At 48.7% G+C, this 142,774-nt stretch overlaps 3 protein-coding genes, 1 long non-coding RNA gene and 3 pseudogenes across 10 annotated transcripts in view; 5 read left to right on the forward strand and 2 right to left on the reverse strand.

Annotated features, from left to right (window-relative positions):
* Positions 1-611, forward strand: part of LOC148163981 (heat shock transcription factor, Y-linked-like) — a 1,640-nt gene extending 1,029 nt beyond the window's left edge. Inside the window, exon 2 of the mRNA XM_088025145.1 lies at positions 1-611. This exon is cut by the window's left edge and continues 76 nt beyond it. Coding sequence (XP_087881271.1) covers positions 1-611 — 611 coding nt within the window.
* Positions 612-33,606: 32,995 nt separating this feature from the next.
* On the reverse strand, positions 33,607-38,671 carry LOC114203601 (2-oxoglutarate and iron-dependent oxygenase JMJD4-like). Of its 4 annotated transcripts, none has more exons than XM_088024913.1 (6): positions 38,147-38,671; positions 37,891-38,056; positions 35,628-35,753; positions 35,079-35,346; positions 34,422-34,568; positions 33,607-34,063 (listed from the first exon to the last, which is right to left on the reverse strand). In XM_088024913.1, the coding sequence occupies exons 1-6, from the start codon at positions 38,409-38,411 to the stop codon at positions 33,761-33,763; spliced, it is 1,275 nt and encodes a 424-aa protein (XP_087881039.1). In that variant the 5' UTR covers positions 38,412-38,671; the 3' UTR covers positions 33,607-33,760. The 4 variants fall into 4 exon arrangements, with proteins under 4 accessions (XP_087881039.1, XP_087881036.1, XP_087881037.1 ...); XM_088024910.1 differs by having other exon boundaries at positions 35,079-35,310; positions 38,147-38,501; XM_088024911.1 differs by having other exon boundaries at positions 35,133-35,346; positions 38,147-38,501.
* On the forward strand, positions 38,609-61,922 carry LOC148163982 (synaptosomal-associated protein 47-like). Its single transcript, XM_088024914.1, is given in 4 exon segments — positions 38,609-38,904; positions 42,744-43,273; positions 56,503-56,935; positions 56,937-61,922. Coding segments are annotated over 3 exon segments (1,143 nt in total). The 5' UTR covers positions 38,609-38,904; positions 42,744-42,788; the 3' UTR covers positions 57,162-61,922.
* A 5,115-nt stretch (positions 61,923-67,037) lies between these two features.
* Positions 67,038-73,983, forward strand: LOC148163983 (uncharacterized). Of its 4 annotated transcripts, none has more exons than XR_015768586.1 (4): positions 67,038-67,162; positions 67,904-69,513; positions 71,315-71,368; positions 73,177-73,983. It is a non-coding gene; the product is annotated as an uncharacterized LOC148163983 (long non-coding RNA). The 4 variants fall into 4 exon arrangements; XR_015768588.1 differs by lacking the exon at positions 67,038-67,162 and having other exon boundaries at positions 67,263-67,973; positions 69,005-69,513; XR_015768587.1 differs by lacking the exon at positions 67,038-67,162 and adding an exon at positions 67,263-67,484.
* Positions 73,984-77,412: 3,429 nt separating this feature from the next.
* Positions 77,413-78,533, forward strand: LOC114203783 (histo-blood group ABO system transferase pseudogene; annotated as a pseudogene).
* An 18,532-nt stretch (positions 78,534-97,065) lies between these two features.
* On the forward strand, positions 97,066-99,069 carry LOC114203657 (T-complex protein 1 subunit zeta pseudogene; annotated as a pseudogene).
* A 14,666-nt stretch (positions 99,070-113,735) lies between these two features.
* LOC114204324 (acrosin-like) lies at positions 113,736-126,418 on the reverse strand (annotated as a pseudogene).
* Between the last annotated feature and the right edge of the window lie 16,356 nt (positions 126,419-142,774).

The following is a 142,774-nucleotide window of genomic DNA, read 5'->3' on the forward strand; positions in this document are numbered from 1 at the left end:
TTAAAAATTCTTCTACAGTTTCATTAGTTCAGGATTTCAACAAGAAACCCTGCAGAGCAGGGGATAATGTGGAAAGTCCTAATTCTGGTTTTGTTGCTGAAACTAGTGGAGAAAGGCTATGTTCAAACTCCACCAATGTAAATGTTCCTCTAATAAGGAAGCCGCCTCACAGCCAGGGAATTGCTACTACAATGGCCCCTATGAGAAGTGATTCTCCTGCATCAGCAATGTCAGTTGGACCATCAGAACAAATTGGAATGGAGCAACATGTTACTTTAAACCAGGTGACCACCTTTCACATGCACTCACATAGCAGCTACACTCAAGCAAATGGCCACATTGTGAACTTTGTTACAACTACAACTTCTCTATCTCAGTACCGTATCATATCTCCCTTACAGAGCAGTTATTTGGGAATGATGGTGGAGCCTTCCACTTTTCCAACTAGATATGCTGATTTGTCAGCCAGTGAGGCTCGTTTTTCTAACCCGCAACCGGCTGGCAACCCATGGTGCACAATGCCAATGATAGGTGATACTTCTGCTGCCTCACTTTCAAGATCAACTCATCAACCGTCTCCATCGTATGCACATCATTCTAATTACAACTGATCTGTCAAAGGACTGTCATTATGCAAGATAACAAAGGTTATCATTTGTTAGCAATTGACCACATATTGGCAATTCTCTTACTTGAACAATAAAATTACATGTTCATCTTTATGGTTTCATTATGTTTATATTTTGAAATAGTTCAGGGTAAAAATCTTGATTTTATTTATTGTATTTTTTTGTGTGATTTGGCAAGAACAGTTGACATACATCCTAAATACATTATATGTATTTAGAAAAGAATGGGAGCAAAGGAAAAGAAGCATTTGGAGTTAAGTAATTTCTGAAATAGTCCAGGATGAATAAAATGAGGGCATAAATTACAATGATGTGGAAGGGGGCGCCCGGTGGTTCAGTTGTTAAATGTCTGCTTTCGGCTCAGGTTATGATCCCAGGGTCCTGGGATCGAGCCTTGCATCCATTGCAGACTTGTGTCCAGAAGCAGACTCCCTCTCCCTTTGCCACTCCCCACACTTGTATGTGCTCTGCAATAAATAAAATCTCAAAAAAAAATTGATGTGGAAGAGATACATGTCAGTGAAATCTAGAAAAGACAAATACATAGTATTCACTTTAGTATTTTCTCAATTACATTATATTCTCCCAGTTATTTAGAAGAGTCCTTGGATTTTAGTTGGCAAAGATTCTCTTCATTAAAAAATACATTCGTAGTGGAAAGTATAACACTCTCACCAGTTCAGCAACCATTATGTCATCACATGCTGCAGTCATGGACTGCATGTCTCAGAATGTTGTGTAATTTTACAGGTGGTATTATCAAAGGCCTGTTTTGCCCTAGTGATCTCAAAACATTCGATTTGTGCCTTCATTTCCTCCCCTCATTAGCCCACGTTTGATATTTTTTAATGGATACATTTATGTTGCCTTCTGATTCCATCCACAGCCTATTTCAGGCTTAATTCCTTATGCTGTTTCTAATGCCTTTTAAATTCTGAGCCCTGAAATTCAGCATAGTTAACAAGTCTTTAAAGACAACTGTTTACCTGAGCAGGTTCATAAGTTTCTACTCCCTTATCCCTTTTGAGTTACATTCAAACTCTTTTTAGCCATGCCAATTCTCATCATACAACTCTTAGGTAGAACCCCTTTACTTTGTCTTGGACATCAGCACAGATTGAGCACAGTTAACTGTCAAATATATTATGTATATATATATATATATGAATGATAATTGAACGTTGGTTTAAGCCAATCAAAATCTGCTTTTTGTTACTGAACATCCCATGTCTTTTACTCTTATCATAATTGGTCTTACTCTTCACTGGAAATTTTCATTCAGGAGTAGCTCACAGTTATGTACACTACAGATAATGAGTTTGACTTAAGAAAACTAGCAGCACTGGTTATCAGTGCATGCACTAATTTCTAGTTTCCAGTTTTTTGGCCATTATGCAAACTTGGATATTCTGGTTATTGCCACTATAAAGACTTTTTTCCGTTCTGTTTCATCGAATTATAGGATTATTTCTCTGCCTGTCACAATATCTTCTCCATCTTCTGCTTTGACAACTCATTCCCTGAGAGAATTTGCTACATACTTACTAGCTCTGTGTCTATGGCAGTCTCCCAACTAGTGTGCAGTACAATGACAAAATTCATTCCTTTGGCCTCTGAGGTAACTGGAATCGGGATGAAATACAGACCTGAAAAATCCATTCTTGTCATCCTGCTGCATCAACACATATACTTTTTTGCTTTTGTTTCACTAACTTTTGGAGATGTATTTTGATAGAAGTTGCAGTGGGCGATGTCAAAGAGGTTATTGCCTATGATCTCCTCTAGGGGTCCTCCCTGCCTCTAGGATGCGAATGTTTGTTTCATTCCCCAGATTAGGGAAGTTCTCAGCTACAATTTGCTCAAATACATCTTCTAGTCCTCTCTCTCTCTCTCCACTCCCTCCGGGATTCCAATTATTCTGACATTGGAATGCTTCATGGTGTCACTTATTTCTCTCATTCTATTTTCATGGATTCTGAGTTGTTTTTCCCTGGCCTCCTCTTTTCCCTTTTTATCTATTATATTGTCTTCCAGGTCGCTTATTCGTTCTTCTGCCTCACTTACCCTAGCTGTTAGAGTATCTAGATTGGATTGGATCTCACTGATAGCATTTTTAAGTTCTGCCAATTCAGTTTTCATTTCTGCCCTTAGAGACTCTATGCTGCCATTAATTGATTTTTCCATTCTAGCTATTGTCTTCACAATTGCTACCATGAATTCCATCTCCGACATTTGGTTATATCTGCATCCATTTGTAAATCTGCACCATAAGTCATAATCTCTGAGTCTTTTCTATTTGAGGGATTCCTCCTCCTAGTCATTCTGTTGATGGATGTTTGAGGGAAAGAAAAGAGTCCAAACTATTGACCAGAACCCAATCAAGATGCACCTGTTTTCTTGGGACCTTAGGGTTGCTGGCCTGTTGTTTTTCCAGCCTGTCTTCTGGGGGAAGAGCCTGCCACGCTGTTACTCAGGCAACCCAGTTTGGGCAGAGATTCCTTCCCCCCCTGTGGTGGGGGATGGGCTCAGCGGGAATCAGTTTGGGGGGCTTTTGTTCTCCGGCGGATTTCCCTGGAGGATTTCCCTGGAGGCTTTCTGCGTCTCTTCTGCAAGTCAGAGCAGAAGAGACCATTTCCAACCCTCTGTCTCAGGGCAGAGAGTCCGCCGTCTGTTCTTCAGTGAGCTCTCCAGGCCACAACATCTCTGTTTCTGTCCCTGCTGCTATAAACTGCAGCGTCCTGGGTTGTGCACCCCTCTGCAGCAGCCCCAGTCCTGCCTCCAGGTCGGAGCATGTCTCTGCCCTTTGTGCTTCTAAAACCGCCAGCTGCTCCTAGTTGCCACGGGAGACCCCGTCGCTCTGGGTTTCCCCCGGTGGCTGCCCTAAAGTACTTTTCCCAATGCTACTGGTCTGTGAGTCTCTGCCCGGTCCCCAGCCCGTGAGGCTGTCACTCACCGGCAGTGTAGGATCCAAACAGCCAGGCACCTTCCCACTGCCATTTATCCTCTGATATCTGCCCACGGAATCAGGGCTCCCCGCTTGGTACCTCAACACCAACAGCCTCCGGTGTTCTGTTCTTAGAGACCCAGAACTTCTTACATCTTAGGCTGGTTTCATGGGTGCTCGCAATGGTCTGGTAGATATCCAGCTCAATTCCGGGGACCAGTTGAAATAGGGTCCCCTACTCCTCTGCCATCTTTCCTCTCCTATCAAGCACTGACTCTTGATCTCAACTGAGGTCTTGATCTCAAAGTCCTGAGTTCAAGCCCTAGAGTGAATCTCTTATAGAAAGCATGAAAATGGATGATGGTTTTTCCATTATTACAAATAGTGTCTTTACTCAAATAGTCTAATTCATGTACATTTATTTTATTTTATTTATTTAGTTAGTTAGTTTTTAATGTTCTTTTTATTAACTCAAACCCAAGCACCAGCCAGAGAGTGTATATCTTCTCGCCATATAGTCACACACATTAATTATTATATTAATTTCATCTTTTGAAGGAATATCTCCTCAGGGTCTACTCCAGAGACCTCTAACGTACTATATCTTTAATGGCCACTCTCGGACTTGGTATAGAAATATGATCTTGAGGTCTCTATCGTTACCTTGGGGATTGCTTTTGCCTATGAACTCACTTCTGTTTTCCAGTTCCTGATTTGATGTCTTCCTCCTTCCTTCTCCAAAACTGCTTTGTATTGTTGAGCATTCTTCAGTAACTTCCCAGAAAAGGGTGCACGAGTGGTAATTTTTTTTGAAACTTTGAATGAACATATCTTTGTTCTGTTGATGGTTTGGCTGGTTATAGAATTCTAAATATTTTGAAATTTATTAATGATGTGGCTTTGGATAGATATATTTTCACCTGTAGTTGGGGTACTGCTTGGAACCTTTCAATGTGAAAAATTACGTTCTGGGACATTAAAAAATATATACTTTGATGATTTCCTTCTCTTTATTTTCTCTCTTTTTTTTTGGGAACTTTTAGCATTATGTTGAAATTTCTGGATTGGTACCCTAATTTTCTAATCTCTTGTCTCTCTTTGTGTTTTTGCTTTACCTCCTGGGAGTTTTTCTTAATTTAATCTTCCAAATTTTCTGTCTAGTTTTTCCACTTTTGACCATGCTTTTAATTTCCAAAAGCTATTTTTATTTTTTAAATGATTCTTATATACCACAACTTATTTATCCATTTATCTGTTGATGGACACTTCGATTGTTTCAACATCTTGGCTATTGTAAATAAATGATACTGCTGTGAACATCTCTTTGACATAGGGTTATAGTTTCCTTTGGATATATTCACAGAAGTGGAATTCCTGCATCATATGGTAGTTCTTTTTTTATATTTTTGAGGAAACTCTATATTGTTTTCCATAGTAGCTTCACCAATTTACATTCCCATCAACATTCCACAGGGTTCTATTTTCTACACTTTCTCTGCAGCAATTATGTCTTGTTTTTTTGATGAAGGCCATCATAGTAGATATGAAGTGATGTCTCGTTCTAGGTTTGAATGACATTTCCCTTATCATTAGTGATGTAGAGCACCTTTTCATGTACATGTTGGTTATCTGTATATGTTCTTTTATTTCCCTTCAATTTTTATTGTTATGTTAATCACCATACATTACATCAAGTTCTTTTTTTTTTATTTTTTTATTGTTATGTTAATCACCATATATTACATCATTAGTTTTTGGTGCAGTGTTCCATGATTCATTGTTTGTTCATAACACCCAGTGCTCCATGCAGAACGTGCCCTCCTCAATACCAATTACCAGGCTAACCCATCCCCCCACCCCCTCCCCTCCAGAACCCTCAGTTTGTTTTTCAGAGTCCATCATCTCTCATGGTTCGTCTCCCCCACTGACATACTCCCCTTTTCTTCCTCTCCTTTATCTTCTTCTTTTTCTTTTTTCTTAAAATATGTTGCGTTATTTGTTTCAGAAGTACAGATCTGTGATTCAACAGTCTTGCACAATTCACAGCGCTCGCCGTAGCACATACCCTCCCCAATGTCTATCACCCAGCCACCCCATCCCTCCCACCCCCAACCACTCCAGTAACACTCAGTTTCTTTCCTGAGATTAAGAATTCCTCATATCAGTGAGGTCATGTGATACATGTCTTTCTCTGATTGACTTATTTCACTCAGCATAACACCCTCCAGTTCCATCCACGTCGTTGCAAATGGCAAGATCTCATTCCTTTTGATGGCTGCATAATATTCCATTGTGTATATATACCACTGCTTCTTTATCCATTCATCTGTCGATGGGCATCTTGGCTCTTTCCACAGTTTGGCTATTGTGGACATTGCTGCTATAAACATCGGGGTGCACGTACCCCTTCGGGTCCCTACATTTGTATCTTTGTGGTAAATACCCAGTAGTGCAATTGCTGGATCGAACGGTAGCTCTAATTTCAACTGTTTGAGGAACCTCCATACTGTTTTCCAGAGTGGTTGCACCAGCTTGCATTCCCACCAACAGTGTAGGAGGGTTCCCCTTTCTCCACATCCCCGCCAACATCTGTCGTTCCCTGACTTGTTAATTTTAGCCATTCTAACGGGTGTGAGGTGGTATCTCATTGAGGTTTTGATTTGGATTTCCCTGATGCCGAGCGATGTTGAGCACTTTTTCATGTGCCTGTTGGCCATTTGGATGTCTTCTTTGGAGAAATGTCTGTTCATGTCTTCTGCCCATTTCTTGATTGGATTATTTGTTCTTTGGGTGTTGAGTTGGATAAGTTCTTTATAGATTTTGGATACTAGCCCTTTATCTGATATGTCATTTGCAAATATTTTCTCCCATTCTGTCGGTTGTCTTTTGGTTTTGTGGACAGTTTCTTTTGCTGTGCAGAAGCTTTTTATCTTGATGAAATCCCAATAGTTCATTTTTGCCCTGGCTTCCCGTGGCTTTGGCGATGTTTCTAGGAAGAAGTTGCCGCGGCTAAGGTCGAAAAGGTTGCTACCTGTGTTCTCCTTTAGGATTTGGATGGACTCCTGTCTCACGTTTAGGTCTTTCAACCATTTGGAGTCTATTTTTGTGTCTGGTGTAAGGAAATGGTCCAGTTTCATTCTTCTGCATGTGGCTGTCCAATTTTCCCAACACCATTTGTTGAAGAGACTGTCTTTTTTCCACTGGACATTCTTTCCTGCTTTGTCAAAGATAGGAGTTGACCATAGAGTTGAGGGTCCATTTCTGAACTCTCGATTCTGTTCCATTGATCTATGTGTCTGTTTTTGTGCCAGTACCATACTGTCTTGATGATGAGAGCTTTGTAATAGAGCTGGAAGTCCGGAATTGTGATGCCGCCAGCTTTGCTTTTCTTTTTCAGTATTCCTCTGGCTATTCTGGGTCTCTTCTGGTTCCATACAAATTTTAGGATTATTTGTTCCATTTCTTTGAAAAAAGTGGATGGTATTTTGATGGGGATTGCATTGAATGTGTAGATTGCTCTAGGTAGCATTGACATCTTCACAATGTTGATTCTCCCAATCCATGAGCATGGAACGTTTTTCCATTTCTTTGTGTCTTCTTCAATTTCTTTCCTGAGTATTTTATAGTTTTCTGAGTACAGATCCTTTGCCTCTTTGGTTAGATTTATTCCTAGGTATCTAATGGTTTTGGGTGCAATTGTAAATGGGATAGACTCCTTGATTTGTCTCTCTTCTGTCTTGTTGTTGGTGTATAGGAATGCCACTGATTTCTGTGCATTGATTTTATAGCCTGCTACTTTACTGAATTCCTGTATGAGTTCTAGCAGTTTTGGGGTGGAGTCTTTTGGGTTTTCCACATACAGTATCATATCATCTGCAAAGAGTGAGAGTTTGCCTTCCTCTGCCGATTTGGATGCCTTTGATTTTTTTTGTTGTCTGATTGCTGTGGCTAGGACTTCTAATACTATGTTGAATAGCAGTGGTGAGAGTGGACATCCCTGCCGCGTTCCTGACCTTAGGGGAAAAGCTCTCAGCCTTTCCCCATTGAGAATGATATTCGCTGTAGGTTTTTCATAGATGGCTTTTATGATATTGAGGTATGTACCCTCTATCCCTGTACTCTGAAGAGTTTTGATCAAGAAAGGATGCTGTACTTTGTCAAATGCCTTTTCTGCATCTATGGAGAGGATCATATGATTCTTGTTCTTTCCTTTGTTAATGTATTGTATCACGTTGATTGATTTGCGGATGTTGAACCAGCCTTGCAGCCCAGGGATAAATCCCACTTGGTCGTGGTGAATAATCCTTTTAATGTACTGTTGGATCCTATTGGCTAGTATTTTGGTGAGAATTTTTGCATCCATGTTCATCAAGGATATTGGTCTGTAATTCTCTTTTTTGATGGGGTCTTTGTCTGGTTTTGGGATCAAGGTAATGGTGGCCTCCTAAAATGAGTTTGGAAGTTTCCCTTCCATTTCTATTTTTTGGAACAGTTTCAGGAGAATAGGTATTAATTCTTCTTGAAATGTCTGATAGAATTCCCCTGGGAAGCCATCTGGCCCTGGGCTTTTGTTTCTTGGGAGATTTTTGATGACTGTTTCAATTTCCTTCATGGTTATAGGTCTGTTCAGGTTTTCTATTTCTTCCTGGTTCAATTTTGGTAGTTGATACATCTCTAGGAATGCACCCATTTCTTCCAGGTTATCTAATTTGCTGGCATAGAGTTGCTCATAGTATGTTCTTATAATTGTTTGTATTTCTTTGGTGTTGCTTGTGATCTCTCCTCTTTCATTCATGATTTTGTTGATTTGGGTCATTTCTCTTTTCTTTTTGATCAGTCTGGCCAGGGGTTTATCAATCTTGTTAATTCTTTCAAAGAACCAGCTCCTAGTTTCGTTGATCTGTTCTACTGTTCTTTTGGTTTCTAGTTCATTGATTTCTGCTCTGATCTTTATGATTTCTCTTCTCCTGCTGGGTTTAGGCTTTCTTTGCTGTTCTTTCTCCAGCTCCTTTAGGTGTAGGGTTAGGTTGTGTATTTGAGACCTTTCTTGTTTCTTGAGAAAGGCTTGTATTGCTATATACTTTCCTCTCAGGACTGCCTTTGCTGTATCCCAAAGATTTTGAACAGTTGTCTTTTCATTTTCATTGGTTTCCATGAATTTTTTTAATTCTTCTTTAATTTCTTGGTTGACCCATTCATTCTTTAGTAGGATGCTCTTTAGCCTCCATGTATTTGAGTTCTCTCCAACTTTCCTCTTGTGGTTGAGTTCTAGTTTCAAAGCATTGTGGTCTGAAAATATGCAGGGAATGATCCCAATCTTTTGGTACCGGTTGAGACCTGATTTGTGACCTAGGATGTGATCAACTCTGGAGAATGTTCCATGGGCACTAGAGAAGAATGTGTATTCCTTTGCTTTGGGATGGAATGTTCTGAATATGTCTGTGAAGTCCATTTGGTCCAGTGTGTGATTTAAAGTCTTTATTTCCTTGTTGATCTTTTGCTTAGATGATCTGTCCATTTCAGTCAGGGGGTGTTAAAGTCCCCCACTATTATTGTATTGTTGTCAATGTGTTTCTTTGCTTTTGTTATTAATTGCCTTATATAATTGGCTGCTCCCATGTTCGGGGCATATATATTTACAATTGTTAGATCTTCTTGTTGGATAGACCCTTTAAGTAGGATATAGTGTCCTTCCTCATCTCTTACTACAGTCTTTGTTTTAAAATCTAGTTTGTCTGATATAAGGATTGCCACCCCAGCTTTCTTTTGGTGTCCATTAGCATGGTAAATGGTTTTCCACCCCCTCACTTTCAATCTGGGGGTGTCTTTGGGTCTAAAATGAGTCTCTTGCAGACAGCATATGGATGGGTCTTGTTTTTTAATCCAATCTGATAGCCTGTGTCTTTTGATTGGGGCATTTAGCCCATTTACATTCAGGGTAACTATTGAAAGGTATGAATTTAGTGCCATTGTATTACCTGTAAGGTGACTGTTAACTGTCTGTTGTCTGTGTTCGTTTCTGCTCTTTGCTGCTTTTTGGTTCTCTCTTTGCTTAGAGGAACCCTCTCAATATTTCTTGGAGGGCTGGTTTCGTGTTTGCAAATTCCTTTAGTTTTTGTTTGTTCTGGAAGCTTTTTATCTCTCCTTCTATTTTCAATGATAGCCTAGCTGGATATAGTATTCTTGGCTGCATATTTTTCTCATTTAGTGCTCTGAAGATATCTTGCCAGTCCTTTCTGGCCTGCCAGGTCTCTGTGGATAGGTCTGTTGCCAATCTAATGTTTCTACCATTGTAGGTTACATATCTCTTCTCCCGAGCTGCTTTCAGGATTTTCTCTTTGTCTCTGAGACTCGTAAGTTTTACTATTAGATGTCGGGGTGTTGACCTATTATTCTTGATTTTGAGAGGGGTTCTGTGTGCCTCCTGGATTTTAATGCCTGTTTCCTTCCTCACATTAGGGAAGTTCTCTGCTATTATTTGCTCCAATATACCTTCTGCCCCTCTCTCTCTCTCTTCTTCTTCTGGGATCCCAATTATTCTAATGTTGTTTCGTCTTATCGTATCACTTATCTCTCGAATTCTGCCCTCGTGATCCTGTAGTTGTTTCTCTCTCTTTTTCTCAGCCTCTTTATTTTCCATCATTTGGTCTTCTATATCGCTGATTCTCTCTTCTGCCTCATTTATCCTAGCATTTAGTGCCCCCATTTTTGATTACACCTCATCAATAGCCTTTTTGATTTCGATTTGGTTAGATTTTAGTTCTTTTATTTCTCCAGAAAGGGTTTCTCTAATAACTTCCACGCTTTTTTCAAGCCCAGCTAGTATCTTTAAAGTCATGATTCTGAACTCTAGGTCCGACATCGTACTAATGTCCGTATTGAGTAGGTCCCTGGCTGACGGTACTACCTCTTGTTCTTTTTGCTGAGGTGATTTCTTTCGTCTTGTCATTTTGTCCAGAGGAGAATAGATGAATGAGAGAACAAAAGGCTAACAGGTTTACAACGTCCCCAGCAAATATACTGTATACAAATCAGAAAAGACCTGAAACCAGGGGAAAAGAAAGGGAAAGAAAGAAAAAAGAAAGAGAAAAAGGAAAAAAAAAAGAAAAAAAGATAAAAACAAAAACAAAACAATTCAAAAAAGGAGAATATGATCAAATATGATCAGGCTAGTGCATAGATCAGGGCCACACACTAGATTTTGGGCGTATTTTGGTCTGTTAGAAAAAAGTGCCTCCTAAAATTTTAAAGGAAGAAAGACATATATGTACAAAATAAGGGTTGATACAATGAAGGGATGGAAGATGACTGTAAAGATGAAAATTATAAAAGATTTTATAAAAGGACTTGGTAAGATAAGTTGTTTGAAAAAAGAAAGAAGATTTAAGAAAAAAAAAAAGGAAAAAGGGAGAGAATGTGATCAGGCAGGAGACTAGGACAAAGCCATACACTAGTGATTTAGGGTATATTTTGATCTGTTAGAAGAAACTGTACCTCAAAATTTTAAAGAGAGAACAACTTATATATATATGCCAAAAACAAGGGTAACTACTATGAAGGGATAAAATATGACTCTAAAAATGAAAAAAAAAATAAAAAATGTTTTTTTTTTAAAAAAGGGATTTATAAGATGTTGGTTGAAAAAGGGAAAAAGAAAAATAAAAAAAAGTCAACAAAAATTAACTTTGATGAAATAATGAATCATGGTAAAAAAAAAAAAAAAAAAGCCATGAATCTATGTGCAGTATTCCCCTAGCGCTGGAGTTCTCCTATTCTCCTTGATCGGTAAACTTGGTCTTGGCTTGCTGGCTGTTTGTGCTGATCTTCTGGGGGAGGGGCCTGTTGCTGTGGTTTCCAAATGTCTTTGCCGGAGGCGGAATTGCCCCGCCCTTGTCGGTCCGGGCTAAGGAAGCTGCTCCGCTTTGCTCTCAGGAGCTTTTGTTCCCTGCAAGCTCTCGGTACAGCTTTGGAGGACCAGGGCAGAAATGGTGGCCTCCCAATCTCCACTCGGAGGAGCTGAGAACTCAGGGCCCCGCTCCTCAGTGTGTCCCCAGAGAAAAGCAGTCACTTCCGTGTCCCCGGTCTCTGGCCGCACTCCGTGCTCACCCGGCCTGTGATCGAGCGTTGCTATCTCTGGCACCCGACCCCGTGTGGAGTCTCCAAACCCAGCAGATCCCTGCAGTGCGTTCCCGCGCCGCTCCTCCCCGGGAAGGAAGGGGAGTCTCCCCGGATCTGCTGCTTGTTGGGTCCCTGCTGGGGGAGCCATGCCCCGACTGGGCCGCAGATCACAGTTTATGGCAACCCCGAGCTGAGAGCCCGCGACTCTGCTCCGTCTCTGCAGCCGGCTTCCCTGCTCTGATACCTGGGAGCTCTGGCGCACTCAGGCACCCCCGGTCTCTCTGTGACCCCAAGGGTCCTGAGACCACACTGTCCCGGGAGGATTCCACCCCCCGCTTAGCCACTGCAGCGACGTCCCTCCGCCGAGCCAACTTCTAAAAGGTCCGATTCTGTGCTCCGCGGCTCTAGCACTTGCCAGAAGCGGCCGGCGGAGGCCCCTCCCCCGCCGTCTGTCCTCCCAAATATCGCCTCGGATTCACTTCTCCGCACGCCCTACCTTCCAGTAAGTGGTCGCTTCTCTGTTCAGAGAGTTGTTGCTACTCTCCTGTTCGATCTCCTGTTGAGGTCATAGGTGTTCAGAATGGTCTGATTCCTATTCAGCTGAATTCCTGAGACCAGACAAAATCTAGGTCTCCTACTCCTCCGCCATCTTGCTCCGCCCCCTTACATCAAGTTCTTAATGTAGTGTTCCATGATTCATTGTTTGTGCATAACACACAGTGCTATACACAGAACATGCACTCTTCAATACCCATCACCAGGCTACCCATCCCCCAACGCCCCTCCCCTCTAGAACCCCCAGTTTGTTTTTCAGAGTCCGTCTTCTCTCATGGTTATATCCCCTCCGATTTACCCCCCTTCATTCTTCCCCTCCTGCTATCTTCTTTTTTTTTTTTAATTTTTTATTCTTATGTTAATCACCATATATTACATCATGAGTTTTTGATGTAGTGTTCCATGATTCATTGTTTGTGCATAACACCCAGTGCTGCACGCAGAATGTGCCCTCTTTAATACCCATCACCAGGCTAACTCATCCCCCCACCCCTCTCCTTCTAGAACCCTCAGTTTGTCTTTCAGAGTCCATCGTCTCTCATTGTTCATCTCCCCCTCCTACTTACTCCCCTTCATTCTTCCCCTCCTGCTATCTTCTTCTTCTTTTTTTTCTTAACATATGTTGCATTATTTGTTTCACAAGTACAGATCTGTGATTCAACAGTCTTGCACAATTCACAGCGCTCACCATAGTACATACCCTCCCCAATGTCTATCACCCAGCCACCCCATCCCTCCCACCCCCCACCACTCCAGCAACCCTCAGTTTGTTTTCTGAGATTAAGAATTCCTCATATGAGTAAAGTCATATGATACATGTCTTTCTCTGATTCACTTATTTCTCTCACCATAACACCCTCCAGATCCATCCACGTCATTGCAAATGGCAAGATCTCATTTCTTTTGATGGCTGCATAATATTCCATTGTGTATATATACCACCTCTTCTTTATCCATTCATCTGTCAATGGACGACTTGGCTCTTTCCACATTTTGGCTATTGTGGACATTCCTGCTATAAACATTGTGCTGCACATACCCCTTCAGAGCCCTACATTTGTGTCTTTGGGGTAAATACCCAGTAGGGCAATTGCTGGATTGTATGGTAGCTCTGTTTTCAAATTTTTGAGGAACCTCCATACTGTTTTCCAGAGTGACTGCACCAGCTTGCATTCCCACCAACAGTGTAGGAGGGTTCCCCTTTCTCCGCAGCCCGCCAACATCTGTCGTTTCCTGACTTGTTAATTTTAGCCATTCTGACTGGTGTGAGGGGGTATCTCATTGAGGTTTGGATTTGCATTTCCCTGATGCCGAGAGATGTTGAGCACTTTTTCATGTGTCTGTTGGCCATTTGGATGTCTTCTTTGGAAAAATGTCTATTCATGTCTTCTGCCCATTTCTTGATTGGATTATTTGTTCTTTGGGTGTTGAGTTGGATAAGTTCTTTATAGATTTTGGATACTAGCCCTTTATCTGATAGGTCATTTGCAAATATTTTCTCCCATTCTGTCGGTTGTCTTTCGGTTTTGTGGACTCTCTCTTTTGCTGTGCAAAAGCATTTTATCTTGATGAAATCCCAATAGTTCATTTTTGCCCTGGCTTCCCGTGGCTTTGGCGATGTTTCTACGAAGAAGTTGCTGCGGCTAAGGTCGAAAAGGTTGCTACCTGTGTTCTCCTTTAGGATTTGGATGGACTCCTGTCTCACGTTTAGGTCTTTCAACCATTTGGAGTCTATTTTTGTGTCTGGTGTAAGGAAATGGTCCAGTTTCATTCTTCTGCATGTGGCTGTCCAATTTTCCCAACACCATTTGTTGAAGAGACTGTCTTTTTTCCACTGGACATTCTTTCCTGCTTTGTCAAAGATAGGAGTTGACCATAGAGTTGAGGGTCCATTTCTGAACTCTCGATTCTGTTCCATTGATCTATGTGTCTGTTTTTGTGCCAGTACCATACTGTCTTGATGATGAGAGCTTTGTAATAGAGCTGGAAGTCCGGAATTGTGATGCCGCCAGCTTTGCTTTTCTTTTTCAGTATTCCTCTGGCTATTCGCGGTCTCTTCTGGTTCCATACAAATTTTAGGATTATTTGTTCCATTTCTTTGAAAAAAGTGGATGGTATTTTGATGGGGATTGCATTGAATGTGTAGATTGCTCTAGGTAGCATTGACATCTTCACAATGTTGATTCTCCCAATCCATGAGCATGGAACGTTTTTCCATTTCTTTGTGTCTTCTTCAATTTCTTTCCTGAGTATTTTATAGTTTTCTGAGTACAGATCCTTTGCCTCTTTGGTTAGATTTATTCCTAGGTATCTAATGGTTTTGGGTGCAATTATAAATGGGATAGACTCCTTGATTTGTCTCTCTTCTGTCTTGTTGGTGCATAGGAATGCCACTGATTTCTGTGCATTGATTTTATAGCCTGCTACTTTACTGAATTCCTGTATGAGTTCTAGCAGTTTTGGGGTGGAGTCTTTTGGGTTTTCCACATACAGTATCATATCATTTGCAAAGAGTGAGAGTTTGACTTCCTCTTTGCCGATTTGGATGCCTTTGATTTCTTTTTGTTGTCTGATTGCTGTGGCTAGGACTTCTAATACTATGTTGAATAGCAGTGGTGAGAGTGGACATCCCTGCCGCGTTCCTGACCTTAGGGGAAAGCTCTCAGCCTTTCCCCATTGAGAATGATATTCGCTGTAGGTTTTTCATAGATGGCTTTTATGATATTGAGGTATGTACCCTCTATCCCTGTACTCTGAAGAGTTTTGATCAAGAAAGGATGCTGTACTTTGTCAAATGTCTTTTCTGCATCTATGGAGAGGATCATATGATTCTTGTTCTTTCCTTTGTTAATGTATTGTATCACGTTGATTGATTTGCGGATGTTGAACCAGCCTTGCAGCCCAGGGATAAATCCCACTTGGTCGTGGTGAAGAATCCTTTTAATGTACTGTTGGATCCTATTGGCTAGTATTTTGGCGAGAATTTTTGCATCCATATTCATCAAGGATATTGGTCTGTAATTCTCCTTTTTGATGGGGTCTTTGTCTGGTTTTGGGATCAAGGTAATGGTGGCCTCCTAAAATGAGTTTGGAAGTTTCCCTTCCATTTCTATTTTTTGGAACAGTTTCAGGAAAATAGGGATTAATTCTTCTTTAAATGTCTGATAGAATTCCCCTGGGAAGCCGTCTGGCCCTGGGCTTTTGCTTGTTGGGAGATTTTTGATGACTGCTTCAATTTCCTTAGTGGTTATAGGTCTGTTCATGTTTTCTATTTCTTCCTGGTTCCGTTTTGGTAGTTGATACATCTCTAGGAATGCACCCATTTCTTCCAGGTTATCTAATTTGCTGGCGTAGAGTTGCTCATAATATGTTCTTATAATTGTATTTCTTTGGTGTTGGTTGTGATCTCTCCTCTTTCATTCATGATTTTGTTGATTTGAGTCATTTCTCTTTTCTTTTTGATAAGTCTGGCCAGGGGTTTATCAATCTTGTTAATTCTTTCAAAGAACCAGCTCCTAGTCTCGTTGATTTGTTCTACTGTTCTTTTGGTTTCTAGTTCATTGATTTCTGCTCTGATCTTTCTTATTTCCCTTCTCCTGCTGGGTTTAGGCTTTATTTGCTGTTTTTTTCTCTAGCTCCTTTAGGTGTAGGGTTAGGTTGTGTATTTGAGACCTTTCTTGTTTCTTGAGAAAGGCTTGTATTGCTATATACTTTCCTCTCAGGACTGCCTTTGCTGTATCCCAAAGATTTTGAACAGTTGTGTTTTCATTTTCATGGGTTTCCATGAATTTTTTAAATTCTTCTTTAATTTCCTGGTTGACCCATTCATTCTTTAGTAGATGCTCTTTAGCCTCCATGTATTTGCGTTCTTTATGACTTTCGTGCTGTGATTGAGTTCTTGTTTCAAAGCATTGTGCCTGAAAATATGCAGGGAATAATCCCAATCTTTTGGTACCGGTTGAGACCTGATTTGTGACCTAGGATGTGATCAATTCTGGAGAATGTTCCATGGGCACTAGAGAAGAATGTGTATTCCGTTGCTTTGGGATGGAATGTTCTGAATATGTCTGTGAAGTCCATTTGGTCCAGTGTGTCATTTAAAGTCTTTATTTCCTTGTTGATCTTTTGCTGAGATGATCTGTCCATTTCAGTCAGGGGGGTGTTAAAGTTCCCCACTCTTATTGTATTGTTGTCAATGTGTTTCTTTGCTTTTGTTATTAATTGCCTTATATAATTGGCTGCTCCCATGTTAGGGGCATAGATATTTACAATTGTTAGATCTTCTTGTTGGATAGACCCTTTAAGTAGGATATAGTGTCCTTCTTCATCTCTTATTACAGTCTTTGTTTTAAAATCTAATTTGTCTGATATAAGGATTGCCACCCCAGCTTTCTTTTGGTGTCCATTAGCATGGTAAATTGTTTTCCACCCCCTCACTTTCAATCTGGGGGTGTCTTTGGGTCTAAAATGAGTCTCTTGCAGACAGCATATCGATGGGTCTTGTTTCCTTTAGACCATCTGATAGCCTGTGTCTTTTGATTGGGGGATTTAGCCCATTTACATTCAGGGTAACTATTGAAAGATAGGAATTTAATGCCATTGTATTGCCTGTAAGGTGACTGTAACTGTATATTGTCTGTGTTCCTTCCTGGTCTGTGTTACTTTTAGGTTCTCTCTTTGCTTAGAGGACCCCTTTCAATATTTCTTGTAGGGCTGGTTTCGTGTTTGCAAATTCCTTTAGTTTCTGTTTTTCCTGGAAGTTTTTTATCTCTCCTTCTATTTTCATTGACAGCCTAGCTGGATATAGTATTCTTGGCTGCATATTTTTCCCGTTTAGTGCTCTGACGAATCATGCCAGCCCTTTCTGGCCTGCCAGGTCTCTGTGGATAGGTCTGTTGCCAGTCTAATGTTATTGCCATTGTAGGTTACAGATCTCTTCTCCCAAGCTGCTTTCAGGTTTTCTCTTTGTCTCTGAGACTTGTAAGTTTTACTATTAGATGTTGGGGTGTTGATCTATTTTTCTTGATTTTGAGGGTTTTTTTTTTTGTCTCTCCTGAATTTTGACGGCTGTTTCCTTCCCCACATTAGGGAAGTTCTCTGCTATAATTTGCTCCAATATACCTTCTGCCCCTCTCTCTCTTTCTTCTTCTTCTGGGATCCCAATTATTCTAATGTTGTTTCGTCTTATGGTATCACCTGTCTTTCAATTTCTGCCCTTGCGATCCAGTCGCTGTTTTATCTCTCTTTTTCTCACCTTCTTTATTTTCCATCACTTGGTCTTCTAGATCACTAATTCTCTCTTCTGCCTCATTTATCCTAGCAGTTAGAGCCTCCGTTTTTTATTGCACCTCATTAATAGCCTTTTTTATTTCAACTTGGTTAGATTTTAGTTCTTTTATTTCTCCAGAAAGAGTTTCTCTAATAACCTCCATGCTTCTTTAAAGTCCAGCTAGTATCTTTAAAATCATCATTCTGAACTCTAGTTCTGACATCTTACTAGTGTCCATATTGATTAGGTCATTGGCCATCGGTCCTGTGTCTTGTTCTTTTTCTTTTGCGATGATTTTTTCCGTGTGGTCATTTTGTCCAGAGGAGAGGAGATGAATGAGAGAACAAAATGCTAACAGGGTAACAGCGTCTCCAGATAATATACACTAAACAAATCAGAAAAGACCTGAAACCAGGGGAAAGAAAGAGAAAGAAAGAAAAAAAAAGAAAAAGAAAAAGATAAAAACAAACAAAAACGAGCAAACAAACAAACAGAATATGATTAAATTTGATCAGGCTGGTGCATAGATCGGTGCCACACACTAGATTTGGTGTGTATATTGTTCTGTTAGAAGAAAGTGCCTCCCAAAATTTTAAAGAAAGAAAAACCTATATATGTACAAGAATAAGGGTTAATACAATGAAGGGATGGAATATGAATATAAAAATGAAAATTATAAAAGATTATATAAAAGGAATTGATAAGAAGTTGGTTGAAAAAAGAAAGAAGAGGATAAAAAAAGGGAGAGAATGTGATCAGGCAGGAGACTGGAACAAAGCCATACACTAGAGATTTAGGGTATAATTTGATCTGTTAGAAGAACCTATCCCAAAATTTTAAAGAGAGAACAACTTATATATATATGCCAAAAATAAGGGTAACTACTATGAAGGGATAGAATATGACTCTAAAAATGAAAAATAAAAATGTTTTTTTTAAAAAAGATTGATAAGATGTTGGTTGAAAAAGGGAAAAAGAAAAATTCAAAAAAAAAGACACTTAAAAAAATTAACTTTGAAAGACTAAAGAATCATGGTAAAAAAGCCATGAATTCTTTGTGCAGTATTCCCCTAGCACTGGAGTTCTGCCCTTCTCATTGATCGGTAAACTTGGTCTTGGCTGGCTGTTCTTGTTGATCTTCTCGGGGAGGGGCCTGTTGCAATGGTTCCCAAATGTCTTTGCCGGAGGTGGAATGCCCCGCCCTTGTCGGGCCAGGCTAAGTAATCTGCTCGGGTTTGCTCTCAGGAGCTTTTGTTCCCTGCAAGCTTTCCATACAGCTTTGGAGAACCAGAGTGAAAATGGTGGCCTCCCAATCTTCACCCCAGAGGAGCCGAGAACTCGCGGCCCCGCTCCTCATGCGCCCCCAGAGAAAAGCAGTCAATCACTCCCGTCTCCCGGGTCTCTGGCTGCACTCCGTGCTCACCCGGCCTGTGACCCAGCGTTTCTATCTCTGGCACCCGACCCGGTGTGGAGTCTCCAAACCCAGCAGATCCCTGTGGTGCGCTCTCAGGCCACTCCTCCCAGGGGAGGAAGGGGAGTCTCCCCAGATCTGCCTCTTATTGGGTCCCTGCTGGAGGATCAGTGGCCCGACTGGGCCGTGGATCACTGTTTATGGCAACCCCAAGCTGAGAGCCTGCTCCTCGGCTCCGTCTCTGCAGCCGGCTTCTCCGCTCCGATACTTGGGAGCTCTGCTGTGCTCAGGCACCCCTGGTCTTCCTGTGACCCCAAGGGTCCTCAGACCACACTGTCCCGTGAGGGTTCCACCCCCCGCTTAGTCACTGGAGCGACGTCCCTCAGCGGAGCCGACTTCTAAAAGTTCCGATTTTGTGCTCCGTGGCTCTATCACTTGCCAGAACGGCCAACGGAGGCCCCCTCCCCCACTGTCTATCCTCCCGAATATGGCCTCGGATTTGCTTCTCTGCACGTCCTATCTTCCAGAAAATGGTTGCTTTTTTGTTCAGAGAGTTGTTGCTATTCTTTTCTTCAATCTCCTGTTGAGTTCATAGATGTTCAGAATGGTTTGATCCCTATCCAGCTGAATTCCTGAGACCAGACGAAATTTAGGTCTCCTACTCCTCCGCCATCTTGCTCCTCCCTCCAGACTTGAATTTCAAGTTTCTGAAACTTCAATATAAAACAAGCATATTGCTTTGTCTTGTTCAATGACCAAATTCTCAATACAAGGTCCATGATATAACTTACACAACTTTAACTATAGGAAAAAAAATCTACATTTTTTTAATTTAAATGTTTCATTTTGAAATGATTATAGATTCACAGGAAGTTGTCAGGGCAGAAAAATGGCACCAACCTTTCACCAAGTTGCCCCTAATGGTTAAATCTTTCATAATTACAGCACAATACAGAGTAATTCAATAGTGTGTATGTATATTTTATCACATGTGGAGTTGTGTAACCGCTACCTCCATCAAGATACAAAACTGTTCCTTCCACATGCACATTCCTTCTTGCTGCTGCTTTATACTCACATCCACCCACCACCACATATCTGTTTTCCATCCCTTTAATTTTGTAATTTCAAGACTGTTACATAAATATGATCATATAATTATACAGCATATAATCTGGGATATGGTTTTTATTGCTGAGCATTCGTCTCTGGATCCATCCAAGCTGTGCATGCATCAATAGCTAAGTCCTTTTTACTCTTAAGATTCCTGATATCAGTGGACCACAGTTTGATTAACATTTGCCTATGGACAGACACTACAGTTGTTTTGCAGTTTGGCTATCACAAACAAACACCAGTTTTGAATTACTATCAACAACTGTATACAAGTATTTGTGTAAATATAAGTTTTCATTTCTCTGAAACAAATGCCCAGGTCTACAATTGATGGATTGTACGGCAAGTGTATATTCGGTGTTTAAAGAAACTGCCAACTGCTTTCCAGAGTGGCTGTGCCATTTACGTTCCTACCAGCTGTGTAGGCAATCCAGTTGCTCTGCAACCTCTCCAATATTTGGCATTTTAATAATCTGTTTTAAAAATTGTGGTAAATTACAAATAACACTAAATCTACCATATTCACTATTTATAAGCATATAACTCAGAGGTGTTAAGTATATTCATGTTGTTGTGCAATGGATCTCCAGAACTTTTCCGTCTTTCAAATCTGAAACTCTATACCCGTTAACCAATGACCCCCCCTTCTCCTTTCCCTTAACCTCTGATAACCACCATTCTACTTTCTATCGCTATGAATTTGGCTACTTGAGATACTTCATATAACTGGAATCATATAGTATTTGTCATATTGTGACTGGTTGCTATCACTTGGCTTAATGTCCATTCTGTGTAGCATGTGACAGGGTTGTCTTTTTAAGGCTGAATGATATTCCATTATATGAATATATCACATTCTGTTTATTCTTTCATCCATTGATGGATTTCTTGTGTTTACCTATTGTGAATAATGCTGCTATGAACACGAGTGTGCAAATATCTCCCCAAGACTTGCTTTCAGTTCTTTTGGAGTATACCCAGAAGTGAAATTGATAAGTCACATGGTAGTTCTACTTTTGCTTTTTTGAGGAACTGTCATACTGTTTTCCATAGTGGTTTCACCATTTTACCATCCCATTAACAGTGCTCAGAGCTTCTAATTTCTCTACATCCTTGTCAACACTTGTTATTTTCTGATTTTTTAATAGTACTCTTCCTAATGGGTGTGAGGTGATAGTTCATTGTAGTTTTGAGTTGCATTTCTCTAATGATTAGTGATGTTGAGCATCTTTTATTTCTTTTTTTTTAAGATTTTGTGTATTTATTTGTCAGAGAAAGAGAGAGAACACAAGCAGAGGTTGCGACAGGTAGAGGGGGAAGCAGGCAGAGGGAGAAGCAGGCTCCTCGTCAAGCAAGGAGCCCAATGCGGGACTGGATCCCAGGACCCTGGGATCATGACCTGAGCTAAAAGCAGACACTTACCCGACTAAGCCGCCCAGGCATCCCAAGCATCTTTTTGTATACTTGTTGCTCATTTGTATATCTTCTTTGGAGAAATGTCTATTCACATCATTTGATCATTTTTAAATCAACTTACTTATCTTTTGCTGTTGAGTTGTAGGAGATGTCTACAAATCTGGATATTAATCCCTTATCACTTAGATGACTTACAAATATTTTATCCCATTCTATAGATTTTTTTTTCACTCTGCTGATTGTGCCCTTTGATGCACAAGTGTTTTAAAGTTTGATGTAGTCCCATTTGTCTTTGCTTTTATTGCCTACGCTTTTGGTGTCGTGTCCAGAAATCACTGCCAGATCCAATGTTGTGAAGGTTTCCCATGTGCTTTCTGCTAGAAACAAGTGTCTACTGTTTGTAAGCCTCCCAGTCTGCGGTGTTCTGTTAGAGCTGCCCATACAGACTCAGACAATCAGCAATGATGTATAGGACAAATTGAAATTGAAACGAAAACAAATTACGGTACCAGGGCAAAACTTAAATTTCATAATGTAAATCAAGCAAAATACATACAAATATGCTTTCAGAGAACACTGAAACATGGGATAAATCAAAATATAAATAAATGTAGATATTACTTGTTCAGGAGCAATATACTCAAAATTCTTACCATGGCAGTCCTTTCTACCTTGATCTACGGATTCCATGGACACCCATCAAATTCCCATCAAACTGTGTAAACTGAGTGTAGACAATGTGAGCCTGAGGAACACAGTTGAAGAACCCACACGTGGGGGTCCAAACACTTGTCATAAAGCTACAGCAGTGACAAGAGTATTATCAGAGGAGGAACAAAGGGGACAACAGGGAACCATGTGAATACAGTCATTGATTTGTCAAAGGGACAAAGGTGAAATGACACAGAGGAAGGTCAGCTCCACAAACGGTGATGGAACACTGGGAAATGGGAAAATGGGAATGTATACAAACATTCACTCAAAATAAACATGTGAACAAAATAGACATAAATCTTCAAAGGCAAAACTAGAAAGATTACACAGGAACAATCAACATGACCTTGGGATGGTTGATGAGTTTTTAAATAAAATACCAAAAGCCAGCCCATGAAAAAAAAATGCTGGTGTTTACTTCATTAAAATGTAAAATGCTTCCTCTGTGAAAGGTCCCACTAAAAGAACAAAAGACAAGCCAAACTGGGAGAGCATATTTGGAAAACACATCTGAAAGAAAGCTTCTATGAACAATATACAAAGAAAAATATATATACAAAGAAATTCCAAAAGAAAACAAGACAAACAATCCAAATAAAAATTGGTAAACATCTGCAAACACATTTAACCAAACAAGATATACAGGTGACAAGCATATAAAATAATGCTCAAGGTAATTCATCAGGAGGGAAAAGCAAATGAAAACAACAGTGACATAACACCACACGCCTACTAAAATAGCCAAGATCTTAAGGAAAAAAATAGCAACAGGAACTTTCCTTCATTGCAGGTGGAATGCATAAGTGTACAGCCACTTTGGCAGTGTTTTCCAAAACGAAACATGCTCTCATCATGTAAGCCAACAATTGCAGTCCTGGGTATTTGGACAACTGCTTTGAACATTCCCGTCCAAACAAAAGCCAGTATGCAATTATGCACATCTCCCTCTCCATGATGGCCAAACACCTTTAAAAGTCAGGGTATCCTTCAATAGGTGAATTAATAGCCAAGTGAGGTACATCTAAGCACCCATGAATGGAATACTATTCAGCAGTATGAAAGGATTTCTCAAGCCATGCAAGGACATGGATGGATCTTATGGTCTATTACTACGTGAAAGAAGCCAAGCTGAGTAGACTACACGCTGTGCGCTCCAGTTTATATGACATTATGGAGATGGTAAGAAGAGCCGTGACTGAGAGTAGATGGGGCAGTTGAATAGAGTAGGGTGATAGGAGGCAAGATGGGCGGGTTTGCAGTGGACATCCCGTGAGGGGAATGCAAATCAAGACCACAGTGTGCGCCTCACACCCATCAGAAGCACTATTATAAAAACAATGGACATGAGGGCGCCTGGGTGGCTCAGTTGGTTAAGCGACTGCCTTCAGCTCAGGTCATGATCCTGGAGTCCCAGGATCAAGTCCCGCATCGGGCTCCCTGCTCAGCATGGAGTCAGCTTCTTCCTTTGACCCTCCCCCCTCTCATGCTCTCTTTCTCTCAAATAAATAGATAAAATCTTTAAAAAAATATATGGACATGAGTTGGAGAATGTGGAGAAATTGGAACCCTAGCACGTTACTAATGAGACTGTAAAATGTCGCAGTCACTGTGAAAGAGTCTGGCAGTTCTTCCAAAAGCTAAATGTAGATTTAACATTGATCTTGCAATTTCACTCCAAATCTGAACCTTAAACACTAAACCCAAACTCAAACCTGAACTCTAATCCAATCAGAAACCACAGCCCTTCTCCAGCCCAGGACCCTACTCCCTAATGGTTGGTCTGGCTTAGCACACTTGACCCCTGTCTCTGACACTAGACTGCTGCTCCTAAATCTCAACCTGCTACATTCACTCAAACCTCCCCCACAGGCTGTGCTTTGGAAATTAGATCTCCCAGGAACATGATGGACCCCATCCACCACCTCCTGTCCACCACCTCCCATGTAGGCCCTGTTCCTCTGGGCATCCTCCCACCCTGCCCCCCCCCCACAGACTTCCAGGTGGGGAGCATGGGTGGGAAGCCAGAGGAGGGGCAGCACTGGAGGTGGCAAGGGGGAAGGAGAAAGAGGTTGAAGACATCTCTGCCAGCCTTCTAGCAGCATGCCCAGGCCCAGAGCAAGAGGAGTGGAAAGATGCCTGGCTGACAGGCCATGGGGCCTGCCTGGGTCAGGGCCATCGGTCAAGCATCCTGGAGAGGATAGGGCTTGGGGTCCTGTGTCTGCCCCTCCTCATGTGGAGGGGCTACAGGAGAGAAGGTCTATCTCTTCCTCTGCAAGTTGGGTGTGTGGAGCAGGCGATCCCAAGGGTTCCACATGGTCAGAGAAGTGTCTGTTGGACTCCTCCAGGGATGTCCCACTATGTTTGAGAACCCTGGTGGTCCTTTTAGTAGAGTGGCTTGGGGACTCAGAAGGCCAGGGAGCTGGTGTGGTTCAGAATGTGGCCGAGCAGAACGACTCCGAATCCAGCCAGAGCCTAGAGAGGCACCCACCCTTATAAGAGCCTTGGGTCTTCACTTGGCAGTGGGGCCGTGGTCATTGTCCAGGCCTGGTGTGACGGCCTTGTGAGGACTGGGCACCCAGGTACACAGGAGAGGCTCACAGTCTTTCTCACAGCCCTGGAGCCTGGCACCCACTCCTCTGCCCAGAGGTGGGTTTTATTCCCTGGTGTCCCACCTGGGCTGCAGTATGGATGCCATCCTCCAAGGGGTCCGAGGGAGCAATGGGGCAGGGATGGTCATTCTGGTGTCCTGGGCTCCCACTCAGCACACACTGCCTCTTACTACCATCTGAGTCCCAAGTGTGACCTCCTCACAGCTGGAAGGGACTCTGAATGTTCTCATCTCTTCCTGAGTTGGGGGCGAGTAAGACCCAGATGCCACACTCCGGTGGGATCCCTGCCCTCAAGGAGCTCACAGTCTGGAGGGCAGAGGGGCAAAGGCAAGGCACCCCAAATGGCCAGAGGACCCGAAAGTAAAGCAGGGCAGCCCGAGGAGGCCAGTCCAGCTCAGGCCAGCACTGTGACCCAGTTTCCTAGGCCCCTCGGACCCGCAGGCCATACCAGCCCCAGCTCTTGACCTCATGGTGCCCCAGAACTGGTGGCAAGGAGGGAATCAGGAGCACAGCCACAAAGGCAGGGAGCCGTCAGGACAAGGCCATGTGTCTGGGGAGAGAGTGGGGAGTCCTACGCCCTGAGATTAGGGGTGCAGGGCCGAGACAGCGCCAATGGCGCTGGCCAGCTCTACTTGCTGAGGGCTCACCCAGGCCCCACCCTCATGACTGTCCTCACCAGCACAAGTATGGGGGGCCCTAGGAGCTGGGAGGGCAGGGTCAGGGCCTGGTCCGTGCTTTTGCGGGAACTTTCCAGTGAGGTGTGCTTGAGAGCTTCTCCTCCAAGGTCAGGCTTCCTATTGCCACTGCCAGAAGAGGGTCTGAGGGGGACTTGGGGGACCCTGACCCCTGAGGGGAACAGGGAGCAGAGGGTAGGATCTGGGAGAGGGCAGCCTCTACCAGCTGAGCTGGTGGCCTTGCAAGCTCCACTCCCTGGCAAGACACTTGTCCAGCTGTAGAGAGCGATCCTCCAGACCCTACCTTGGCTGCTCCCCAGTGGTGACTTTCTAGGCCAAAGAGGGAAAGTGAACATCTGTGTCCATTTCCTGCTTCATCAGGAGGACCCATCCCCTCCTTGAGGGAAGGGCTGTCCCTCCAAGTATGGGCTGTGGGGGTTTGTGTGAGTACTGCTCTGGGGTCCTCTCACTCTGCTGCCTGTCTGCCTTCCCCCAGCACCTTCTCCTCAATCCTGGCTGCCTGGCTGGACCAGTCTCTGGAGGGCTTCTGTCAGCTTCCATACCTTCCTCTCTAGGATGCTAGTGAACCAAGCACAACTTAACATGCCTGGTTTGGACCTGCTGCTCTGCCCAGATGCTCTTGCCCAGCTGGAGCCCACTGAGGCCGAGCCAGAGGGTCAGGAGAACTGGGGGGTGGCTGCTGTGATGAGGGGGAGGGGGCTGGACCACGAAAACAGGAGCAGAGCGTGGTCTCAGCCCACTCCCCTGGTGAACTGCCATCTGCAGACACTTCTTGGGATGTGTCTCTTGGGTTGGTTTGGGTTTCGCTTGAAGGCAAGGGGATGTTTTCTGTGTTGGGAGAGTCATATGGTAAGGTAATCATGTTGGTTAAACAGTCCTCTGCCCGCAGCTCATGTCTGCTCTACAGCCAGGTCTAGAGCTAATGACAGCTGTGTCTTCAGCTCCAGCACCAGAAATAGCAGCCATAGTACCAGCGTTTTAACATGTATGTAAAATAAAAATTATCTTTTAAAGCATTTTACATTGTCCAATTCAGTGGCATTAGTACATGCACAATGTCTTGAAACCATCAGCCCTGTCTAGTTAGAGAACACTTCACTTCAAACAGAAACCCCATCCCCCTCCTTAAACAGCCCATCTTCATTCCCCCACTCCCCCAGACCCTGGCAACTAACCATCTCCTTTCTGTCTCCATAGCTTTACCTGTCCTGCACATCTCATGTAAGTGGAATCATACACTATGCGGCCTTTGTGTCTAGCTGCTTTCACCGAGCATAATATTTTCAAGGTTCCATCCATGCTGTAGCATGTACCAAAACTCCTCCTTCTTGAGGCTGAATATTCCACTGTACATGGAATAAAATAAATTTTATTCATTCCATGTCCATATCTGTAAATGGACTTATCCATTGTTGATGGACATGTGGGTTATTTCCACTTTTCAGCTTATTGTGACTAGTGCAAACATGAACATTCAGATACAGATATACATCTGAGTGTCTGTCTTCAGCTGTTTTGGTAGGAGTAGAATTGCCTAGTCAAATGGCAAGTCTGAAACTGCTAAACTGTTTTTGACAGAAGCTTCACCACTGTACATCTCCCCCCACTCCAGCAATGTATGAGGCTTCCGACCTTACCAACACTTATTTTTTGTGTTTTAAATTATAGTCACCTTGATGGGTATGATGTGGTATCTTACTGTGATATCTCTGTATTCTTGATACAAGACCCTTATCATATTTATTATTTGCAAATATTTTCTACCATCATTTGGGTGGTTTTATTTTGTGTCCCTTGATACACATTTTTTAAACTATTTATTTTAGAGAGAGAGCTAGTGAGAAAGAACATGAGCTGGGCGCGGGGAAGGAGACACCAGGGAGCCCGATGTGGGGCTCATTCCCAGGACCCTGGGATCATGACCTAAGCCAAACGCAGACGCTTAACCAACTGAGCCACCCAGACACCATGATAAAAAACATTTTTAAGTTTTGATGCAGTCCAATTTGTTTTAGATTTTGTTGCTTGTGCTTTTGGTGTCCTATTTAAGAAACCATTGGTAAATCAAATGACATGAATATTGGCTCCTGTGTTTTTTTCCTAAGGGTTCTAGAATTTTAACTCTTAAATTTAGGTATTTGATCCCTTTTAAGTTAATTTTTACATATGCTGTGAGGTAAGGTTTCAGCTTTACTCTTTGGCGTGTAGTAAATGCACTTTTCCCAACACTACTGTTTGAAGAACTGCTTTCCTTCATTCAATGGTCTTGGTGCCTTTGTTGAAAAAAAAAAATCCATTGACCACATGCGTATGGATTTAATTCTTGGATCTCAGTTCTATTCCATTGATCTAGTATCTGGCAGCCTGACTGAATTTGTTTATTAGCTCAAACAGTTGTGTGTGTGTGTGTGGTGATGGGGGGCTATTCTTTAGGATTTTGTACATATAAGAGCTTGTCATCTATAAATAGACAGTTTTACCTCCTACTTTCCTATTTGGATGCTTTTATGTTTCTTGCCTAATTGCTCTGTCCAGATCTTCCAGTGGAATGTTGAGTAGGAGTCATGAAAGTGGATGTAGATGTCTTTGCCTTGTTCCTGATCTTAGGGAGAAAGCTTTCAGTCAACTAAGCATGATGTTACTTGTGGGTTTTTCATAAATGCTCTCTATCATGCTGAGGACATTCCCTTTTATTTCTACTTGATTGAGTTCTCTTATTGTGAAAGGATGTTGGATTTTGTCAAATACTTTTTCTGCAGCAGTGGAGATGATTGAATTTTCCACTTCATTCTACTAATCTGGATAGGTCGCTCTTCATATATGGAACCTTTAAATCTCTGGGATAAACCCCACTTGGTCATGATGTATAATCCTTTAATTTGCTGCTGGATTCTGCTTGGTATTATTTATTGTGGGATTTCTGCATCTATATCAGAGGGCTATTGGTCTGTAGTTTCCTTGTGACGCCTTTGGCTTTGGTATGAAGCTAATGTTAGCTTTGTAGATATCAAAAGTGTTCCCTTCTCTCTTATTTGCTGGATGAGAAGTGGTATTAATTTTTCTTTAAATGTTTAGTAGTATTCACCAATAGAATGTTTTGCAGTTTGTGTGCTTCTAGGAATTTGTACATTTCATCTAGATAATCCAATTTGTTGCTCAATTGTTCATAGTCTCTTACAATAAACCCTTTTTTTGAGTCCTGTCTAAATTTCTCTTAGTCAATATAGCTGTTTGGACATTTTTTTCCATTTTTTCAGAAAAACAACTTTTACCAATTTTCTCTACAGCTTTTCTGTTCTCAACTACATTACTCTCTAACATTTTTTTAGGTTTACTTTGCTTTGTTTCTAGTTCATGAAGTGCATGTGACTGACCCCTGGCAATGCCAGCCTCAGGATCACCATCTCTAGGTTATGGCTGACCAGATAGCTGAACACTTACGGACTGGAATGGCCCAGGCCAGCACAACCCCCGCCCCCCAGCAGGCAAGCACAGGTCACCACAGACTCTGGTCTACGGCTGAACATGATGCGTGACAGTTGACAGGCCAGCCTGGAACTCTGTGGACCACCTGCTGCCCTAGGTACTTTTTGCTTTCCAGGACCCTGAGGACTAGCTGACCCTGGCCAAGGAACACAGCCAATGGGCATGGTGCCCTGCCTGCAGCCAGGCATTTCCCTCACCCCTGCACAGCTATGGGTCCCTGCCCCTGTGCCCACAGGCACGACAGAGCACTCACTCACACACTGGGTCTGATGACTGCAGTTCCCTCCTCACGTCTGCATCTGCCCACAACCCTCCCAAGGGTCCACACTGCTTCGCACTGCTCCAGACTTTTTCAGCGTAGATGGAATCTCGGATTCTACCGTCAAGGCCAATGGTGAGCGAGAGTCCTGTCCGCCCCTCCGCCAGGAGAGGAGAGGCCCCCTTCAAGGACCTCACTCTTCACCAGGTGCGGAGGGGCAGCCGAGTCCCACCGATACTCTCTGGTGCCCCTGCAAACGCCAGGCACCACGGCTCTGAGACCACAGGAGATGCGGCCGGTGGGAAGTGACGATTTCAGAAGAGGTGAGAGGGTAATTGAACTTTTGTACAACAGGTTAAAAAAAAAAATCTTTACTGATTTGGACAATATTGGTCATAAATATCAAAAGCTACACTTTGAATTCTACATTAAAATCCTCTTTCTACCATAGCTGGGAGTTGTGATTTTGTTCTTTCATTTTCTGTGTTTAAATGAAACACAGACCCACTCCTCACTCAGTAGATAGTCTTGCAGGCTTATCAGCTTATTAGGTGAGAGAAGCGAGGAGGGCCAGCTACATTGCTCTGGGTGCTCTGAGATACACCAGGTGCCCCTTGCTCAGAGGACACTTCAGTGTTGGGACCCTGGACAAGAGCAGAGACGGCCTCCCAGAATCCTGGCATTTAGAGGTTGAAGGTACTTTCTCAGCACAGCAACCACTAAAACTTGGGAGCCTTTAAAAATAGTGCTTGCCAGGACCATTTCCTTTCTCAGGACAGTAGCTGCTACAATTGGGGAAGATGAAACACACTCTGCTTCTCTTGCTGAGATTTCTTCTGACCACCGATTGAGAAATTGTGGTGTTCAAGATCGAACTCCGGAATTTCCTCGGCCGAGTGGGGAAAATCATACAAAAGCAAAAACAAAACAATAAACGAAACAGGTGAGAATGTGCAACGTGGCCAGAGGAAGATTACTTGTAAGTGGACTAAGGGCAGGCAGGACTTGACCTCCGTAACCCTCCCCAAGGGCCTTACAGCCAACCCTTTACCTAGATTTATTTTTTTATTATATGTTCAGTTAGCCACTGTATAATACATTATTTGTTTTTTGATGTAGTGTTCCACGATTCATTAGTTGCGTATAACACCCAGTGCTCATCACAGCACGTGCCCTCCTTAATGTCCATCACCCAGGTACCCCATCCCCCCACCCCCCTCCCCTCTGAAACCCTGTTTGTTTCCCGGAGTCCAGAGTCTCTCATGGTTCGTCTTCCTCTCTGATTTCTTCCCAGTTTTCCCTCCCTTCCCCTGTGGTCCTCCACGCTATTCCTTATGTGCCACATGAGTGAAACCATATAATAGATTTTCTCTGCTTGACTTATTTCACTTAGCATAATCTCCTCCAGTCCCATCCATGTGGATGTAAAAATTGGGTATTCATCCTTTCTGATGGCTGAGTAATATTCCATTGTATATATGGACCACATCTATTTTTTTTTAAGATTTTATTTATTTATTTGAGAGAGAGAGAGCATGAGAGGGAAGAGGTTCAGAGGGAGCAGCAGACTCCCTGCTGAGCAGGGAGCCCGATGCGGGACTCGATCCCGGGACTCCAGGATCATGACCTGAGCCGAAGGCAGTCGCTTAACCAACTGCGCCACCCAGGCGCCCCCATATGGACCACATCTTTATCCACTCATCTGTTGAAGCGCCTCTTGGCTCTTTCCACACTTTAGCTACTGCGGACATTACTGCTATGAACGTTGGGGGGCAGGTGCCCCTTCTTTTCACTACGTCTGTATCTTTGGCTTTACCTAGATTTAAACCCTCCTGGGGTTGTCTCTGACCTCAGACCCCCTTTTCCTGTTGGCTTCTTATCCAGGGTAAAGACTTGTGATGCAGAATTTAGACCCAAAGCTGCAATTCAGTCCATAAGCATCCCTGCTCCCTGTACACAAGGAGTTCCAGCATCACCACTATCTATGCCTTGCACAACTGTTCACCCCAGAAATGCCCACCCCATCAGGTACACCGTGGTCACTCCTGTCTGGCTGAGACCTCATGACTGTGTCCTGGTTACGTCATGGGGGTGCAAACTTTTCCCACGAGGAGGTGGAAAAATGCAGCCTGAGCAGAGGGGTGCTACCAGAAATGATGATCCACGGGCAGCACGCAACTGCCTCACCAATGAAACACTGGAATGGTTCCAATCCAGGTGGCAAACACACACGCCCTGAGCTTGCTGGAGTGCCCTTCCAGGTCCTTCCCCAGGACGAGGAGCTGAACGGCAAGCCAGGCAAGCCAGGGAACCTCCAGTGCACCTGGTCACATACTGCCGACATCTTCCCCTGAAGAGACAGCCTGCAGAGGCAAGAGTCGGGTGAATGATGGGGACAATGCTGAGTTAGCCCCTCCTCCTCAACGGCTGCAACTGGACACACAGCACGGGGCAGAAGCTAGAGCAACATGGAGCAAGCAGCTACTGGACCACACGTGGCAGTTCTGGGTGGTTTAGTGGGTTGGATGGTACAGCATGAACGCGCAAGGAACTGATGAATCGCCGTGTGCGCAGCGGTCACGGGTTCGCACCATGAACACACAAGCACCACTTGACGGCCCACCACGGCTGTGCAGACGGGAACTACAAGCAGCAGAACGATGCCAAGTCTGCACCTGGCCTGTGAGTGTGCAGTGAGACATTGTCTACTAGCACCAAGTGGATGTGCTAGAACCAAAAGCTTGATGATGAGAACAGGAGCAAATGTGAGGCACTGTAGGTGTGCAGGGGGCACTGGATCGCACATGGCAAGTGTGCACACCGTGCACCTGAGAGTAGCGTGAGTACCAGCATTTGAGGGACACGTGGGATATGCGTGGGAGGAGCAAGGACATGGTAGAGCAGGAGTTCCAGGGGTGGAGGCTGACAGGACACGTGTGCAAGGGGTGACTGCTGAATAATGCGGTGTGCGCCACGGCACGGCTGGATGGCACACAGGGACGTGTGCAGACACAACTGTCCGACGGCAGTGGGGGGGGGTAAGTGCTACACACGGGGAGGTTGTGGGACTGCCCGCGACTGCTGGGAAAGGAGCAGATGCTGGGCGTCGAGGTGGGCACGGGACAGAGCAGCGTGCCTGCTGAGTCCCTGCGAGCACAGGGGAGTGACTTATGTTGGCCAGTTCGACACATCGACTCGGCCAGGCCACGGTGCCCAGCCATTTGTTCAAACGCCAGTCTCCATTCTGCTGTGAAAGCATCCTTTAGATGTGATTAACTCTGAATTCCACAGACCTTGATAAAGCAGATCATCCCCCACAATTTGGGTGAGCCTCATCCAGTCAGTGGAAGGCCTTAAGGGCAAGGACAGAGGTTTCCCAAAGACGCAATTCTGCCTTCAGACTTCAACACACTAACCCTGAGTTTGCAGACTTTGGACCCCAGACCACAAAGTCCACGCTCCCCTCAGTCCCTGGCCTGCTGGCCTGCCCTGCAGATCTCACTCACCAGCCCCCACCGTCTCTCGCTCTATTCTGTGGGTTCCATTTCCCTGGAGAACCCTACTACTGTCACTGTCGAGTGGCACACGGAGTGCAGAGTGGCTGTGAACCAAGCAGCGACTGCTGGTGGCCTAAGATGGCCAGCACATGTGAAGGGTGGGAGAGGGACTACGGGGGGCTCTGGACACCTGGGGCAAGGTCCAAGCCCTCACTGGGGCCTGGGGGGCACAGGCAGTGCTGTCACAAATAAGAGGGACATAAAATCACGGGTGCCAGCCGACCCTGAGGGGCCCCTGAACGGTGCACCTGTGATGCCTAGGGGCCTGCATGAGGGACAAGGTATGAGGCCTGGCCTGGTGCCCGGACCATACAGACATCTTTGGCTCCGGACTCTGGACGGGGGCTAAGGGGAAGCACAGGCCAGTAGGGGGACGGCAAGCTCCATGTAAATAGTGGTTCTCCTGTGGGATAGACACAAGAGGTCCTGGGCCCCAGGATGTCCGGCCTACACAGGAGGGGCTTGCTCCAGGGCAAGATGGAGCCGAGCAGGGGCGTGGTCCTACTGCAGAGGGAACTGTGCAGGACAAGCCAGCTGCCTCGCACTGCTGTGGATGGGAGGCCTACGGGCTGGGATGCTGGTCCTTGCTGAGGGAAGGCTGGGGGCACCAGGAATCCCAACCACATGCTGCCCCCACGCCTGAGTCCCCAGCACACTCCGGGCCTTCTGGCTGCAGATCTCACTTAGCAGGACCTCCCCACCCACCCCCTCACTGGATCCAGAGCACTCAGCCCTGGCTAAGCCTCATGAAGACAGGGAGCCCAAACCCTCTGCACAGGCATCAGGGTCCCAGGGATGCCAGTGGACAGTCAGGACAGTACCACACCCTTAAGAGCACCTGAGGCCACGAGGCTCCGCGGGAAGGTGACCTGTCCCATGCCACACAGCAGCACAGAGCTTTATTTCTGGAAGGCGCTGTGGAAGAGACTGCCTGCCTTCCGTGCCAGTGCCTCGGGGCCCCGCCTGATGCAAGCCTCATGCCCTAAAGAGAGGCAGTGGCAGCCACGACCTCCTCCAGCTGCTGGAGGAGCTCCCCCGGCTGCAGTGAGAACACGCTAGTGTCCACTCTCTGGAAGTCGGGGTGGGTCACCACGGAGGCCAGCACCTCTGCAATCCGGCTGACATCAAAAGCAGCCTGCTGGGGGCCCAGCCCCCTGCCCGCACTGCCCTCCATGTCACCAGGGCCCAGCTCTTTCGTCAGAAGCAGCAGCCTCCTTTCAGCGATGATCTTGAGGAAGTGGTAAAATTCTTCAAAATTGATCCCGGAGCAGGACCTCATGATGACCTGGCCAGAGAGGAGCACCAGTGAGTCGCGGCTTGCTCGCAGCGCCAGGCAAGTGTCTGAGGACTATGGGCAGGGCCCAGTCCCAGAGGATGGGAACAGAGATACCCGGGAGCCAGCCAGCGATGGGTCTGAGTCCTGCAACCTGGAAGCCCCAGTGACCCGCCTCAGGACCACACCGACCTTCACACGGGCAGGCTGGCGGCTACCACGTCCCCAAAGCCACAGCTCTGAGCTTACGGAACAAGCCCTCCTCTGAGAATGCAGGCTGCCCTGAGGGCTGCCCCACGCCCTCCCCACCCTGTAGCCCTGGCCCTGCAGAGCCCCTCCCAGTCCTTCCCTCCTGCCCAGGCTGGCCCACCTGGCAGTGATGGTCCCAGTCAGGCATAGTGTCCCTCCACTGGCTGACCTCCTGCTGCACGGCCCGGAGCTCTTGCTGCAGGAAGTGCCACATATTGGCCAGGTTACAGCCGTTGACCCAGTTGTGGTTGATGGAGATGGTGTCCTCCTGGAAGGGGTGGGGTGTGGGTGTCCCCATGAGTCCACACCAGACCATCCCGCAGCCCTGTCCTGAGGTCCTTGCAACCCTCCTCGGCCAGGAAGGGCTGCTCCTGTCTCCCGGTAGGTGCTAGCATAAAGACGGGGCTGGATTCTTCTGAGCGCACAGCTAACCAAGAGCAGGGCTCCCAGGGAAGCTCCACGGTGTAGAAGGACCCACTGCTGCCCAGGGAAGAAACGGGGGCTGGTGGCCCTTCTCCGGTCCGTGCAATCCCATACCCAGGCTCTCTAGGGGGCAGCCTGCCCACTGTGGGATCAGGAGGGGTGCGCCTGGCCCTCTCTCTGTGGAAAGGCATCTAAGAATGTGTCAAGGGTGAGGAGTGTGCTGGGTAAGCCGAGGGGCAGATCAACCGGAGATGGACGCTCTGGGCTTGGGGTCAGACCAGTGGGACCCCAGGGCGTCTCCCTGACCTGCCTGGGCCGCATGGCACGCACATGCGGTGGGCTGTGCCCACCCTACCAGGTTGTGGACTTGGTGGTGCCACCCGCTGGGCACAAAGACCATCTCGCCTGCCTCCTGCGTGAGCTCCAGGGGTGGGCTGCAGTGCTTGCGCATGGGGTACAGGCGGCCGTCGAGCAGCGCGGGCGAAGTCACGTCGTAGGGCAGGCCACCGTGGCAATCCCGAAGGGCTTCTTCTTGCCCCGGAGGGAAGAAGAACCACCTTTTCCTCCCGCAGATGTTGACAGACCAGCTGAAGGAGCGGAAGATGTCGGCGTGGAACGGTGACCTGTGTGAACCCTCCTGTCGGTGCCTACTGAACCAGAGGTGGTCTGGCGCTTCAGAAAGGCTGGCCGAGCACACGGGCCCCAGGGGCCCCAGCGCTCACACCTCCCCCATCTCAGAGCCCCCAGGGGCAACGGAGGCATGGAGGCTTGGAAAGGGGACGGCCAGCAGCCTTCCCCACGGCCTAGGCATCTCTGAGAGGCTCTGGCAGAGGGCACAGGGTTGAGGAGAGCATGTGGGGCAGGGACAAGGCGCAGAGAGGAGGCTGGGAGGGACGCACGGTACCAGGTGCCCGCAGGCCCCATGTAGACAAAGCGGTAGTCGTCCACGTCCAGGACGTCCCAGTACTCGTTGAGCCAGTCGGACGAGAAGTACACAGGCAGGGTGAACACGTCCTCGGCCAGGGGGGCCCTGCAGGGAGTGACGGGGGGCCCTGCAGCGCGTGACGGGGGCCCTGCAGCGCGTGAAGGGGGGGGCCCTGCGGCGCGTGATGGGGGGAGGCCCTGCGGGGCGTGACGGGGGGGGGCCCTGCGGGGCATGACGGGGGGGGGCCTACAGGGAGTGACGGGGGGCCCTGCGGCGCGTGATGGGGGGGGCCCTGCGGCGCGTGACGGGGGGGGCCTGCGGGGCGTGACGGGAGGGCCCTGCGGGGCGTGACGGGGACCCTGCAGCGCGTGACAGGGGCCTTGCAGGGCGTGATGGGGGGGCCGGGGCAGGAGCGGCCACCTTCTGGCCCCTGTGACCCGAGCAGGAGACAACCAGAGGTGTGGAAGGACACGGATGACGCTGAGCTGCCCTCCGCAGCCGGCGTCCACAGTGAGGCTGGCCACCCTGCGCGAGTCCAGCCAGCACATGACCACAGGCCCAAGCGACCCCACCTGAGCCCCGGGCGAGGAACGAACCCCCGTCGTAAACAGAGGAAACGACGTTGGGGGTGTTGTGATGCCACTCAGATGACCCGTGCAGGCAGCACCGCCATTGTTCCAGACCCCTCTTGCGCCAGATCCGGAATTCCAGCCTCTGGTTGAGCTGGTGCTCTAAGTGCCTCATCTGCATCACGCTGTTCTCCAGAACCTGTGGGCCTCGTCCACGCTCTCGCCCCGCCAGTGACCTCGAGTCTGCCGAGTGGATGCCCGACCAGTGGCCCAGGCACTATGGCCCATGTCCACTGAGGTCCTTCTCCCCTACCCCACAGCCCCCCACTCCTCCTGGTCCAAAAGCCTGATCCCCGCAACCAGAAAAATGCCCCCCCCCACACACACAGAAGCACACCAACCCAGCCCCAGAGAGAATGAGCTCTCCCAACGACGCACTGGAACAAGCTTCTGAGTAGCTCACACATCACTCGTGGTCAGAGGCCATGATCAGGGAGAGCCCGAGGAGCACCAAACCACGTGTAGTACCCCAAAACGCCATGCCTCTGCAGGATGTCAGACTGCCACTCATCCCTCAAATCCGATATCACGGCCCCTAGAGCCGTCTCTGCCTGTCTGGCCTCCCTCTGCTCTGTTTGCTCTGGGGTTTCCAGGGAAGATATATAATATTCAGTCAAAACTGACCTTCAAACAACGGACAGGAACGTCCCGTGTAACACCTAGAACACACTTGTTGCCTATTTGAAGCCCACGCCCACCGTGCAGGAGCACTGGGTCTAGGAGTCCTATGTGCTGCTGGATCAAGAGTCCCTGGGGGCCACAACCAGGGTCTGGGTGTCCCTGGTCCACCCCCTGGGGCCAGCTCTCACTGCCAGACAAGAGGCTGTGAGGCTGGGAGCATCCACGGCATATGCCGGTGCGAGATGCTCTTGGATGGGTCTTGGGAATCACAAGCGAGTGACTCACTGTAATATCCCTAGTTTCCACGTCAGCAAAACCAGAATTCAGTCGTTCACTCATTTATACAAAACTCTTCGAGCCCGTACTGTGCCCTGTACCAGCTGGTTGGGGTGTGAGGAGGAGGGTCTCTGCCTGTGACCAGCACACCGCTGGGTAGGGGAATGGACACAACCCAAGGACCCCCTCTGAGCAAGGGAACCAAGCAGCCGGGGTGTGGCTGCCCACGAGTGCGAGATATGTCGCAGAGGCCCCTCGTTGGAGCTCCCAGGGTGGAAGAAGGGTGTGCTCGAACCACAGAAGGCCTCCTTGGACAGGGCAGGCGAGCCGCTGGTCCGTGACGGAGATGCTACACAGCTCGGGCGCAGCCTTGCTGGGAAGACGGCTGAGAATGTGAGTGAGCTGAGCAGGGTGGAGCGGGACTTGGGGCGGCCAGGGTGAGTGAGACCTGGCCTGAGCGGGAACGGCGGGCAGCGGACAGGAAAGGCACAGCTAGGTACGCCCCGTCAGAGGGCGTGCAGCCCGCAAGGATGGGTCCAGCAGCCAGGACACACGGGAGAGGCGGCCTCGGCCACCGGGGTTCCCACCTGACGCAGCGTGGCCGGCCCGGCGGTGGGGAGAACCTCCAACCACGCTGCGGGAGCCAGATTCGGGCGCGCACCGCAACTCCCACCCGGGGAAACGACAAGCTGCTTTGCGCGCTCCGCCCCCTTTACCTGCACAGGTGCCAGTCCTTGAGGTAGAGGCAGCCGCGCGGAGAGGAGTAGCCCCCCTGGATGTAGTCTTTCCAGTAGCTGATGTAGTCTCGGAGGAGCATGTGCTCCTTGGGGTTGGAATTGTACTCCCGGACCCCGCAGTTGGCCACAGGGACGACCACGTCTCCTGAAACGAGAGGCCGTCGGACGTTGCGCGCCCTCCCCCGGACGGCGGCGGCCCCCCAGCCCCGGCTGCTCGCGCGCGCTCCGCACTTACCGTAGTTCCGCAGCAGGTGCTCGAAGGCCGGCTTCCCGCCCGGCGTCACCCAGCGCCTGCGGCTGCCCCAGCCCTCGGTGAAGGAGCTGGAGAAAACGCACGGCACGTTGGGCAGCAGGTAGCCCTTGAAGAAGTCGGCGTAGGAAAAGGAGTCCGGGCTCTCGATGAAGTCCACGCGGCCCGGCGTCGCGCCCACCCCGCCCGCGGGCCGTCCGCGGAGGCGTCGGAAGTGGCTCTCGGCGAACGCGCGCGTCTCCCTGTCCATCCCCGGCCCGGCTCGGCGCCCGCGCTGGACGACAGGGCGGCGGGGGACGCCCGGGTCCCGGGGACGCCGCAGCCCGGCGAGGGGCGTGGGCCCGGCACCCGCCTCCGGCCTCCCACTTCCCTGCTCTTCAAACGGAGAGATGAAAAGGAAGTACTTGCTACAACTACTTCCGGAGCAGGCGCTGGAGCGGGCACGGGCTGCTCCCCAGCCTCCGTGCCAGCCGGAGCGAGAACCGCGCGGCACAGGCTCTCGGAGCTTGCGGTCGGCCCGGCGCGGCCGAGCGGAATCGAGAGAATGCGGCCAGAGTTCCCGCCGGAGTACGAATCCCGGCGCGCCCGGCCCTGGGCGCACGCGCGTAGCAGCCCGCGGCCCTCGGTCTGCGCAGGCGCGGGAGCGTCCCACAGCGCCTCTGGAGCGGCTGGCTGGTCTGTCCGGCGTCGGAAACAGCGCCAGACCCGAGTGTGGCTGTCTTCGCACCTCCCCAGTGACACAGGTAAGCGGCGCCCCCAGTCTGCGGTCGGGCCTGTGCTAGAGTCCTCCCGACCCTCTCCCGGCTGCTACTGCTGCCGCGATGAGAACCTCTCCTGTTGTGACAGAGAGGCCCCGGGGCCAAAGGTGGGGTCCTGGGGAATGCTGGGGGCCCAGGGGGATGCTGGGGGCGCGGAGGGGATGCTGGGGGCCCAGGGGGATGCTGGGGGCCCGGAGGGGATGCTGGAGATCTAGAGGGATGCTGGGGACCCAGGGGGATGCTGGGGGTCCAGGGGGATGCTGGGGGCCCGGAGGGGACGCTGGGGGCCCAGGGGGACGCTGGGGGCCCGGAGGGGACGCTGGGGGCCCGGAGGGGATGCTGGGGGCCCGGAGGGGACGCTGGGGGCCCAGGGGGACGCTGGGGGCCCGGAGGGGACGCTGGGGGCCCAGGGGGACGCTGGGGGCCCGGAGGGGATGCTGGGGGCCCAGGGGGATGCTGGGGCACTGGAAGGGATATTGGGGGCCCAGGGGGATTGTAGGGACCTGGAAGAGATGCTTGGGGCCTAAGGGGATGGTGGGGGCCTGGAGCGGATGGTGAGGGGCTGGTGGGGGAACAGGGGGCCTGAAATGCAGGTGTGGAGAATCAAAGGTGAGAATTTGAGGCCCACGCCAGCAGGACGGAAATGGGGGGTGTCTGCGTGGGGACGTGGTAGGGGTGACATGTCCGGGTCTGAGCGTGTTAGAGACAAGGTTCTGCGGACGCCAAGCTACCCCATCAGTCTGGAGGAACGCAGGCTCGCTGCTACGGGAGCCTGGCAGATGGCATGGATGCGGAGCATGGGCAGGGGAGTACGTCTCATACATGGGCAAGCGCAAGAGGGAGAGATTAAGACCTGCCATCGCCCTGAGGGAAAAGCAGATAGATGCATCCTGTAGTCGGGCTGCTGGGGAGAGATGCCTGACTCAGTTCTGGAGCTCTGCGTTTACGGCTCTGAGTTGGTGGCCATGCCTTGTAAAATCTGGATGCCACGTATGTCGTTCCTGAACAAAGGGGCACTCTGAGTGAGGACGAGGGGTAGATGTCGCCCCTTTATTAAGTGAGGAAGATGCCACCCTGTTTACCTTTGCGGGTGGGGCAAGGGAGTTGTCCCCAGTTGGGACTCTGAGCTTTGGAGAGGGGCTTGAGGGGGACTCTTCCCACGTAACCTAAAGCTTACCCAGACGGAGAGCAGGGAGGACGGCAGGTGGGGAAAGGCAGAGGAGAGGGGGGCCTGGGAGGAGGGTGAGTTTGGGAGTGTCTGGGTTCTGGGCTGAGCACACCAGTGAGGTGGGCTGGTGGAGCAGCGCGAAGGGCTGTGTGATGCTGTGTGTGCTGGGCTGCCTTCCCAGGCGGCCTCGCTGTGCCCGGGGTGGTCCAGGTGTGGAATTCCTCACAGGTGTGGCCAGTGAGTTCACAGCTGAGGGAGAGGGAGGCCGTGGGCGTGTCGTTCCTGCTCTGGCCCTCCCCTTCATCTTGTTCACTGCGTCTGTTGGGAAAACGCCATGGAAAGGTGTGGTAGGAAGCGTGCTGACCACAGGTTTCTCCGCTTGCTTTTTCCTGGAATCCTCAAACCCGAGGGCTGCTCTCACAGTCCTCACGTGTAGCACCTTAGTGAGAAGTGTTTCGTTTCTGCTTCATTCCTCTTTCCTTGTCTTTCTCTCCTTGTGTTTTTTTTTTTTTTAGGATTTTATTTATTTATTTGACAGAGAAACAGTGAGACAGGGAACACAAGCAGGGGGAGTACAAGAGGGAGGAGCAGGCTTCCCGCGGAGCAGGGATCCCAACTCGGGGCTCGATCCCAGGACCCCGGGACCATGACCTGAACCAAAGGCAGACGCTTAACGACCGAGCCAGCCAGGCGCCTCAGTATCCTCCTCTCTTTGAATTCTAGCATATTTCAGAGCTGCTGTTGTCCTTCGGTCTTCAGTCATTTGAGTGGTGGGTAAACAGGCCCAGAGGGTGAAGGAACTTTCCATGGTTGTAAAGCACGTGGCAGAGCGGAGCTCCTCAGACCCTGCAGTGCCACACTCCATCGCTCTGGAGCATGTGTGTCTCATCTCGCTTGGAGCTCGGGAGTCCCCCCGAGGTACAGGCTCTTGTTAGTAGGGACTCAGCCTCTAGCTGCAGCAAGCTCCCCAACACTGGACAGTGGTGAACAACACAGGCCCTGACTCTTTCTGCGGGTTGGACACAGTTGGTGGTGGTCGGGTGGCTGAATGGCAGGAGGGTCCCTTCAGCGGGGAGGACGAGGGTCAGGCTGGCTCCAGGTGCTGACCAGCACATGGAGCATGGTCCAGGGTGGGGCCGAGGCACCCAGCCTCCGATCTCGCTCTTGGACTGGGAAACACCAGAAACTGTGGGTAGTATTCCCCGTTCTGAGAGTAGAGACCTTCCCAGCCTCCACAGTCCGAATGACTTCGGGGGCCCCGTGGCACAACGGCCCTGGCGGGTCTGTGCGGGGGACCTCACAGGTCTGTGCCAGTAGAGGTCCCAGGCCAGCAGGCCACAGTGGTCTGTGTTTGTTTCAGTGTTGGGTGGATGTCCCTCTCGCTGGGGAGAGAAGTCTGAGCAGGACACGTCTGCTTTCTGGTTCCCTCTCTCCAGTGAGAGACCTCGTCCCAGAGGAGAGGCCGCCGTGCTGCACCTGTGCCCCAGGTGGTCGTAGGACGTGTGTGAAAGCTCTCAAGGAGGTAACTCGGTGCTGTGTTCAGCAGGTCTGAACTGTGGGTTGGCTGGCCCTTCAGAGAGCCCTCCTGAGGTCACACGGTGAGCCTGCTGTCTGCCGACTCTCCAGGCACTTGGATTCCGTGTAATTAGGAAGCTCCATGCCATGCAAGCTCTTTTCTTGTCTTGCCCAGCCTTGGTTGCTTGATGTGGCATCGTGGAGAAGTCTGGGTCTTTTAAGTATAACTCAGTGAACAAATGCAGAGGGTTTCTGTGGACGCTGAGCTTCAGGAGCCAGGGACGATGTCAGTGTTGGCACCTCGGTGCCTGCCGCCCCACATGGCCTGTGGGGCCTCGAAGCCATGGCCAGGATTCAGAGACTCCCACAATTCTCAGTATTGTAAGAGATAATAGCAGTGATTTGTTCTCCCGTGTTTACAAACGAGGTTATGCCATAACTGTGTGTGCGCATAGCGTGGCGGGGGTGTGTGTGGAAGACAGGCCCCAGCTGGACCTCTGCACACAAGGGCGGTGCACGAGGCATTCCCAAGTCCCGTTGTAGCCAAGTTCTCGTCACATACTTGTGGTTTGACCTTGCACGAAGTTCTCCTCCTTTCCTGACTTTGTGGGCTTATCTGATCAGTGAGAGGGGCGCACGTGGTATTCTGTCAGGATTGCCTCACATCCACCATGCCTGACTTCCCAAACGTTGTTAGCAAATGCAAAAGCCGTAGATGTGAACAGCGTACCTTCACTACTTACAGCCGTGTAAAACCGTACGTACAGATACGTATGCGGAGCTAGATAATTACGTAGAACTTGATGAATTTGTGGGCCATGCAAGAAGGGAAAGGTCTGCCTGTAGGATTACTTCCTTTATGATGAAGATTTCGAGAGGAGAGTGTTAGCGTAGGAACATGAGAGGACTGTGTATTGGTGGGGCTGTCACAGCAGAAGTGGTGTTCTTGTGAAGGATCCTGGGGTGGCAGTCGCATCGAGCCGTGGACCCTGGTTCGGGTGGGGTGGGCCTCCATCCTGCCAGTCCCGGGTGGTGGGAGTCCCCGGTGTACTCAGCACCCCGAGCGGTCCTCCTGTCTGTGGTCCAAGTGTGCTGACACGCGCTAGCCCCACCCATCCGCTAACCTGTCCCTCTCCTCCAGAGGCAGAGAGGCCGTGGCCGTGGGGCAGACCAGCCTGGGAGCCAGATGAGCAGAGAGATCTGTGTGCACTCCTGGCCTTGCTCCTACTACTTAGAACCGGAGAAGCGATGGGTTCCTGGAAAGCTTTCGTTACCTTCTCACTCCCTGAGATCTGCAACTGATAAAACCGGGAAGGCCCTGGTCAGCCTCCCCCTGTCTAGTGTGATTGAGATCAAGAAGGAGGCTTCTCACTTTGTCTTCAGTTCTATCACCGTCCTGGAGAAGGACCACCTCAAGCACTGGTTCAGCTCCTTGCAGCCCAGTCGGAATGCAGTCTTCAGCATCATTGAGCATTTCTGGAGAGAGCTGCTGCTGTCTCCATCAGAAGCACCGCTCCCTGTGACCAAGTGGAAGCAGCTGACTGGTCTGATGGCCCGTTCCCAGAAGTGCCTGGAAGAGACAGCCCGAGTCCTCCACCATCAGGGCAAGCAGCTGGACAGCATCACCAAGGGCCTGGACAAGATGGAATCTGACCTGGACGTGGCTGACAGGTACAGGGGGTGCTTCGGACACACGGGTCACGCCCCTGCCGTGCGCAGTGATGCCGGGTGGGCGTTGGTGAGGGACACATTCTGTGCCTGGTGCAGAGCTCCAGTCTTGTGTGAATAAGGAAGGCTACCTCGTTTCATCCTATGGGGGAAACAGGCCAAGGGGCCAGGTCACACACATGAAGTTGCTGTTCTGCACGGCCATGTGGTCGCAGGGTTTCAGCTGAAGCTCTTTGGCTCCAGGAGCTGCTGGCTCTGCTGCTATACCAGCCACTTCCAAACCAGGGACCCCCTCTAGTCTTCTAAACAGTGGGGGCCCCAAGGAGCTTTTGTTTATATGGCTGTGTGTGCTGACATTGCCTTATTTCTTTAAAAACTAAGAAACTAAAAAAGTATTTGTCCGTTGAAAAAGTGTGATAATGAACCCATGACCTAGTAACGGAAATAACTTTGTCAATGAGAAATAGCTTTGATGAAGCAGACATATTTAGTGGGAAGAGTGCACCGTGTCAGAGATGGCCAGGTCCTTCCACCTGCTTCTGCAGCCTGCCCCCTCACCGGGTTATCCTGTGTCCCAGGGCCTCCGGGCACTCCCTGCACATGCAGGAGAGCGAGGGCAAAAAGCCGAGCAGCGCCGTGGTGCTGTTGTGAAGAAACAGACCCCCCCGGAGGGTCCCAAAGACCCCAGTTTGCCAAGCACTGCCCTGACTCTAAGCTGTGTGCAATGTGAAAGGGATTTTAGCGCCTGGGAGGGCTGCCTCAGAGCTCATGACAAGGTGGCAGCCTCTCATGATGGGCCCTGAGCGTAGGCAACGCTATCTCACATCAGAGACACGTGGCCGCTGGTGCTGAGAACCCCTGGCCCCGAGTGACCCCAGTCTGCAGTTACCACCTGTGGCTATCTTGGGATATTCTTTCCTAAGTGCCTGCATGGTGAAAGACCTAGTGCTGCAGGGAGCGGCCCCAAATCTTACCCTTAAGAGGGGTGCCTGTGGTAACTGAGGTGGAAGGTGCTCAGACCTCTCTGAGTTTTGGTCCTGGGAGCATAGCTGAGCAGTTTTTGCCCTCCGTGCCATCATGGGGTGGGGGAGGTCATGGGACTGAGTGGTGGGCAGGAGTGATGTAGGTCACTTCCAGGCCTGGTCTCTGAAAGCCTCCCACCCCATCTGTGTGCTGTCTTCCCCTCACCTGCTGGTGGCATGCAGAGAATCCTCCCCAGGACTCAGACGTGAGCTGGAGTTTGGGTCGCCACGTGGCATCCCAGAGCAGGCCCGACCCCAGCCCTCCACTGGGGGGCTATGTCAACATTAAAATAATAAAAATCTAGGTTTCGATGATCAGGTTAATAAGAATTAAAAAAAAAAGAATTAAAGGAAGAATACACAGTACCAGCTGGAGGATAGTGAATAAGCGCTTTCACACACTGCTATTTGGGAATGTCTGTTGGTTAATCCTTTTGGAGAACAATCTGGCAATTTAGAAATGTTCTTTTAACAAAAGGCCAAGTGATGGGGCCCCTGGGTGGCTCAGTCATTGGGCGTCTGCCTTTGGCTGGGGTCGTGATCCCAGGGTCCTGGGATCGAGTCCCACATCGGGCTCCCTGCTCAGCGAGAAGCCTGCTTCTTCCTCTCCCGCTCCCCCTGGTCGTGTTCCCTCTCTCGCTGTTTCTTTCTGTTAAATAAATAAAATCTTAAAAAAAAAAAAAACCACAAAAGTGAGAAGATGAACCTGAGGCTAGAGAAGATGCTTGTAGTATCCACTTGTATTCTCACCCGGGGATTCATACCCAGCTAGGTAGAGAGCTCATATGCCAGAATGAGAAAAAGCCAGTTCGGTAGAAAAATGGGCAGGGCCGTTGATTGGAGTGTAGGGTCGGCTGCCGTCACGGAGATCCTCAGATCCTGTGGCTTGCAGAAGCTGGGAGGCTATTTCCCCCACAGAGAGGTGCAGGGGAAGGTCGGCGTCCCGGGCAGGTCAAAGGCTCTGCTCTGGGTCACGCCCCGGGGCCCCGTGTTGGCTCCGTGGCTGTGTAAGAAGCTGTTGGCAGCAATCTTCCCAGCCACTGGGAAGGGGGCACAGGGAGGCCAGTGCACACGGCCTTGTTTTTAAGCAGATGAGCCCAGCCCATGAAAGGGAGGTACTGGCACCCCAGTAATTAGAGAAAGGTAAACTAAACCAACAAGTACAGATGTGGGACAACACCGACTGACAGTCAGGGTGTGGGTCGGGACGAGACGTCTTGTGTCGCTGTCACTGATGGGACCTGGCTCAGCCCCTGGCAAGACCTAGCTAAGCCGAAGGTGCACAGACCCCATGACGAATCCCAGCGTGTGTGGATGGGCACATTCACTGAGGCAGCTGTAGTCAGTCGATCCTCAAGGGGATGCAGTAATTAGTCACTACTATGTAGTTTTTGGAAAGAGGTGAGGTCCAGAGCCGACGGCCAAGGAAGAATTCTTGAGATGTCTTCAGTGCAAAATGGTGGTTTTATTAAAACACGGGGACGGACCCGTGGACGGAAAGAGCTGCTGCTGAGGTTATGAGGAGCAAATGATGCTGTACTTTGGGGTGGGGTGGGGAGGGGAGTAAAGGGAGGTTCCAAAAGGATCTTCATCTGCTAAGGACGACATGGGTTACCAGAGCCCTTGCTATTGTCAAACCAAGGTGGTTTTTCCTTGTAGCCAGGCATTAACAGTAACGCAGTATTTGTCAGTAGGCTGCAGGGTAGAAGGACAAAAAATCTTATCTACCTTTCCTTCTGCCTTTGTTTCCCACATCACTGCCAACTCAGATTCAAGACACTGATTTCTGTTAGATCTGCACGGACTGACTTGGATCCACCTTAAAGCAATGTTAATAACGCAAAACCAAGTTGAAGGTAGATGTGTACAAAAGCAACATTTATAAGAGTTTTTAAATGGGCAAAGTAGCAAAAATGCAGGGAGCACTGAACTGCGAAAGCCCAAGCTGGAGGGGCATGCACAGGGCCACATGTGCCGCGGTTCCATAGTGAGCTCCCACAGAGCCGCCAATGGGTGCTCCTCGTGGGGGTCTCCTGGCTCTTGGGGGTCGTTGGCACAGGTGTTCGGTGAGCATGTGATGCGGTTCTGCCTTTCAGTTTTAAAGTGTGTTCCTTCTGGAACGCCCGTTGTCTGGTTACCGGCCGTCCTGGATTGATCTTCTGATAGCGTTCTCATTTTTCTCCTTGTCTTTTTGTTCTACTATTTCTTGAGTTTCATCTTCCTCCTACCCTTCCATTTTTGTGATATTTTTAATTTCTAAGATTTATTTTTTAATCTCCAAATGTTTCTTTTGAATAGCAGCCGCCTGTTGTTACTTTGTGGGTTACTGTCCTCTTATCTCTCAGGATTTTCTGGAAAGCGCCTTGCAGGAAGGGCCTGGGGTGTGCCTCCCGGCTTGGGGGAGGCCTCTGCTCCCATTTCCTGCTCGCAGCTCACCACGCCCCCTGCAGTGGTGACCAGACGGAGGTGGGGCCTAGCAGCACCAGGTGGGATCTCGTTAAATGAACTTCCAGTCTGTTGGGGTTTGAGGCCCAACTTCATGCCTGTTTTCAGAGGTCCCTGGAATTGTCTTTTTCCACACAGAGGGTTCTGAGGCAGGGATAACTAGATTCTGGGGTGGCTGGGCCAGGCAGTGGCCCTTGGCCACTGAAGACAAGTGGGGATGGTCACCATAATGGACAGCAGAGCCAAAGCCGTGATCAGAATAGTCTGACTCCGAGAGACCTGTGCTCCTGGAGGAGAAGTAGATGGGCAGTTGACCCAGTTCTTTTTTTTTTTTTTTAAGATTTTATTTATTTATTTGACAGAGAAAGACATAGCAAGAGAGGGAACACGAGCAAGGAGAGGGGCAGGGAGCCTGATGCGGGGCTCAATCCCAGGACCCCAGGATCACCCAGGAGCCCCAGTTGACCCAGTTCATACTTTGGCCAGGTCAAGTGAGCAGGCTTCTAACTTGAATTAAAAAGCAGTCACGGCCCCTGAATCAGCTCCCAGACTTGAAGACCGAGTTTGCAGGTTCGAAACCCCTTGAATGATGGGGAAGCTGGAAGGACCCCAGTTTGCTCCTAAAAGTTTACACTTTGGGAGCCCCTGGGTGGCTCAGTTGGCTAAGCGTCTGCCTTTGGCTTAGGTCATGATCCCAGGGTCCTGCGATCAAGCCCCACATCAAGTTCCTTGCTCTGGGGAGCCCACTCCTCCCTCTCCTCCCCACTTGTACTCTCTCACGGTCTCTCCTTCTCACTCTCTCAAATAAATAAATAAAAGCTTTATTAATTAATTAATTAAAGTTTACACCTTTGTTCTTTCTCCCAGCCTTCCCCCACGGGACTTGTGGCATTTAACCAGGGTGGCCGTGCACTGGGGAGCAGGAAGCCACCAGACTTTTTGGGACCCCTGGATGCTGGAACTGACCCGATGGCAGCAGACCAGTCAGAGTAGGGGCTTCTGGGGGTCAAGGGATCAGTGGAGTTCTAACTGAGGTCTGCCCCGTAGTGTCACAGTGGGCCCAGTAGGCCCCAAACCCATCCCAGTCCTGGAGCACATCATCCAGCAGCAGGCAGAATCGCACACTGGTTCCCTGACCTGTGTAGTGAGGGCTGTTCTGGTGGCCAAGCCAAGTGGGAGCCTCTGGACTGCCTAGAATAGTAACCTCTTCTTGGAGGGATTTCTGAGATCAGTGCCCCCATCAAGGACTGGAAGGGTGCATGGATAGTGAGCCTGCATCATCTGCACTCAGCTCACTCACTCGACGGTGCAGAACAAAGATGGATTGTCTTAAACTTACCAGGTGGTACTCTTAATTGCAGTTGCTGTTCCCGATGCTTGAGCAAATGAACACATCCTCTGGAACGTTCTCTGCAGTGGTCTGTCTGGCAAATGCTCTTAGGAAGGACCACCAGATCAGCTTGCTTTCAGCCGCCAGCAGTGCATCATATCGTCCCACCTCAGGGGTATACCAGCTCTCCAGCCCTGTGTCATGCTTTATGTCACAGGGCCCTTGACTGTCTCTCCCTTCACAGGATAGCATGCTGGCCCATTACATGGGGGATACCGTGCGGACTGGCTCAAGGAAGAAGTAGCAGCTACTCTAGATGCACTGGAAAGATGTTTGCTTGTCAGAGGTGGGAAAGAAATCTGACAGAAATTAGGGACTTTCATCCTCATTGAAATTTCTAGGGATCCAGTGGAGTGGGGCTTACTGAGGTATCTTTTTATGGTGAAGGATAGATTTTGCATCTGGCTCTTCCTACAACCAAAAGGAAGACACACTTGGGGTGTCTGGGTGGCTCAGTCGGTTAAGCGTCCAACTCTTGGTTTCAGCTCAGGTCATGATCTCAGGGTCATGAGATTGAGCCCCACATCATGCTCTATACCCAGTTGGAAGTCAGCTTGAGATTCTTTCCCTCTCCCTCCCCCCTCTGCTCTTGCCCCCCACTCACACACATGCTTGTGCATGTTCTCTCTCTCTCTCTCTCTTTCTCTGTCTCAAATAAATAAATAAATAAAATTTAAAAAAGAAAAAACTAAAAGGAGACATGGCGCCTAGTGAGCCCCTTAGCATTTTGGAAGCGACATACTCTTCACTTGGGTGTGCTACTCTGGCCAGTTACCAAGTGACTTAAAAAGTTGCTAGTTTTGAGTGGGGTCCAGAATAAGAAGGCTCTGTAGCAGGTCCAGGTGCCACCTGGGCCACATGATCCAGCAGATCCAGTGGCGCTCCAAGTATCTGTGGTAGACAACGGTGCTCTTTGGAGCCCTTGCGGGACCTTTATAGGGAGTCACAGAGTAGGATTTCAGAACAGAGCCCTGCTACAGGAGATCAGGCTCCAGCAGGCCCTGAAAGCATAGGCTAGGTCATATGGCCCCCACTCCTGCCATACCGCCTTTTCTCTCCCAGCCTGCACTGAGGGCACATTCCCTACCTGGGGAACACCCTACAGTCAGTTGACTGAGGAGGAAAATTGTGGAGCCTGGTTTACAGATGGTTTTGTGCAATATGCAGGCATGACTCAGAAATCCTCCCAGTGGGCTGAACTTCAAGCCATGCACCTGAAAATTCATTGTGTTGGAAAGGCAGTCTTGTGCATAAAGTCTTTTGACGCACTCTCAGCCTCATAAGAATGGGTTTTAGGCCTGGGACACATAGCCTGTGCCAGACTTATCCCCTAGTAGGGAAATGGCTTTCCCTGTTACAAGCTCAGCCAGTGCTCTTTTGTTCTACAGAAGCATGCACCCGGGCCCTCTTCGTGGCCACACCCTCGACTCCTCCTCGGGATACCAGCATCCCAGGGCCTGACTGCATCTCTCGTGCCTGTGGCCCAGACCTGGCTGGGTGCAGGCCTAAAAGATTTAAAGTGTATCTGTTTTTCTTTCATCATTTGCCTTTGGTGTCATATCTGATTCATTGCCAAATCCAGAGTCACAGAGGTTAACTCTTTTTTAGCCTTTCTGTTTAGGTCTGTGATCCACTTGCAGTTCATGGCATGAGAAATGGGCCCAACTTCTTTTCTTTTTATGTGGATATCCAGTGGTCTCAGCAATATTTCAATTCACTGTTTCCCCGTTGAATTGTCTTGTTGTCCTTGTTGGAGACCGGCTGACCCTACACGTAAAGGCTTGTTTCTAGACTGAGTTCTATCATTGATCCATGTGTGGACCCTATGGCAGTACCACACCATCTTCATTTCCATAGCTTTGTAGTAAGCTTTGCACTCAGGTAGTGGGAGTCAGCCAACTTTATTCTTCTTTTTCAAGATCGTTGGCTCTTCTGGGTCCCTTGCATTTCTATATGAATTTCAGGATTAACTGGCCGGTTTCTGCACAAGAGCCAGCTGGGATTTTGATAGAAATTGGACTGAACCTGGAGCAGTTTTGCCATCCTAGCAATGTAATTATTAGTGTGGTGTAAAAACACTTGAATCTGCTGTTTTATTTTTTGTGTTACTTGTTACCTCTGTTGCTCATTTCTTCCCTGCCCCCCCGCCTCCTGTAGGTTACCTGAATATTATTTCAGAATTCCATTGTGACTTACCTACACTGTTGTGAATGTATGTCCTTACATATATTCTTCATTGGACACTCTAGGTATTACGTTGTATATACATAATTGGTCACAGTGTGCTGGTGTTGACTTTTTTTTTTTAAAGATTTTATTTATTTGTTTGACAGAGAGACACAGCGAGAGAGGGAACACAAGCAGGGGAGTGGGAGAGGGAAAAGCAGGCTTCCCGCAGAGCAGGGAGCCCAATACGGGGCTCGATCCCAGGACCCTAGAATCATGACCTGAGCCAAAGGCAGCCGCTTAATGACTGAGCCACCCAGGCACCCCTGGTGTTGACATTTTACCCAATTGAGTGGTGTGTAGAAACCTAACCACTGTCTTTATGTCTGTTTACCCTACCAGATTCATATAATCCTCTGTAAGTTAATTATCTTAACTTCGTTTACCTATTTGAGAACCACATCAATTTTGTAATTTTTACTTCAAGTGCCATACATATTTTAGCCAGCTCAAAAGAAAAAAGCAAGTGCATTTTATTTCCCTATATTTGTACTCTTTCTGTTTCTCTACCCTCCTTCTTCATGTTCTAGGATTCCTGCCCTTATCAGTTCCTTTCTGATTCATTGACTTCTTCAAGACATTCTTTTAGGGCAGCAATTTCTTTGTGGGTTTTCTTCCTCCGAGAATAACTCAATTTCCTCTTTATTCCTGAAGAAAAGTTTCACTCATTGTGGAATTTTGAACTGACAGTTCTTTTCTTTGAGCACTGAAAACATTGTGCCACTTCTTTCTGGCTCCATGGTTTCTGACGAGAAGTGCGCTGCCATTCAAATTGGTTTTCTCCTATAGATGAGGTCTCTAGTGCCGCTGTCAAGATCTTTTCTTTGTTTAACATAACTTCACGGTAATTTCTTTGGTTTTATGCTGTGGGGTCTGATTAGGTTTTTTTTTTTTTTTTAACTCTATCTTATTTATGTCTTTTTGCCTAACTTGGGAAATGTTCAGCCATTATTTGTTTGAGTACTTTTCCAGCCCGACACTCTTTCTCTTCTCCTGCTGGAGTGGTGGTGATGAGTGTTCAGTCTTTTGTTTTGGACCCTTGGATTTGTTGTCATTGTTGTTTTTAGTATTTTCTCTCTGTTGTTCAGATTGGGTAATTTCTGTTCTTTGATCTTTAATTTCACAGATTCCTTTATCTGTCATCTCAGGCTGCAGTCTACGTCTACCCATTTTTTTAATCGGTTATTGTATTTCTAAGTTCAAAAATTTCCGGATACTTTATTGTGTCTTCTGTTTCTCTGCTAAGACTTTGTGTTTTTTTATTTATTTCCAGCATGTCCATAATTGCTTGTGGAAATACTTTTATGATGGTGCTTTAGAATTCTTGTCCAGTAATTCCCATCAGTTTCATCCTGGTTTTGGCATTTGCTTCTATTTTTTATTTAAGAAGAGATTTTCCTGGTTCTTAGCATGGCGATTCTTCATTGTATCCTGGACATTTTGGGTAGTAAGACTCTGAATCTTGTTTTTCTGTTTTAGCAGAGCTTTCCCTGACATGGTGCCCCAGGAGTAAGAAGCTGTTTCCTCTTGGGGCGCCTGGGTGGCTCAGTGGGTTAAGCATCTGACTCTTGATCTCGGCTCAGGCCGTGATCTCAGGGTGGTGCGATGAAGCCCCATATTGGGCTCCATGCTGAGCGATGAGACTGCTTGAGATTCTCTCTCTCCCTCCCCCACTCTCTCTTTTTCTCTCTTAAAGGAAAGAGGGAAAGAAGGGAAGGAGAAGGGAAGCTGATTCCTCTTACTGCTGTGTGAGGATGAGAGCCCCAATTCCCCACGTGGCCCTTGTTTGTGCCTTGGGGTAGGAACAGACACCTGCTGCTGCTGGCTGGGAGTGGGATTTCAAGCTTCCCCATAACTGTGCCCTAGCTGGGAGAATTGGGGGGGTCTTGTTACCATCCCCCTCCACTGAGCCAGTAAGGTTTCCCTTGTTACTAATGGCTCTTAATGTGGCCTTCCCTACCACCATCCCACTTAGGGGAAGGACACCTACTGCAACCAGGTAAGGGTGGATGTCGAGGCTCCTCACGTACTTTTTCTGACACTGCTCCAGTTGGGGAAAGCACACCACAGTATAGCCAACTGAGGGTGGACATCCATGCCCCTTTTTTTAGTTGAAGTATAGTTGATACACAATGCTCTGTTAATTTCAGATGTACAACATAGTGATTTCACAAGTTAATGTTATACTCACCACAAGTGTAGCTTCCATCTGTGTTGGTATTACAATACCGTTGACCATGTTCCCTATGCTGTACCTTTTCTCTCCATGATTTATTTGTTCCATACTGGAAGCCTGTATCACCCACTCCCCTTCATCCATTTTGCCCCTCCCCCAACCCTCTCCCCTCTCACAGCCATCAGTTCTCTGTATTTATGGGTCTGTTTCTGCTTTTTGTTTGTTCGTTTGCTTAGTTTTTTAGGTTCTACATATAAATGAAGTCATGTAGTGTTTGTCTTTCTTTGCCTTATTTCACTTAGCATTAATACCCTCTAGTTCCATCCACATGCTTGCAAAAGGCAAGACTTCATTCTTTTTTGTGGCTAATATTCCACTGTGTGTGTGTGTGTGACATTTTCATTATCAATATAGGGAGACCCTTGGGTTACCTCCGTATTTTGGATATTGTAAATAATGCTGCAGTAGAGATAGGGGTGTGGATATCTTTATCACTAGTGTTTTTATTTTCTTTGGGTAAATACCCAGTATTGGAATTATTGGGTCATCTGTTTTTAATTTTTGAGGAACCTCCTTACTGTTTTCCAGAGTGGCTGCACCAGTTTGCATTCCCATCAACAGTGCAAGAGGGTTCACCTTTCTCTGCATCCTCTCCAACACCTGTTGTCTCCTGTGTTGTTAATTTTAGCCATTCAGACCGGTGTGAGGTGTTATCTCAATGTGGTTTTCATTTGTATTTCCCTGATGATGAGTGATGTTGAGATCTTTTCATGTGTCTTTTGGCCACATGGATGTCTTCTTTGGGAAAAGGCCTATTCAGATCCTCTGCCCATTTTTTAATCGGATTGTTTGTTTGTTTTGGTGATGAATTGTGTAAGTTCTTTATATATTTTGGATATTAATCTCTTATCAGATGTATCATTTGCAAATAACTTTTCCCATTCAGTCGATTGCCTTTTTGTTTTGTCAGTGATTTCCTTTGCTGTACAGAAACTTTTTATTTTGATGTGGTCCCAACAGTTTGTTTTCACTTTCTTTCCATTGCCTAAAGAGACATATCCATAAATATGTTACCAAGGTGGATGTCAAGGCGATTTTACTGTATATGTTTTCTTTTAGGAGTTTTATGGATTCAAGTCTCACATTTAATCCATTAATCCATTTTGAGCTAATTTTTGTGTATGGTGTAAGAAAGAGTCCTGTTTCATTCTTTTGCATGTGGCTGTCTAGTTTTCACACCACCATTTGTTGAAGAGATTGTCCTTTCCCTGTTGTATATTCTTGCCTCCTTCGTCATAGATTAATTGACAGTGTAAGTGTGGGTGTATTTCTGGGCTCTCTGTTGTATTCCTTTGATCGGTGTGTCTGCTTTTGTGTCAGTACTGTGTACTGTTATGATTACTACAACTTGGTAGTATATCCTGAAATCTGGGATTCTGATACCTCCAGCTTTGTTCTTCTTTCTCAAGATCACTTTGGCTAGTTGAGGTCTTTTGTGGTTACAGACAAATTTTAGTATTATTCTACTTCTGTGGAAAATGCTCTTGGTATTTTGATAGGGATTGCGTTAAATCTGTTGATTGCTTTGGGAATTATGGACATTTTCACAGTATTAATTATTCCAGTCCATGAGCATAGTATGTATTTCCATTTGCTTGTGTCATCTTTAGTTTGTTTGTTTGTTTGTTTTTAATCAAGGTCTGATAGTTTTCAGAGTAGAAGTCTTTCATTTCCTTGGTTAAATTTATCCCTAAGGTATTTTATTATTTTTGGTACATTCGTAAATGGGATTTTTTTTCTAAATTTCTCTTGCTGCCACTTTGTTATGGGTGTTCATATTCTTTTTTTTTTTAATTTTATTTATTTATTTCAGAGAGAGAATGAGAGATAGCACGAGAGGGCAGAGGGTCAGAGGGAGAAGCAGACTCCCCGCTGAGCAGGGAGCCCGATGTGGGACTCGATCCCGGGACTCCAGGATCATGACCTGAGCCGAAGGCAGTCGTTCAACCAACTGAGCCACCCAGGCGCCCGGGTGTTCATATTCTTAAACTACTTCTTGCTTCAGTTTTGGAAGGTTGGGTGTTTTGAGTATTTTGTCTATTTCATATAAGTTGTCCCATTTATTGGTGTAAAGTTGGGTATGATATCCCCTAGAAGGCTTTCCAGGGCTAAAAGGATCTATGGTGATGCCTCCCTTTTTATTCCTGATATTGGTAATGTGCATTTTCTTTGCTTTCTTTTTTTTTTTTTAAGATTTTATTTATTTATTTGACAGAGAGCAAGAGAGCACAAGCAGGGGGAGCAGCGGAGGGAGAGGGAGAAGCAGCCTCCCCACTGAGCAGGGAGCCTGATGCGGGGGATCCCAGGACCGTGGGATCATGACCTGAGCCAAAGGCAGACGCTTAACCGACTGAACCACCCAGGTACCCCTCTTTGTTTTATTCTTGTTCATTTCTTGTAAGGGTTTAATTTTTAAAAATAACTTCAAAGAACCAACTTTTGCCTTTGTTAATATTTTCTTTTTTTCTGTTTTCAGTTTCATTGATTTCTGCTTTTCCATTCTTCTACTCTGGGTTTAATTTATAACTTTTTGCGACAGAAGCTTAGATCACTGATTATAAACCTTTCTGAGAAGTTTTCAAATACATGCATTGAGAACTATAAATTTTCCTCATGACTGCTCTATTTGCATCCTGCCATTTCCTGCATATTGTTTTGTTTCATTCACTTCAGATATTTTCCAGTTCCCTTTATTTAGAATTGTGCTTAATCTCCAAATATTTGAGGACTTTCTATTAGTCTTTTGTCATTAATTTCAGATTTCATTTCTTTGGGGACAGATGGTATACTTGAAATTTATTGAGACATGTTACACTCTTAGAGTTCTGAATATTCTTTAAAATAGTGTGCATGCAGCGGTTGGATAATGTTTCCATAAATATCAGTCAGGCTGAGTGGATTAAATAGTGTTTATATTCTTACTAATCATTTTTGTCTTCTTGCTGTGTTAATTATGGAGAGAAATTTGTTGAAATCTACAACTGTGATTGTCTGTTTCTCCTTTAGTTTTGTTAATTTTTGCTTAATGAATTTTGAAATTGTGTTAGATATACATGTTTAGTATTAAGTCTTTTTGTCAAATTGACTCTCTTATTATTGTGTATTGTCTGTCTTTATCCCTGGTAACACTCCCTGTCTTAAAGTTTACTTTTGGCACAATATGTCTTTTTTCCAGTCCCTTTGCTTTTGATGTTTCTGTGTCCTTATATTTCGGTGTCTCTTATAAACAAGACATAGCTGTGTCTTGGTGGTTTTTTCTTTAATCCAGGCTGACAGCCTTTAAATTAGAGGATTTAGTCTATTTACATTTAGTATAATTACTAATATGGTTGAGTCTAACTTCACCATCTTGATATTTATTTTCTGTTGATACCATTTGATCTTTGTTCCTTTGCTTTTCTTTTCCTGCTTCCTTTTTTACTTTTGCTACAAGGTGGATCTCTTTGTATTCGTGGGTACGTTACAGTGGTGCCATCCACTGTGGTAGCCACTAGCCACATGTACTTAAGTTGAAAATTCAGTCCCTCGTTATATCAGCCACACTCTGGATGCCCAGTAGCCACACATGCTTGTTACCACATTGGAAAGGAGAGATTACTGCAGAAAGTTCCAGATTGAGGTCAGGATTTGTTTTGAGTCAGAATTACCCAGGGTCCAATGTGAAAAGGGCATCGTTCTAGTCAGAAGACGTGTGTTCATGTTTTGTGTTTACTACTGATGGGCTTTGTGTCTGTAGGCCTACGAGATCCTGCTCTTAGCCTCAGTTTTCTTTTCTAAAACACACGGACAGTAATTCCTGCTCTTCCGCTTCACGGAGTGCTTGTGGAAAAGAACACTACAAAATGGTTCACAGTCCTCAGGAAAACATTAAAACTCAGTTGACTGTGTTTCTGTGTTTTGTTTGGTCTTTTAGGTTGCTGACGGAGCTGGAGTCCCCTTCTTGGTGGCCCTTTAGCTCCAAGCTCTGGAAGATGCCAGCAGAAACAAAGCCCAAGGGGGGCACCTCAACGGCTAGTCCCAAAGCTCTTGGAAAAGAAGGGGTAGTGGTCCGAATTCCTGCTCTTATCTCCCAGGGAACAGCATCTCATGTTAAAGCAGGATGTCTCACCATCCTTGTGTCCGGGTTGGAAATCCATGACTCGAGTTCTTTGCTCATGCACAGATTTGAAAGAGAAGATATAGACGACATTAATGTTCACACACCTTAGGAAATTAGCATCCGCCAACGGTTCATCGGGAAGCCAGACATAGCTTATCGCCTGATATCCGCCAAGATGCCCGAGGCTGTCCCCATTTTGGAGGTGCAGTTCAGCAAGAAGATGGAGTTGTTAGAAGGTGGCCTGACGCCCGGGAAGTGCCAGCACGTCTTCCCCAGCAGAGAAGGGCTGCTATGTCTGGCAGGCGGGTGAGTGCGTGTCGGTCTCCAGGGGTGCGGCCTGTGGTACACCATTAACGTGCTGTGTCACTGAGAGCATCTGCTGGTTCTGTGCACCAGTGCAGACTGTCCGTTTGTTTGTAAATGAGAACACTTCAGACCGTTTTCCTCAGTACCTGCCACCTCAGACTGTGTGAGTCCCGGAGCGCGGGTGTATCACACACGGGAGGGCTGTGTGGGTTTCCCCTGAGCTCAGCAAGGCTCGGTGGCACTTTCAGAACAGAGGAAGGCTCCAAGGTAGGCGATTCCCCCTTTCCCCTGTGTGACTCAGGGCACCTAGCTGCCCACCCTGGTGGGTGTCCAGTCCCTCCACCCCTGACCTTGGCATCAGTCTGAGTCATCCCAGCCTGCCTTCCAGGGACATGTTTAGGAATCAGAATCTCTGAAAACTGCAGCATAGTTTTTATGGGTTTGCAGGCCTCCACTGTTGGTGAGGCGTGCTGTCCTCCCAAGTGTCTCTGGGGAGCACGGAGCTGGGCATGGCCCCAGGGGTTGCAAGGGTCCCAGGTCCCAGCCCCAGCCTTGCCCACAGCAGCCTGGGGTCATCTGACTTCTCAGATTTGCCGTCCTGATGGTATCCAGTGGCATCTTTTTGGTGTCTTTATTTTCATGTCTGATTGATTGTGACATGGAGCATCTGACGCTCCTTATTTGCTTTTGGGCTTCACATGTTTCTCTGTGGATTGCCTATTCTGTGGTTTTTGTTTTTTTATTCTGCTGTGCTGTTTGTTTAGTCCATGTTGTAGGTATGCATCCCTGTTGGCTTTAGAAGCTACCACCTCTGCCAGACTGTCATTGTCCGTTACAGAAATCCTTAATTGGGTAAATTCCCCTTGAGTTTGTTTCTGCACCCATCTTAAGAAATCCCAAAGTCATAAAATACCTTATTTTCCCATAGGTGATTTTATGTCTGTGTTACTGTGATTTTTCTAACAGGCTAGTAGGCTTTCCTTATTGACTTTGATTGCTGGATGTCTGTTACAATAAGAGATATGTTTGCTTCTTTTTGTTCTGAAGTGATTGATTTCAGTGCTAATATGTAACCTCGTTCCCTAACACATGAATATTTTGATGTTACTCTACATGGTTTCACGTTTCAAAAGAAATTTACCTGAAAATAGATCTGTCCCATAAGCACCAAAATTTTGGAAGTGTTAATGTAAACAAGTAATTTTTTGGAATTTCCAGATTTTTCTTTGGCCCTTCTCAAGGCAGGACTGGGAAGCCCGTAAAGGGGCCGAGAAGGGTGGGCAGTACCAGCGAGCCCAAGACCCTGATGAGGGAGGCGTCAGGCCAGGCCGTCGGTGCCCCCACCCTGCGGTTTGCCCCTGGGGGGCTGGGGCTGGGCACTGAGGGGACCCGGGGCTGTTAGGCCTGACACAGAGCGCCTTCAGCCATTGATTCTGCTGATGGAGAACTCCCCGTGCCAGGCACAGTGCCGGGCCCCCACAGTCCCTCTTCTCATGGAGCTCCACCACATTCGTGGGTTTTCTGTGTACCTGGTGGTTTCGGAGAGAGTGTCGCGTGCCAGTTGCGGGATGCCAGCACACTCCATGCAGGGGAGAAGAGGCTTGCTGGGCCTGCTCTGACCCCAAATGTCCAGGTGCAGACAGGGCTGGAGAGGAGCAGGAAGTGCGTGCCAGGGCCTCTGTGGCCGTGGTCCAGCAGCAGGAGGCTAGGTGAGTGTGGATTCCACAGGGCCCGCCATCAGGAAGGGCACAGGCCAAGGCTGTTGACCACAGGCCGCACGTCTTCCTCCTCAGGGAAGCCTCACATAAAGTCAGCTGGTGCTGGGCCTTCGCCACATCCACAGACACCTTCTCAGCAGCACCTAGATTCAGGATGTGTGGCCTCGCCTGTCAGTCACAGACGGTGTGTGTGTGGAAGGAGTGGGACCACCTCCACGATGACAGATGGGTGTTCATCCTGGTGCTCACTTTAGCCTCTGGGGTGGAGGGGTTCCCACAGCATGTCTGCATCTGCATGGAGCGAGAGGTGCCATGCTCCCTCGGTGAGGCCACCCTGCCCCGGGAGTGGATGAGGGCGCAGGTGATGAGGAGGGGAGGCGGGGGGGAGGCCAGCACGTGGGCTTGGGAGCAGAACAGCAGGACCGCGTCTGGCTTGCTGGGGACTCCGCGGGAGGCCTGGGCGGGCCCTCTCTGTCACCTCTGATGTTTCCAGCACCTGTGTTTTCACTGTCCCACGGTGGAAAATGCAGAAGCGGTGGGGGTGGAAACCATGACTTGACATCTCAGGAATTTACCCCGTCCTCCAGTGTGGGGAAGAACTTTCCAGAGACCTCTGCAGTCCTGTGCAGTGTAGGTGGCCCGGGCAGCGACTGGCCCCAGGGGTCTCCTGGGCTTCAGGGGCTGGGAATGACACAGGTGGCCTGCGTTCACCCTGGGGAAGAGCAGTGGAAATGGCTGTTTTCTTGCACAGCATCTTTAGGGTACCCTTTACATCTTAGCGTGGATTCAGACTTGAGGAAGAGCTGGGAGGAGAGTCCCCCGTGGCTGCCATCCTCACTGTCACAGCTGACGAGCCTGTCTGAGCTCTGTCTAGATCCCCTCGTGCTTGCCGTTGCAGGACACCGTCTGGAGTCCCCCACGACGGGTGGTGTCTCCCTGGGCTCCCTTACTCTGAAGGTCTCGACGGCGCGTAGGAGGCGGGCTGAGGTTTTGTACACCGTCTCCTGATTGCACTCTTGTCTCATGTTGTCTCATGGTCCTGGGGTGATGGTTTTAGGAAGAAGACTTCAGAGCATGGCCCGTGCTTAGCAATTGATGGCATTTTGGGTACTTATTTTTGTCTTTGTTGTTTGCCAACGGCCACCTTTGAGAGAAGCCTTCTCTGACCACCTCATTTAAGAGACAACACTCGCCCTCGGGTGCTGTTGCCCTCTGATTGGCTGCCGTGCTCTCACACTGGGACATGTACTGCATCTGGACCGGACGCAACTTGTCTCTTGATGACCACACCTCCAGCACCCAGAACAGGCCCAGGCATCCAGGAGCACACTCATCTGCATGAAATAGTACACATCTGGGACCCCGACTTCAACGTGCCCAGGCCGCAGTCCTTGAGCCTGACACTCCCCCCAACCCATGGCCTCAACTCAGACCACTGAGGCCATTCACAGCACCAGCACATCAGGCCTGTCATGCCCCTAAGCCCTAAGCCTAACCCCAGGTTGGCTTCTGAGCGTCTCTCCCCAGAGCCTTGCTCCAAAGCACCAGGTATTCGGGACACCCGAGCAGTATCAAGGGACTCGGGCTGCCACCCAGAAGGAAACCGCACCACTGTGAACTCCAGAAAGCGCTCAGAGCAGAACTCTGAATGCCCATCCTGGGGAAACTGCAATTTCTGCACCACCTGGCGGCAAACCCTGAGCCTGACACCCAACCTGATCCCGCGCTCAAGACACATTGCCCAGCCCAAGCTCGCCACAGTTGCCGCAGACCAGGAGTGCTGTGCACCTGGGCCCTAACCCTAACCCTAACCCTCACGTGGCTTCTGAGAGGTCCCCCCTAGGTCCCTGGCTCCATGCCCCAGGGATTTGGGCCATCTGAGCAATACAAGAGGACACAGACTGACACCACAAAGCAAAATGCGCCTTTTGGCACTTCTGAAAGCGCTGAGAGCAGGAGAGCTCTGCCTGCCGTGCCCCTAGGCCCTAACCCCAACCCTAGGTGGGCTCCTGAGTGCCTTGTTCCCGCAGGTCTCGCTCCAGAGCCCCACGGACAGGGGACACCTGAGCAATACCAGAGGACTCAGCTTGCCACCCAGAAGGAACCCCACCGGTTGGAACCCCAGAAAGGATTCACAGCAGGAGAGTGCTGCATGCCCACCCGAGCGAACCCACACTATCGGCGGCCCCCTGGCCGAAAAGAGGAGCAGACACTCACGCTGACTAAAGACACTCACGCTGACCCACACCCTTGACCCTCACCCCCGGGAACCTCGAGGCAGCGCTGGCACATCAGGCGTTCCGTGCCCCTATGTCCTAACCCTCACCCTAGGTTGGCTGCTGAGGGGTCAGTCCCCAGAACCTGGCTCCAAAGCCCCAAAGGTTCGGGACACCCGAGCAATATCGAGGGACTCCGGCTGCCACCCGGAAGGAAAACGCGCCATTGGGAACTCGGGAAAGCATTCAGAGCAGGAGAACTCTGAATGCCCAGCCCAAGGAACGCACAAATTTTGCGCCCTCTGGCGGCCAACCCTGAGCCTGACACTCAACCTGACCCACGCCCTCAAGACAAACCCCCGGGAAGCAGGCCACAGTGCTGGCACGTCGGGCCTGCCGTGCCCCTAAGCCCTCACCCTATCCCTTGCTGGCTTCTGAGGGCTCTGGCCCCAGAGGCCTGGCGCTAAAGCCACAGGGATCGAGGGCACCTGAGCAATACCAGAGGATGCAGCCTGTCTCCCAGAAGGAAACCACACCATTGGGAACTCGGGGCAAAGCTTTCCGAGTAGGAAAACTCTGCATGCCCATCCCAGCGAAATGCCACTTTCAACGGACCCCTGCCCGCAAACCCATCCATATTGTCTCAAATGGCAAGATTCCCTTCTTTTTAAATGGTTGAGTAATATTCCATGGCACAGAGAAATGGGAGGTGTTGGTCAAAGGGTACACTTGTAGTTATAAGGTGGGTAAGTTCTGAGGATCTAGCGTACAGCATGGTGACTACAACTAACAGTACTGCATCATATACTTGAAAGCTGCTAAGAGAGTAAATCTTCAGCGTTTTTACTACACACCAAAAAAAGATAAAAATGTGAAGTGATGGATGTGTTAACAAACCTTTTGTGGCAATTATTTTGCAATACATATGTTTGTTAAATCATCACGTTGTACACCATGACAATCTAAAATACCAATTACATCTCAAAACTTTTAATTTTTTAACAACTTATTAAAATTAAGTGTTTCTGTTCATCAAAATACACCAGTAATAGAGTGAAAAGCCAGAGACTAGAAGAAGGTTCGGAATGTCTGAAGATATTCCTACAAGTCAATAATAAAAAGACAAACAATCCAATAAAAAGGGGCAACTGGCTTAAACAGGCATTTCACAAAGGAGGATTTCCAATGACCAATAAGCATCAGTAAGCACCAGTAAGTGAAAAGGGCCTCTTCATAATTAGTCATCGTTCTAGAAAGTCTTAAATATAATCTCTATGAATCATCAACCTTCATAAATGTGCTGTCAAAATGTTTCCTTACTACTTTTTTCCCTGCTTGATCTATTGGTGATTGAGAGGAAGACCTATTCTGAGCCCAGTCAGTCATCCAGTTAGAACCTTATTCAGACTTGGTCACTCCTCGGCTCAAACCATCCCATGTTTTTGCGTTTCTTTCAGTTCCAAGCCTCCTCAGATCCCAAGGCCCGCTTCCATTTGCTCTCTCCTCACCCACTGCCTTCCCGCTGCTCCCTCTGCTCCAGCCACTGGCCAGTCCCTCTAGCTGAAATGCTCCTCCCCATGCATGGCTTGTTCCCTTGCCTTCCTCAAACCTTCGCTCAAATGACACCTTCGCAAACAGGCCTGCCCTGACCACTCTCCTTAGACTACAGCTGCACTTTCCCCCACATATTAAGGGCCAATCCTTATGTGTCTATAAATTGAATACATTCTAGCCATGATTTTATATTTCTAAGATTTAAACTGTAGCTTCCCTTGTAGAAGGATGGTAGATTCTGTTTATAATTGAAAAGAACATCCACATTATAAAGAAAATACACCACTTTCTTAAACGGAAGTAGGAAAATCTCCCAGTGAAATCACTGCCGCCAGAGGTCCAGAGGGCTGTGCTTCGATACTGCCTTGAGAGACCATGTGCTCCTGAAGTGGAGGAGGAAGGCAGAGCTCAAGAGACTTGTCTCATCAGAGCGGGCCGTGGAAGAGTGATGGTCCCTACCCTCCTGTCCCAGAAGCATGTCCCTCTCTGGAGGCCCCGTCCCCAGGCATCCAGCCCATCTCCTCCTGGCCCTTGGGGTTAGTAAGGCACGGGACAGGGGTCAGGCTGTGTATGTCCCGCTCCCTAACCTCCCCTGTCAGCTCCAGCCTGTGCGTACACCACGTGACCCTAAGAGGGTGTGCATCTTTGCCCTCTGTGAACAACGGTGGACAGCGATCACTGAGAGAATGACACCCTAAAAGCCATCACCCAGAAAAGGCAATGCATCTGGAGCTAACCACTCTGTTTTTGAACAAAGATTTGTCTTTATTCATTTTCCTCATCAGGTCAAACTAGTGGCAGATGGGAAGATAAAACTAAGACCCACTGAAGACCTACCATGTGTCAGATCTTGGGCTAGTCACTCGGAAAACATTGTGAAGTAAGCCTTGTTACCCTTCCACCACTCCCCCCGCCGCCCCCCCAAAAGGGAGGCCAGGAGCTTAAGTGATTGAGTCAGGGGGCACACCATATCTGGAGCTAACCTCTCAACAAGTGGATAAGGAAAGGCCATGTTTTGTTATTAAGCAGAGGGAGCATCAGGGTCCAAAGAAATCTTTAAGGAAGGCAAGGCCCGAGGGGCACCTGGGTGGATCAGTCGGTAAGTATCTGCCTTCGGTTCAGGTCACGATCCCAGGGTCCTGGGATCAAGCCCTGCATCAGGCTCCCTGCTCAGCGGGGAGCCTGCTTCTCCCTCTGCCTCTCCCCCTGTTTGTGCTTTCTCTCTCTCAAATATATAAAATCTTTAAAAAAAAAAAAAACCTATACACACAAAAGAAAGGCAAGGCCCAAAATAGCCTGAACCGCCCCCCCCCCCCCAAGGGGAAGACGGTTTCTTGAGCTGCAGAAAGAGAAGCTACAGAGGGAGTATGGGCTCCTCTCATTGCTGACCAGGGGTACAGAAAACGGGAAGAAAATGTATGGAGGACTGGCAGGGTCTCCAAATGACATGGTTATAAGTGGGCACACAGGGGCTTTTACTGATCACCTGGAGCAGGGTCTGACCCTGTTGGTACTCAGCACTTGTAAAGTGAGATGTCTATTAAAGTGGACCCAGGCTGGACAATCAGATCATGAGCTGGCCAGGTCAGAGGTCATTACGGGAGAACATCTTGCAGTAGCATCCAACTCAGGAAGCGGGTACGTGCAGGAGTGAAGGCGGTGAGAGAGCTATGTCATTAGAACCCACCCCTAACAGAGGCTTGGGGGGCCAAAAACAAAGACACAAAGAGGAAATGGAATCAAGAGGCATGAACCTGCTGCATGACAAAGAACAAAGAGAAAGCCTGCTGCTTCTGCCCCGCAGCCCTGCTTGTTTTCCAGATGCTGTGGCCATAGAGGCCAATGCTGTGGTATTTGAAATCCTGCTAGCCTCCCGGATTCTCACTTTTTGTTGTGGTCCTCAGTGAGGCTTGTAAGAAACCAGCACTGAACTTTGGGTTGGGCAGTGCTCAGGAAGCAGGCAGGCCACCTCGGGCCTCACTCCAAGCCCCCACCTAGTCTTTACCCTCCTGCCACTCCTGCTCCCCATTTGCTGGGAAACACTGCACTTGGCTGGGAAATAGGGGGTGTTCTTTACTGTGCAATCTCCCCAAACTGCAACTGTTGAGGATGGTCAAAGCAACTGTAAAACACTAAACTAGATCTGCACTGTGTGCATACGGGGTGGGGCAGAGAGAATGTGAATTTAGGAAGATGGCCTAAAAACCAGCAAAGCCCCTGGAATGAATGGTGAAGCTTGGAGACCAGGTAGATCTGGAGCACCTAGGAGACAGGACTCAAGCAGATGTGTGGTCTACACCCCTGCTGTGAAGGCAGACAAGGACATGTGGGATCTGCCAGCACTGCAGAGTCCCCTTCACCTCACCAGGTGGGGAGTCCCAAACTGTGCACATGGGCAGTGGAGTCAGTTAAGAGTCAGCCAGTCTCCAGGCTGACCATAGTCAGTCATCATTTCCTTCCACTCTGCTTCATCTTGGGGAGCTCCTCCAAGAACGCATCTGTACATTCAGTCAATCTGTCATCGGTCTCCATTTCCACTCGCAGACTCTTGGCCCACACAGAACATGCAGGATCCCTCAGCTCTTACCGCCTCACCCTGGACTGCTTCAGTAGTCTCCAGGGTGAGCAGTCCCATATCTGCGGCCAAGACTCCTGGAGAAAGCTCTATTTACTTAGTCCGTATGACTTGCTCCCCCTTCCCCAACACACACAGCTGCTGTGATTCCCCTTGTTTCCCCCACACACCTGGGCTCCAGCCAAGACTACTCCCTTATCACCCCTATAGAAGCCATGCTCTTCTGTGCCACCCCGGTCTGCTCTGGGCCTACTCTGTCTTCTGTCATCTCTCCTTTCCTCTGAGCCCAGCACAAGGTCGGCTCATGGGGAATCGAGCCTGAAGGCATCATTTCTGTGTGCCTCATTGGCTCAGAATTGGTGCTGTTGTGCGTTCTTAGTACAGTTTGAAAAGTTGTATTTGGCAGTGAGGAGAAAAGAAACAGCTAGACATGATGTCACACCTAGGTGTGGGCACCAACTGATGTTTGGGGTGGGCAAGAATTACGTATTCGTTTTTCATATGTTATTTGTCCCTGTGTGGCAGAATCTACTAGTCCAAATCTGGTAGGACATTGCCCGAGTCTGCTGCCAAGGGAAGCAATGTTGGTGGAGGTGCAGATTTGGCGTCATCACTATTTAGGAGATACTTGAAACTACTAGAGATTGAAATAACCCTAGAGAAGAGGGTCTGGAGAATGCCCACGTTGAGAGAGAAAGAGGCAGCTACTGATTGCAGCAGGGTAAAAAGTGAAGGGGAAGGTGGAGGCATGAGGTAGGTGATCAGGAATGCACATTAGATGTCTTTGGTTGTGTGGTCTGTCATTCAGCGATTAGAGCTTAGGCCTACAGAACACTGTGTCTCACATTGATTGTTGTTTTGTCCTGTTTTACTGGAGAGAAAGCTTGCCTATATACAACTTGTCAAATAGTCTTTCCAGGTGGGAATGGGAGGTGTGGCCCTGAACATAGCTACCGTAAGGAGATGACATAGAGTAAACCACCCAAAGAAGATTTGGGTGGGGACAAGTTTCCAACCCCACAGTTCAGCAAGTGGCAGCCAGGTTGGTAGTGAATAGAGAGGGATGGAAGTGTGTCCTTGGGCCTTTATCTCACCAGCTTCTCTCTCCTGTCCAGGAAGGGGAAAAAGTAGATTTGGTTGAGGAAACTTCTCATCTCTATAACAATAGCCTCTTCTTGATCTTCCCAGACAGTGACAAGACCCCACACGCACATACCTACCCCGGGCTGAACGGCCAGGAGCCAATGGCCAGCGACAAAGCCAAACCCTGTGAGCTCAACCAAGAGAAATACGATGCTGATGATAAGGCTAAGATCATCTGCCTAGGGGACAGCGCTGTGGGCAAGTCCAAGTATGTTGGGACACAATGTTGGCAGAGTCTCCTGTGGCAAGAGCTAGGACGGGTGTGCACCCCGTCGGGGTGGAAAATGCCCACAGGACCCAGAGTTCCCTGACGGTACCGCTGCTCAGGTAGGGCTGAGCCTTGTTGACCCAGGTACCCTCATCTCATGACCCGTGTATGGCAAGCGGTAGGTGGTTGGTGAGCACAGCGAGGGGCTGCCCCTTCCATCTCCCCCTGGAGCAGAGGGACCTGCTCCAAAGCCAAACGCAGACCTAAACTCCAGGCTCGAAGACCGTCAACAGCTGGCGCTCCGACATCCACTTCGCAAGGCCTCTTTCATTCGACCAACATCTTTTGGGCACCCGACACATCTGGGAACCAACCTTCCCCGTCAGGCTGCACTGCCCTCCCCCCACACCGCGGAATGAACCCAGCGATCCGTGCTTCTCCCGCCCGGGGCCCAAGGACGGTGGATCCCAAGGCTGGGCCTGCCACCTGAGGGAAACGAGGTACGACCCCGGACTCCCCCGGTGGGCCCGCCGGCGGCCAGCCATGTCCCCGTGGGCGCCCGTCCCCCGCCCCACCCCGCCCCGGTCCCCGGTCCCGCTCCGCCCCGGTCCCGCCCCGGAGCCCTCCGCCCAGCCGGGTTCTCTCGGCGCCGCACTCCGCTTCCGGCTCCGTTCGCGTCCTCGCAGCCGCTAGGCAACCGCACAAGGACCCGCAGGAGGGCTGCCCGGCCCGAGGCCTGAAGGACCCCTCCGCGGTACGGGCTGGCTAGCGCGGTGCCGGGAGGGAGGGCGGGAGGTGCCCGGGATGGCCAGGCCTGGGTAGGGCTGCTTGGCCGCTGGGTCGGCGGGCGGCGGGCGGGCCTCCTGCGGTGCTGAGGGGCGAGGATACGGGTAAACGGAGCTGGGCCGTGTTTCCCTCTTTGGTGTAGGCATTTGTAGTTTGTGGCCTTTTCGTGTCTTTTTTAGTAAAATACTTAGAAATCCCAGGGCGCCTGGGTGGCTCAGTCTGTTAAGCCTCTGCCTACAGCTCAGATTAGGATCTCCAGGTCCAGGGCCGGAGCCCCGCCGGGCTCCCAGGTCAGTGGAGAGCCTGCTTCTCCCTCTCCCCCGCCCCTCCCCCTGCTCACTCTCTATTTCAAATAAATAAAAACCTTAAAAAAATATTTAGACATCCCCTACTTGAAAGTTTCCTCAATTATCAGTGGCTTTATGAAGCAAAGACTAAAAGTAAACATGAAAAGTGTAAAAACAAATTTGCATTTGGTTTGTTTGAATAACTTGCTCCTGATTATGTCCTCATCAAGGACGCGCAAGTCCTGTGCTGCGTTATTTTGTTGTCACTTTCGGTTTTGTTAAATAGCCGAGGCCTTTGTAACTCTTACCACGTGCTGTCGGGCTGGGTCACTGTGTCTGTGTCTGAAAATCTCTATATGAAGCACTAAAGTAGGATAAGAAATTACAGCAGCACCATTTTGATGAGTCCAAATGTTTTCAAGGTTGGAAATAAATCTTGACTCAGTGAAAAGAAGCCGAAGACATACAGAAAACGCATAGGAAATGACTGAAGTGAGTCCTTCCTGCTCATTTACATTAGAAGTAATGAGCGGATGTCTCCAGTTAAAGGCAGAGCTTGGGTTAGGATTAGGTTTAAAAGACAAGATTCAGCTGCATGCTGTCTCCAGGAGGTTCACCTGGGACCCAGTGACACGAAGAGGGTTAAAGTGAGAGGGTGGAAAAGATCCTCCATACAGACATTAACCAGTGGAGACGTGGTGTGCTATCCCCATATCAGACAAGATGGACCCTAAGTCAAGCCCCTTGGAAGAGGCAGGTGAGAGTGAGGGATTGTCTGGGCCATGTTTGAGAGACCCAGAGCCCCTTCAGGAAGCCGGTCCAAATGGGGTCTGACTGCTGGCAGTCTAAAGGTGCTGCTGAGAGAGATTTTCAGGGGTGTAACCCTTTCCCCGGGAGGTATGCAGATGGATTCCACAGACCTGTGGGGCTCAGGCTGCCCTCTGCAGGCTGAAGGATATGTGGTGTGTGTGCACAAGCTGGGCAGATCTGGGGAGCCAGGGAGCTGGAATAGGGCAGCTCTAGGGAGAGGCCCTGCCCTAGGAGCGGGCTGCTTGGAGCACCTGATATCTGCCTAATTCCAAATGCACATATTCCCCCTAAAGGCCCAGCTGGAGGAAGCTGCACATCCTTGCCATTATGGGTCTCCACAGACTTGCTGGGGTACCCTTCAGTGAAACAGCTGGGAGCCCTGATTGCTGTGCAAGTCAGCATCCCCAGTGTGCAATCAGTTCAAACATGGAAATCTGCCACCATGCAATGATTTTCAGGGGTGTGCCCCCTCCTTTCAGAAGGTCACTTTGTTGAGGAGGTCAGAACTCCACTGGCTTGTAGGGCCCTGGACACACAAAACTGGTTGATCACTGTATACTGCACACACACGTCCCCACACAGGGATGTACCCAGGGATCTGTACAGCGAGAAGTTCAGAAGAAGCCTGGTTTCAGGAGCGGGCTGTTGGGGGTACGTGGAATCTATCCATTTCCAAGCCTGTACTAACTCAAATGTACCTATTTCCTTTGAAGGCTGAGCTGGAGGAGAGTGGACTTCCTTGCCCGGTGCAGCGGATTAAATGTTAGATAACATGTTATCTCCGTATAATAGACACCTGTGAGGACTGACGAAGCTGGGGATCGAACAGGCAGACGGTCCTGGGGCTGATAGTCACCACATTAAAACTGCTGCAAAAGAAATAGTTGTGGGGCTTTGATCCCAACAGCCAGGTGACCAGCAGATGGGTTGGGACCAGGTTGTCCTCCACAGGCCTGAGAGACCCCAGCTGACATTGGCAGGCTGGGGAGGTACCTACTGCTTATGCACAAAATATGGAGGTCCAGATAGGCAGGAACCTGGAACAGGGCAAGAATCTTGAAAGGCTGGGTCTTGGGAGGGGGCTCTTGGGCCCACAAGAATTTACCGTATCCAACAAAAATGTGCTTTGAGACTGAAGGAGAATGGACTGCCTTTCCAGGACCAAGACGACTTGGGCTGCAGGAGTAATCCTCATGGTTACACCTGGGAGCTTTAATAACAGGTAAGCCCTAGAACCTAAGGCAACCATTCTGAATGGGACTGAGCTGTGCAGAGTTAAAACTGAGACTCAGAAATATTTTAGGGGGATGAACTTTCCATGGAACAGAGACTATGCACATGGTTGGGAACAAAGAAACTCCAGGCCAGGGAAAAATAAGAAAGGGGTTAAAGTTCAGGGTTTTGGTTACAGTTTTGGATAGGGTCAGGGATAGGATTTATGGTTTGGGGGTAGATTTAAGGTTAGGGTACGGGTTAGGGTATGGGTTAGGGTACGGGTTAGGGTTAAGCTACAGGTTGTGTATGGGTTAGGATTAGGGTATGGGTTAGGGTTAAGGTATGGGTTAGGGTATGGGTTGGGGTACGGGTTAGGGTTAGGGGTTAGGGATTAGGGGTTAGGATACAGGTTAGGGTTAGGCTACAGGTTGTGTACGCGTTAGGATTAGGATATGGGTTAGGGTTAAAGTACGGGTTAGGGTATGGGTTGGGGTACGGGTTAGGGTTAGGGGTTAGGGTGAGGGAGAGGGTGAGGGTGAGGGGTTAGGGGTTACCCAGAAAGCGCTACGTTCTGCTCAAAGGAGTGACATGATAATATTACCTTTTAGAACAGGGATCAGCACAGACTTTTCTGTAAAATCTTCTGTAAGGATTTTCTGTTAGGTGTTGCAATCCACGTGGTCTCCCTGACAATGACTCCACTCTTGCACTGTGGCTTGAGAGCAGCCACAGACCGTCCATAACTAATGTTCCAGCTGCACTTTATTTACAGAATACAGGAGGAGGACACATTTGGCCTATTGGTGGCAGTTTCCCCCACCCCAGATTTGCAACCTAATGGACGATAGCGGAGAGGGCTCTTATTTTCAAAAGGCACATGGGCATACACTGGGTTCTATCCTGCCCAACCCCGGCCCCTAAACTTGAAAGGAAAGATAATAGCAGGACTAACAGTTAAGGCCTCAGGAATTCCCCTGCATTTCTCTGTATGCCTCTAGCTTCCCACAAGATGTTTGACTGTGGTTGAAGTACACGTAGGTATTGTTTGAATATGTCCCCATTGCCTAGTGGGTGTATCTTGCAGAGTATATACCACGCAGACTGTCATCTTGTTCAGGCCAAGATCATGAACACATTTACGGTTCTCATGAGTCAGTGGAGGACCTAGCACATGTGGGCTTCAGGACGAGTTTGATTCAGCCCACAGCAATGTTTTCGAGCCCCTGGCTTCCTGGGCCCTTTGTGGTGCTGGCACTGGCCTGGCCTAGGCCACTTCTGCAGTCGTGATGGAAAAGCCCCTGTACTGGGCGGTCCATCCCATGCTTTGCTCTGCAGGCTGAGACCCAAGGTTTCTGTCACCTCCCTGGCTGGGACCAGGTCACATGCCCATGGATGAGCCACTCAGGGAGTGGGGCCGTGGAGACTGGTACAGGTTGTTAGGTCCTCTGTTGTAATGACTTTTTTTTTTTAAGATTTATTTATTTATTTGAAAGAGAATGAGAGAGAGAGAGCACATAAAAGGGGGAAGAGTCAGAGGGAGAAGCAGACTCCCTGCTGAGCAGGGAGCCCAACGTAGGACTCGATCCCGGGACTCCAGGATCATGACCTGAGCCGAAGGCAGTCGCTTAACCAACTGAGCCACCCAGGCGCCCTGTAATGACTTTTCTAATTGCTGTGGTGGCAATGTCTTCTTGATGCATCTGTTGATAAAACGAGTATTGATTTCTGGTAGTGAGTGGGTCCAAGGTGCTGGCTTAGTACCTAGCACCTCAGTCCCGGCACCTCAGTACTACTCTACTCTTCTGCAGAGACAATGGCTGAGAATGAGCAACGTTGCTGGAAACTGGTCTGGAATGCACAAGGTAGGGGTGTGGCGGGGGGGTATGGGGATTGGGGATAATAGCTCTGGCCACCCTGTATCTACAATTTACCCAGGTTCAAGAAGGTGAGAGGAATCTATGGGGTTTCATAGTCAATAATGTTGTAGATGAAGAATATGCCTTTTGCATGGAGTATGACAAGACTCGTTCAAAGTATTTTCTAGTTGGTACAGAAGTCAGGGAGAACAGCACCCCCATCTGCTAGGGTAGGCGTGAGAGGCTGAGTGCTCTCAAGAAGGTGTCTGGCTTTCGCAGGGCTCACTGTGAGCCTGCACACAGGACTGACGAGGACAGTTAAAGGTTTTGTTCTAAGGATGGAGTATTGGAAGAATGAGGCGCACCTTGTAATCCTGGGGAGAGCACAGATCTCGAGTTGACTGTGAAGTGACTTCGTGTGAGTGGTGGTGATCTGCAACATCCGGCTAACCGGATGCCTGTCCTTTATTAAGTTGTGCGAGTGGTTTCTATGCCTTTGTCTTAACAGCTTGGATTTCCACGGAGTGGGATTTTTTTAATTATTATTATTTTTTATTGTTATGTTAATCACTATACATTACATCATTAGTTTTTGATGTAGTGTTCCATGATACATTGTTTGTGCATAACACCCAGTACTCCACGCAGAATGTGCCCTCTTTAATACCCATCACCAGGCTAACCCATTCCCCACGCCCGTCCCCTGTAGAACCCTCAGGTTGTTTTTCAGAGTCCATCCTCTTTCATGGTTCATCTCCCCCTCCGATTTACTCCCCTTCATTCTTCCCCTCCTGCTATCTTCTTTTTTTTTTCTTAACATATATTGCATTATTTGTTTCAGAGATACAGATCTGTGATTCAACAGTCTTGTACAATTCACAACGCTCACCATAGCACATACCCTCCCCAATGTTTATCACCCAGCCACCCCATCCCTCCCACACCCCCAACACTCTGTTTCCTGAGATTAAGAATTCCTCATATCACTGAGGTCATATGATACATGTCTTTCTCTGATTGACTTATTTCACTCAGCATAACACCCTCCTGTTCCATCCACGGCATTGCAATTGGCAAGATCTCATTCCTTTTGATGGCTGCATAATATTCCATTGTGTATATATACCACTGCTTCTTTATCCAGTCATCTGTCGATGGACATCTTGGCTCTTTCCACAGTTTGGCTATTGTGGACATTGCTGCTATAAACATTGGGGTGCACGTACCCCTTCGGATCCCTACATTGGATCTTTGTGGTAAATACCCAATAGTGCAATTGCTGGATCATATGGTAGCTCTATTTTCAACTGTTTGAGGACCCTCCATACTGTTTTCCAGAGTGGTTGCACCAGCTTGCATTCCCACCAACAGTGTAGGAGGGTTCCCCTTTCTCCGCATTCCCGCCACCATCTGTCGTTTCCCGAATTGTTAATTTTAGCCATTCTGACTGGTGTGAGGTGGTATCTCATTGAGGTTTTGATTTGGATTTCCCTGATGCCGAGCGATGTTGAGCACTTTTTCATGTGCCTGTTGGCCATTTAGATGTCTTCTTTGGAAAAATGTCTGTTCATGTCTTCTGCCCATTTCTTGATTGGATTATTTGTTCTTTGGGGGTTGAGTTTGATAAGTTCTTTATAGATTTTGGATACTAGCCCTTTATCTGATATGTCATTTGCAACTATTTTCTCCCATTCTGTCGGTTGTCTTTTGGTTTTGTGGACTGTTTCTTTGGCTGTGCAAAAGCTTTTTATCTTGATGAAATCCCAATAGTTCATTTTTGCCCTTGCTTCCCTTGCCTTTGGCGATGTTTCTAGGAAGAAGTTGCTGTGGCTGAGGTCGAAGAGGTTGCTGCCTGTGTTCTCTGGATTTTGATGGACTCCTGTTGCACGCTTAGGTCTTCCAAACATTTGGAGTCTATTTTTGTGTGTGGTGTAAGGAAATGGTCCAGTTTCATTCTTCTGCATGTGGCTGTCCAATTTTCCCAACACCATTTGTTGAAGAGACTGTCTTTTTTCCACTGGACATTCTTTCCTGCTTTGTCAAAGATGGGAGTTGACCATAGAGTCGAGGGTCCATTTCTGGGTTCTCTATTCTGTTCCATTGATCTATGTGTCAGTTTTTGTGCCAGTACCAGACTGTCTTGATGATGACAGCTTTGTAATGGAGCTGGAAGTCCGGAATGGTGATGCCGAGGGAGTGGGATTTTTTTAGGTCACTGTAATAGTTGGTCCCCCGGGGATGGGCAAGTCCTGTTCCGCTGTTGACGTTGTCTCTAGCGGTTGGAGTGTGTATTACAATCCCATAGGGAAATGGCAGGGGGGCTACAGTGGTCGGCAGGCTATTGTTATTGATGATTTTTATGGGTGGGTTCCATATGATGAGATGTGAGATCTTATGGATAGAGATCCTCATGAAGTGCCCGTAACGAGCGCTTTTTCTGAGTTTAATAGTAGATACAGTTTTATTACTTCTAATAGCCCTCCTTCTCCTTGGTCCCCCAGTGAGCAGTGCATTACAATGTTGCCGCATTTTACCCGTGTGTGGATGAGTGTTTGAGAACGGAAAATGTTGGCAATGCCTCTACAAATTGTACACTGGAACATCCAAAGAATAAAATTGTATTTTTGAGAACAAAATAGGAAGTATCCTCCTGTGATTCTTAGTTTAAACCAAGGGAGGGGGCCTTTTTTGTGGTATTGGTAATGAGTACCATAGTCCTTCCTAGGGAACATTATCAGACTCTATTGGGAACTTGGTCTTTGTTATTGTGGAAGAATCAGGAGTCGACAGATTATTTGTCTCCTGTTTCATTTTCCATGAACATTTCCACAGTATTTGGTTTCAAACCTCTGCCGTTGTGAAATCATCCCAGATTTGGCACCAGCTCACCCTTCTGTGCAAAGGGTATGTTTCAACCGAGAAAAAAGCAGCTTCTGGGTGACTGGGAGACTCTAGGATCAGAATGCTGTTGGTAGGCAGTTACTGTGACCCTAAATTCTGAACAAGCTCCTGACACCCAGACTAAATAGAGTTCAGATTTAGAAACTTCAGATAGAAATTTTGTGTCCATGATGACAACGAAAGAACACGTGTGATCCTTAAACCTAACTCTAACCCTTGACTTTAACCCTAAAAGCTAACGTGACCCTAAGCCCCAAACTGGAACCCTGAATCTCAAACCTGAAATTGAACCCCACACCCAAACTCTGAACCCAAGCCCTGAATCCAAGCCCTGAACCATGAACCCAAACCCTGAACCAGAACTCTGAGTCATGAGCCCTGAACCCAAACCCCAGCAAGAACCCAAACACAAATGTGACCTTAAACTTTATCCCCTAAGCCCTAAGTCTTAAACCCTAAATCATAAGCCTAAAGCCCTAAACTGTAACTCCAACCATTACCCTCACGCTCACCCAAAACCCTCACCCTCACCCTGATCCTAAACCCAAACCCTCATCTAGAACTCTGACCCAAACCTGAACCTGAACCCAGAACCAAACCCTTGACCACACTTTGTTTATGCATTCACCATGGATGGACATTTGCATGGTTTCTGCCTTGTGATTATTGTGAACATTCTTCGGGTTTGGGGGCTAGGGTTAGGGTTTGGGGCTGGGGTCAGGACCAGGCTTGAGATCAAGTTTGGGTCAGAATCATGTTCAGTCAGGGCCAGGGTCATGTTCAGTGGCACTGTTTGGGTCAGGGACTGTTGTCATTCCGTATTGTTTCCAATTAATTGTTTCTTAACTATTTTTGGAGAAGTTGGGGGGATATTGGGCTCCATTCAGCTTGAATTTTCAGAATTTAATGGCTTCAGCTGGACCCAGGGAGCGAGCAGGTGCTTCCATTGAACGGGGAGCTCACCTTGTCCTGCACTGCCTCCCCCGCCTGCAGAGGGCGCACGACCGCAGCTCCCGCCCGGAGCCCAGAGCCCGGCCTGCGCAGCCCCCGTGACAGGGGCGGACCTCCTCAGAACCTGAGGTGGAGGCTTCTGGGGGCCGTGGGGCGCGTCCACGCTGACAGGAGCTCGTCCTCCTCAGGACCCGCTCTGGAGGACGTGGGGTCCCGTCCACGCTGACAGGAGCCCGGCCTCCTCAGGACCCGCTGCGGAGGACGTGGGGCCGCGTCCACGCTGACAGGAGCCCGGCCTCTTCAGGACTCGCTGTGGAGGCTTCTAGAGAACACGGGGCGGCGTCCGCAGGGACAGGAGCCCGGCCTCCTCAGGACCCGCTGTGGAGGCTTCTAGAGAACACGGGGCGGCGTCCGCAGGGACAGGAGCCCGGCCTCCTCAGGCCCCGCCGCGGGAGGAGAAGGTGAGGAGAAGCCGTCTGAGCGGGGACCGCGGAGGGGGCCCGAGCTCACAGGACGCAGCGGAGGAAGGGCGGGTGCGCAGACCGCGGGGTGTCCGTGGCTCTGTGTGCGGTGACGTGGGGTCCCCGCGGTGCCGTGCGCGGGGCTGTCGGGGCTCCGCTCTCCGGCCTCGGATCCGCTCGGCGGCCCCCGCGGCCGTGTCCACGCGCACCCGGAGTCGGTTCCTGGGGCTGCTCCCGCGGTCTGCGGTCCGGGCCGGCCGCCCGCCGCTGTGCTCCGGCTCCCCCGCCTCGGCCCCGCGGCTCCTCCCCGCGTCCACACCCGCGTCAGGGCTGTGGGTTCCGTGTCTGCGAAGACCCCGCTGGAGGCCCGTAGCGGCGGCGCGGACTCGGCGGACGGCGGGGGGAGAGTAGACGTGTCCGCAGCGTGCGCTCTGCCCTGAGCGCGGGGCGTCTTCCCGGCGAGTCTCCCTCGACGTCCGCGGTCCGTGTCTCACGGGGTCGGAGGGCAGGTGTGTCGGCTCCTGGGGACGTGTGCTCCTCGGTGTGTGGTTCTTCTCGATGCGGCTCTGAAGGAGCCTGTGCTCCGCGGGTCTCGTCCCGACGGTGTGTGAGGAGCGCCTGGAAATGCACCGGATTTTTGTCTCTCGGGTTTGCTCCTGGCCAACTTACCGAGTTTATCCGTCCTGTTGACCTTAAACTGAAAGTGCCGGTCGTTTTACCAGCAAAATGGGCTTCTTTGGGAGGAGCAGAGACTTGCCGTCCGGGACAAGCCAGCTCCGGCCACATCGCGGACGAGAAAGGACGGAGAGGAACAGCGTGTCGTGGGGAAGGAGGAGGCAGCGGGGGGCGCTGTTCCGACGGGAAGTCCGCCGGAGAGAAGCCGGCTTCGCGGTGACGGCGGCTCGCCCCCCTGAGCTGCGGGGAGCGTGGGGTTCCTGGAGGAGCGGACACCTGCGTCCTCCGCTCCGGGGCCTGTGACTGACGGGTGTCTCCCGTGGAGGCTTCCGACCCCGGGCCTGTGACTGACGGCCGTTCCCGTCCCTGACCCTGAGCGGCGGGCTCCCCGCTCCGGCCTCCCCCGCTGGCGTCCCCAGTCCACGTTCCTGAGGTGCCCGTCTTGCATTTTCACAGTTCTAACCAGGTTTTGGGGGAGGGTTGTGGAAAATGGGAATTCCAGATGCCACTGCTTCTGCTGCACCCGAGACACGGGGGCTGCTGACTGAATCCTCCCGCGAGTCTCTCGCTACCACGTGGCCTCCTTCAAGGGCCGGTGGGCTCTCCGCGGTGGGGGAACCGGGTCTGGGAGGGCGCGGCCTCCGTCACAGTCTGGTGTCGTCTCTGCTTCCGTGACCTGGTGCCGCCGTGGCGGTTTGAGGAGTCGTGGACTCTGCGGTGATTTCAAAGCGCGGTCAACCTGTCACCGCAGCGCAAATACGCTTTATCTCCACACTCACACCCAGCTGTCGTCTCCTTACCACATTTACCACTTCCCGCGGGGTGCTTCAGGGCGTGTTACCCCAAAGAGGGACACTGTCCCGCGGAACCACCACATACCCGTAAATGAGGAAACCATTACACTCTCCACATTATAACCCAGACCACAGGCCCACTTCCACTGCCACCACCTGCCCCACATCCGAAATGGCCTTTTCCATTCAGATCCAGTTTTCTTTTTCTGGAACTGCTCCGGAGACTTTCCCTTATTTGCACAACCCTGATGGATTGAAGGATTTAAGGATGGATTTAGAGCCATTTACAGGCGGCTCTAATCTACTACATGGTGGGGCACGGGATCACCTACTAGGTTTTCACCAATCAGCCGGCTGCCGGGCCCCGTGTTCCCCTCCAGGAGGGCCGGAGGGTGGTGGTCCTCATGGTGGACACAGGGTCACTTACTACGTCTTCACCGACCAGCTGGTTGCTGTGTCCCGTGTGCCACTCTGGGAGGGCCGGAGGGTGGTGGTCGTCAAGGTCCGTGGCGTCCTGCTCTGGCAGGATGTGTCCATGTGGCACATAGCGATGATCAGCCGCTTCTGCGAGCAGCGCTTCCTCTGTGACGTGGAAGACCTGGTGTGCGTGCACGTGGATGCGGGAATGAAGTTCTGGGACCATGTGGTCATGGAGATCCTGACCCCCCTCTTTGGCACCCCTCACCCCGGTTTCTACTGGACAGCCCCTGAGAATTTAGCTACACGTACTGGCCACACTCCCAGTGTCACATCCCCAGGGACCAGGGCAACTTTTACTACATGGGGGCCTTTTTTGGGGAATTGGTGGTGGAGTTTCCCCGACTGACCTCGGCCTGTCACCAGGCGATGGTGGTCAACTGGGCCAATGGGATTGAGGCCATGTGACCCGATAAGAGTCACCTGAACATGTACCTGCTGGGCCACAGGCCCTACAAGATACTGTCCCCGGAGGACCTGTGGGACCCACGGCTACTAGGCCGGCCGCCTCATCATTCCCCGGGTCATGAAGAAGCTGAGATCCATGGCTGTGCCCAAGAATCACCAGGACACCCAGAACTCATGAGAGTCTGTCACCAGAGGAGCTGTGGGACCTGCAGTATTGGGCTGTCCCCTGAAGGACCTGTGGGACCCGCAGCTAAGGGGCTGGCCCCTGTCATGAAGAAGCTGAGATCGGGCATGCCCAAGAATCACCAGGACACACAGAACTCATGAGGGGCTGCCCCCAGAGGCCATGCAGGACCCACGGCTGCTGGGCTGGCCCCCCATCATTCCCTGGGTCATGAAGAAGCTGAGATTTGTGGCTGTGCCCAAGTATCACCAGGGCATCTGGAACTCACGAGGGGCTGCCCCCGTCTCCATCAGGGGGTGCTGCCTTGAGCGGAGCGGTCAGAGCAGGTTCCTACTTCTGTCCCCTTGAGGGAAACAGTGGAACCCAGCACTGCTTGCACGGGCACGCCAGCGCCCCAACCACTCCTGCGTACAGGGGGCCTGCCTGGGGGCACACGTTCCTCTCTTTGTGGTCACTACATTTTGATCATTTCCAGGTCCTTTGCAGCTGTGAACGGCTCCAGTTTTGTCGGATGTTTTTCTGTGTCAATGCTGAGCAGCCATCTTAAAAAGAACATTTGAGGGAAAAGGTTTTCTCCATGGTTCTAAACAGACATCGCCTGTTGGGGCTGGGAGCAGCCCTGTCGCAGCCATGGAGCCAGAACGGGTGCTGGCCGGGTCTTCCCTCCCAGTCCTTACTCCTCACCGTGGCCATGGGGCTTCAGGGTCAGGGGTGGGCTGAGCCACCTCCCACACCCCCAGTGCCCTCAGCACCAGAGGCCTTGGCCGTGGCCACTAGCTCGGCCTCCAGGAGCGTGGAGCCCTCTGGCCTATATAAGGTTCCTGCCTTGGTTTTAAATGGCTATTTCTGTGCTGGTGTTTGTGAAGGGTGGGTACTCGCTCTGTCTGGATGCGCGTCCCCTTGGGATTCCTCAGTGCCCACCAGTGGGTTTGCACTTGTGCACTTTCTCTGGACCAGCTGCCTGCACTGTGTCTTAGCAAGCACTTACTGAGCTCAGTCACCCAACAAGGGGCAGAGCATGAGAGCGAGAACTAAGATACAGGCTCCCTGCTCCTGGGCCCTCCAGGGACTCGCGATGGCCTCGACTTCCTGACTCCTTTTGTATTGTGGTATAATGGACATACAGCTGATACCATGAAGTGCGTTTCGGTGGCAATAAGTATATTCCCTGTTCTGCACCGGCTACTTCCGTCCATTGCCACAATGTTTTCATCATCCCAAACTGAACCTCTACCCACGAGACCCTAACCCCCCATTTCCGTTCCCCAGCCCCGGCACCCAGCAGCTCCTTCCACCTCTGTGAATGGGAGTGCTCTCCATCCCTCACAAGTGGGGTCCTCCAGTGTCGGTCCTTTAGGGACTGGCTTATTTCACATGGCATAATGGCCTCAAGGTCTGTCCCTGTGAGCCTGAACCTGACCCACTTTCCCCATAAAAGTGTGGCTCAGCCCTTTCCTGTCTGAGCCGAACCTCCTCAGTCCCCTCTGCTCCCCTCACCTTCCTCCTCAGCCTGAAGATGATCCCAGCCAGTCTGCAGCTCTGAAGACCTGTTCAGTCCGGATGCCAGGCACATAGCCCGGGGACCTCGGGCCTCCCCTACCCCCATCTGTCCACGTCAGGTGCCTCCCCCTCCCCCAGCTGGCCACCTGCACCTCCCGTGTCCCCATCTCAGGAGAGGGAAACACCAAGTCCAGACCCTTGGAGTCCTCTGGGACTTCTTGCTTGCTACCAACTCTCCCAGCAGTGAAGTGGCTACTGGAGGACATTCAATGTCCAAATCATTTAAAGGCATACGTGAGTCTCTGCTGCCTAAGGCAATGGATAACAGTTGGGGCAAATAGAAACCAAGCAGAATCACCAGAGGAAAGGCTGAGGAATGAGGAGTTTTAGGGAAGAAGGGTCTGGAAGCTCTGACTGCCCCACCTGACCTTCAGGTGCTCCTCAGTTACTCCTGTGCCTCTGGTATCTTCCTGGAACCCTGACATGGCTGTTTTCAGAAGCTCGTCCAGCAGTACCCGCAGTTTCTGGGAGGTGGATTTGCTGGAATCCGCAGTGTGTCCTGTTCCCCCACCAGGATCGCTTTTTGAAGGTGCATTGTCCGGGCCATCTGAGGAGCCAAGACTATGGGTCCGTGGCCTGGAGGGATTCTGAGCAGAACTGGTGGGATGGGAGGGCTGCAAGGCCCAGAGGCAGGTTTCCAGAAAGCCGACTGGGGTCCCCGGCATCCTTCCATTTTTGAATCAAAGCCCTGAGATCTTTAAATGCCAGCAATGTTACAGCATGGGCCAGAAAAGCAAATGTCCCTGTGCACCCAACCCCACCTAAACTTTGGCCATTTCTTGTCACTTGAGCTGAGGTCAAAGGATTGGGAGTCGGGGCTTGAGATGGGTTCTGGGCCAGACTTTGTATTTGGGGGACAAAGGCCATCCAGACAAGCTTGTGCTGAGCCCGAGGAGGGGGTCTGTGTGGAGAACCCAGGTGCAGGTACCACTGTCCACGGAGGCCCCTTCAGCCTGCCCCAGTGCACCTGATGCTGGGGGAGAGCCTGCCCCCTCCTCTCTGCCTGAGGGCTCTCTCCTGCACCAGGTGCCTCCTCCCCTGCCATCCTGCAGCCTGGGAGGGTGGCTACCCCGAGTTCCTCCAGGTGCTGGGGGAACACCTGCCCCCTCCTCTCTGCCTGAGGGTTCCTCCTGCACCAGGTACGCCTCCTCTCCTACCAGTCACTGTCAGCCTGCAGCCTCGGAGGGTGGCTACCCTGACAACCTCCAGCCCTGGGGACAGAGCTGGTGTGGGTGGTCTCCCAGCAGGTCTGAGCGCCAGGTCCCCACAGTGCTCCCTCTCCTCCTGCAGGCTCACTGTGCCACATCCTCCCTCAGTCTCCCTGGGCCCAAGTCTTCCTCTGCTCGCGGACCATCCTTGACCCAGGCTCCACATGCTGGGACTGGGAGCAGGTCGTCTGGACCTTCTGGACTCTCGCTTCCATGCCCGTGACATGGGCACAGTCCGGCCTCACAGACTGCTCAGAGGAGACCCAGTGCAGGAAGAGGCAGGCCACTGCAAGGGAGATGGCTAGTGACCCCAGAAGGAGCACACAGTCCTTGCGAAAAGCACCGGGCTCACAGGACCCAGCGTGGGATGTGGGCGTCAGGCCAGGGGGCACAGGGAGTCCTGGAGGGGGTGGCCCTGGCGGGGAGGTCATGGAAGGGTCCCAGAAGAGGCAGGAGACAAGGAAGACGACAGGACAGAGCTTCCCAAGGAGGTTGATGGAAGGATCAGAGAATCGCAGAGCCCCTTGGGAAAACTCAGAGGCCCTGGAGATGTTGGCTGAAACGCTCTCATTTGGTCCGAAAAGCTGGGTCACAACACCCCAGTCGACACTGGATGATTTACTCTTTGTTGGCTCTAGGAATCATTACGTACCTGCCAGTAGAACTCACATTGCATGAAGTCTAGGATATACTTACTTTTCATCACTTTTCAGGACTAGATTTTTCTAGAGGAAGTGCTAAGCATGGGTCTCTCCATTCTTTGTGCAACTGGCCGGTGTTTTCAGGAGCAGATTCCTGGTGCTCATCACCAGTGCTAGCCCTGAGGACTGCCCCCGTCACCTCCCACAGTGGACGTGACCATGTGGTTTGGGGGGTGCTCACTGATGAAGCCCCAGTGCTCAGTACACAGCAGGGACCCCAGATCCTCTGCTGAATGAGGGAGGAAGGAGGGAGGGTTGGAGGGAGGGAGGGAGGGAGGGAGGGGGAGGGAGGGTTAGAGGTGGGGAATTAATGAGGGAGAGAATGAATGAGGGAGGGAGTAAATCCACAGAAGCAGGGTCCATCAATCAGGAGTCCTTATTTGGGGCGAAGTCCAAGGGCATCACAGCCTGGGCCCTGGATGGTGGCTCAGGGCACGTCCATCTGTCCTCCCAGTGCTGACCTTCCTTCTCCTTGGACCCGCTGTCATCCTGGATCCTCTCCCCCTCCTCCTCAAACAATTCTCAATGTTCCCAGGGGCAGGGTGGCAGGATGGTTGGGTCTTAGGAGGGCCTTCCCGGATCCTGTGCCCCGGATGACACCGCGACTGTAGCTGCAGGGCATTCTATCATGAGAACTGGGACCGTGGATCCCATCCATCTCCTTGGGCATTAGTGCTGTTGCATTCCCTGCTCTCTCCAGCACCGCTGTGATGAACACTCCTGACAATAGGTGTGTGAAAAACCGAGCCAGAGTTTCCGGGGCTGAGTCCGAGGCTGAGGATGGGTGCCCCTGTGGCCTGGGATGGGTGCTGCTCACTGTTCTCCCAGACAGGGGTGACTGTCACCATTCTCTCCAGGGGACCTCTACTTCCTCAGGTTCTCCCCAGGGCTGCTGGTCCCCAGACCAGACACCTGCCAGTCTGAGGGTGACCAGCACTGCCTCCATAGGGTTTCCTTTGCCGGAGTCCTTCCCCAGGAGCTCCCGCATCTCTGACACATATTCCCTGCGTGCCTATCCTTCCGCCTTGGACTTGCATGTGTTTGGTCTCCGTCCCTGTGGAACCCAGTGACTGGGAGCGTGGTTTGGACCAGAGTCAGGTGAAACCTTTCTGTGGCCTTGGGTTGTGAGCAATGCTTTTGCCCTTTGTGGTGTGTCTTCCAGCTTTCTGCATTTCCCTGGTTTCTGTGTGGGTCTCAGGAGGAACCAGCCCTGTCCTGTCTGGGGTCAGGCTGTGGCGTCCCAGCAGGACCAGGGGTCTCGGCCCCAAGATTGTCCCCATAAATCCTAAAGTTGCCTCTATGATTACATCTGATGTGTCATCCGTCAGGGATTTCAATATCAAAGAAGGGAAATTTTATGACAAATAAACACAGAAGGAAAGGAGAGTCCCCTTTGAAAATAGGGGGGCAGACACAAAGGCCCCTATTGTGTGAGTCCACTTACAGAAACATCAGGAATAGGTAAAGGAACAGAGAGAGAAAGCAGCTTAGGGGTCGCCGGGGTCTGGGCTGGAGGAGTAACGGGCAGGGAGGGCTTCTGGTTCGGGGCCTCCTTTGGGGAATGAGATATTCTGCGGCAATGTTCTGGGGTGTGGTGGCACAGCGTTGGGCATGTACTTAATGCTCAAGACGTGTTCAATTGAAAACAAGTAATTTTATTTAAAACAAATAATAAACAGTATATAGGACATGGAAGGATGAAATAACAGTTAATATGTACCAGAGAGAAAGAACACAGGGGGAGGGCATGAAACAATCGGGCGGGCTCTCGGGTTCCAGCGATGGAAGTAAGGGTGATTGTACAAGGAGCTCTCCCTGCAGGGCTGTGGGCTCCGGATGTGGCTGTGGGAGCCCTGCAGGAGCAGGAGTAGGGGCAGGGCTCAGGATAGGGGCAGGGACAGGGGCAGGGGCAAGGGGAGGGACAGGGTCAGCAGCAGTGGCAGGTGCAGGATCTAGGGCAGGAGCAGGGACAGGATCTGGGTCAGGGGCAGGAACGGGACCCCTGGCAGGGGCAGGGGAAGGGGCAGTGGCTCTGGAAGGAGTATGGACAGGGGCAGGAGCAAGGGTAGGATCTGGGTCAGGGGCAGTGGCTCTGGCAGGGACAGGGGCAGGAACAGGGGCAGGGGCAGGAACAAGAGCACAGGCAGGGGCAGGGGCTGGGGCAGGGGCAGAGGCAGGGGTAAGGGAAGGGGCAGGAGCCAGGTCAGGATCTGGGTCCGAGGCAGGGGCTGGGGTGGGGTGGGGGAAGGGGGAGTGGCAGGAACTGTAGCAGGGGCAGGGGCAGGGGCTGGCGCAGGAGCAGGTGCCAGTTCTTCCTGGACAGCACCAGGCTCTCCGTGGGCAGGTGCCGGGTCACCTGCCGGCTCCTGGTCTCCTCCTGAAGTCACTGCAGGCACCAGCCCTCCCCTCAGATCGGGCTCTAGCTCCTCAGGTGGTGGAGCAGCTGTGAGAGGAGAAAAGCTCACCCCCGTGCCTGCTCTCCGTGGGCCTTTGCAGAGACAGAGCCCAGCCCAGGGCCTCCCAGAGAAGCCACAGCCGGGAAGGAACCTTCACGGGGACGTCTCCCCAACTGCAGTCCACCCGCTGTGTGCTCTGTGCCCAGTCGTTGCTCGTGGCCCCACACCAGCCTCTGGGGGCTCCTCCCTGTGGGGCCAGCAGCGACCTGTCCCCACACACCACAAACACCCAGCCCCGGCCTTCTCACCCTCGGCCTCGGCCTCCGTGGGCTCCGGCTCCTGGACCACCGGACAGTGGCCCGCGTGGTGTTGGAGGTCTTGCCCGGCAATCCCCAGCACCTGTTTCTCGGGATGCCTGTGGGGTCAACCCCTCTGTCAGAGAGGAGGGCATGTCTGCCAGCTGCCTCTCCATGTCCTCCGTGGCCTTCTGCAAAGACAGGGACCGGTAGCCAGCCCCGAGGCGTCACAGCCCTGCCTGGCCATCCGCACTGTCCTCCTGCCCAGTCCCCTGCTGCTCCCAGATCAGACACAGACCTGTGCGTGCACAGCCCTGCACCCGGGATGCAGTGACCCATCCCTGCAGTGCTATCGGGATAAACCTCGGGCAGAAGGGGCAGCGCCCACACACCCCATCCCACACAGCCAGCCTTGACCTTGAACATGACCTGCCCACTGGGTATCTGACCCCTCATCAGCCTGCTCCTGCCTAGGGTGGCCCCACCCTGCATGACCCCTCTTTACACACACATACACGCGCGCACACACACACACCCATCCACACACGTGCACCCACACACAGACACATGCACACACAGGCAGACACACACACACACACCCCATCCACACGTGCGCGCACACACACACACAGGGAGGGCACCTGGGGCTACACAGGTCATCAGAGTGAGTGGGGCTGGGTGGCCGGCTCTGGGCCTCCTGCTGTCACCTTTCTGTCCTTCCGGCCAAATGGCCAGCGGCGGTGGGGAGCCCTGACAGGAAATCCCCAGCGGGGGACAGCGTCTGCAGGGCGCGCTATCTTCAGCCTGCAGCCTCCAGACCTCGGCAGGCAACATGCGAACATCTTGGTTTGAGGATCTCCAACGAAATGAGCTGGGCAGGGGGCTGTCTGTGGAATGTGGGTGCCTGGTTACCGGGGTTCCAAATTCTGTTGGGCTCTGTTGTCAGGGAAATGAAGTCACCACTGCCTTGGATCCCCTTACCCAACGTCCACCTCACACAAGAGCCCCCCTAACGCCCCCCTCCCCGGCTGCTCAGTGCTCACCCTCCCCCATGCCCCATCTGTACATTTACACCCACACAGCCCACCCACAGCCCCCAGGAGGCCTGGGTGCATCTGGTGTCCCCACTGTGAGGGCACAGAGCTGGGTTCAGACCTGGCTCCTCCGCGTGCCCAGAGCTGTGACCCTGGACAGGTCTCCCAAAGCTCCCCATGTGCACATCGGGGTATTCTGCCTTCTACTTCTAGTTACACCATCAAGGGTAGGACGTCTACACATGTTCCGTACCTGCTATCAGAGGAGGCTGATGCATACTTCGCAAAGCAAGGATAGGCCAGGAGCTGGGCTTGGCATGGAACACAGCTCAGAGGGGCTTGGGCCTGCTCTGGGGTCCAGGCAAAGCCACCCCCCCCCCCGCTTGTGTCCCAGCCCCCGTGGGAAGGTAGTAATGAACTGATTCTGACCTTGTCCTCTCACAACACGGACTTCTAGAGGCTCCCATTAGGGTTAGGCTCGGGTCCCAGGGCCTCGTCTGTGCCCGTGTGCTGGGCAGTCCCCACAGTGGCCCCTGGCACCCCTGAATCCTGGTCACACAGCCCTGTGGAATCCCATCCCATCCAGGGTGGATGGCCTGTGTGACGGCCCTCTCAGGATTGGAATGGCACAAAATGCCGGGATGTCATTTCCAAGCTGGTGGAGGAAAGTCTGTGACTTCTCCTGGTTCCCTCTGTCCTGTGTTCGTTCTCTGTCTCCTTCTCTGTCTCTGTGTCTGTGTCTCTCCCAGGAGCAGGATCTGTGGGTTCCATGGGCGATGTGAGAAACCTCAGAAGCCTCCCTTGTCCCTGTTTCCCTCTCTGGTCCTGGTGCTCCATTCCTTCCTAAGGCCTCCTCACCCTGACCAGAGCAGTGATTCTGGATTCTCTTCCACATGGGGACTCTGAGGCTGCCACAAGGAGGGCCCTGACCTTGGTCTCCAGACTGGTGGCCCTGTGCTCTGCCACGTTCTGCGTAGCCAGGTCCTCAGCCCCCCAAGCCCCAGTGTGTCCTCTGCTGAGAAGGACCTCCAGGGGGTAGAAAGCATTTTCCCAGCACTGGGAGCACAGTGGGTCAGGGATGGAGATCCAAGGCCAACAGGCTTTTTCTACAAGCCTGTGGGACCCTTGGGACACTGCATCTCTGCAGCCCAAGTGACAGCAGAGGAAGCTGAAGCCTTTGGGCTGTGGCCCCTCTGGACTTGGGGGTGGGTATCTCTTCCTACTCCCAAGTGCCCAGGGTGGTGGTGGACACCGGAACCCAGACCCTGTCCTCTCCCAGTGCCCTGGCAACCCCCTGGGCCCCTTGGGGACCTCTGACCATCAGCCTGGCCCATCTCCCCTCCCCATGCTCTGGATCTGGGTCCTTGCCAGGAGTCCTGATGCCCTGCCCCATGGCCCAGCTGTCTCCAACCTCTTTCTTCTTTCCCCCTTGTCCTCCACCTCGCTCCCTGGGTGTCCTCCCCTTCTGACCCCCAGCTGGGCAGTCAGAGTGGTGTGTGTGTGTGGGTGGGTGTGCAGGTGCGCATGCCTCTACATGCCTGGGGATGCCAAGGTCATGTCCCCACATGGGACGGGGTGGGTAGCTCTCCCCGAGGATCTGAGGGGCTCTCACCCCCAAAGCGACCCTCATGGGAGGGTTGGGGCTGGCCCAGGACTGGAGAGCAGCCCTGCTCCTTGGGCTCTGCACCCCTCAATTGTCTTGGGCCAGTCCCTGCCTCTCTTGACCCATGTTCCCAATTGTCCCTGAGGGTTGGACATGGAAACGCTTGAAGGTGGCTGCTTCTCTAGGGGTCTGTAGGGGACAGGTGCACCAGGCACACAGGCCTCCCTACCGAGAGGGCCAGCCAGGTGTGTCATGGCCAGGTGTGCAAAGGGGACCTGCACAGAGCACCTGTACCGTGACCCAGCCCTGCGGTGGATGTACACGAGCCCCATGACTCTGCACCTGACGGATCCCCCACATTTCCTCACCACAGCCAACTGCTCTGTGGCCCCAAAGTCCGCTGGGCCCCACAACCACACCTACCCTGGGCGGCAGGCCTTAGGGTGAAAGGCCAGGTGAATAGGATATCTGGGGACGCACAGGTCATTGAATACCCCCCACCCAGCTGCCCTGGAATGCAGACTCCCTCTCAGGGTCCAGCTAAGTGCAGGGCTGGGCCAGAGGACCTGGAGGCATCAGTGGAGGCCGACTCAGGACAGGGAGAAGATCAGTCTGCCCCTTCCCCTTCTCCTCTCCTCCTTCTGCCTTGTCTTCCTGGCAGGAGCCGGGACAGAGGTCCAGCCTGTCCCTAGAGGCAGCCCCTGCTGGAGTCAGAGGGGCAGGAAGGAGGCCGGGGAGGAGGGGCCCACCAGCAGGATGCCCGAGTGTGAAGGGGGTTGTTACAATAATGAGGGACCCTGTGGGCATTCAGGGATTTCAGCCCTTTGTAGACACGAGCAGTGGCCCCAGGACTCAGCCCCTACCCCATCCTTCACTCTCCACAAGGCCCTGCATCCTCCCCAGCCCAGTCCTCGTCTGCCATCCGTCCTCCCTCCAGCCCCAGGAAATCCAGCTGCTCCAGGGGCTGGGAAATCATTACAAGCTGGAACCGAGCCATCCCTATGGGGCCTGGTTCCGGGTCCTGCAGCCCCACAGTGAGGAGAGGTGAGGCCAGGCAGGAGCGGGGAGAGGGCAGAGTGGACTGTCCCTGGGGGCCACGGCTGCCTGGTCAGCACAGACCCTGCTGTGTGCTGGCCCCTAGGGCACCCAGACTCCTGCTCCCGAGCCGGCTCCGTGAGGGAGACTAGAGTGTGGCTCCTGCTAGCTCACATGGTGTCACTCTGTCCTGTAACTACGGCCTGTCACACCAGCTGGATTCCCCTCCTAGTCGGCCAGCTCACCTTCAGGGACTGGAACAGGCCATCATGAAGCTCAGGGGTGAGTGAGTGGCTGGGCAGGCAGTGGAGGGCTCGCTCTGGGCTCAGGGAGTCTCTGGCTCCAGCCCTCTGGAGAGCTGGCCTTCCAGATTGTCTGTGGACCAGCCCTGGGTTAGGGTGAGGGTGAGGGTGAGGGTTAGGGTTAGGGTGAGGGTGAGGGTGAGGGGTTAGGGTGAGGGTGAGGGTGAGGGTGAGGGTTAGGGTGAGGGTGAGGGTGAGGGTGAGGGGTTAGGGTGAGGGTGAGGGTGAGGGGTATGGTTAGGGTTAGGGGTAGGGTTAGGGGTAGGGTTAGGAGATGATGGCTCCTGATACTCAGATAAAGATATATAAGACCTACTGTATATTCAGTTGAAGGGCATGTGGCCTCCTAAATGTTATGTGAGCTTAGAAAGTGTGACATTCAGTTAGAGAAGTTAGTAGGAGAAGAAAGCTCATTTGACAATCTGAAAAGTCTTAACACATAGGAAAAGATATGAGGTATCCTGACACGCAGGTAGGCAAGGGACAACCTCTTGATGCTCAGATGGTCTGTTGGAGAACTTACACTCAGGGAGAGAAGGGGACATTGCCCTCCATGCAAGTGGAGGTGTGACCTCCTCACACTCCTACAGGAAGGTGAAATTTCTTAACATGCATGTATGTGAGGTGAGCATCCTCCCATCGGTGAGATGCCGTCTCCTGACAATCAGAAAAAATGAAACCTCAGGATATTCAGGTGATTGTGGTGAGAATTCCTGACCCTCAATTATAGGTGACACATCTTCCTGCATGTAGGTCCCAGAGAGGAGCCCTGGAGACACTCAGGTAGGAAACACCAGACCTTGTGATACTAGCAGTGAATAGAAAGGTGGGCTTTGTAGTCCTAAATTAGAGAAATTCAAAGTGGCTCTTTGAAAACTGTGCTGATAATATGTACTTGGAAAAGGGAAAGACAATTTGCCCTACACAGTGTTAAGGATCGATTAATCTGATGAGCCCGACACCCTGTGACCATTGACATGCTGCATGATCTTCACAGAGAGGGACAGAACTGCCCCTCAACCCATGATTTGGAACAGGAACTGTGGTTGCAGCTTGCATGTGGGGCAGACCCTGACACTGCACAAAACTGGATCCTCAGATGATACGGAACCTTCGAAGGGTAACTGGGAATGAAGATCCTGGCCTTGGGACAGAGGGAGGGGGCTGCACATGAGCCCCCATCCCCCAGGGGGGTGCAGAGGAGCCTGTACAGAAAGCTGGGATCTTGTTTCAGCCTGAACCGGTTAAGCTAAAGGGCTCCTGCCTGGCCTGACTACTGGGGGGCAGAGGAGGGGATGTAGCCATGCTGATTGGTCAGGAGGCCACAGAGCTGTGTGAGGTCACTGGGCTTCCAGGCCAGGCTGGGGCAGGAGTATGATAGAGATGCTGACAACTGCCATTCTGCTGGCCTTGGCAGTGTCTGTGGTTGCCAAAGAAATGCCACGTGTGAGTAAGTGTCAGGGACACCTCCGGGGGGTGGAAAGAGTGTCTTCTGAATAGCAAGCCCCATCCAGTCTCCCTCTGTCCAGGGCTAGGAAGGAGGCCAAGCTTGGGCCTTAGTAGTCCCCTGGGTCTCACGGGTGTGACCCACATCCCCAACTCAGAGCATCCTTGCTCCCAGCTTCAACAGCCGAGAGACCCCAGGGCTGACCCCTGCGCTCCTATGCCTCCCGTAGCACAGACACTGGGGTCCTTCCCTCACCTAGAGACTGACCTCACTGCCTCTTGCACATCAAGTCCCAATTTTTAGAAACCCCTTTCTTCCCACAGATACTGAGGTGCCCCACCTGTGGCTGACCCCAAAGACCCCAGGGTATTGTCATGGCATTCTTCTAGGGTCCCCCCTCCACCTTAGACTCTCACAGCCCCCAGGGTACCCCCAAAATCTTGTGGCCTCTCCCCAGTTCCCAGAACTTCCACCCCTGGACCCCCACTGCTCCCCACACCTGGGATCACTGGACCTGCCTTGGCTACTCTCCCTCCTCCTGCCACCATCCAACCCCACACTGCAGCCCCAAGACCCCTGTGGCTGTTTTCTGAGTCTCCTGCCCAGAATTGGCTCTAAAGACCTCAAGCCATTCCACCTCTCTCTCACCTCCTCTAGCCTCCCCCCTGCCTCGGAATCTCCCATATTTCTAGGGCCCTTATCATCGGTAAGCTCCCAAGTACTTTATGTTGCCAAGCGACTACAGCAACTCAGAGAGTTCTTGAAGGGGAAGACCTTTTCTAATGAAAAGTGGTATTACGAAATGGAGACCACAGATCTCCCAGAACAGACCGCCGCCTCCTGATTTGACCCCACTCCAAACAGACCCAGTGAGCCCTTTACTCCCAAGAAAAAAAGATGAAATAAATAAATATAAACATAAATATAGATATATAAAATATATCTCTATCTATCTATCTAATCTATGAAGGGATGATTTCTGGACTTCTTCCTACCTGCCCTCCCCAACTCAATCCAAACCCTCCCCCAGCAAATCTGTCTTCCCTCTGTCACCCTCCAATAGGGTGGAAATGCTTGTGTGTCAGGGGTCATTGGTTTCCTAAATCTTGATTTTTGAAGTTGGAACAAGGCGATCTGTGGTGACAGGCCAGGTATGGTCTGGATCTCACACTCAGAGTCTCTGCTTATTAAATCAGTGCAGTTGGGCCCTAGAGCACTTCTGTGAGGTGAGCTGACTCAGAAGGAGGGGTGTGGGTCTGAGTCCATTGGAAGAATGACCCCAGTCTGAAGTTTTGTAGCGTGGCCATCTGATGCTCAGTCCACATGGCCAACCCCAGGCAGGAGTCTGCCCTCAACCACAATTGTTTATGTCCATCTGTGAATTCCTGAGAAAGAGATCTCGATGGCCTCAGGTCAACTGCCCACTCTGGTCAGGGCCAAGATCAAGCCTAAATGCTGGATTAGCCACTTGAGGATTAAAGATGGCAGGCTCCAGAAAGAAAGCCCCGGGCTCCTGGCTGGGCAGTTGCTGCAACAAGCAACAGTCTCATACCTGTTCACCTGTTCACTGTGTGCACAGGTTTCAAGGGCAAGATGGTCCTATGTTCTGGTTGCAAAGACAGATGGCATAGGGTACAGGAGCATGAGGGAGGAACTTTGGGTGAGGAAGACCAAGGACCCTGTCTTTTCCTGCTGGGGCTGCAACAGGGACTGATGAAGCAGGCATGAGTATTTTCAGGATTCGTCAGTCTGTCTGGGTTCAAACAAACCCCTTGCTTTGCCCCTCATCAGCTATGTGGCCTTGGGAATATGGCCAGAGGGTTGTGTGACAATGACATTAGGACAGATGTGAAGCTTTCAGAGCAGAGTGTGACATGCCATACATGCTTATAGATGTGGGCTCTAGAGCCAGCTGGTGATGAGATGCTGGGTAACCTTATACTTACGCAGGGGCACTTGAGTGTCTATCATCTGTGCACTTATGAGCCCTGGAATGCCTAGGCTACTGAAGAGGACTTGCAAATTGATCTGGGTGGCCCATGGCTCTGTAGTGTATTAACATTTAATAAAATAAAAAAACCAAATTTTATCTGCCTTCACTGAGAGCCAACATTACTAAGATTAGAGTTGGCATGTCCATGATTCCTTTCGTTGGCTTTGGTCTGTCTCTTCTAAAGTCAGTTTCTTAATCTCCCTACTGGGTATATAAGCTCTGTACCCTGGTGTCAGACACCAGGTACCCTCTAAACACTGAACAAAACTCAATGTCAGTCACAGAGTGAGACAAACCCCAAGCCATAGGCCACATGGTCCAAAGAGCAGAAACAGCCATGGCAGCAACTCAGGACCTGCCCTCACCCTTCCTGGGCAGTCCTGAACCCGGAGCTTGCAGGTGGGAATGCTGTGGCAAGATGTGCTCAGGCTAGGGAGTAGGGGTGGGTGCGGAGGATTTGGGACAAATTTGGAGGAGCTATAGTACCAGTGGTTTCTTTCCACTTACAGATCATCCCTCCTCCTCAGAGCTTCCCAGGATCCAGAACGGATTCTCCTGGCACTCTCTCCTTTCACATGCTCAAATCCTTGTCCTTAGCTTTTCCCTTCTCTCCTCATTGGGCCTGTCATCTGTCGCTGACACTTGGGTCTCCTTCCTGGGGAGACAGGGCTTATGCTCAGGGAGCACTAATGGGAGGCCATGGATTGGGTAGAGCCTGGAGAATCCGATTGGTGGTTTCTCGTGTATGTTCCGAAACTTTCCATGCCCACGAATAGATTTACGGATAACACCCTTCTTATTCACTGTTCATAGTACTCTGACTTCCTGTTTCATTTAGCAAATTAGAGTTATTTTCGTATTAGCACACAGGGACTCACCTTCTCACAATTACGTTGTGCGGTAGGCGTACTTACGAGATATAGTGCCACATTTCCTTCCTGGGAGGGGTTATCTAGCCCCCTGCTTTAGCTTTCCCTCAATGTACTCATTTCCCCACATAGAAGCCAATACTGGTTTATATCAAATTCACTGATTTTTGCAAAACGAATAGATGTTCCAATTGTCATTTTTTTTAAATTATGAATGAAGTTGTTCACAAGTGAAGTGAGACTCTCTGATCTGCCTTCATATCCCTGTGGATACTCTAACCCTGAAAATGGCTTACAGGTCCCGGAGCAGATACTGCTGCACACAGAGACAAGAGGAACAGGGGAAAACTGGACAGGCTGTACAATGAGCCAGCACCAAGGGGCATCTAGGCAACTGAGGGATATGCTCACTGTTTCTCTGTGGGATGGTTTAGGCAAATGATAAGTATTTTTCAGAAAAACAGAATTCTTAATGTCTTTTATTTCTAGGAACAATAACAAAATGATTTGACGGTGGCTAAACCTGTGCACGTGGTAAAAGCCTGACTCCTGAGCATTCGGGAATAACAGACCTAAGATGTGTGTAGGCACAAGTTCTAATTGCGAATTTGATCCATATGAGAAATCTTTTTTTAAGATTATTTATTTATTTATTTATTTGAGAGAGAGAGATAGCAAGAGAGAGAGCATGAGCAGAGAGAAGACGCAGAGGCAGAGGGAGAAGCAGGCTCCCCACTGAGCAGGAAGCCCGATGTGGGACTTGATCCCTGGACTCTAAGATCATGACCTGAGCCGAAGGCAGATGTTTCACTGACTGAGCCACTCTGGCACCCCCAATATAAGAAATCTTATATTTGCAAAGAAAAAACTGATCCCAATGAATATAATTTTAGTACATTTTAAATGGAAGTGGAAAAAATGGAGGTAGTTCATCTTTAATGTGTAGAAAACTCATCAAGAAACAGAAATTAGCCTAATGGAGTTTTCTGCAGAAACTATATTCTTGGTAAAGAATCATCAGTGACCTGCTTCTGGTCACTATAGTTGGGCCTGTGTACTTCCCTTGGGTAGGTACTCAGTGGAATGGCTGGGTTATATGGCAGGTGTAAGTTTTGACATATGAACGCACCCAGGAAACCAGCACCACAATCAACATAGTGAACCTGTCCATCACTCCAAAGGCTTCCTTGGGGTACTCTGTAATCCCTCCAGCCCCTTCCCTCTCCGGTCCTAGCAACTTCTGCTCTGTTTCTCTCACTGTGTATTCGGTTTCATTTAAAAAATAATTTTAATAAATGCAATCTTACAGAGTGCTTTTTTTTTTTTTTTTTTTTTTTTTTTGTCTAGCTTCTTTGGTCTAGCAGGCTCTCCACTGAGCAGGGAGCCCTGTGCGGGGCTCCATCCCTGGACCCATACATCATGATCTGAGCTGAAGGCAGAGGCTTAACAGACTGAGCCACCCAGGCGCCCTGGGATTTCTAAATATTTTACTAAAAAGAAATGAAAAAGCCACAAGCTATTCTGTTTGCCACTAATTCCTACACCAAAAAGGAAAACACGACCCAGCTGCATTTATCCATGTCCCGGCACCTCAACATCAGTTTTAGATATTTTCCTGTATACTTTGTAAATGTCTTTAGTGCAATCAGCTCATTAATTTATGCAAATTAGGGAAACTGATTTATAATATCATCACCTTTAAAGGTATCTTCTATATATTTCTTCCCCCCGCCCCAAGATGCCCACCAGATCTGTCGCTAAGGTGAACGATGATACAATCAACTGTTTCAGGAGCCCAAAGCAGTCTGTAATCTTAGCTTCTAAATATGCAGTGATCTCAAACTTCTACCAGTGTAAACAAAAAGACTCAAGTGATCAAAAATCACATCGTTGCGGTGCCTGGGTGGCTTAATCCATTAAGCGTCTGCCTTCAGCTCAGGTCGTGATCCCAGGGTCCTGGGATCAAGAGCCCCATGTCGGGCTCCCCACTCAGCGGGGAGCCTGCTTCTCCCTCTGCCTCTGCTGCTCCCCCTGCTTGTGCTCTCTCTGTCTCTCAAATAAATAAATAAAATCTTTAAATAAAAGTCAAATAGTTGAAGAAAAATGTATCAGTATGAAGATATTTTAACTACAACTTTATTATGCCTTTCAAGGTACAAGCTCTCTTTAAAATGACATCAAATTACAGTGCATACACACCTATAACAGCTTAGACTTGCTTAGAAACACGTCATTACAGTAAAATAAATAACCTTCTAAATATTTCATAATTTAATTGGCTCTTAAATAGTTTTCCCAAGGAGAAAACAAGCATTCTGTGTTCTTTGAGTTGGATAAATAAGTGAACTGCTATTTATTCATTTAAATCCCGAAGAAACCTAAAGACAAAAGTTTTTTTTTCTAATCAGTACAGATATACATGATCATCATCATTAATACAGTGAAAGGATGAAATGGTATAAACAATCTCTCATAAGTATGGTTGCAAAATAATCTAAATGGACAATGACTGACATGGACAGTCATTTCAAGGAAAGAAGAACCTAAGTCAAGAAAATGTTGAAGAATATGTACTTTGACAAAGGAGTGAGAAGTATTAACCCAAAAATGAGACCTATGGAATGAAAAAGTCATTTTACTTTGTCTTAAAAAAAATGGAGGGGCGCCTGGGTGGCTCGGTCATTAATTGTCTGCCTTCGGCTCAGGTCATGGTCCCAGGGTCCTGGGATCGAGCCCCCACATCTGGCTCCCTGCTCCGCGGGAAGCCTGCTTCTCCCTCTCCCACTCCCCCTGCTTGTGTTCCTTCTCTTGCTTTGTCTCTCTCTGGCAAATAAATAAAATCTTTAAAAAATATATATGGACAAAACATGGAAGAAGGAGGGAAACTAGATTATTTAGAATTGAGGTAGATCTATACCAACATGGACTGTGGTACACTGATTTGATCTCATGAAGGAACTGAATAAAATGAAATGTCAGAGGTCTTTATGTCAATAATAAAACATTAATTCAAAATACATACAAAATACAAAGTCTGGATTTTTCCCCTTACATTTGTAATAAACATGAAAGCTTTGTTCGGTGCACTTGCTTTTCTAAGCCTTCTCTGTTTAGAGCGCGTACTATTCAATGGCATCCATGCTGGATTTTACAGTTCTCAACTCAAATTAAAAACTTGCCTTTTATAGTTACATATACATTTTATTTCCATCATAAGACAGTTTGAAGACCTTTCTAGTACTATATTTTAGAATGCTTTGAAAGGGTTTTTAACTAACATATACATTAAAAAAATCTTGATTTATTTTAGGATGTCTCTTTTTAGTACTGACCCATGATGGGTTTAACTTAAAGCATAATGTGGTAAATACATTATACTCTTTAAACCAATTCACAGCTTTAGGAATATAACCATAATAAGTTGCACAGTTATAAGCAGTGGATGAATAAATAAGACAGATGATTTCTCCCCAGTGGCCATTCATTAGTTTGCTTTTAGGAACCTGGAAGACATTGTCTTCTTTGAGTTCCAAATGTTCTGGTAAGTCTAGCTGTTTCTTAACTTATTCAATATCACCTTGAATTGCTGAAGTAAGTGATTCTAAGAATCAAAGTTTTTTTTTTCCGATCTGAAGAAGTCAAAGGTGGACACATTGAAAATATCCCCAGGGAAGTCCTCTTTGAAGGTATTCTTGGCATCAGTTTTCAAGGGGTTCTCCTAATCTTACAGTCTGGGTACCCGCCTCTGCCCACCACCAGCAACGAACCTCTCCACTTGAAACACTGGCCCAATCGCAGTAAATGCCAGTGGGTACATAAACTGCAGGACTGCCACCTGTCCAGGAAAGTTAACTGTGCAGATGCCTAGCTACTTGGATCAGCATGCCTGACCCACATCCGGAGCAGCCCGGCCCCACCAGCAGAACTTGGCCAGTCACGTGGTAGGCACACAATGCAGGGGGTGGCACCTATGACAAACCTGTCTTATATTTTTCTGTCCCTTCTCGCCATTCCTGCATTCTTTTGTATTTGCCTTTTTTTGTAGTGTAAATTTTTTAATTAAAATATAACTAACAAAGTTTACCATTTTAACTATTTCTAAGTGTACAATTCAGTGGCATTAAGGACACTCACAGTGTTGTGTGAGCACCACTACTATCAATTCCAGAACTTTTTCATGATTCCAAACAGAAACTCTATTAAGCAATAGCTCCCCATTCTGCCCTCCTCTGGGCACTGGTAACCTCTATTCTACTTTCTGTCCCTATGAATTTCCTATTCTAGATACCTCATGTAAGTGGAATCATACAATATTTGTCCTTTTTGTATCTGGCCTATTTCACTTAAAATATTTTCAAGGATCGTTAATATGGTACCATGTATCAGAACTCCATTCCTAGAAGACCCGGGCAGCGAACGCCTCCTGGACACGCTGAGTGGGCTCTGGGCCCTCCGCACGCCGGCTCTTCTCCTCTTCCTGTGCTAGTTAGCTATGGCGGCCGTGAAGACCCTGAACCCCAAGGCCGAGGTGGCCCGAGCCCAGGCTGCGCTGGCGGTGAACATCAGCGCGGCCCGGGGCCTGCAGGACATGCTGAGGACCAATTTGGGGCCTAAGGGCACCATGAAGATGCTTGTTTCTGGTGCTGGAGACATCAAGCTTACTAAAGATGGCAACATGCTGCTTCATGAAATGCAAATTCAACACCCAACAGCCTCCTTAATAGCCAAAGTAGCAACAGCCCAAGATGACATAACTGGTGATGGTACCACTTCCAATGTTCTAATCATTGGAGAGCTACTGAAACAGGCGGATCTCTACATTTCTGAAGGTCTTCATCCCAGAATAATAACAGAAGGATTTGAAGCTGCAAAGGAAAAGGCACTTCAGTTTTTGGAACAAGTCAAAGTAAGCAAAGAAATGGACAGGGAAACACTTATAGATGTGGCCAGAACATCTCTACGTACTAAAGTGCATGCTGAACTTGCTGATGTCTTAACAGAGGCCATAGTGGACTCCATTTTGGCCATTAAAAAACAAGATGAACCTATTGACCTCTTCATGGTTGAGATCATGGAGATGAAACATAAATCTGAAACTGATACAAGCTTAATCAGAGGTCTTGTTTTGGACCATGGGGCACGGCATCCAGATATGAAAAAAAGAGTAGAAGATGCATACATCCTCACATGCAATGTGTCATTGGAATATGAGAAAACAGAAGTGAATTCTGGCTTTTTTTACAAGAGTGCAGAAGAGAGAGAGAAACTTGTAAAAGCTGAAAGAAAATTCATTGAAGATAGAGTTAAAAAAATAATAGAACTGAAAAAGAAAGTCTGTGGTGATTCAGATAAAGGATTCGTTGTTATTAATCAAAAGGGAATTGACCCCTTTTCCTTAGATGCTCTTGCAAAAGAAGGTATAGTAGCTCTGCGTAGAGCTAAAAGGAGAAATATGGAAAGGCTGACTCTTGCTTGCGGTGGAGTAGCTCTAAATTCCTTTGATGACCTAAATCCTGATTGTTTGGGATATGCAGGACTTGTCTATGAATATACATTGGGAGAAGATAAATTCACTTTTATTGAGAAATGTAACAATCCTCGCTCTGTCACGTTATTGATCAAAGGACCAAATAAGCACACACTCACTCAAATCAAAGATGCAATAAGAGATGGCTTGAGGGCTGTTAAAAATGCTATTGATGATGGTTGTGTAGTTCCGGGTGCAGGTGCAGTGGAAGTGGCAATGGCAGAAGCCTTGATTAAGTACAAGCCCAGTGTAAAGGGCAGGGCCCAACTGGGAGTTCAAGCGTTTGCTGATGCATTACTCATTATTCCCAAGGTACTTGCTCAGAACTCTGGTTTTGACCTTCAGGAAACACTAGTTAAAGTTCAAGCGGAACATTCAGAATCAGGTCAACTTGTGGGTGTGGACTTAAACACAGGTGAGCCAATGGTAGCAGCCGAAGTAGGCATATGGGATAACTATTGTGTAAAGAAACAGCTTCTCCACTCCTGCACTGTGATTGCCACCAACATACTCCTGGTTGATGAGATCATGCGAGCTGGAATGTCTTCTCTAAAAGGTTGAATTTGAAGCTTCCCTCGTGTCATCCGAATCATGAAGACTCCACGAGTGATCCTAAGAATATAGCAACGGAATTTTTGTCCAAGCCTCAAATAATTTTCAAAAGCATTTTCTTTTCCCATATGAAAAAAAGAGAACACTGACACCTAAAATTCTGAAGTTCTGAAATTAATGTTTTTTTTTTAATTGCACTTCAATGTACACACATTAAGCAGGCCGTTTTTACCCAATGAAAAGGATGTTTTGCTTTAGCTTCAGTGATATAAAAGTACCGTGTGAGATAAGTGTATGTTATCCACCTTGTTATTAAATGTTCCTTGAAAAAAAAAAAAAAAAGAACTCCATTCCTTTTCATGGCTGAATAGTATTCCATTGTATATATCTACAGCATGTTTACTCATTCATCTGTTGATGGACACTTGGGTTGTTTCCACTTTTTGGCTACTGTGAATAGTGCTGCTATGAACACTGGTGTCCAAGTATTTTTGGGTTCCTGTTTTCAAGTCTTCTGGATATGTGCCTAAGAGTGACATTCCTGGGTAATATGATAATTCTATGTTTAATTTTTTGAGGAGCTGACTATTTCCAGAGGGAATGCACTATTTTACATTCCTAGCAGCTAAGGGGTGGGGATTTAGAGGAATGTAGGGGAATAAGAATGTTCCAAAATTGGTTGTGGTGATGGTTGCAGAACTCTGTGAGTCTACTGAAAGCCATTGAATTACACAGTTTAAACAGGTAAACTGTATGGTATGTGAATTATTTTATCAATATAACTGATAAAATGTATATAATCTACAAGAAGTAGACAAATTTACAATTATATTCAGAGATTTCAATAACCTTTCTCAATAATTTATAGAACAAATGTACAGAAGATCAGTAAGGATATAGAAAATGTGAACACTATCAACTGTCCTGAACTAATTGCCATTTATAGAATATTCCCCCCAAAACAGAAGAAAATACATCTTTTTCAGGTATACCCAGAACATTGATGAAGATAGACTACATCCTAGGCCATAAAACAAGTCTCAGAAAGTTTAAAATGAATGAAGCTATTCAAAATATGTACTCTGACCATAATATGGAATTAAATTATAACTCAATAACAGAAATATTCCCAACTATTTGGTAACTAAATGACATGCTTCTCAATAATTCATGCATCAAATATGAAATCAAAAGGGAAATTGGAAAGTATTTTGAACTAACTAAAAAATGTATAACTAACGTATAAAATGTGGGATGTCACTAGAGCGATACTTGGGGAGAAATTTATAGTGTTAAATATATTAGAAGAAAAAGAAGATTTCAAATCAATGACCTCAGCTTCCACTTTAAGAAACTGGGAAAAGAATGAATTAAGCCCAAAGTAGAAGAAATAACAGAGAAGAAATCAATGAAATAGAAAACAGGAAAAACAAATAGAGAAAGTTAATGAAAGCAAAGCTTGTTCTTTAAGAACCAGTACAGCTGACTTTAGTCAGACTAACCAAGGGGGGAAAGGAGAAAAAATTAAAAATTACCAATATTAGGAATTAGAAAGATGACATCAGCACAAATGCAGCAGACAGGCAGTCATTAGAAGGATAATAAGGGAAAACTATGAACAATCTTGTGCCTATAAATCTGACTAGCTAGATGAAAGGGATAAATTCTTTGAAAGATAAAACCTACCAAAGCTCATTCAAGAAGACAGATGGCCCGAATTGCCTACTAAATACCTATGAAAGAAACTGAATTCCCAATCCCATGCCCTTCCACAAAGTGAACTCAAGTTCCAGATAGCTTTACTGGCAAAGTCTGCCATGCAAGGAAGAAATAATATGAATTTTACACTAACTCTTCCCAAAAGCTTAAACATGGAACACACTTCCCAACTTATTTTATGTAGCCAGCATTATCCTGATAATGAGATTAACACAAAGATGTTGCATGAAAATGAAACTACAGACCAATATTCCTCATGAACATAAACGCACCGGTTTATTTTTAATTTTAGCAAATGAAATCCAGTAAGATATGAAAAGGGTAATACACTATAATAATAGTGGAGTTTATTCCAGGAATGCAATGTTTATTAAACATTCAAAAATTGGGGCGCCTGGGTGGCTCAGTCAGTTAAGCATCTGCCTCAAGTCATGATCCCAGGGTCCTGGAATCGAGCCCCACGTGGGGCTCCCTGCTAAGTGGGGAGCCTGCTTCTCCCTCTCCCCCTTCCCCTGCTTGTGCTCCCTCTCTCAAATCAGTCAATAAAATCTTAAAAAAGAAAAGAGTTAAACATTCAAAAATTATTCAGTATAAGCAAGAAGTGAAGGATAAAATGAACCCTGTGGTCCTGGATATGAGTTGGAAACAGCACAATGAACTCCTGTTTAATATATACGCAAATGGATAGATACAGAATCAGTACAGGCATGCATGTCCACGTGGGTTAGGATACATGCCTGCATTGCCTCGTTTTGTCTTATCTACCTCAGGGGGCCTAAAATCAATCACATCTCAGGAGCAACAAGCATGCCTTGTGTCTAGATCTTGCTTTCCAATTAACATTCTCCAATGAAAGGAACCAGGTCATCTTAGAGAAATGCAGGACTGAGTTAGGGAAAATACAAGATAAGCCTGGAACATTTTATAATATGAAAGTAAAGATATATTTAAAATAAATGATAGGGTCACATGAAACAGACACAGTAGCCATATGAAAGCACTCCCAATGGCCAAAGGTAGAACAATGTAAACAGCAAATTAAATAATACAGTATTGGAGTATCATCCAAAGTATCAAATAAATATATGTGAGTCTATAGTGCAAAAATAATAAATAGGGGGAAAGAGGCAAATACTCCCTACAGAAGAATTATAATTTTTTTAAGAGTTATCTATTTATTTTGGAGAGAGAGAGAGAGCACAAGTGTGAGGGGCAGAGGGAGAGAATCCTCAAGCAGACTCACCTCTGAGCACAGAGCCTGACAAGGTGCTCGAATCCACGACCCTGAGATCACGAACTGAGCCCAAAACAAGAGTCGGACGCCCAACCAACTGCACCACCCAGGCGCCCCAGAAGAATTCTAAGTAGTATATGTAGATACTACACCTCGCAGGAGCTGACACTTCATCAACACCACCCCCCAAGTGTGCGCTAAACAGAGCAACTCAATTTCAAAGAATAAAGGATGGAGAGGGAACTGTGAATAAACCTGGAAAACACTACCCTGCCCAAGGGGCCAAGGTTTAGTTTCACCCCTGATGTCACGTGTACGCCATGGACTCCCCTATAGGAGTGAGGAGAAGTGTACTTCATCTCCCTGGAATTCTTTGAAAAGCTCATAATCCAAATAACCATGAGAAAAACATAAAACAATTCAAATTGAGGGACATTCTACAAAACATCTAATCAGTATTCCTCAAAACTGTCAAGGCCATATAAAGGCAAAGCAACACTGAGCAACTATCACAGAGCACAAGAGATTAACGAGACCTGAAACATAGAAGCAATGTGGTACCCTGGATCGGAACTTGGAACAGGAAAATGACGATCATGGAAAAACTGGAAAAATATTAATAAAGTCTGGAGTTTAGCTAATAATAATGTACAAGTGTTGATTTCTTAATTTTGACATACATACCGTGGTAATGTAAGATTCTAACAACAGGGGAACCTATCAACTGTCGAACCCAGGGGAACCTATCAAATGTTTCAACCCAGTTGAAACTGGGTGAAGGGCATGTGGGAACTCTGTACTACTTTGCAACTTTACTGTAAATCTAAAATTCTGAAATAAAAGTTTATTTAGAAAAAGAAGTCAGTATAATTCACCAGATTAACAAAGTAAAACAGAAAAACTCTGACCACTTCAATAGATGCAAAAAAACTTTCTGACAAAATCCAACATTCATTCTTGATATTGAAAAGATAAATAAAAATTTCCTAGCAAAGTAGGGGTAGAAGGGAACATCCTCATCCTGATAAAGGATATCTGTGAAGAGAAATCATGCTCAACACTTAACTTCACTACTAACATCGTACTTAAGGATGAAAGGCTTAATTATATGCCCTTCAGATCAGACACAAGACAAGTATTCCACTCTCAACCCTGCAGTCAACATTGCTCTGAAGGTCTGGCCAATGCAAGAAGGCAGGAAGGAAAAGAGGAAGGAAGAAGGCAGACGGGCATCCAGTTTGGGAAAAAAATTATATAAAACCCTCTTATTCACAGATGACTTGCTTTTCTATGTAGAAACCCAAAGGAATCTACAAAAAGCCTGCTAGAGATGGGAAACAGACACAAGAAAAGGTGCTCAATATCACTAATGACCAGGGAAATGCAAATCAAAACCATAATGAAATGTCACCTCACACCTGTCCGAATAGTTAAAATCAGAAAGACAAGAAATAACAAGTTTTGGCAAGGATGTGGAGAAAAGGGAACCTTTGTGCACTGTTGGTGGGAATGTAAATTGGTATACTATGGAAACCAGTAGACTTTCCTCAAAAAATTAGAAATAACATGCGATCCAGTAATTCCACTACTGGGTATTTACCTGAAGATAAAAAAGATATATGCCCCCCCCATGTTTATTGCAGCTTTATTTACAATAGCCAGGATATGGAAGCACCACAAGTGTCCACTGACTGATGAATGGATAAAGACGTGGTGTATAAACACAATGGAATGTTATTCTGCCATAAAAAGTAATGGGATCTTGACATCTGCGACAACATGGATGGACGTAGAAGGTATTATGCTAAGTGAAATAAGTCAGAGAAAGACAAATAACATATGATGTCACTTACATGTGGAATCTAAAAACAAAAGGCAGAAACAGACCCATAAATACAGAGAGCGAACTGATGGTTGCCAGAGGGGTGGGGATAGGGGGCAGGGCAAAATGAGTGAAGAGAAGTGGGAGATACAGGCTTCCAGTTATGGGATAAGTAAGTCATGGGGATGAAAGGTACAGCACAGCGAATACAGTCAGTGATACTGTGATAGTATCACATGGCGACAGGTGGCAGCTACACTTGTGATGAGCACAACATACAGACTTTTCGAATCACTATGTTGTCCACCTGAAACTAACGTAACATTGTGTCAACGATACTTCAATAAAAAAAGCCTGCTAGAGGGACACCTGGGAGGCTCAGTTGGTTAAGCATCCCACTCTTGATCTCAGCTCAGGTCTTGATCTCGGGGTCATGAGTTCAAGCCCCACATTGGGCTCCATGCCGGGCATGGAGCCTACTTAAAAAAAAAAAAAAAGTCGGCTAGAATCAATAAGTGAGTTCACCAAGGTTTCAGGATGCATAATTAATACACAGAAAATAATTATATCTCTAGATACTAGTAATGAATAATTGAAAATTGAAATTAAATAACATTTATAATAATATCAAAAGATGAAATCCTTAGGAATAATTTTGACAAAATATTGACAAATGACCTGCACACTTAGACTAAAACATTGCCAAGGGAAATTAAACAAGTTGTAAATAGATTTTGTTGGAAAGATACACTGTGTTAATAGTTCAGAGGACTTGATATTGTTGAGATGTCATGTCTCCTCAAATTGATCTATAGAATTGGGGCTCCTGGCTGGCTCAGTCAGTAGAGCGTGTGACTCTTGACCTTTGGGGTAGTAAGTTCGAGCCCCATGTTGATTACTTAAAATAAAAAAAATTTTTTTTAAAAAAATGATCTATAGATTCAACATAATCACAATAAAAATTCCAGCAGGACTTGTTTTATAAATCAATAAGGTGATTCTAAAATTCACATGGAAATGCTAAGGACCTAAAATAGCCAAAACGGCTTTGAAAAAACATTTGAAAGATGCACACTACCTAATTTCAAGACCTCTTGTAAGCTGTACATAGTAAGATAGTGTGGTAATAGTGTCAAGTAAACTTGTTCAAAGGAACAAAACAGAGCTCAAAAGTAGAACAATAAAAAAGAGCATCAATCCATAGTTTACCATAAATAAAAACTAACTCAAAGGGACCGTAGACCTAAATGTAAAACCTAAGACTCTAAAACTTCTAGAAGAAAACATCAAAGAAAATCTTTGAGACCTTAAGTTAGCAAAAATTTCTTAGATACGACACCAAAAGAATGATCTACAAAAGAACACATTAATTGAACTTAATCAAAATTTAAAAAGACACTATTTAGAGAATTTTAAAAAGCCACAGACTGGGAGAAAATATTTACAAAGCATATATCTGATAGAGGACTTATTTTCGGTATATAAAATGAACTCTCAAAACTCTAAAATAAAAAAACAACGAAAAATTTTAAAAAGGCAAAAGATTTGAACAGACCACCAGAGAAGATATGTCAATGGCAGTCGGCACATGAAAATATGCTTAACATCACTAGCCTTCAGGGAAATGCACATGGAAACCACAGGATTTCCAGGTTGGTGAGCTCATGGCAGTGCTGGGAGGGTGGGGGTCTTGAGAGAACGCGAAGCTCCACAGCCATTCCCCCACACTCTTTGCCCTATTCATCTCTTCCATCTGTCTCTTCCTGGATTGTATCCTTTTAACTAACCAACTAAACAATCCCCAAACAAAAGAGCAATTGTCTACAGTTAAATGCCCAAAGCCTGAAGAAGGAGATTCAGTGCTGGAACTTTCTGTGAGACTGGCAGAGACAACAATGCCCAGATAGTGCTAGCCACAGATCCTGATGCAGCGACCACTTCGGGAGACTGGCCACGGGAACGCTGTCACGTCAGCAGCTTGGCTAGGGAATGGACATTGGACTGGATGGTCAGGGAGGTCTCTGATGCAACCTGATGACTGCAGCAAGATACAAGGAGAGAGTAAGCCCTAGGAGTTTTTATCCCACGGAAAACATGTCTCTCCTTTCTTTTCTTTTCTTTTTATTGTATCCATATTGAGAAGATGGATGTTGGCTGAACCTACTGTGGTGATCATTTCACAATCGATGTAAATCAAACCACCCTGCTGCACACCTTAAACTTATACAGCAATGTATATCAATTATTTCTCAATAAAACTGGAGGGGAACAGGATGGGGCGCCTGGGTGGCTCAGTCAGTTAAACGTCTGCCTTCAGCTCAGGTCATGATCCCAGGGTTCCGGGATCGAGCCCCGCATCGTCAGCTCCATCCTCTGGGGGGAGTCTGCTTCTCCCTCTCCTTCTCCCCCCCCCACCCCCAACATGCTCTCTCTGTCTCTCGCTCTCAAATAAAATCTTAAAAAAAAAAAAAACTAGCAGGGGGACAAAGGCCTCCTGGAAAATGGGAAAGAAGTCCTTTTGCATTTGAAGAGTTGGTTGGTTTTCTGTGTGGAAGTTCCCTTTGCATAATGATGAGTTGTGTACTGCCGCTGTTGTTCTGAGATGGTCTTACTTGGAAACCATGAATGTAACATTGAAACAGCAACTGATTAAGATTTGTGAAAAATATGGTTATCATATTTCAAAGATTTCTTTTTTCTTGTGTTGTGATCCAACTAACATCAAAAGTGTACTTGAAAGGCTTCACAGTTTTTATTCTCCAAAAGAATATCCAAAATTGTATGGGATACTTGTTGTGTTGCATACACAGGACATTACCACTGGATATGACGGCGGCAAGCCTAATCAGAAATCAGTGTTGCCTGTGAGTAAAAACAGCAAGTGATTACATCCCCTTCTCAAAATGGCTGTGTTGGTGGTCCTTGGACGAGCAGCACGGAACCAAAGACAAAGTCCTCTGCAGAGACGTGAGTACTCCCTGACCCGGAGATGGGAGTGACAGAGCCTTATTGGAAGAAGAATTGAAGAAGCTCATTTAAGCTCGGATTTAAAATTGGTGTGGGCCCAGTTAAGGATGAAACAGAACAACCAAGAGAACTATGCATTGAATTCGTGTGAACATTCTCTACCTCATCTGGGCAAATATTTTCCTTTTATTTCCTTTCTTTCTGGTCAGCTGACTAAACAAGTTGTATAAATTTGAAATGAAATGGTCTTGAGAGAAGTTATTCAAATTTTTCATAATCTTGAACAAAAGTCATTACATTAAAAGTATTATAGTAACACAGTTTTTCCTTTAACAGAAACATAATACAAACGTGAGTTTTCTAATTAAAGTATGATTAATCTTAGTTCTATAGTCTTATAACTGTGTACAGTACATTTTCTAAAAAGGCATGTAAGTGTTATGTCATTGTACAGTTAAGGAAATTATTCATAAAACTGGCAAAAAAGTGGACTGTTCTCCAATCACTGTGGTAAAGTGCCATTGATACATCTGAGATATTAATTCATAAATTAGAGTATTTGAAATAGGGTATTTAGCATTTGCAGTTTATTTTCTTAAGATTTATGTATTTGAAAGAGAGAGCACACAAGTGAGCATGGGGGGCGGGCGGCGGGGGTAAGGGCAGAGGGAGGGAGAAAATCTCAAGCAGACTCCCCACTGAGTGCGGGACCCAATGTGGGGCTCCGGGGGGGGGGCTTGACCCCATGACCCTGAGCTCATGACCCGAGCCAAAACCAAGAACCAGACGCTCAACCCATTGGGCCAACCAGGCGCCCCTAGCATTTGTGGTTTAAAACAGTGTTATAATATGTCCTTCAACACCTCTGCTAAAGATGCTCGTGGTGTAGTATACATTTATTATATGTATCTACAATTTTGATGTTCACTACACAGAAAGTAAGAGTGGGAACACTCCTGGTTTTGCTCTTGTCAGATTTCTCAGTGCCTTCTCAGGGTCTTGTGTGAACTGATACAGTGCTCCTGCGTTGAGTATGAATTAATCAGTTAATCTGCAGACAGCTAAAGAAAATATTTTCAAACTACATAGGAGCTTCCTCTTTACCTCAAATGGGTTTGCTGATTTAAGAAGAAAATCTGAGAAAGAAGCTCTGAATCTATTCAAAAGTCCAGTTTTATAAGATTTATTCCTTTATCAGATGAAGTAATGCTAATTTTACTAAGACACAAAAACAGATTTTAGGTATTAATGAATCACTAACGCTAAAGGCCAGTTTATTCTAACATTCTGTGGCCTCTGTAGAATTTGTGATCACGTGAGTTCCGTTTATCATCTTCCGTGTGGAAAAATGTTTTGGAAGTTCACTTCTGGTGGATTCTGTGGTCTTCTGAACAAGACCTCACAGAGAAGTGCACCCTGTCCTGTATAGCTCTCAGAGTGCCTGGGTGCGTGCGGCAGAGTTAGGAGGTTGCCATCACAGGCCTTGGATAGACTCACACTAAACAATTTACCTAGAGGAGATAGCAGTGGTATTAGAGAATTTATTTCCTTTACAAAGAACAGTATAAGGTGGGAAATGATTGGAATGCTCATTAAATCTTGGTCTGTGGCAGCTGTCAGCTAACATTTGCTTAAACTCATAGGATCCAAATATAATTTTCAAATTTTTATATTTCCACTATTAATTTGTTCCTTCCTTACCTTCTTATAGATGGATCTTGCATGACTAGAGTAATAGCTAGCCAAATGCAGATAATAGCTAGTTATTATTATCTATTAATCTATATTAATAGATAATATAACTATTATTATAGATTATATAGATAATATTATCTATAATCTAATAATATATTATTATTATTATATAATAGCAGTAATAGCTACTTTTCTGAATAAGGTTGTTTTCAAAGGCTTTGCACTAAAGAAGCAATGTGTAGAATGATTTGTTTTATTTGCTTTTAGGAATGTTGACTGTAATTTTGGAAGTGGCCTATGTTCAACAAAGTGGTCTTGACAAGGCTGTGTCTGTGTGTACAGTATGGACCTTTAGGGTGAGTAATAGTGTTTCAGTGGCTGAGGGATGAAGTAGGGCTGCAATGATAGGACAGCCTGCTCATCATCACTAGAGCCACGTCACAATGACCGTACTGTATTCACGAGAGAACATTTTGACTGCTTTCATATAATGCAACACTTAAGTCATGTTCCTCAAGGAAAAGTTATTGAAGTTTGGATTCTTATCTCAGAAATTAAAAAATCCAAAATTAAATTAACCAATTTTCTATTCCTGGCATATACAGCCTGAGGAATCATTTGACCCTAGCCACACTCCCGAATCTGTCTGAGCATGGAATTTAGCATCTCTTTGGCACAGTGGCACACATTTGCCTAACAAAGTCAGTTCAGTGATAGCTCAACCCAGCCAGGAGAGATGCAAGTGCTGGCTGGGTAGGTTCACCCCTGGGCTCTGCATTGTCTCTCTTCTTCTTCATGAAAATATCATGGACATGAATGAATTCTCACTGAGCATGCAGATCAAAACTGGGGTTCTCTAGAGCTTTGGGGAGAAAGAATTAGTGGGGCAAGATCAAAGCATACATTGGAAATAAACAAACCGTATAAAGGTCAATAAGGTGACACATGATGCTTCTTGTGAAGAGCAAACCTATCATCACCCTAAAAGTGGAGGATGAACTGACTGTGGGCAAATTGTTGACTTGTGCTAAATTTGGGGGTTTTAGTATCTTTTTAAAGAGTAATCTCTACAATGTAACGTGGGGCTTGAACTCAGGACCCCAAGATCAAGTGTCACACACTCTACTGACTGAGCCAGTCGTGCACCCTGAGGATTTTGTTTTAAATATAAAGTGTTCTATTTGGGTGTAGTAACTTCAGCAGACAGGGAAGCTCTGGGAGTTTGGATACTTTGGAATATCTTTATATAGGATAGACCTGGCTTAATGGAGAAATTGTTCTATGGCTGTTGCTATTGGTATGTCTTTCAGATGTTTACCATTCATGTCTCTGATGTTTGAAAAATCGAAATTCTGTTTGAATGAATTTAATTTTATGCTTATTTCTACCTCCTCCTTTCCCTATGTGCACTCCCACATTTTGCTACTGTCAAAAGTTACTGCCCTATTACCTCATGATAAATCTTAACAATATTCATTTCGAATGCTTCAAATATATATATAGACTACATTGTGGATAAAAACCCCACACATGACATATTATTACACCTATAAGAATGGCTAAAATTCGGGGCGCCTTGGTGGCTCTGTTGGTTAAGCAACTGCCTTCGGCTCAGGTCATGGTCCCCGGGTCCTGGGATCAAGCCCCATGTCGGGCTCCCTTGCTCAGCAGGGAGTCTGCTTCTCCCTGTCCCTCTGCCCCTCCCCCTGCTTGTGCTCGCTTGTGCTCTCTCTCTCTCAAATAAATAAATAAAATCTTTTAAATTGTTTTTAAAGATTAAATTAAATCAAAAAGACAGAGCACACGAAGTGTTGGCAAGGTGCTGGAGGAACTGGAACTCTCAGATACTGCTGACGGGGATGTAGAGTGTTGAAACTGCCTTGAAGACACGTTTTGGCAGGTTTTAAAAGTGCTCACCATACACGTACCATATGATCCTGCGTGTAGGTTCTTATCCAGGAAACATGAAAGCATATGCCCAAAGACTTGTGTACAAATGCTCATAGCTGCTTTATTCCTAATGACTTAAACTGTAAAGTCCATCACCTGGTTAGAGAAACAAATTGTGGGGCAGTCACATAGTGGAGCGCTGAGTGGCACCAAGGACGAGACACAAGGACTGTCCAGTCCATAAGGACTGGAACACACTGCCACATGGATAAACCTCAAAATGATTATGCTGAGTGAAAGAAGCTAGACAAAAAAAAAAAAAAAAAAAGCACTCGCTGTATGATTGCATTTATTAATTTTTTTTTAAATGCAAACAGATACACAGTGAGAGAAACAGAGCAGAAGTGGCTATGGCCGGGGAGGGAAGGGGCTGGAGGGATTACAGAGCACCCCAAGGAAGCCTTTGGTATGATGGACAGGTTCACTATGTTGATTGTGGTGCTGGTTTCCTGGGTGCATTCATATGTCAAAACTTACACCTGCCATATAACCCAGCCATTCCACTATCTGAGTACCTACCCAAGAGAAGTACACAGGCCCAACTATAGTGGCCAGAAGCAGGTCACTGACGAATCTTTACCAAGAATATAGTTTCTGCAGAAAACTCCATTAGGCTAATTTCTGTTTCTTGATGAGTTTTCTACACATTAAAGATGAACTACCTCCATTTTTTCCACTTCCATTTAAAATGTACTAAAATTATATTCATTGGGATCAGTTTTCTCCTTGCAAATATAAGATTTCTTATACTGGGGGCGCCTGAGTGGCTCAGTCGGTTAAACGTCTGCCTTCGGCTCAGGTCATGATCTTAGGGTCCAGGGATCAAGTCCCACATCGGGCTTCCTGCTCAGTGGGGAGCCTGCTTCTCCCTCTGCCTCTGCGTCTTCTCTCTGCTCATGCTCTCTCTCTTGCTATCTCTCTCTCTCAAATAAATAAATAAATAAATCTTAAAACAAGATTTCTCATATGAATCATATTCACAATTAGACCTTGTGCCTACACACATCTTAGGTCTGTTATTCCCGAATGCTCAGGAGTCAGGCTTTTACCACGTGCACAGTTTTAGCCACCGTCAAATCATCTTGTTACTGTTCCTAGCAATAAAAGTCATTATGAATTCTGCTTTTTAGAAAAATACTTATCATTTGCCTAAACCATCCCACAGAGAAACAGTGAACATATCCCTCAGTTGCCTAGATGCCCCTTGGTGCTGGCTCATTGTACAGCCTGTCCAGTTTTCCCCTGTTCCTCTTGTCTCTGTGTGTAACAGTATGTGCTCCGGGACCTGTAAGCCATTTTCAGGGTTAGAGTATCCACAGGGATATGAAGGCAGATCAGAGAGTCTCACTTCACTTGTCAACAACTTCATTCATAAATAAAAAAAAAAAAAATGACAATTGGAACATCTATTCATTTTGCAAAAATCAGTGAATTTGATATAAACCAGTATTGGCTTCTATGTGGGGAAATGAGTACATTGAGGGAAAGCTAAAGCAGGGGGCTAGATAACCCCTCCCAGGAAGGAAATGTGGCACTATATCTCATAAGTACCCCTACCGCACAATGTAATTGTGAGAAGGTGAGTCCCTGTGTGCTAATACGAAAATAACTCTAATTTGCTAAATGAAACAGGAAGTCAGAGTAGTATGAACAGTGACTAAATAAGAAGAGTGTTATCCGTAAATCTATTCGTGGGCATGGAAAGTTTCGGAACATACACGAGAAACCACCAATCGGATTCTCCAGGCTCTACCCAATCCATGGCCTCCCATTAGTGCTCCCTGAGCATAAGCCCTGTCTCCCCAGGAAGGAGACCCAAGTGTCAGCGACAGATGACAGGCCCAATGAGGAGAGAAGGGAAAAGCTAAGGACAAGGATTTGAGCATGTGAAAGGAGAGAGTGCCAGGAGAATCCGTTCTGGATCCTGGGAAGCTCTGAGGAGGAGGGATGATCTGTAAGTGGAAAGAAACCACTGGTACTATAGCTCCTCCAAATTTGTCCCAAATCCTCCGCACCCACCCCTACTCCCTAGCCTGAGCACATCTTGCCACAGCATTCCCACCTGCAAGCTCCGGGTTCAGGACTGCCCAGGAAGGGTGAGGGCAGGTCCTGAGTTGCTGCCATGGCTGTTTCTGCTCTTTGGACCATGTGGCCTATGGCTTGGGGTTTGTCTCACTCTGTGACTGACATTGAGTTTTGTTCAGTGTTTAGAGGGTACCTGGTGTCTGACACCAGGGTACAGAGCTTATATACCCAGTAGGGAGATTAAGAAACTGACTTTAGAAGAGACAGACCAAAGCCAACGAAAGGAATCATGGACATGCCAACTCTAATCTTAGTAATGTTGGCTCTCAGTGAAGGCAGATAAAATTTGGTTTTTTTATTTTATCAAATGTTAATACACTACAGAGCCATGGGCCACCCAGATCAATTTGCAAGTCCTCTTCAGTAGCCTAGGCATTCCAGGGCTCATAAGTGCACAGATGATAGACACTCAAGTGCCCCTGCGTAAGTATAAGGTTACCCAGCATCTCATCACCAGCTGGCTCTAGAGCCCACATCTATAAGCATGTATGGCATGTCACACTCTGCTCTGAAAGCTTCACATCTGTCCTAATGTCATTGTCACACAACCCTCTGGCCATATTCCCAAGGCCACATAGCTGATGAGGGGCAAAGCAAGGGGTTTGTTTGAACCCAGACAGACTGACGAATCCTGAAAATACTCATGCCTGCTTCATCAGTCCCTGTTGCAGCCCCAGCAGGAAAAGACAGGGTCCTTGGTCTTCCTCACCCAAAGTTCCTCCCTCATGCTCCTGTACCCTATGCCATCTGTCTTTGCAACCAGAACATAGGACCATCTTGCCCTTGAAACCTGTGCACACAGTGAACAGGTGAACAGGTATGAGACTGTTGCTTGTTGCAGCAACTGCCCAGCCAGGAGCCCGGGGCTTTCTTTCTGGAGCCTGCCATCTTTAATCCTCAAGTGGCTAATCCAGCATTTAGGCTTGATCTGGGCCCTGACCAGAGTGGGCAGTTGACCTGAGGCCATCGAGATCTCTTTCTCAGGAATTCACAGATGGACATAAACAATTGTGGTTGAGGGCAGACTCCTGCCTGGGGTTGGCCATGTGGACTGAGCATCAGAGGGCCATGCTACAAAACTTCAGACTGGGGTCATTCTTCCAATGGCCTCAAACCCACACCCCTCCTTCTGAGTCAGCTCACCTCACAGAAGTGTTCCAGGGCCCACGTGCACTGATTTAATAAGCAGAGACTCTGAGTGTGAGATCCAGACCATACCTGGCCTGTCACCACAGATCGCCTTGTTCCAACTTCAAAAATCAAGATTTAGGAAACCACAATGACCCCTGACACACAAGCATTTCCACCCTGTTGGAGGGGGACAGAGGGAAGACAGATTTGCTGGGGGAGGGTTTGGATTGAGTCGGGGAGGGCAGGTAGGAAGAAGTCCAGAAATCATCCCTTCATAGATGAGATAGATAGATAGAGATATATTTTATATATCTATATTTATGTTTATATTTATTTATTTCATCTTTTTTTCTTGGGAGTAAAGGGCTCACTGGGTCTGTTTGGAGTGGGGTCAAATCAGGAGGCGGCGGTCTGTTCTGGGAGATCTGTGGTCTCCATTTCGTAATACCACTTTTCATTAGAAAAGGTCTTCCCCTTCAAGAACTCTCTGAGTTGCTGTAGTCGCTTGGCAACATAAAGTACTTGGGGAGCTTTAGTGATAGGTGGGGGAGCAGGTGAGGGTGGGGGTGGGGCTGGGGTTGGCGCCAGGGGTTTGGGTCGAGGTCGAGATGCAGGGGGCCTGGGAGGAGGTCGAGGAGGGCGTTGGAAGTACCAAGGAGGGTGAGCAGAAGGGCGGGCAGAGGGTTGTCTAGCCGGGATTGCTTGAGAAGTCGGATGGGGAGGGGTGGGCGTGAGCCATGTGCAGGGCATTAGAACCGATCTTGGAAGCAGTCCAGTTCAGATAGGGCCAGGTGGCCGTGTAGACTCCGGGGCGCTTAGTTCGGGCACAGCCTACCCCCAGCTTGTGACTCCCACGACCACATAGGTGTTTGCCACGTTGTGTCTGCACATGAGAGGCCCGCCGCTCTCCCCCTGCCCAGAAGGACACAGAAGTCACTCTCTGTCTGAGCCACTTTTCCCCTGCCCAGAAGGGCCATAGGCTCTGGAAGGACAGTTTGTTCAGTCACATGGCTTCTTGCTGCCATGAACACAAGTGGTGGTGGTAAACTTTGAGTTGGTATCAACAGCTTCAGGTGGATGTGAGAAGGGGATGGATTGTCACGGGTCTCCTTGCAGTGAGGAGGGAAGATCAGCGACCCATGTGTCCACGTATGAGGCTTTATGCATGCATGGGCATGTGTGTACAAGTGGATTGGAAGGTTTTGTATTCTGGTGAGGAGAGGTAAGCATTCTGTTCCAGGGTGGTGTTCGGGTGGTATGATCTCTGTGTCACGGTGGGATAAAGCTCTCTGTGTGGTGACTGGTTCTTTGTAGGGGCCCCAGGTATCACCTCCCATCCTCACTGCTACAAGATGGGACCAGGGAAAGGGTCACTGAAGCAGGACCCTGGAGGGAGTGGAGTTCAGGAATTCACAAAAAAGGTGTTGACAGGGCAAGGGGCGCCCGAAGGGAGGTTACCTGGCAGGTGTCGATCTTGCCTTCAGGGTACCCTGCACACACATTGGTTGAACAATGCGCCGGTTGTACCACTGGGTGGAGTTACAAAGTCGAGGTCGATGAGGTTCACACGGGCCTCCTGCAGTGTAGGTGCGATCCTGTAGGCTACAGCCAGGCGGCTCGGTGGTCAGCGATCACAGAAGACATGTTTTGGGAAAGCCCTGCCTCCTTCCTCCACGGAACCCCCATCATCCTGAAATGTTCTACTTCAACCTAAAATCCATGAAAGTCAATGCCCCTGGCCTCTCCTCAGACACTTGTGAAGGATGTGGGGTGTTGGAGGCATATGCAGGTGAAGAGGAGGGGCAGTGCATGGAGGATGAGCAGATGTGGCTGCAGGAATGTGTGTTGATGCCAGATGATTATTCACAGCTACAGCCAGGATGTGTCACCTCATTTACATCCCACAGTGACCCCCTGTGTTAAGCTCTGTGACTCACCTTGCCTCCAATCAAGAGCTTGGAGCACCACTTGCCCAAACATGCTGGTAGGGATGTGGTGTGGCTTGGATTCGGACCAAGGTTTTCCTCTCTACAGTCAAATCCAGGACACACATTTCATTTCCCCACAGTATGGCTCTAAGGTCCCCTCATTGCTTTTTATCCGCCGTTAAACCCCTCAGCTCAGTTCTGGACAGGATCTGCTGGAGCTGGGCAGATGAGTCCCTCCCCGCATGCCTCCCATCTGTTTTGAAGTTACAGAGAAGGAGGAGCTGCAGGATGGCCTCCACACACACAGACCTGTCAGGGGCATGGGTAGTTGGAATAACCGGAAGGCAGGTCAGAACATCCTGTACAGCCCCAGAGGCTCCATCATGACCTTTGGGTTAAGAAAGGCCCAGCCCAGGGGCGGAGCAAGGTGGCGGAGGAGTAGGAGACCTAGATTTCGTCTGGTCTCAGGAATTCAGCTGAATAGGGATCAAACCATTCTGAACACCTACGAACTCAACAGGAGATCGAACAGGAGAGTAGCAACAACTCTCTGAACAGAGAAGCGACCACTTACTGGAAGGTAGGGCGTGCGGAGAAGTGAATCCGAGGCGATATTCGGGAGGATAGACGGCGGGGGAGGGGCCTCCGTCGGCCGCTTCTGGCAAGTGATAGAGCCACAGAGCACAAAATCGGACCTTTTAGAAGTTGGCTCGGTGGAGGGACGTCGCTGCAGTGGCTAAGCGGGGGGTGGAATCCTCCCGGGACAGTGTGGTCTCAGGACCCTTGGGGTCACAGAGAGACCAGGGGTGCCTGAGTGCGGCAGAGCTCCCAGGGATCGGAGCGGGGAAGCCGGCTGCAGAGACGGAGCAGAGTCGCGGGCTCTCAGCTCGGGGTTGCCATAAACTGTGATCTGCGGCCCAGTCGGGGCACGGCTCCCCCAGCAGGGACCCAACAAGCAGCAGATCCGGGGAGACTCCCCTTCCTTCCCGGGGAGGAGCGGTGCGGGAACGCACTGCAGGGATCTGCTGGGTTTGGAGACTCCGCGCGGGGTCGGGTGCCAGAGATAGCAATGCTCGATCACAGGCCGGGTGAGCACGGAGTGCGGCCAGAGACCGGGGACACGGGAGTGACTGCTTTTCTCTGAGGGCACACTGAGGAGCGGGGCCCCGAGTTCTCGGCTCCTCCGGGTGGAGATTGGGAGGCCACCATTTCTGCCCTGGTCCTCCAAAGCTGTGCCGAGAGCTTGCAGGGAACAAAAGCTCCTGAGAGCAAACCGGAGCAGCTTCCTTAGCCCGGACCGACAAGGGCGGGGCAATTCCGCCTCCGGCAAAGACATTTGGAAACCACAGCAACAGGCCCCTCCCCCAGAAGATCAGCACAAACAGCCAGCAAGCCAAGACCAAGTTGATCGATCAAGGAGAATAGGAGAACTCCAGCGCTAGGGGAATACTGCACATAGATTCATGGCTTTTTTTTTTTTTTTTTTACCATGATTCATTATTTCATCAAAGTTAATTTTTGTTGACTGTTTTTTTTATTTTTCTTTTTCCCTTTTCCAACCAACATCTTATAAATCCCTTTTTAAAAAAAAAAAAAAAAACATTTTTTATTTTTCATTTTTAGAGTCATATTTTATCCCTTCATAGTAGTTACCCTTATTTTTGGCATATATATATAAGTTGTTCTCTCTTTAAAATTTTGAGGTACAGTTTCTTCTAACAGATCAAAATATACCCTAAATCACTAGTGTATGGCTTTGTTCTAGTCTCCTGCCTGATCACATTCTCTCCCTTTTTCCTTTTTTTTTTCTTAAATCTTCTTTCTTTTTTCAAACAACTTATCTTACCAAGTCCTTTTATAAAATCTTTTATAATTTTCATCTTTACAGTCATCTTCCATCCCTTCATTGTATCAACCCTTATTTTGTACATATATGTCTTTTTCCTTTAAAATTTTAGGAGGCACTTTTTTCTAACAGACCAAAATACGCCCAAAATCTAGTGTGTGGCCCTGATCTATGCACTAGCCTGATCATATTTGATCATATTCTGCCTTTTTTGTATTGTTTTGTTTTTGTTTTTCTTTTTTTTTTTCTTTATCTCTTTCTTTTTTCTTTCTTTCCCTTTCTTTTCCCCTGCTTTCAGGTCTTTTCTGATTTGTATACAGTATATTTGCTGGGGACGTTGTAAACCTGTTAGCTTTTGTTCTCTCATTCATCTATTCTCCTCTGGAAAAAATGACAAGACGAAAGAAATCACCTCAGCAAAAAGAACAAGAGGGAGTACCGTCAGCCAGGGACCTACTCAATACGGACATTAGTAAGATGTCGGACCTAGAGTTCAGAATCATGACTTTAAAGATACTAGCTGGGCTTGAAAAAAGCGTGGAAGTTATTAGAGAAACCCTTTCTGGAGAAATAAAAGAACTAAAATCTAACCAAATCGAAATCAAAAAGGCTATTGATGAGGTGCAATCAAAAATGGGGGCACTAAATGCTAGGATAAATGAGGCAGAAGAGAGAATCAGCGATATAGAAGACCAAATGATGGAAAATAAAGAGGCTGAGAAAAAGAGAAACAACTACAGGATCACGAGGGCAGAATTCGAGAGATAAGTGATATGATAAGACGAAACAACATTAGAATAATTGGGATCCCAGAAGAAGAAGAGAGAGAGAGGGGGGCAGAAGGTATATTGGAGCAAATTATAGCAGAGAACTTCCCTAATGTGAGGAAGGAAACAGCATTAAAATCCAGGAGGCACAGAGAACCCCTCTCAAAATCAATAATAATAGGTCAACACCCCGACATCTAATAGTAAAACTTACGAGTCTCAGAGACAAAGAGAAAATCCTGAAAGCAGCTCGGGAGAAGAGATATGTAACCTACAATGGTAGAAATATTAGATTGGCAACAGACCTATCCACAGAGACCTGGCAGGCCAGAAAGGACTGGCAAGATATCTTCAGAGCACTAAACGAGAAAAATATGCAGCCAAGAATACTATATCCAGCTAGGCTATCATTGAAAATAGAAGGAGAGATAAAAAGCTTCCAGAACAAACAAAAACTAAAGGAATTTGCAAACACGAAACCAGCCCTCCAAGAAATATTGAGAGGGGTCCTCTAAGCAAAGAGAGAACCTAAAAGCAGCAAAGAACAGAAACGAACACAGACAACAGACAGTTAACAGTCACCTTACAGGTAATACAATGGCACTAAATTCATACCTTTCAATAGTTACCCTGAATGTAAATGGGCTAAATGCCCCAATCAAAAGACACAAGCTATCAGATTGGATTAAAAAACAAGACCCATCCATATGCTGTCTGCAAGAGACTCATTTTAGACCCAAAGACACACCCAGATTGAAAGTGAGGGGGTGGAAAACCATTTACCATGCTAATGGACACCAAAAGAAAGCTGGGGTGGCAATCCTTATATCAGACAAACTAGATTTTAAAACAAAGACTGTAATAAGAGATGAGGAAGGACACTATATCCTACTTAAAGGGTCTATCCAACAAGAAGATCTAACAATTGTAAATATCTATGCCCCGAACATGGGAGCAGCCAATTAGATAAGGCAATTAATAACAAAAGCAAAGAAACACATTGACAACAATACAATAATAGTGGGGGACTTTAACACCCCTCTGACTGAAATGGACAGATCATCTAAGCAAAAGATCAACAAGGAAATAAAGACTTTAAATGACACACTGGACCAAATGGACTTCACAGACATATTCAGAACGTTCCATCCCAAAGCAAAGGAATACACATTCTTCTCTAGTGCCCATGGAACATTCTCCAGAATTGATCACATCCTAGGTCACAAATCAGGTCTCAATCGGTACCAAAAGATTGGGATCATTCCCTGCGTATTTTCAGACCACAATGCTTTGAAACTAGAACTCAACCACAAGAGGAAAGTCGGAAAGAACTCAAATATATGGAGGCTAAAGAGCATCCTACTAAAGAATGAATGGGTCAACCAAGAAATTAAAGAAGAATTAAAAAAATTCATGGAAACCAATGAAAATGAAAACACAACGGTTCAAAATCTTTGGGATACAGCAAAGGCAGTCCTGAGAGGAAAGTATATAGCAATACAAGCCTTTCTCAAGAAACAAGAAAGGTCTCAAATACACAACCTAACCCTACACCTAAAGGAGCTGGAGAAAGAACAGCAAATAAAGCCTAAACCCAGCAGGAGAAGAGAAATCATAAAGATCAGAGCAGAAATCAATGAACTAGAAACCAAAAGAACAGTAGAACAGATCAACGAAACTAGGAGCTGGTTCTTTGAAAGAATTAACAAGATTGATAAACCCCTGGCCAGACTGATCAAAAAGAAAAGAGAAATGACCCAAATCAACAAAATCATGAATGAAAGAGGAGAGATCACAACCAACACCAAAGAAATACAAACAATTATAAGAACATATTATGAGCAACTCTATGCCAGCAAATTAGATAACCTGGAAGAAATGGGTGCATTCCTAGAGATGTATCAACTACCAAAATTGAACCAGGAAGAAATAGAAAACCTGAACAGACCTATAACCACTAAGGAAATTGAAACAGTCATCAAAAATCTCCCAAGAAACAAAAGCCCAGGGCCAGATGGCTTCCCAGGGGAATTCTATCAGACATTTCAAGAAGAATTAATACCTATTCTCCTGAAACTGTTCCAAAAAATAGAAATGGAAGGGAAACTTCCAAACTCATTTTATGAGGCCAGCATTACCTTGATCCCAAAACCAGACAAAGACCCCATCAAAAAAGAGAATTACAGACCAATATCCTTGATGAACATGGATGCAAAAATTCTCACCAAAATACTGGCCAATAGGATCCAACAGTACTTTAAAAGGATTATTCACCACGACCAAGTGGGATTTATCCCTGGGCTGCAAGGCTGGTTCAACATCCGCAAATCAATCAACGTGATACAATACATTAACAAAAGAAAGAACAAGAATCATATGATCCTCTCAATAGATGCAGAAAAGGCATTTGACAAAGTACAGCATCCTTTCTTGATCAAAACTCTTCAGAGTATAGGGATAGAGGGTACATACCTCAATATCATAAAAGCCATCTATGAAAAACCTACAGCAAATATCATTCTCAATGGGGAAAGGCTGAGAGCTTTTCCCCTAAGGTCAGGAACGCGGCAGGGATGTCCACTCTCACCACTGCTATTCAACATAGTATTAGAAGTCCTAGCCACAGCAATCAGACAACCAAAAGAAATCAAAGGCATCCAAATCGGCAAAGAGGAAGTCAAACTCTCACTCTTTGCAGATGATATGATACTGTATGTGGAAAACCCAAAAGACTCTACCCCAAAACTGCTAGAGCTCATACAGGAATTCAGTAAAGTAGCAGGATATAAAATCAATGCACAGAAATCAGTGGCATTCCTATACACCAACAACAAGACAGAAGAGAGACAAATCAAGGAGTCGATCCCATTTACAATTGCACCCAAAACCATTAGATACCTAGGAATAAATCTAACCAAAGAGGCAAAGGATCTGTACTCAGAAAAGTATAAAATACTCATGAAAGAAATTGAAGAAGACACAAAGAAATGGAAAAACGTTCCATGCTCATGGATTGGGAGAATCAACATTGTGAAGATGTCAATGCTACCTAGAGCAATCTACACATTCAATGCAATCCCCATCAAAATACCATCCACTTTTTTGAAAGAAATGGAACAAATAATCCTAAAATTTGTATGGAACCAGAAGAGACCCAGAATAGCCAGAGGAATACTGAAAAAGAAAAGCAAAGCTGGCGGCATCACAATTCCGGACTTCCAGCTGTATTACAAAGCTGTCATCATCAACACAGTATGGTACTGGCACAAAAACAGACACATCGATCAATGGAACAGAATCGAGAGCCCAGAAATGGACCCTCAACTCTATGGTCAACTTATCTTTGACAAAGCAGGAAAGAATGTCCAATGGAAAAGAGACAGTCTCTTCAACAAATGGTGTTGGGAAAATTGGACAGCCACATGCAGAAGAATGAAACTGGACCATTTCCTTACACCACACACAAAAATAGATTCAAAATGGTTGAAAGACCTAAACGTGAGACAGGAGTCCATCCAAATCCTAAAGGAGAACACAGGTAGCAAACTTTTCGACCTTAGCCGCAGCAACTTCTTCCTAGAAACATCGCCAAAGGCATGGGAAGCCAGGGCAAAAATGAACTATTGGGATTTCATCAAGATAAAAAGCTTTTGCACAGCAAAAGAAACAGTCCACAAAACCAAAAGACAACCGACAGAATGGGAGAAAATATTTGCAAATGACATATCAGATAAAGGGCTAGTATCCAAAATCTATAAAGAATTTATCAAACTCAACCCCCAAAGAACAAATAATCCAATCAAGAAATGGGCAAAAGACATGAACAGACATTTCTCCAAAGAAGACATCCAAATGGCCAACAGGCACATGAAAAAGTGCTCCACATCGCTCGGCATCAGGGAAATCCAAATCAAAACCTCAATGAGATACCACCTCACACCCGTCAGAATGGCTAAAATTAACAAGTCAGGGAACGACAGACGTTGGCGGGGATGTGGAGAAAGGGGAACCCTCCTACACTGTTGGTGGGAATGCAAGCTGGTGCAGCCACTCTGGAAAACAGTATGGAGGTTCCTCAAACAGTTGAAATTAGAGCTACCGTTCGATCCAGCAATTGCACTACTGGGTATTTACCACAAAGATACAAATGTAGGGACCCGAAGGGGTACGTGTACCCCAATGTTTATAGCAGCAATGTCCACCATAGCCAAACTGTGGAAAGAGCCAAGATGCCCATCGACAGATGAATGGATAAAGAAGCAGTGGTATATATACACAATGGAATATTATGCAGCCATCAAAAGGAATGAGATCTTGCCATTTGCAACGACGTGGATGGAACTGGAGGGTGTTATGCTGAGTGAAATAAGTCAATCAGAGAAAGACATGTATCATATGACCTCACTGATATGAGGAATTCTTAATCTCAGGAAAGAAACTGAGTATTACTGGAGTGGTTGGGGGTGGGAGGGATGGGGTGGCTGGGTGATAGACATTGGGGAGGGTATGTGCTACGGTGAGCGCTGTGAATTGTGCAAGACTGTTGAATCACAGTTCTGTACTTCTGAAACAAATAACGCAACATATTTTAAGAAAAAAGAAAAAGAAGCAGATAACAGGAGAGGAAGAAAAGGGGCATATGTCAGAGGGGGAGACGAACCATGAGAGATGATGGACTCTGAAAAACAAACTGAGGGTTCTAGAGGGGAGGGCGGTAGGGGGATGCGTTAGCCTGGTGATGGGTATTGAGGAGAGCACGTTCTGCATGGAGCACTGGGTGTTATGAACAAACAATGAATCATGGAACACTGCACCAAAAACTAATGATGTAATATATGGTGATTAACATAACAATAAAAAATTAAAAAAAAAAAAAGAAAGGCCCAGCCCAGGTGATGATTCCATCAGCCAACCTCACACCTGGCTATAGGGGCAGCTATCCCCTCTTCATCAAGTGGCCTCCCCCCACCACGGCCGCACCCACAGCCCAGCCACAGCCTGGTGGGTGGGTCTGAAATCACCTGCATCCGGGTGGAGAGGTGGCGGATCACACTTGGAACATGGCAGTGGAGGCCAAGTGGGAAGCCAGAACCAGGTGGAGCAAAGTGGATGGAGCTAGGCACACAGCATTCAGACTGTGTGTTTGTGTGGCTTGGACTGCGTCTCCAGGCCCTTCAGGTCAACTTTGCATACCACCCAAGCAGGGTTAGTTTTGTACTTGCACTGTCCCGAAGGCAGGGGTGACATGGAAATGACCACCAGAACAAGCCTGGTCGCTTATGGTGACCTTTTAGATCTATGGAAGAGCCAGATGACCTGGAAGAGAACAGGGTTTTCTCAATCCCAACACCTTGGCTTTAAATGCTAAAAAGTCCACAAGAACTTGAAATTCAAGAGAAAAGGAGGACTACCCCAGAAGCCTATGAGCTCAAGGAGGAGGTAGAAAAAGGAAGGTCTGCAGGAATGTCACAGAAATTTGGAGGCTGGGGATTTCTTTAAGACTTGGCCTTACCAGTGGGGGAGGGATTCACCAGAAGATGGTAGAAATCCCACTAAGTTGAGGAGGATTCTAGAACAAAAGAGGCCTTGTGTGATGTCCAGGGTGTAGCTGGGAGCCTATAATCCTTTTGAGAGATAGGACAGCAAAGGTGGTGGTAGGGTTGGGAGTGTAGATGGGAACGCTGAGATCAGCCCCCCAGGGACTCCGAGAACCCTGGGACACTGCACCCATGTTTGCGTGGGTGGGCAGAGCAGGGTAGGCCGGGGGTGGGACAAGAAGAATGCTCTAGAGGCCTCAGCAGAGCTATGGACATCAATAGACAGAGGTTGATACCCCAGGTCGGGGAGGGAAGGGCCAGCAGAGGCCAGTGAAAACAGGGGTGCCCGGGAGGAGAAGCAACCCAATCAGAGAAGGGTGCAGACTTGAGAGAGGGAAGAAGAGTTACAGGAAGCATACTGAAACTACCAGGGTTTTGTCACCAGAATAGGCTGAGTTTTGAACCCCAAATAACTGAAGTGCCTTGAATTAGGAGCCCTCAGTTTTCCATTATCAAGGGACAGAAGAGCTTTCAGTCTCCCTTCTCATCCCCAGTGTGACTGGGTACAAAGTCCATATGGTCACCTGTGGAAAGCTGAAAGGCCTACCTACTCGTCAAACCCTTGCTGCCCACTGCTGGCCTGCCAAGGACCCCGTCCCCTCTCTCCAGAGAAAACAAAGTCACTCGGATGGGGAGGGTGGATTCTCGCATTGTGACCAGCGAGGGTGGGGAGCAGAGGTTCACTGAGGTCTAGAGGGCTGGGCTCTGGGGTCTCAGAGCTCAGAGACCACGTGACATGGCCCTTCCACTCACAGATGGGGAAATGGTTGTCCAGAGAGGAGAGGAGTTGGCCCGCAACCACAAAACCCCATCTCGAGCTCTTCTCCAAGTGCCATTTCAGGGGACAATCCCCCATTTCCAGAAGGTAGCAACTGGGGTTCCAGTCCCCAGACAGAGCCACAGCCCATACCCCATTCGAAAAATACCCAGGTTCTCCTGGGGCTGCATGCACCCTTCCACCGGGCGACCACACGAGCCATCAGTGGTGAGGTTGTGGACAGGGGTCTCGGCTGCCAGTTTCTCCAGCTCTAAAAGGGGACAGTGTCCCGCATTCTGGTGGACATCACCACTAGGCACCGCATATGGCCCCTGCACTTCAGAGACCACTGAGGGGATGACCAGCAGTGCCCCTACCCCTGTGAGAGCACCTCCCATACTCACCTTTCTCTTTCAAGAATCCCCTGCCAGCCACCCAGCAGGCCTGGGGAACTCCAGGTGGGCCCGCCCTAAATTGGGGCAGGCGGCCCGTTCCCATGAATTTCCCACAGGGAACGGGAGGGGTGATCTTCATGAGAGCGATGTCATTGTGCTCTAAACTGGGGATGTATTTCTCATGAATGATGATTTTCTCGACATATCTCTCCTGTTGAGGCGGCTTCGCTGGCTTATCGTTCCCATACATAATTTCCCTTGCTCCAAAAATCAGTCTCCAGTCATATACTTTTCTGTGGGCACAGAGGCAAGCCAGGTCATCCTCAGAAAGGACGGCCTCAACAGAAACCTCTGGTGACCATGATCCTCAGAGCCCTCCCTCAGCAAGGGCCTGGGCCCACCCACTCACGTTCTGGTTGCCACAAGGCCCAGAGCCCCGGGGAGACTGCGCACAGAGAGCCCTGGAGAATGTCCCTTTCTGGGAAGAGCCTTTCTGAAGACCCCCCTCCACGTGCTCCCACACGTACTTTTTGGAGACGAAGCAGTGGGTATCAGTAAGCAGCCAATGGGAGTTCAGCAAGGTGCCTCCGCACGCATGGTACCTTCGGTTATTATGGGACATGACCATAATGGGAGGCTGACCATCCAGGGCCAGGCCCCGATTGTTGCATCCTGCCCTCCGACGATATGGCCAGTTCCCGGTGGGTTCTGCCTGAACCGTAACCCACAGGGGGCACTGGGGAGAGACCAGGGGCACAGTTCAAACCAAGAAGAGACACAGCCTGTCCTTGCACCTGCATCATGGGGGAATCAGGGCTAGGGGGCTGGGCAAAGTGGGGCAAGCGGGAGTGTGGAGGGTCCGAGGGGGAGCTGCTGAGGAGAGGCGCTGTCAGGGCGGTAGGGAAGCAGGAAGCTGCAGGCTTCAGGAACTGGTTTTGAGGATATCAGTTCTGGGGTCATGCGGGTGTAGCCCCAAGGCAAGGAAAGAAGGCGCCATAGGAAGCAGGACCGATGATAAGGGCCCTAGAAATATGGGAGATCCCGAGGCAGAGGGGGAGGCTAGCAGTGGAGAGAGAGAGGTGGAATGGCTTGAGGTCTTTAGAGCCAATTTTGGGCGGGAGACTCAGAAAACAGCCACAGGGGTCTTGGGGCTGCAGTGTGGGGTTGGATGGTGGCAGGAGGAGGGAGAGTAGCCAAGGCAGGTCCAGTGATCCCAGGTGTGGGGAGCAGCGGGGGTCCAGGGGTGGAAGTTCTGGGAACTGGGGAGAGGCCACAAGAGTTTGTGGGTACCTTGGGGGCTGTCAGAGTCTAAGGTGGAGGGGGGACCCTAGAAGAATGCCATGACAACACCCTGGGGTCTTTGGGGTCAGCCACAGGTGGGGCACCTCAGTATCTGTGGGAAGAAAGGGGTTTCTAAAAATTGGGACTTGATGTGCAAGAGGCAGTGAGGTCAGTCTCTAGGTGAGGGAAGGACCCCAGCGTCTGTGCTACGGGAGGCATAGGAGCCCGGGGTCAGCCCTGGTTTCTCTTGGCTGATGAAGCTGGGAGCAAGGATGCTCTGAGTTGGGGATGTGGGTCACACCCGTGAGACCCAGGGGACTACTAAGGCCCAAGCTTGGCCTCCTTCCTAGCCCTGGACAGAGGGAGTCTGGGTGGGGCTTGCTATTCAGAAGACACTCTTTCCACCCCCCGGAGGTGTCCCTGACACTTATTCACACGTGGCGTTATTTTTGGCAACCACAGACTCTGCCAAGGCCAGCAGAATGGCAGTTGACAGCATCTCTATCATACTCCTGCCCCAGCCTGGCCTGGAAGCCCAGTGACCTCGCAAAGCTCTGTGGCCTCCTGACCAATCAGCATGGCTACATCCCCCTCCCCCACCCCAATAGTCAGGCCAGGCAGGAGCCGTTTAGCTTAACCTGTCCAGGCTGAAACAAGATCCCAGCTTTCTGTACAGGCTCCTCTGCGCCCCTCGGGTGATGGGGGCTCATGTGCAGCCCCCTCCCTCTGTCCCAAGGCCAGGATCTTCATTCCCAGTTACCTTTGAAGGTTCCGTATCATCTGAGGATCCAGGTTTGTGCAGTGTCAGGGTCTGCCCCTCATGCAAGCTGCAACCACAGTTCCTGTTCCAAATCATGGGTTGAGGGGCAGCTCTGTCCCTCTATGTCAAGATGATGCAGCATGTCTATGGTCACAGGGTGTCGGGCTCATCAGATTAATCGATCCTTAACACTGTGTAGGGCAAATTGTCTTTCCATCATCCAAGTACATACTACCAGCACACTTTTCAAAGAGCCACTTTGAATTTCTCTAATTTAGGACTACAAATCACACCTTTCTATTCACTGCTGAGTATCACAGGGTGTGGTGTTTCCTACCTGAGTGTCTCCAGGTCTCCTCTCTGGGACCTACATGCAGGAAAGATGAGTCTCCTATACCTGAGGGTCAGGAATTCTCACCACAATCACCTGAATATCCTGAGGTTTCATTTTATCTGATTGTCAGGAGATGGCATCTCACCGACAGGAGGATGACAAATGCTCACCTCACATACCTGCATGTTAAGAAGTTTCACCTTCCTGTAGGAGTGTGAGGAGGTCACACCTCCACCTGCATGAAGGGCAGTGTGCCCTCCTCTCCCTGAGTGTAAGTTCTCCACCAGACCATCTGAGCATCAAGAGGTTGTCCCTTGGCTGCCTGCTGTCAGGACACCTCATAGCTTCTTCCTGAGTGTTATGAGTTTTCAGATTGTCAAATAAGCTTTGTTCTCCTACTAACTTTCTAACTGAATGTCACACTTTCTCAGCTCACATAACTTTCAGGAGGTCACATGCCCTTCAACTGAATATCCAGTAGGTCTTATATATCTTTATGGGAGTATCAGGAGCCATCATCTCCTAACCCTAACCCTAACCCTAACCCTAAACCCTAACCCTAACCCTAAACCTCACCCTAACCATAAACCCTCACCCTCACTCTAACCCTAACCCTCACCCAGGGCTGGTCAGCAGAAAATCTGGAAGGCCAGCCCTCCAGAGCCCCTGCTAGCCCAGCCAGAGACTCCCTGAGCCCAGAGCGAGCCCTCCCCTGCCTGCCCAGCCACGCACTTGCCCCTGAGCTTCATGATGGCCTGTTCTTGACCCTGAAGGTGAGCTGGCCGACTAGGAGGGGAGTCTCGTTGGTGGGACAGGCTGTAGATACAGGACAGAGTGACACCATGTGAGCTAGCAGGGGCCACACTCTGGTCTCCCTCCCGAGCCTGCTCGGGAGCAGGAGTCTGGGTGCCCTAGGGGCCGGCACACAGCAGGGTCTTTGCTGACCAGGCAGCCATGGACCTAGGGAGAGTCCACTCTGCCCTCTCCCCGCTCCTGCCTGGCCTCACCTCTCCTCACTGTGGGGCTGCAGGACCAGGAACCAGGCCCCATTGGGCGGGCTCAGCTCCAGCTTGTAAAGATTTCCCAGCCCCTGGAGCAGCTGGATTTCCTGGGGCCAGAGGGAGGACTGGCTGTGGACCAGGACTGCGCTGGGGAGGATGCAGGGCCTTGTAGAGGGTGAAGGATGGGGCAGGGGCCGAGTCCTGGGGCCACTGCTCATGTCTACTAAGGGCTGAAATCCCTGAATGCCCACGGGGTCCCTCATTATTGTAACAACCCCCTTCACACTCGGGCATCCTGCTGGTGGGCCCCTCCACCCCAGCCTCCTTCCCGCCTCTCTGACTCCAGCCAGGGCTGCAGCCAGGGACAGGCTGGACGTCCGTCCCCGGTCCTGCCAGGAAGACAAGGCAAAAGGAGGAGAGGAGAAGGGGAAGGGGCGGACTGATCTCCCTGTCCTGAGTCGGCCTCCACTGATGCCTCCAGGTCCACTGGCCCAGCCCTGCACTTAGCTGGACCCTGAGAGGGAGTTTGCATTCCAGCAGACTGGAATGCATTCCAGCTGGGTGGGGGATATTGAATGACCTGTGCGTCCCCAGATGTCCTACCCACCTGGCCTTGCATGCTAAGGCCTGCCACACAGGGTGGCCGTGGTTGTGGGGCCCAGTGGACTTGGGGCCACAGAGCAGTTGGCAGCGGTGAGGGAACATGGGGGACCGGTCAGGTGCAGAGCCATGGGTCTCGTGTCCATCCGCCGCAGGGCTGTGTCACTGTACAGGTGCTCTGTACAGGTCACCTTTGCACACCTGGCCATGACACACCTGGCTGGCCCTCTCGGTAGGGAGGCCTATGTGCCTGGTGCACCTGTCCCCCACCTACCCCTGGAGGAGCGGCCACGTTCAAGCGTTTCCATGTCCAACCCTCAGGGACAGTTGGGAACCTGGGTCAAGAGAGGCAGGGACTGGCCCAAGACAAATGAGGGGTGCAGAGCCCAAGGAACAGGGCTGCTCTCCAGTCCTAGGCCAGCCCCAACCCTCCCATGAGGTTTGCTTTGGGGGTGAGAGCCCCTCAGATCCTCGGGGAGAGCTACCCACCCCGTCCCATGTGGGGACGTGACCTTGGCATCCCCAGGCATGTAGAGGCATGCGCACCTGCAAACCCACCCACACACACACACCATTCTGACTGCCCAGCTGGGGGTCAGAAGGGGAGGACACCCTGGGAGCGAGGTGGGGGACAAGGGGGAAAGAAGAAAGAGGTTGGAGACAGCTGGGCCATGGGGCAGGGCGTCAGGACTCCTGGCAAGGACCGAGATCCAGAGCATGGGGAGGGGAGACAGGCCAGGCTGATGGTCAGGGGTCCCCAAGGGGCCCAGGGGTTTGCCAGGGCACTGGGAAAAGACAGGGTCTGGGTTCCGGTGTCCACCACCACCCTGGGCACTTGGGAGTAGGAAGAGATACCCACCCCCAAGTCCAGAGGGGCCACAGCCCAAAAGGCCTCAGCTTATTTTTCTGTCACTTGGGCTGCAGAGATGCAGTGTCCCAAGGGTCCCACAGGCTTGTAGAAGAGCCTGTTGGCCTTGGATCTCCATCCCCGACCCCCTGTGATCCCAGTGCTGGGAAAATGCTTTCTACCCCCTTGAAGTCCTTCTCAGCAGAGGACACACTGGGGCTTGGGGGGCTGAGGACCTGGCTATGCAGAACATGGCAGAACACTGGACCACTAGTCTGGAGACCAAGGTCAGGGCCCTCCTTGTTGCAGCCTCAGGGTCCCCATGTGGAAGAGGATCCAGAATCACTGCTCTGGTCAGGGGGAGGAGGCCTTAGGAAGGAATGGAGCACCGGGACCGGAGAGGGAAACGGGGACAAGGGAGGCTGCTGAGGTTTCTCACATCGCCCATGGATCCCACAGATCCTGCTCCTGGGAGAGACACAGACACAGAGACAGAGAAGGAGACAGAGAATGAACACAGGACAGAGGGAACCAGGAGAAGTCACAGACTTTCCTCCACCAGCTTGGAAATGACATCCCGGCATTTTGTGCCATTCCAATCCTGAGAGCGCCGTCACACAGGCCATCCACCCTGGATGGGATGGGATTCCACAGGGCTGTGTGACCAGGATTCAGGGGTGCCAGGGGCCACTGTGGGGACTGCCCAGCACACGGGCACAGACGAGGCCCTGGGACCTGAGCCTAACCGTAATGGGAGCCTCTAGAAGTCTGTGTTGTGAGAGGACAAGGTCAGAATAAGTTCATTACTACCTTCCCACGGGGGCTGGGACACAAGCGGTGGGGGGGGGGGGTGGCTTTGCCTGGACCCCAGAGCAGACCCAAGCCCCTCTGAGCTGTGTTCCATGCCAAGCCCAGCTGTGGCTCATCCTTGCATTGCCAAGTATGCACCAGCCTCCTGTGAAGGCAGGTACGGAACATGTGTAGAGGTCCTACCCCCAATGGTGTAACTAGAAGTAGAAGCCAGAATACCCCGATGTGCACATGGGGAGCCTGGGGAGGCCCTGAGAGGCACAGAGTCTGTCCAGGGTCACAGCTCTGGACACGCACAGGAACCAGGTCTGAACCCAGCTCTGTGCCATCACAGCAGAGAGGCCTGCACCCAGGGCTCCCGGGTGCTGTGGGTGGGCTGTGTGGGTGTCACTGTGTGGATGGCGCATGGGGGGAGGATGAGCATTGAGCAGCCGGGGGAGGGGGGCACTCGGGGGGCTCTTGTGTGAGGAGGAAGTTGGGTAAGGGGACCCCAGGCAGTGGTAACCCCACTTCCCTGACAACAGAGCCCAACAGAATGTGGAACCCCGGTAACCAGGCACCCACATACCACAGACAGCCCCCTGCCCAGCCATTTCATTGGAGATCCTCAAACCAAGATGTTCGCATGTTGCTTTCTGAGGTCTGGAGGCAGCAGGCGGAAGAAAGCGCGCCCTGCAGACGCTGTCCCCCGCTGGGGATTTCATGTCAGGGCTCCCCATCGCCTCTGGCCATTTGGCCGGAAGGACAGAAAGGTGACACCAGGAGGCCCAGAGCCGGCCACCCAGCCCCACTCGCTCTGATGACCTGTGTAGCCCCAGGTGCCTTCCCTGTGTGTGTGTGTGTGAGTGTGCACGTGTGTGAGTGCGTGTGTATGTGAGTGTAAAGAGGGGTCATGCGGGGGGGGGGGCCACCCCGAGCAGAAGCAGGCTGATGAGGGGTCAGATACCCAGTGGGCAGGTCATGTTCAAGGTCAAGCCTGGCTGTGTGGGATGGGGTGTGCGGGCGCTGCCCCTTCTGCCCGAGGTTTATCCCGATAGCACTGCAGGGATGGGTCACTGCATCCCGGGTGCAGGGCTGTGCACGCACAGGTCTGTGTCTGATCTGGGAGCAACAGGGGGACAGGGCAGGAGGACAGTGCGGATGGCCGGGCAGGGCTGTGACGCCTCGGGGCCGGCTACCGGTCCCTGTCTTTGCAGAAGGCCACGGAGGACATGGAGAGGAGGCTGGTGGACACGCCCTCCATCTCCTCAACAGAGGCCCCAGAAGCAGGTGCTGGGGGTTGTAGGGGAAGACCTCCTACACCACCCAGACCACTGTCCGGTGGTCCAGGAGCCGGAGTCCACGGAGGCCAAGGCCGAGGGTGAGAAGGCCGGGGCTGGGTGTTTGTGGTGTGTGGGGACGGGTCGGTGCTGGCCCCACAGGGAGGAGCCCCCAGAGGCTGGTGTGGGGCCAGGAGCAACGACTGAGCACAGAGCACACAGCGGGTGGACTGCAGTTGGGGAGACGTCCCCATGAGGGTTCCTTCCCGGCTGTGGCTTCTCTGGGAGGCCCTGGGCTGGGCTCTGTCTCTGCAAAGGCCCACGGAGAGCAGGCATGTGGGTGAGCTTTTCTCCTCTCACAGCTGCTCCACCACCTGAGGAGCTAGAGCCGGATCTGAGGGGAGGGCTGGTGCCTGCAGTGACTTCAGGAGGAGACCAGGAGCCGGCAGGTGACCCGGCACCTGCCCACGGAGAGCCTGGCGCTGTCCAGGAAGAACTGGCACCTGCTCCTGCCCCAGCCCCTGCCCCTGCCCCTGCTACAGTTCCTGCCACTCCCCCTTCCCCCACCCCAGCCCCTGCCCCCGCCTCGGACCCAGATCCTGACCTGGCTCCTGCCCCTTCCCTTACCCCTGCCTCTGCCCCTGCCCCAGCCCCTGCCCCTGCCTGTGCTCTTGTTCCTGCTCCTGCCGCTGCCAGAGCCACTGTCCCTGCCCCAGATCCTACCCTTGCTCCTGCCCCTGTCCGTACTCCTGCCAGAGCCGCTGGCCCTTCCCCTGCCCCTACCAGTGGTCCTGTTCCTGCACCTGACCCAGATCCTGTCCCTGCTCCTGCCCTGGATCCTGCACCTGCCACTACTGCTGACCCTGTCCCTCCCCTTGCCCCTGCCCCTGTCCCTGCCCCTATCCTGAGCCCTGCCCCTACTCCTGCTCCTGCAGGGCTCCCACAGCCACATCCAGAGCCCACAGCCCTGCAGGGAGAGCTCCTTGTACAATCACCCTTAGTTCCATCGCCGGAACCCGAGACCCCGCCCGATTGTTTCATCCCCTCCCCCTGTGTTCTTTCTCTCTGGTACATATTAACTGTTATTTTATCCTTCCATGTCCTATATACTGTTTATTATTTGTTTTAAATAAAATTACTTGTTTTCAATTGAACACGTCTTGAGCATTAAGTACATGCCCAACGCTGTGCCACCACACCCCAGAACATTGCCGCAGAATATCTCATTCCCCAAAGGAGGCCCCGAACCAGAAGCCCTCCCTGCCCATTTCTCCTGCAGCCCAGACCCCGGTGACCCCTAAGCTGCTTTCTCTCTCTGTTCCTTTACCTATTCCTGATGTTTCTGTAAGTGGAATCACACAATAGGGGCCTTTGTGTCTGCCCCCCTATTTTCAAAGGGGACTCCTTTTCTTCTGTGTTTGTCATAAAATTTCCCTTCTTTGATATTGAAATCCCCGATGGATTACACATCAGATGTAATCAAAGAGGGCACTTTAGGAATTATGGGCACAATCTCGGGGCCGAGACCCTTGGTCCTGCTGGGACCCCACAGCCTGACCCCAGACAGGACAGGGCTGGTTCCTCCTGTGACCCACACAGAAACCAGGGAAATGCAGAAAGCTGGAAGACACACCACAAAGGGCAAAAGCACTGCTCACAACCCAAGGGCAGAGAAAGGTTTCACCTGACTCTGGTCCAAACCACGCTCCCAGTCACTGGGTTCCACAGGGACGGAGACCAAACACAAGCAAGTCCAAGGCGGAAGGATAGGCACGCAGGGAATATGGATCAGAGATGCGGGAGCTCCTGGGGAAGGCCTCCGGCAAAGGAAACCCTATGGAGGCAGCGCTGGTCACCCTCAGACTGGCAGGTGTCTCATCTGGGGACCAGCAGCCCTGGGGAGAACCGGAGGAAGTAGAGGTCCCCTGGAGAGAACGGTGACAGGCACCCCTGTCTGGGAGAACAGTGAGCAGCATCCATCCCAGGCCACAGGTGCACCCATCCTCAGCCTCGGACTCAGCCCCGGAAACTCTGGCTCGTTTTTCACACACGTATTGTCAGGAGTGTTCATCACAGCGGTGCTGGAGAGAGCAGGGAATGGAACAGCACTAATGCCCAAGGAGATGGATGGGATCCACGGTCCCAGTTCTCATGACAGAATGCCCTGCAGCTACTGTCCCAGTGTCATCCGGGGCACAGGATCCGGGAAGCCCCTCCAGAGACCCACCCCTCCTGCCACCCTGCCCCCGGGAACATTGAGAATTGTTTGAGGAGGAGGGGGAGAGGATCCAGGATGCCAGCGGGTCCAAGGAGAAGGAAGGTCAGCACTGGGAGGACAGACGGACGTGCCCTGAGCCACCATCCAGGGCCCAGGCTGTGATGCCCTTGGACCTCACCCCAAATAAGGACTCCTGATTGATGGACCCAGCTTCTGTGGATTTACTCCCTCCCTCATTCATTCTCTCCCTCATTCATTCCCTACCTCCAACCCTCCCTCCCCCTCCCTCCCTCCCTCCAACCCTCCCTCCTTCCTCCCTCATTGAGCAGAGGATCTGGGGTCCCTGCTGTGTACTGAGCACTGGGGCTTCATCAGTGAGCACCCCCCAACCCACATGGTCATGTCCAGTGTGGGAGGTGACCGGGGCAGTCCTCAGGGTTAGCAGTGGTGATGAGCACCAGGAATCTTCTCCTGAAAACAGAGGCCAGTTGCACAACACAAACAATGGAAGACCCATGCTCAGCACTTCCTCTAGAAAAATCTAGTCCTGAAAAGTAATGAAAAGTAGTATATCTTAGACTTCATGCAATGTGAGTTCTCCTGGCAGGTACCTACTGATTCCTAGAACTAACAAAGAGTAAATCATCCAGTGTCGACTGGGGTGTTGTGACCCAGCTTTTCGGACCAAATGAGAGCGTTTCAGCCAACATCTCCAGGGCCTCTGAGTTTTCCCAAGGGTCTCTGTGATTCTCTGATCCTTCCATCAACCTCCTTGGGAAGCTCTGTCCTGTCGTCTTCCTTGTCTCCTGCCTCTTCTGGGACCCTTCCGTGGCCTCCCCACCAGGGCCACCCCCACCAGGACTCCCTGTGCCCTCTGGCCTGATGCCCACATCCCACGCTGGGTCCTGTGAGCCCGGTGCTTTTTGCAAGGACTTTGTGCTCCTTCTGGGGTCACTAGCCATCTCCCTTGCAGTGGCCTGCCTCTTCCTGCGCTGGGTCTCCTCTGAGCAGTCTGTGAGGCCGGACTGTACCCATGTCACGGGCATGGAAGCGAGAGTCCAGAAGGTCCAGACGACCTGCTCCCAGTCCCAGCGTGTGGAGCCTGGGTCAAGGATGGTCCGCGAGCAGAGGAAGACTTGGGCCCAGGGAGACTGAGGGAGGATGTGGCACAGTGAGCCTGCAGGAGGAGAGGGAGCACTGTGGGGACCTGGCGCTCAGACCTGCTGGGAGACCACCCACACCAGCTCTGTCCCCAGGGCTGGAGGTTGTCAGGGTAGCCACCCTCCGAGGCTGCAGGCTGACAGTGACTGGCAGGAGAGGAGGTGCACCTGATGCAGGAGAGAACCCTCAGGCAGAGAGGAGGGGGTAGGTGCTCCCCCAGCAGCTGGAGGAACTCGGGGTAGCCACCCTCCCAGGCTGCAGGATGGCAGTGGCTCGCAGGGAAGGAGGCACCTGGTGCAGGAGAGAGCCCTCATGCAGAGAGGAGGGGGCAGGCTCTCCCCCAGCAGCAGGTGCACTGGGGCAGGCTGAGGGGGCCTCCGTGGACAGCGGTGCCTGCACCTGGGGTCTCCACACAGACCCCCTCCTCAGGCTCAGCACAAGCTTGTCTGGATGGCCTTTGTCCCCCAAATACAAAGTCTGGCCCGGGACCCTCCTCAAGCCCTGACTCCCAATCCTTTGACCTCAGCTCAAGTGACAAGAAATGGCCAATAGTTTAGGTGGGGTTGGGTGCACAGGGACATTTGCTTTTCTGGCCCATGCTGTAACATTGCTGGCATTTAAAGATCTCAGGGCTTTGATTCGAAAACAGTAGGATGCCGGGGACCCCAGTCGGCTTTCGGGAAACTTGCCTCTGGGCCTTGCAGCCCTCCCATCCCACCAGTTCTGCTCAGAATCCCTCCAGGTCACAGACCCACAGTCTTGGCTCCTCAGATGGCCCGGACGATGCACCTTCAAAAAGCGATCTCGGTGGGGCAGCAGGACACACTGCGGATTCCAGCAAATCCACCTCCCAGAAACTGAGGGTGCTGCTGGACGAGCTGTCTGAAAACAGCCATGTCAGGGTTCCAGGAAGATACCAGAGGCACCGGAGTAACTGAGGAGAACCTGAAGGTCAGGTAGGGGCAGTCAGAGCTTCCAGACCCTTCTTCCCTAAAACTCCTCATTCCTCAGCCTTTCCTCTGGTGATTCTGCTTGGTTTCTATTTGCCCCAACTGTTATCCGTTGCCTTAGGCAGCAGAGACTCACATATGCCTTTAAATGTTTTGGACATTGAATGTCCTCCAGTAGCCACTTCACTGCTGGGAGAGTTGGTAGCAAGCAAGAAGTCCCAGAGGACTCCAAGGGTCTGGACTTGGTGTTTCCCTCTCCTGAGATGGGGAGACCTGTGGGAGGTGCAGGTGGCCAGTTGGGAGAGGGCAGCAGGCACCTGACATAGACAGATGGGGCACAGGTGAGGCCCGAGGCCCCCGGGGTATGTGCCTGGCATCCGGACTGAACAGGTCTTCAGAGCTGCAGACTGGCTGGGATCATCTTCAGGCTGAGGAGGAAGGTGAGGGGAGCAGAGGGGACTGAGGAGGTTCGGCTCAGACAGGAGAGGGCTGAGCCACACTTTTGGGGGGAAAGTGGGTCAGGTTCAGGCTCACAGGGACAGACCTTGAGGCCACTATGCCATGTGAAATAAGCCAGTCCCTAAAGGACCAACACTGGAGGACCCCACTTGGGAGGGATGGAGAGCACTCCCATTCACAGAGGTGGAAGGAGCTGCTGGGTGCCGGGGCTGGGGAAGGGGAATGGGGGGTTAGGGTCTTGTGGGTAGAGGTTCAGTTGGGGATGATGAAAACATTGTGGCGATGGACAGAGGTAGCCGGTGCAGAACACGGAATATACTTATTGCCACTGAGACGCGCTTCATGGTATCAGCTGTATGTCCATTATACCACAATACAAAAGAAGTGAGTCAGGACGTCGGGGCCGTTGTGAGTCCCTGGAGGGCCCAGGAGCAGGGAGCCTGTATCTTAGTTCTCGCTCTCATGCTCTGCCCCTTGTTGGGTGACTGAGCTTAGTAAGTGCTTGCTAAACACAGTGCAGGCAGCTGGTCCAGAGAAAGTGCACAAGTGCAAACCCACTGGTGGGCACTGAGGAATCCCAAGGGGACGTGCATCCAGACAGAGCGAGTGCCCACATTTCACAAATACGAGCACAGAAATAGCCATTTAAAACCAAGGCAGGAACCTCATATAGCCCAGAGGGCTCCACGCTCCTGGAGGCCGAGCTAGTGGCCACAGCCAAGGCCTCTGGTGGTGAGGGCACTGGGGGTGTGGGAGGTGGCTCAACACACCCCTAACCCTGAAGCCCCATGGCCACGGTGAGGAGTAAGGACTGGGAGGGAAGACCCAGCCAGCACCCGTTCTGGCTCCATGGCTGCGACAGGGCTGCTCCCAGCCCCAACAGGCGATGTCTGTTTAGAACCATGGAGAAAACCGGGGGGCGGAGCAAGCTGGCGGAGGAGTAGGAGACCTAGATTTCGTCTGGTCTCAGGAATTCAGCTGGATAGGGATCAAACCATTCTGAACACCTACGAACTCAACAGGAGATCGAACAGGAGAGTAGCAACAACTCTCTGAACAGAGAAGCGAGCACTTACTGGAAGGTAGGGCGTGCGGAGAAGTGAATCCGAGGCGATATTCGGGAGGATAGACGGCGGGGGAGGGGCCTCCGTCGGCCGCTTCTGGCAAGTGCTAGAGCCGCGGAGCACAAAATCGGACCTTTTAGAAGTTGGCTCGGCGGAGGGACGTTGCTCCAGTGGCTAAGCGGGGGGTGGAATCCTCCCGGGACAGTGTGGTCTCAGGACCCTTGGGGTCACAGAGAGACCGGGGGTGCCTGAGTGCGCCAGAGCTCCCAGGTATCAGAGCGGGGAAGCTGGCTGCAGAGACGGAGCAGAGTCGCGGGCTCTCAGCTCGGGGTTGCCATAAACTGTGATCTGCGGCCCAGTCGGGGCACGGCTCCCCCAGCAGGGACCCAACAAGCAGCAGATCCGGGGAGACTCCCCTTCCTTCCCGGGGAGGAGCGGCGCGGGAGCGCACCGCAGGGATCTGCTGGGTTTGGAGACTCCACACAGGGTCGGGTGCCAGAGATAGAAACGCTCGGTCACAGGCCGGGTGAGCACGGAGTGCGGCCGGAGACCGGGGACACGGAAGTGACTGCTTTTCTCTGGGGGCGCACTGAGGAGCGGGGCCCCGAGTTCTCAGCTCCTCCGGGCGGAGATTGGGAGGCCACCATTTCTGCCCTGGCCCTCCAAAGCTGTACCGAGAGCTTGCAGGGAACAAAACTCCTGAGAGCAAACCGGAGCAGCTTCCTTAGCCCGGAATCACAAGGGCGGGGCAATTCCGCCTCCGGCAAAGACATTTGGAAACCACAGCAACAGGCCCCTCCCCCAGAAGATCAACACAAACAGCCAGCAAGCCAAGACCAAGTTGATCGATCAAGGAGAATAGGAGAACTCCAGTGCTAGGGGAACACTGCACATAGATTCATGGCTTTCTTTTTTTTTTTTTTTTTTGCCATGATTCATTATTTCATCAAAGTTAATTTTTGTTGACTGTTTTTTTATTTTTCTTTTTCCCTTTTTCAACCAACATCTTATAAATCCCTTTTTTAAAAAAAAAAAACATTTTTTATTTTTCATTTTTAGAGTCATATTTTATCCCTTCATAGTAGTTACCCTTATTTTTGGCATATATATATAAGTTGTTCTCTCTTTAAAATTTTGAGGTACAGTTTCTTCTAACAGATCAAAATATACCCTAAATCACTAGTGTATGGCTTTGTTCTAGTCTCCTGCCTGATCACATTCTCTCCCTTTTTCCTTTTTTTTTTTTCTTAAATCTTCTTTCTTTTTTCAAACAACTTATCTTACCAAGTCCTTTTATAAAATCTTTTATAATTTTCATCTTTACAGTCATCTTCCATCCCTTCATTGTATCAACCCTTATTTTGTACATATATGTCTTTCTTCCTTTAAAATTTTAGGAGGCACTTTTTTCTAACAGACCAAAATACGCCCAAAATCTAGTGTGTGGCCCTGATCTATGCACTAGCCTGATCATATTTGATCATATTCTGCCTTTTTTGTATTGTTTTGTTTTTGTTTTTATCTTTTCTTTTTTTCTTTATCTCTTTCTTTTTTCTTTCTTTCCCTTTCTTTTCCCCAGGTTTCAGGTCTTTTCTGATTTGTATACAGTATATTTGCTGGGGACGTTGTAAACCTGTTAGCATTTTGTTCTCTCATTCATCTATTCTCCTCTGGACAAAATGACAAGACGAAAGAAATCACCTCAGCAAAAAGAACAAGAGGTAGTACCGTCAGCCAGGGACCTACTCAATACGGACATTAGTACGATGTCAGACCTAGAGTTCAGAATCATGACTTTAAAGACACTAGCTGGGCTTGAAAAAAGCGTGGAAGTTATTAGAGAAACCCTTTCTGGAGAAATAAAAGAACTAAAATCTAACCAAATCGAAATCAAAAAGGCTATTGATGAGGTGCAATCAAAAATGGGGGCACTAAATGCTAGGATAAATGAGGCAGAAGAGAGAATCAGCGATATAGAAGACCAAATGATGGAAAATAAAGAGGCTGAGAAAAAGAGAGAGAAACAACTACAGGATCACGAGGGCAGAATTCGAGAGATAAGTGATACAATAAGACGAAACAACATTAGAATAATTGGGATCCCAGAAGAAGAAGAGAGAGAGAGAGGGACAGAAGGTATATTGGAGCAAATTATAGCAGAGAACTTCCCTAATGTGAGGAAGGAAACAGGCATTAAAATCCAGGAGGCACAGAGAACCCCTCTCAAAATCAATAATAATAGGTCAACACCCCGACATCTAATAGTAAAACTTACGAGTCTCAGAGACAAAGAGAAAATCCTGAAAGCAGCTCGGGAGAAGAGATATGTAACCTACAATGGTAGAAACATTAGATTGGCAACAGACCTATCCACAGAGACCTGGCAGGCCAGAAAGGACTGGCAAGATATCTTCAGAGCACTAAACGAGAAAAATATGCAGCCAAGAATACTATATCCAGCTAGGCTATCATTGAAAATAGAAGGAGAGATAAAAAGCTTCCAGAACAAACAAAAACTAAAGGAATTTGCAAACACGAAACCAGCCCTCCAAGAAATATTGAGAGGGGTCCTCTAAGCAAAGAGAGAACCTAAAAGCAGCAAAGAGCAGAAACGAACACAGACAACAGACAGTTAACAGTCACCTTACAGGTAATACAATGGCACTAAATTCATACGTTTCAATAGTTACCCTGAATGTAAATGGGCTTAATGCCCCAATCAAAAGACACAGGCTATCAGATTGGATTAAAAAACAAGACCCATCAATATGCTGTCTGCAAGAAACTCATTTTAGACCCAAAAACACACCCAGATTGAAAGTGAGGGGGTGGAAAACCATTTACCATGCTAATGGACACCAAAAGAAAGCTGGGGTGGCAATCCTTATATCAGACAAACTAGATTTTAAAACAAAGACTGTAATAAGAGATGAGGAAGGACACTATATCCTACTTAAAGGGTCTATCCAACAAGAAGATCTAACAATTGTAAATATCTATGCCCCGAACATGGGAGCAGCCAATTAGATAAGGCAATTAATAACAAAAGCAAAGAAACACATTGACAACAATACAATAATAGTGGGGGACTTTAACACCCCTCTGACTGAAATGGACAGATCATCTAAGCAAAAGATCAACAAGGAAATAAAGACTTTAAATGACACACTGGACCAAATGGACTTCACAGACATATTCAGAACGTTCCATCCCAAAGCAAAGGAATACACATTCTTCTCTAGTGCCCATGGAACATTCTCCAGAATTGATCACATCCTAGGTCACAAATCAGGTCTCAACCGGTACCAAAATAGTGGGACTATTCCCTGCCTATTTTCAGACCACAGTGCTTTGAAACTAGAACTCAATCACAAGAGGAAATGTTGGAAAGAACTCAAATACATGGAGGCTAAAGAGCATCCTACTGAAGAATAAATGGGTCAACCAGGAAATTAAAGAAGAATTAAAAAAATTCATGGAAACCAATGAAAATGAAAACACAACTGTCCAAAATCTTTGGGATACAGCAAAGGCAGTCCTGAGAGGAAAGTATATAGCAATACAAGCCTTTCTCAAGAAACAAGAAAGGTCTCAAATACACAACCTAACCCTACACCTAAAGGAGCTGGAGAAAGAACAGCAAATAAAGCCTAAACCCAGCAGGAGAAGAGAAATAAAGATCAGAGCAGAAATCAATGAACTAGAAACCAAAAGAACAGTAGAACAGATCAACGAAACTAGGAGCTGGTTCTTTGAAAGAATTAACAAGATTGATAAACCCCTGGCCAGACTGATCAAAAAGAAAAGAGAAATGACCCAAATCAACAAAATCATGAATGAAAGAGGAGAGATCACAACCAACACCAAAGAAATACAAACAATTATAAGAACAAATTATGAGCAACTCTATGCCAGCAAATTAGATAACCTGGAAGAAATGGGTGCATTCCTAGAGAGGTAACAACTACCAAAATTCAACCAGGAAGAAATAGAAAACTTGAACAGACCTATAACCACTAAGGAAATTGAAGCAGTCATCAAAAATCTCCCAACAAACAAAAGCCCAGGGCCAGATGGCTTCCCAGGGGAATTCTATCAGACATTTCAAGAAGAATTAATACCTATTCTCCTGAAACTGTTCCAAAAAATAGAAATGGAAGGAAAACTTCCAAATTCATTTTATGAGGCCACCATTACCTTGATCCCAAAACCAGACAAAGATCCCATCAAAAAGGAGAATTACAGACCAATATCCTTGATGAACATGGATGCAAAAATTCTCACCAAAATACTAGCCAATAGGATCCAACAGTACATTAAAAGGATTATTCACCACGACCAAGTGGGATTTATCCCTGGGCTGCAAGGCTGGTTCAACATCCGCAAATCAATCAATGTGATACAATACATTAACAAAAGAAAGAACAAGAATCATACGATCCTCTCAATAGATGCAGAAAAGGCATTTGACAAAGTACAGCATCCTTTCTTGATCAAAACTCTTCAGAGTATAGGGATAGAGGGTACATACATCAATATCATAAAAGCCATCTACGAAAAACCTACAGCCAATATCATTCTCAATGGGGAAAAGCTGAGAGCTTTCCCTCTAAGGTCAGGAACGTGGCAGGGATGTCCACTCTCACCACTGCTATTCAACATAGTATTAGAAGTCCTAGCCACAGCAATCAGACAACAAAAAGAAATCAAAGGCATCCAAATCGGCAAAGAGGAAGTCAAACTCTCACTCTTTGCAGATGATATGATACTGTATGTGGAAAACCCAAAAGAATCCACCCCAAAACTGCTAGAACTCATACAGGAATTCAGTCAAGTAGCAGGCTATAAAATCAATGCACAGAAATCAGTGGCATTCCTATACACCAACAACAAGACAGAAGAGAAACAAATCAAGGAGTCGATCCCACTCACAACTGCACCCAAAACCATAAGATACCTAGGAATAAATTTAACCAAAGAGGCAAAGGATCTGTACTCAGAAAACTATAAAATACTCATGAAAGAAATTGAAGAAGACACAAAGAAATGGAAAAACGTTCCATGCTCATGCATTGGGATAACCAACATTGTGAAGATGTCAATGCTACCTAGAGCAATCTACACATTCAATGCAATCCCCATCAAAATACCATCCACTTTTTTCAAAGAAATGGAACAAATAATCCTAAAATTTGTATGGAACCAGAAGAGACCCCGAATAGCCAGAGGAATGTTGAAAAAGAAAAGCAAAGCTGGCGGCATCACAATTCCGGACTTCCAGCTCTATTACAAAGCTGTCATCATCAAGACAGTATGGTCCTGGCACAAAAACAGACACATAGATCAATGGAACAGAATAGAGAGCCCAGAAATGGACCCTCAACTCTATGGTCAACTACTC

This window comes from Eumetopias jubatus, unplaced genomic scaffold, assembly GCF_037043125.1.
Source record: "Eumetopias jubatus isolate StellerSeaLion01/CBP00866 unplaced genomic scaffold, mEumJub1_p1.0 scaffold_7, whole genome shotgun sequence".
Taxonomy (NCBI): domain Eukaryota; kingdom Metazoa; phylum Chordata; class Mammalia; order Carnivora; family Otariidae; genus Eumetopias; species Eumetopias jubatus.

Excerpts from the sequence above, each read along its gene's own strand:
- LOC114203601 (XM_088024913.1), bottom strand. The coding sequence starts at position 38,411 with ATGGACAGGGAGACGCGCGCGTTCGCCGAGAGCCACTTCCGACGCCTC. Across the intron at positions 38,057-38,146 it reads GCACCTGCTGCGGAACTACG|GAGACGTGGTCGTCCCTGTG; the intron begins GTAAGTGCGGAG and ends CTCTCGTTTCAG. Across the intron at positions 34,064-34,421 it reads ACTGGGACCATCACTGCCAG|GTCATCATGAGGTCCTGCTC; the intron begins GTGGGCCAGCCT and ends CTCTCTGGCCAG.